The sequence below is a fragment of the Pongo abelii genome, chromosome 1, assembly GCF_028885655.2.
Source record: "Pongo abelii isolate AG06213 chromosome 1, NHGRI_mPonAbe1-v2.0_pri, whole genome shotgun sequence".
In the NCBI taxonomy this organism is placed as follows: Eukaryota; Metazoa; Chordata; class Mammalia; order Primates; family Hominidae; genus Pongo; species Pongo abelii.
This window is the reverse complement of record NC_071985.2, coordinates 48,192,141-48,313,238: the sequence shown is the minus strand read 5'-3', so window position 1 is coordinate 48,313,238 and position 121,098 is coordinate 48,192,141. Positions and strand designations below refer to the sequence as shown.

The 121,098-nt window shown below is 51.0% G+C and overlaps 2 protein-coding genes across 6 annotated transcripts in view; one reads left to right on the top strand and one right to left on the bottom strand.

Moving 5' to 3' along the window:
• The first annotated feature begins 38,035 nt into the window (after window positions 1-38,035).
• PKP1 (plakophilin 1) lies at window positions 38,036-85,105 on the top strand. Its single transcript, XM_054523412.2, has 14 exons — window positions 38,036-38,497; window positions 48,542-48,645; window positions 67,842-68,236; window positions 71,323-71,467; window positions 72,346-72,553; window positions 73,393-73,570; window positions 75,039-75,153; window positions 76,747-76,902; window positions 77,782-77,958; window positions 79,195-79,348; window positions 79,708-79,894; window positions 80,509-80,593; window positions 83,517-83,623; window positions 84,835-85,105. Exons 1-13 carry the CDS (start codon window positions 38,296-38,298, stop codon window positions 83,589-83,591), a joined length of 2,181 nt encoding a protein of 726 aa, XP_054379387.1. The 5' UTR covers window positions 38,036-38,295; the 3' UTR covers window positions 83,592-83,623; window positions 84,835-85,105.
• A 27,568-nt stretch (window positions 85,106-112,673) lies between these two features.
• TNNT2 (troponin T2, cardiac type) overlaps window positions 112,674-121,098 on the bottom strand; it is an 18,742-nt gene continuing 10,317 nt past the window's right edge. For 4 of the 5 annotated variants that reach the window (XM_054523388.1, XM_054523386.1, XM_063725900.1 and 1 more), the window contains 9 exons: window positions 120,493-120,526; window positions 119,287-119,327; window positions 118,847-118,963; window positions 117,949-118,026; window positions 116,943-117,053; window positions 115,559-115,668; window positions 114,933-115,023; window positions 113,277-113,317; window positions 112,674-112,909 (listed from right to left, as the gene is read on the bottom strand). In XM_054523388.1, the coding sequence (XP_054379363.1) occupies window positions 112,864-112,909; window positions 113,277-113,317; window positions 114,933-115,023; window positions 115,559-115,668; window positions 116,943-117,053; window positions 117,949-118,026; window positions 118,847-118,963; window positions 119,287-119,327; window positions 120,493-120,526 (669 nt within the window). In that variant the 3' untranslated portion in view covers window positions 112,674-112,863. Of the gene's footprint in view, window positions 112,910-113,276; window positions 113,318-114,932; window positions 115,024-115,558; window positions 115,669-116,942; window positions 117,054-117,948; window positions 118,027-118,846; window positions 118,964-119,266; window positions 119,328-120,492; window positions 120,527-121,098 lie in introns of all 5 variants that reach the window. The other variant, XM_063725903.1, reaches the window with a different exon arrangement.

Sequence of the window (121,098 nt, the reverse complement as noted above, 5' to 3'; positions counted from 1 at the left end):
CAGGAAAATATCTCTGTTCCTCTTAGGTAGAGAAGGATTTCTTGAACAAGATTCCAAAAGCAAAGCCATAAAGGAAAAGATTATACATTTGACTATATTAAAATTAGGCATGTGTTTTCATCAAAAGACAATAAAGAATGTCAAAGGATATGCCACAGGGTAGAAGAAATATTTGCCCCATGAATATCTGTCAAATTATTGTACATAATTAATATTCATGAGAAATCCTTCAAATCAGTGAGAAAAAAATCTCAAGAAAAAAATTGGCAAAAAATAAAGACATTTCAAACAAGAGATAATACCAATATTGGCCCATAAACTTGTGAAAAGATACTTAGCATCATTTGTAACTCTAGAAGTGCATATTTGAGCCACAATTGTATATTTCATCTCTATTCGATCGGCAAAACTTAATAGTCTGTTACAAATTTTGGTGAAACTGTGAAAAAAATGAGTACTCTCACCCACTGACAGGAGTGCTGATAGGAGTGTAAACTGGAGAAAGTCTGCCGTTACCTGATCAGGTTGACCATGGGAATTATGTCTTTTTTTTTCTTTTTTTTTTTAATGGAGTCTAGCTCTGTTGTCCAGGCTGGAGTGCAGTGGCTCAATCTCGGCTCACTGCAACCTCCACCTCCTGGGTTCAAGCGATTCTCCTGCCTTAGCCTCCTGAGTAGCTGGGATTACAGGCACCCGCCACCATGCCCAACTGATTTCTGTATTTTTAGTAGAGACGGGGTTTCACTGTGTTGGCCAGGCTGATCTCGAACTCCTGACCTCATGATCCGCCTGCCTTGGCCTCCCAAAGTGCTGGAATTACAAGCATGAGCCACTGCGCCCGGACAGGAATTATGTCTTTTGACCCAGCAATTCCAATTTATATGTCTATTATATAAACTAGATGATAAACTTTTGCACGTGTCCTGTGTAAAAGAATGTTCATAACAGCACTGTGGCTATTCAATAGCACAAACTGGAAATAATCCAATACCCTCCATGGTAGAATAGATAAAAACATAAAATATAATAAAGCTTTGAAAAAGAATGAACAACTGCTTTATTCATCAATGTGAATGTATTGCAAAAACAACTTGATTGAGAGAAACAAATAACGTTAACTACAAACAGTTCAACCCCATTATATAAAGGTCAAAACTAAGTAAAACTAAACATAGTAAAACTATGCGTGCAGGACGGATGCATGCATAGGTGGTACAGCTATAAAGAAAAGCAAATGGGTAATTAAGGCAGGTGTCAGGATAGTGGTTTTTCCTGAGAGGAAGAGGATAAGATAGGGGACAAACTAAGGGGAGGCCTTTAAGGAACTGGTAATGGTCTATTTCTTAATTTCTTAATATGGGTAGTGTAACATGGAGTTTATTATCATTCTTTAAGCCAAAAAATATTTGTTAATAAATTCTCATATGGATGATACATTTAACAATAAAATAAGTAAAAGTAGTAAACGATTGCACAAAACACTTCTCTCCCACCCTCTTCTTTCTCTCTTCACCTCTCCTGACTCCCCTTAACTGAATTAGATATATAATATATAGTAGTTGAAAGAGTGTGGTTGAGTGTATTAATTTAGATTCCAAACCTAAATTTATTAGATTTGATTGCAGATGTATTCGAGTTATGTGTTTTCTGTTCCTAATTTTAGACTCTGCACAGGATAAAAGTTGTTACACCTGCACTGACATATAAAAGATAATATTGCGTTATTGTTCTGACGACCCTCGCGCGTCCTTCTGGGACTTCGCAGGTTGGGCTCACCTAGGCCAGGTGCAGGGTGCCAGGCCTGCACCTTAGGTTCCTGGAGCTTGGTGTTGTGCGGAGCACTGATTGGGGAGGATGTAGTTTCTGGCTCCAGACTAGTGTATCCCTCTGCCCCTGTGCAAACAAGAAAGAGGATCATCGTCATCTCTGTCCTCTCTTGCCTCCACCCTCCAAACCCTGAAGACACAAAGAACAGATCCTCCTTGTGGGGAAGTCACTGTTTTCTTTGGCCAAGGAACCACTCCGGGCCTCAATTTTCTCCTCCTATAAGATTGGGCCATCCCTCCCTTACCTGCCACTTGCCATGGTTGGGTCGATGAAGTGACTTGGTGGATGTGGAGTGAATGAGAAACCTGGTGCCAAGCCACCCACAGCTGGGTAAACTTCTGCGGATTTCAAAGAATTGACATCTTTCATTACACTTGGGTACTGTATCCAGTCGCATTGCCTTAGGGAGGCTGTTCCTGGCATGCATGTACCTCTCTGAGCGCAGCTAGTGGTCTTGGCCACCTTTGTTCCAGCCCCACTGGTCTCCTTATTGTCCCCCTCCCTTGAACATTCTTCCTCCAGATACCTGCATGGCTCACTCCCACGCCTCCTTCAGGCCTGTGTTACAAAGCACCTTCTCCATGAGGCCTTTTCTGACCACCTTATCTAAGATGGCAACGTCCCTCCCTGTCATCAGTCTCTGTCCATTTTCCTTGCTTTATCTTTCTCCAAAGCATAATATCACTATACGACACATTGATTTTATTGGTTTGCCTTGTATCTGTATCACTCCTATGAGAATGTAAGATTCCTTATCTGCCAATTGCTTTTTTACAGACTTGTTTTTTCTTTTATGTTCACTGCTCTATTTCCATTCCTAAAATAGTACCTGGCACAAAACCGATACTCAAAGATTTGATAAATAATGAATACGGTAGTGTTTTATTCTGTTCTCTGTTGCTTATAATAGAATGCCTGAAACTGGGTAATTTATAAGAAAGAAAACTTATTTCTTATAATTATAGAGGCTAAGAAGCCCATGGTTGAGGGGCTGCATCTGGTAAGGGCCTTCTTGCTGGTGGGGACTCTGCAGAGTCCCGGACCCAGGGCATCCCATGGCAAGGGGACTGAGCATGCTAGCTCAGGTCTCTCCTCCTCTTCTTATAAAGCCATCAGCCCTGCTCCTGTGATAACCCATTCACCCACCAACCTATGAATGGGTTAACCCATTCATAAGGGCAGAGTCCTCATGACCCAGCCACCTCTTACAGGCCTCACTTCTCCATACTGCCACATTGAGGATTAAGTTTCAACATAAGTCTTGGAAGGGACGAACATTCAAACCATAGTGGTTGTAATTCAGTTATGGGCTTTGGATTTAGACTAATGTCTCAACTCAATAAACTGACCAGCTATGTGATATTGAGCAAGTTCCTTAACCTCTCTGAACCTCAGCTTCCTTATCAGCAAAATGAGCACAAAACAGCACTCCTTTCAGAGCTGTGAGAAATAAAGGTATATAGTGTCTCCCATCGGGGCTGGCAGGGGAATGTGAAGTGAGTCTGCTGTGACTATACATGATTAGGAATGCAGCAATAGGGCAGGATGCTTCTCAAGTAGGAGAGTGACCCCCTGCTTTGCTGGGTTACACGGCCCTGGCCTAGGAGTCCTGGAGCAGGAACTGGATGATCTTCGGATGGTGCAGGCCCAGCTGGGGCTGAAGCTCCAAGAAACAGAGGTACCCAAGCAGGCACTGGCCAAAGCCACGCCTAGAGAGATTGGCCCAGGCACTCTGGGGCAGGGTGGAGGTGCAGGGCCAGCTGGCCATGCTGCAGGAGAGGCAGGCCTGCCTAGGAGCAGGGGCCCGAGGCTGCTCAGCCAAGGACTGGACTGGGGCCAGGCATCAGGCTCCCATCTGGTGTGCCTTGTCTAGACCCTGGCCACCAGCCTCTGGGAGCCCCAGGAGATGCTCCAAGCCCTGGAGAGAGGAGTATAGGAGGCACAGGAGCCGGCTGGGGCAGAGGCTGGGGGATGTAGCCCAGAGCACCTTGGAGGTGGAGAGGGTGCTGGGCCAGGTGAGCTGCTCTCCCAGGCTCTGCAGCTACAGCTGGAAGGAAGCCAGCGGGAGCTGAGAGAGGTGAAAGAGAGTATGGCAGAGCTGACAAGTGGAGGCTCTGGGGTGTAGCAGCTGGAGAACATCTGGTGAGAACAGGAGTGGTCGGTCGGACTGCATGGGGAGTCAGAAGGGTAGCCCTGCCCTGTGGGGAGGCCTTGGGTACCTCACTTAGCCACCCTGAGCCTTCGGCTTTCCTTAAATGAGATGAGATGCTGTCCTGCCTGCTTTGCAAGGTTGTGAGGATGAACGTGCTTCGAGCACTCCTAATACTGGGTGATGTATAACTGGCTCCCGCTGGGTCTCCTCCGTTGTCCTGCTGATGCTGGCGAATGTCAGCAGGCCCCTGGGTTTTGTAGGGAGGAGTATTGATGGGGCAGAGGAGACCCTGCTGTCTCACTTCTTCCGTTGTGGATGTTTTCTGAGACCCAAAGCCTCAGGGTTTCCCAAGCATCATTCTCATTAATGTATCCATTCCCTCATCCACTAGTTATGGAGTGCTTACTATGTGCCAGGTATCATTTGGGTGCTAAGAGAACACAATATGGCCTAGAGTTGCCCCAGTTTAGGAGACACTGGCCAGTGGCCAGGCAGTTGCATTATTAGCAAGTAAGTCCTAGCTTAGATAAGCACAGGGTGCCATGGGGGGTGCTTCAGTGGGATACCCAACTCAGCCTAGAGGAATCAAGGAAGGCTTCATGGTGGAGGTGGCACCTGAGCAGCATCCCAAAGGACAAATCAGAAATTAGAGCATCATAAAGGCAAGGAGGAAGTTCAAGATAGAGGAGCCATTGAGAAGTGGGTGCTCTGGGAGAGAAGGAGGTAAAGTTCATGGCTGTTTGTCGATTGGCTGTCAGCTGAGAGGGGCAGTGGTGCCACACCCTGAGAGATGGGAAAGGTAGAGATGAGGTCATTTTAAACACAGCATGCTGACTGGTGGGAAGTTGGGTTGGGGGATTGGGGTTGGAGATGTGCATTTGGGAGACATCACCATCCCTTTAGTTAGGAGCACGTGGGAGGGGTTGAGGGTCACCCCGGGATAGGTGCTGACTGAGAATAGGGGTGAGCTGATGGTGGGTTCCAAGGTGGACAGAGGGTTCAGAAGCAGCCAGGGGTCAAGCAGCAAGGCTGGTGGGAGGGACACCCATAGAGTGCCAAGGTGGGAGGATCTGCAGAACTGAGTGAGACGTTCTGGGCAGAGAAGGATGCACATAAGCCAAAGCGTGGAGTGATGGTGCTGCCTCCTTGGGGCACTGGAGACTCTGCCCACAAGGGCAGACCTTGGGAGGAAGTGGCTGTTTGTGGGCCCAGCTCATGGAGTCCCATGCCCTCCAGCTCCCAGGCCCCTGCTACAGAAGCTGTAGGCCAAGAAGCTGGCCCAGGAGCAGCAGACACAGCTTGCCCCTCAGGGCCACTGGGAGCAGAGTGCAGAGCTGGGCAGCAGGGCCACCATCCTGGAGACCTCTCCAACTGCCCTGTGTGGTGCCTGACCCGGGTTGGGGGTGCTGCTGGGATGTAGAGACAGGGCAGGGATGGTGAGGAAGCCAGGCAGGGAGAGAAGTCTGAAGGGGCTGAGGGAGGGGAACAGCGGCAGGCAGCCAATTTCTCATGGCCACTTCATCGCCCACACCGCATTGTCCTCATCTGTCGAATGAGGTAATAATACCTGTATCTTGGAGTTGTTGGGATTAAACGATGAAACGTGTGGGAAGAGCTTAGCACCTAGCAGGTATTCAATTGCTGTCAGGCTACTAATAGGCTATTAGTATTAGGCTATTTATAATAGCAGTAATAACAGGCTTCAATGCCAGGTTGCTGGGAATTTAAATTCTCCAGGGAGCAAGACCTTGGTCCTGGAGAACAGAACCCAAGGGGGAGGAGGGCTCTTCTCCTGTCTCTTGCCTGGAGGAATCCAGTCCTTCAGTCCTACCCTACCCCTTAATCAACAGCACTGTGTCTTAAAGGACCCAACTATGTTGGGAGGTGGGTCAGGGACTCTCCTGCCTCCATGGGGACTCTTCCTGTAGCACCCAGGACCACAGACAGTGCAAGAACCCTGGGCCAGGACACCTAGCCTCCAACCTCAGCTTTGAGAAGCTGGCAAGTCCCTGATTCCTCTGTGCCTCTGTTCACTTCTCTGTGCATGAGAAGGCTGGCCTAGGTGACTCCCAGGCTTCCTTCCTGCTTGTCCTGTGCTTCTGACACCCTCTGGTCACAGTGGGACTGGGCCTCCTCCCTCCTCCTGGCATTCTACATATGTCCACTCCCCAGGTTTGCGCTCTGCTGCCCAGGGGAGGAGAGCACGGCCTGGGCTGGGGGATGGCAATGTGTCAGGCACCTTCCCAGGATGCCTGTGATGTGGATAACAGCGGGCTGAAGCGAGGGCTGGAGGAGGACCCCAAGCAGCAGCCTCTCCCCTCCTCTATGGAAGGCAGGAGAGGCAGAGCTTCTGTCTTTAGGTGGACAGGGGATGCAGGGGGTACAAAATGTGTGAAAGTAAGTGTGGGGCCAGACGCCATGAGCAGGTGGCGATGGACAGTTACAGCAGGCTGCACAATGAAGTGCTCAGGCATTTGGAGCGTCTGCTGCATGCCATGTGCAGCACCCGACCCAGGGTACAGCAACATGCTCTCCGTGAGGCTTCCCAGACGGCTGACTGTATCAGTCAAACTAGTACCTATTCCATAGAAAGTGCTGGGTGCCATGGGGCCATATAACACAGGGACCCAAGCAGGCCTGGACTGAGGCCTGGGAGGGCAGAGGCTTCCAGGCTAAGCGGTGAGGGGACAGCATTCCAGGGTGGAGAGGCCCGTGCAGTGGGAGGCCCGGGAGAGCACCTCTGACAGCCAGAAAGAAGCCCGAGGGGACTGGAGTCCATGGTGCATGGGGAGTGAGAGGAGGGCTTTGAAGGCTGCCTTCCATGGGGAAGCTGGGGGCTTTAAGGAATTGTCAGAGGTGCTTCCTGGAAGGAGGAGAGGTGGGGCACAGAGTTCATGGAGCCTTGACCCGCAGTCTGTGAGGGCCCATTTCAGACACCACAGTCGGAACTCAGGGTTTCATTTAATACTTTCCTGTGGGAGCTGCAGCCTCTCAGCCAAGCCCAGCCAAGCCCAGCCCTGCAGGCAGCAGCCTGGACCTCTGAGCCCAGGGCCCAGCTCTAGCTCGGGAATGCACGGGAGTGCCTGGTCTGACTCCCCCAGGGTAGAGAAGGCCCCGACAGAGAAAGGGCCTTGCCCTGAGTCCCACGGTGAGTTAGTGCCAGAGCTGGGCTTAAAACCAAACTCCTAGTTTATGTTTTTTCCACTCTCCCCATCCAAGGCTAGCGCTTGTCCTGGGATTGAGGCTGTGGACTCCACTGGCTTCTGCTGGGGGAAGCTCTGGGGTTCCTGGATGTGTGGTTCAATGTAGTGTCATGTTTACTAGTTGTGTAGCCTTGGGCAAGTGACTTAACATCTGGAGGCCAGCTCCTCATCAGTACAATGGAGATAATAGTAGACCCTCCCCCAGAGCACTGTGAGGGTTCAAGGTCACGCCGCACCATGGTGCTGCCGTTATTTCCAGATCTCTTCTCACACCCCTGGTGGAGGTTAGCATGGCGTGGCTCTCCAGCACACCCAAGGAGTAGCTGTGAACACTGCAGCTGAATCAGTGGGGGCCAGCAACATAATGACCAGAAGCCCCAGGGAGAGCAAAGCAGGGGTTGAGTGGGTGAAGAGAGCTGGAGAGAGCAGGAGAGGCCTGGACCCCTTCCCAAGTCCCTGGGGTCAGCCTGCCATCCCAGATATGACCACCAGGTGACACCACAGGCTTTTCGGTGAGGCTGGAGCCTGGGAGAGGACAGTGGGCCCTTTGAGACCTCTGGGGACAACCTGGGGCAGGGAACAGGTGAGTGGGGTGGAAAGTGGGCTGGAGCTGGAGTGGTGGGCGCCGGCAGGCCAGGTCTCTCTGGGAAAGACGGCATGCTGTCCCCAGGAGGCCTGCACCTGGCCCCGGGTAAGGGGTGCCTCCTTCTTCCCCTCCTCAGTGTCCTCCATGGTCCTCAGCCTGGGGTCTTCTGGGTCTTCAGGAGGTCAGGACTCAGGCTCTGGGTATCACAGAGGGTCTGCATAGTGGAGGTCCGTGGGGCGGGCCCTGGGAAGCCCCGGGGTGTGTGTGAGGGAGGAGCTCACTGGCCCTCGGTGCCCCAGCCTGGCGCCACCCTCTCTCTCCTGTGTGCCCGGCCCGCTTGGCCTCCTCACCCCACTCCCCACACTCATCGCCGCCGCGCTTCCGCCTCTCTTTCCGCTTCCTTCCCTCACGGATGATGGCGGGATTCTAGACTCCTTCCTCCTCCGCCCCTGCGGGACCCTGGGGACAGAGCGGGTGGAAGAGAGGCCGGGCCCACACGTCAGACCTCACCTCTTCTTCCCTGAGTCCACAGCTGGGGTTCTCTCTGAGAGTCAAGGAGAGCATGGCAGCTCCCTCAGGACCTGTCTCAGATGACCTGGACAAGACTGCAGAGTGTCCCATCAAGGGACAGGGGCTGGAACAGAGGACACTGAGGCCAGGAGCCGGCACTGGGCTCGCTGGCAAGACATGCTCCTTGAAGATGGCGTCGGACCCTTTCCCTCCACCCTGCAGCCCTTGGCAGGGGAGCCCGTGGGGGTGGCCAGGAGAGAGGAGACCGGCCTCAGGGGCGCGGCCTTGGCTGCTGACAGCACTGTCGCACTCCTAGGACATGTATCCTGGGTGAGGCGCCTGGGATATGGGGCACAGGCTCAGTGAGAGGCCCCGAGCGAAGGGACAGGCTCTCTCCTCAGCAGTTGGCTGCCGCTGATGCTGCAGAAGCCGCCAGGCTGGAAGGGGCCGGAATCCAGCTGCTGGGGAGGGCTCCTCCGAGCCCTGAGTGATGGAGTGAGGTGGAGTGATCAAAGAGTGACGGAGTAAGATGGAATGATGGAGTGACAGAGTGAGATGGAGTGATCGAGGAGTGATGGAGTGAGATGGAGTGATTGAGTGAGATGGAGTGATGGAGTGATGGAGTCAGATAGAGTGATGGAGTGTTGGAGTAAGATGGAGTGTGGAGTGATGGAGTGAGATGGAGTGAGATGGAATGATGGAGTGAGATAGAGTGATGGAGTGATGGAGTGCTGGAGTGAGATGGAGCAATGGAGTGTTGGAGTGAGATGGAGTGATGGAATGAGATGGAGTGATGGAGTGATGGAGTGAGATGGAGTGATGAAGTGAGATGGAGTGATGGAGTGAGGGAGTGAGATGGAGTGATGGAGTAAGATAGAGTGTGGAGTAATGGAGTGAGATGGAGTGAGATGGAATGATGGAGTGAGATACACTGATGGAGTGACGGAGTGAGATGGAGTGACGGAGTGATGGAGTGAGATGGAGTGATGGGGTGATGAAGTGAGATGGAGTGATGGAGTGAGATGGGGTGATGGAGTGATGGAGTGAGATGGAGTGAGTTGGAGAGAGGGAGTGAGATGGAGTAGTGGAGTGAGATGGAGTGATGGAGTGAGAGTGAGTGATGGAGTGATGGAGAGAGATGGAGTGAGATGAAATGATGGAGTGACGGAACGAGATGGACTGATGGAGTGATGGAGTGAGATGGGATGATGGAGTGATGGAGTGAGACGGAGTGATGGAGTCGGGTGGAGTAGTGGAGTGAGATGGAGTGATGGAGTGAAATGGAGTGAGATACACTGATGGAGTGACGGAGTGAGATGGAGTGACGGAGTGATGGAGTGAGATGGAGTGATGGGGTGATGAAGTGAGATGGAGTGATGGAGTGAGATGGGGTGATGGAGTGATGGAGTGAGATGGAGTGAGTTGGAGAGAGGGAGTGAGATGGAGTAGTGGAGTGAGATGGAGTGATGGAGTGAGAGTGAGTGATGGAGTGATGGAGAGAGATGGAGTGAGATGAAATGATGGAGTGACGGAACGAGATGGACTGATGGAGTGATGGAGTGAGATGGGATGATGGAGTGATGGAGTGAGATGGGATGATGGAGTGATGGAGTGAGATGGAGGGATGGAGTCAGGTGGAGTAGTGGAGTGAGATGGAGTGATGGAGTGAAATGGAGTGAGATGGAGTGATGGAGTGAGATGGAGTGATGGAGTGATGAAGTGAGATGGAGTGATGGAGTGAGATGGGGTGATGGAGTGATGGAGTGAGTTAGAGAGATGGAGTGAGATGGAGTGATGGAGTGAGATGGAGTGATGAAGTAAGATGGAGTGATGGAGTGATGGAGTAAGATGGAGTGATGGAGTGAGATGGAGTGAGATGGAGTGATGGAGTGATGGAGTGAGATGGAGTGATGGAGTGATGAAGTGAGATGGAGTGATGGAGCAAGATGGAGTGATGGAGTGATGGAGTGAGATGGAGTGATGGAGTGAGATGGAGTGATGGAGTGATGAAGTGAGATGGAGTGATCGAGTGAGATGGGGTGATGGAGTGATGGAGTGAGTTAGAGAGATGGAGTGAGATGGAGTGATGGAGTGAGATGGAGTGATGAAGTAAGATAGAGTGATGGAGTGAGATAGAGTGATGGATTGATGGAGTGATGGAGTGAGATGGAGTGATGAAGTAACGGAGTGAGATGAAGTGATGGAGTGAGATGGAGTGTTGGATTGATGGAGTGAGATGGAGTGATGGAGTGATGCGTGAGATGGAGTGATGGAGTGAGATGGAGTTACGGAGTGACAGAGTGAGATGGAATGATGGAGTGAGATGAAGTGATCGAGCGATGGAGTGTTGGATTGATGGAGTGAGATGAAGTGATGCAGTGATAGACTGAGATCGAGTGTGAAGGAGTGAGATGGAGTGATGGAGTGAGATGGAGTGATGGAGTGATAGAGTGTTGGATTGATGGAGTGAGATGGAGTGAGATGGAGTGATGGACTGAGATTGAGTGTGAAGGAGTGAGATGGAGTGATGGAGTAAGATGGAGTGATGGAGTGATGGAGTGAGATGGAGTGTGATGGAGTAAGATGGAGTGATGGAGTGAGATGGAGTGATGGAGTGAGATGGAGTGGTAGAGTGAGATGGGGTGATGGAGTGAGATGGAGTGATGGAGTGAGATGGAGTGATGGAGTGAGATAGAGTGATGGAGTGAGATGGAGTGATGGAGTGATGAAGTGAGATGGAGTGATGGAGTGAGATGGGGTGATGGAGTGATGGAGTGATGGAGTGAGTTGGAGAGATGGAGTGAGATGGAGTAGTGGAGTGACATGGAGTGATGGAATGAGACGGACTGATGGAGTGATGGAGAGAGATGAAGTGAGATGAAATGATGGAGTGACAGAACGAGAGGGACTGATGGAGTGATGGAGTGAGATGGGATGATGGAGTGATGGAGTGAGACGGAGTGATGGAGTCGGGTGGAGTAGTGGAGTGAGATGGAGTGATGGAGTGAAATGGAGTGAGATACACTGATGGAGTGACGGAGTGAGATGGAGTGACGGAGTGATGGAGTGAGATGGAGTGATGGAGTGATGAAGTGAGATGGAGTGATGGAGTGAGATGGGGTGATGGAGTGATGGAGTGAGATGGAGTGAGTTGGAGAGAGGGAGTGAGATGGAGTAGTGGAGTGAGATGGGGTGATGGAGTGAGAGTGAGTGATGGAGTGATGGAGAGAGATGGAGTGAGATGAAATGATGGAGTGACGGAACGAGATGGACTGATGGAGTGATGGAGTGAGATGGGATGATGGAGTGATGGAGTGAGATGGAGTGATGGAGTCAGGTGGAGTAGTGGAGTGAGATGGAGTGATGGAGTGAAATGGAGTGATGTAGTGATGGAGTGAGATGGAGTGATGGAGTGAGATGGCGTGATGGAGTTAGATGGAGTGATGAAGTGAGATGGAGTGATGGAGTGAGATGGAGTGAGATGGAGTGATAGAGTGATGGAGTGAGATGGAGTGATGGAGCGATGAAGTGAGATGGAGTGATGGAGCAAGATGGAGTGATGGAGTGAGATGGAATGATGGAGTGAGATGGAGTCATGGAGTGAGATGAAGTCATGGAGTGAGATGGAGTGATGGCGTGAGATGGAGTCATGGAGTGATGGAGTGAGATGGAGTGATGGAGTGATGGAGTGAGATGGAGTGATGGAGTGATGGAGTGAGATGGAGTGATGGAGTGATGGAGTGAGATGCAATGATGGAGTGATGGAGTGATGGAGTGAGATGGAGTGATGGGGTGATGGAGTGATGGAGTGAGATGGAGTGGTGGAGTGAGGTGGAGTGATGGAGTGAGATAGAGTGATGGAGTGAGGTGGAGTGATGGACTGAGATGGAGTGATGGAGTGAGATGGAGTGATGGAGTGATGGAGTGATGGAGTGAGATGGAGTGATGGGGTGATGGAGTGAGATGGAGTGATGGAGTGAGATGGAGTGATGGAGTGAGACAGAGTGATGGAGTGATGCAGGGAGATGGAGTGATGGAGTGAGATAGAGTGATGGAGTGAGATAGAGTGATGGAGTGTGATGGAGTGATAGAGTGAGATGCAGTGATGGAGTGATGAAGTGAGATGCAGTGATGGAGTGATGGAGTGAGATGGAGTGATGGAGTGATGGAGTGAGATGGAATGATGGAGTGATGGAGTGATGGAGTCAGATGGAGTGATGGGGTGATGGAGTGATGGAGTGAGATGGAGTAATGGAGTGATGGAGTGAGATGGAGTGATGGAGTGAGATGGAGTGATGGAGTGAGATGGAGTGATGGAGTCATGGAGTGATAGAATGATGGAGTGATGGAGTGAGACACAGTGATGGAGCGATGGAGTCATGGAGTCACGGAGCGAGATGGAGTGATGGAGTGAGATGGAGTGATGGAGTGAGGTGGAGTGATGGAGTGAGATAGAGTGATGGAGTGAGGTGGAGTGATGGAGTGAGACGGAGTGATGGAGTGAGATGGAGTGATGGAGTGATGGAGTGAGATGGAGAGATGGAGTGATGCAGTGATGAAGTGATGGAGTGAGATGGAGTGATGGAGTGAGGTGGAGTGATGGAGTGAGGTGGAGTGGTGGAGTGATGGAGTGAAATCGAGTGATGGAGTGAGGTGGAGTGGTGGAGTGATGGAGTGAAATCGAGTGATGGAGTGAGATGGAGTGATGGAGTGATGGAGCGAGATGGAGTGATGGAGTGAGATGGGGTGATGGAGTGACATGGATTGATGGAGTGATGGAGTGAGATGGAGTGATGAAGTGAGATGGAGTGATGAAGTGAGATGGAGTGAGATGGAGTGATGGAGTGAGATGGAGTGATGGAGTGATGGAGTGATGGAGTGAGATCGAGTGATGGAGTGAGATGGAGTGATGGAGTGATGTAGTGATTGTCTCACCCCCTCAGGCTGCTGCTTGCTGTCTCCAACCTCCACTTTTGGGAAGTAGGGTGCCCCACAAAGCCCCGACCCCTACAGCTAAGGCCAAGCCCTGCCAGCCTGCACTCTCACCCCCAATGGTTCTCTTTGGAGCTCTCATCCCTGTGTGGACATCCCCCTTTACCCAGGAAGCTCAGCCCTGTCCCTCTGTTCCCCTCCTCTTCTCAACCCATGAGTGGTTCACAGCCCCAGGGGCCTGTTCCACACTCTTGAGGTCTCTAGGGCACCCTCGTAGCTAATGGCTGGGCTGTGGAGGAGACACATCCTAAGGCAGAAGCCCACCCTCCTCAGCCACTTCCCTGTTCTGAGGGCCACTTGCATATTGGCTGAGGAGCAGTTCTACCGTCCACAGCGCAGTGGACTTTGGGCGCCTCCACCTGGCGCTGAGTGCCCACCACCGCTCTGCTGTCCCATTCATCTCTGATGTTGGCTTCAGCCGGTGCAGCCCACTCGTAGCCCAAAAGCTGGAAAAACGTGTGTGTTGGCCTGGGAGCAGTGGGCACTGGGCGAGGTGTCGAGGCAGAGCTGGAGGGAGGCAGGGCTGCAGTGGGGGGCAGTGGCGGTGGCATGGCACTGCACAGCACAAAGATGGCCCTAGAGGTTCCGGGCCAACCCTCTCCTGTTTCTAGACTTGCTGCTCCCTGACACTGGGAAGAGGAAAGGCCCCCAGTTCTGCTGAGCTTACCGTTTTCAAACTCCTTCCTGACAATTGGAGGAGGGCTTTTTTTTAAATGATTAAAAAAAAAAAAAATCAGTGAGTTGGTCCATATTGGCTCAACCTGGCAGTATCACGGGCACTGCCGAATCCTGAGAAGCCCCAGGAGCTGGGGACTGCCTTGGGCCACTCTGCTCCTTCTCTGTTGGCTTTCCCCATAGAGGTCGACAGCGTGAGCCTCCCTCCTGGAGCTGGGGGAGGCTGGGCTTGGGAACGTTACCAGGACAGCTTAGCAGGGGAAGATGGCAGGGGCCAGTCATGCCTGGTCATGGCATTTACAAGGTTAGGGAGGGCAGAAGGCGAGTTTGGCCAGGGAGGCCTGAGTGGGGGGAGCTCTCACCTGTTACAGGTAAGAGGGGTGTGGCCTGGTTGTTTAGGGGCTGCGGTGGCGGATCCGCCCCTCCCCCGGGCCTGGCCTGGCCCAGAGAGCCGCCCTCTTCCGGGAACCTCTTGCTCCGGAGCCAGGAAGGGCTGCGCCTTCCCCACCAGGAGGCCAGGCACGAGCTCCACCAGGATGTGGACCCCCAGGGAAAGTGCGCCAGGTGCCTGGGACGCTCAATGGGGGACTTGTTCCAGGACTGGGAGGCTGGTGGGGTGGGGGCTGCTGTTTCCCTGGAGCAGTACCTGTCCCCCACCCCCACCTCCCGCGTCAGGGGAGCTGTTGGCGCTTGCACCCGGCTTCCCAAGCGATGAGACACGGCTCCCAGCCAGCCGCCCCAAGCCGCTGGCGGCTCACATCCTGTCATCTGGGGCAGCTCCGCAGAGTGCTCCCAGAGCCCCTCTCTGCAAATGGCCTGTGCCTGCCCCAATTTCCCTCTGCAAGAGGGAGGCCCGTCGGTGGACTGGAGGGAAATGAAGCTGCGGGCGGACAGATCCTCCACCAAGTCAGGGGCGAATTCTCCCAGCCTCTTCCCCAGACCCTGAGGGTGTGGCTGAGGACGGGAAAGGGACCAAGAGCTAACTGGCCTGCGCCCAGCCTGGGGGCAGGTCTTGGTGTGTCCTCCAGCCTGGAGAGAGGCCTGTGCGGAGGGAGGGTTCTGGCAAAAATGTGCACACGCAGATGGGCGCGTCTGACCTGGGCTTCCTGACACAGAACCCATCCGGGCACCCCCGGGGGCCCCTGCTGGGACGGGCAGCCACACTCATCTCTCCGTGGTGTGATGGAGTCCTTTCTTCTCTGCATTTGTGCAGGAGGCACATACCTACCTGGTGGTCTGCACTCAAATCTTTCTCCTTCCTAGCGTCTCCCTCAGATGATTTTTTGAGTCATTGATGTTACATTTTACATACAATAAAATGCTCAGACTGTAAGTGTATATCTTGATGAATTTTGATGAATGTATAAAATTCAAAATACAGCACATTCCCATACCCTGAAAGTCTTTCTCTGTAAATAGTGACTTGTGTTACGATCACCTTCGCATCCCATCAGCACCTGGCACTGGGCACCAGTCTGTGCATGGAAACCCTTTTCTTGATTGACTTGCCTTCCTTGTACAGAGTCGCCCCTCACGCTCTGTTCCTATTAGAGGGGATCTCTGGGTACCCAGGCTTATGTTCAGAGACTTCTGTGAGTGTAGGACAACCCCATTGCACTCAGAGAGTCCAGGCTGAACCCACTCCCCGTGTTCTTGGCACTCCCTGCCTCTGAGCTCTATACGTACTCACCCCTGGCGAGATGCCTCCCTGTGCCCACAGAATCCGGGAAGGTAAGGAGCTGGGAGCTGAGTCCCCTGCCTGAGCCAGGGGTGTTGATAGCTGAGTCTGAACTCCGCCCAGGGAAGCTGTGGGGCATTAGTTAGCAGCCCCCTTCCCCCAGCACTGGAGTGAATCCGCTCGTAGCCACAGAGCTCTAGCTTCTTTGCTAGGCTCTGCAACTCCTTCTCTCTATGATCTTGGGCAAGGCCTCCATTTCCCCAATGTATAAAATGAGGAGGTTAGAAAGAAGTGACCTCAAACTCTCAAGGCATCAGAAATTTCAAACAATGCTATTTGGAACCTGAATGCATAAAACAGACAAAAGTGAAGCCACTCTGAATTACGCAAGAAGGGTCCAGAACCCCACCCACCAGGAGCAACCTTCTCCCTCTTCCCCCAGTAGCTCCAGTGAGATCCTTGGGTTCCACAACACATGCTTTGAAGTTCCTGGTAGTGGGGCCTTGCCTCAGAGAGAGGCTCATGGATCCCAGGCTCTGCCGGGCACCCCAAAAGACCTGTCACTGTGAGCAAGGGGGTGATGGTGGGTAGGCTCTCCCTAGCATGGAGCATTCACCATGTGCCATGAGTCTTTATGACCTAATTTCATTCTCACAACCATCCCAAAAGCAGGGGTTACTACCCCATTTTACAGAGGAGGATGTACATTGAGAGAGGAGAGAGGTACACGCCTGGGATTATGCAACTGGCTAGTGGCAGAAACCCCGTGCCCTCTAGGAATGTCAGGTTGCGACGAGGAGCCCAGGAGAGTGGGCGAATCCTGGTCTGGATGGGCATCTCTGTTGAGTTGGGAGATTTACATCACCCAGCAGTCACTCAGCAAGCATGCCAGGCATGAAGTGAGGAGTCTGTGTCATGGCAGGAAGGGGTAGTCTTTGTCCAGCAGCTGTTGTCACCAGGAAGGCTGACTGTTGTGATTTCCCACCCTCAGGACAGCAGGAAGGAGCTTACCTTCTTTCAGGAACTCTATGACCAGGCAGGCCAGCTTCCCTGGTGGGGCCTGAGAGTGGCCGGGGGAGGGAGTGGTGGAGGGAGAGTGGGGATGGGCTGTGGTGAAAGACAGGGCATCAGTGGACTGAGGACACCTGGAGTGGCAGGTGGGGAGCAGAGGACTGGGCCCTGAGCAGTTGGGAGCTGCTGTTTGTGTGAGGAGGAGCTCTCCAGGCCTCCTTGAAGGTCTCCAGGTCTCAGGCTCTTTCTAGATGAGTGTGGAGCCTCATGAGCACCAAGGAAGCCTGCTCCACTTTGAAATGGAAGCTCCATGAGGGCAGGGGCCTGCCTGGTCCACTTGCCACTCCTCCCAAGGCCTGTTGCTGGGCTGCCATCATAAACATGTGTTGAATGAAGTTGTGGGGAGACTTGAGGCTAGATCCCCTGTCCCCAAATCCCCCAGGGTCAGGGACCCAGAGGGACCTTTTTCTATTCTATTCTCTGTCCCTCTTCCCTCCCCTTCCCCTCCGCTGCCCTTCCCTTTCCTTCTTTTTTTCCCAGGTAGGGAACCTGCGGAGAGCAGAGTTGGGAATGAAACCCAATTGGGTAGGAGAGTCATACAGCAAAGGGGCCTCCTGCTAAGGGCCTGGTAGGGGGAGTGCGAGGAGCTCGTGGTGGCTGGCTGGCTGGATGAATATTTCACCATGCTTCCATTGTCCACGTCAGTCTCCTTGCCATCACACTCTTGGTTTCTGTCTTGAAAATCTTTGCAGTCTAGTATCACATATGACTGCAGAGCACAGGTTTCAAACACTTCATAGGAGAAGGATGAAAAATAGCTCATTTTTTATATTAATTACATGTTGAAATGATAATATTTTGGGGTAAATAAAACATTAAAATTCACCAGTTCTTTTTACTTTTTAAAATGCAGCTACTAGAAAATTTTAAATTGCACGGGTGGCTCACGTCATGTTTCTGTTGGAAAACTGGTCGACAGGCGTCTCTTTCCGTTATCCTCCAGCCCTGGAATCTGAAGGCTCTCTCCAGCATGCAGCCCAGCCCTGCCCTCCTGACTGGCAGAAATCTGACCCAAGGCCAGGGCCTATGAACAGGGTCTGGTGAGCAGAGGCCAACTAGACCCACAGCCCAGCAGCTGGTGGGGAAACTGATCCCAGAGAGGAAGCCTGACTGTCCAAGGCCACCAGCCAGCACCTAGCTCTAACAGAGGTCAGGAGCCACCAGCCAGCACCAGCTCTAACAGAGGTCAGGAGTGTGAAGGAAATCCATGACCATGACAGTAAAGAATGGGTTCAGCAAGAAGGAGTCGCCCTCACTGGGCATCTGCCGTGTCTTAGCCACCTTATCTGTGCTGTCCCATTTAAGCTCCATGACAGATAGATGGGGTAGATAATATCTCCATTTTATGTCTGAGGAAACTGGGGCTGAGAGGTTAACTAACTCAGCCTGGGTCACACACCTAGTAAGTGGCAGAGCCATGATTCAAATAAAATTGATTGGACTTCCGAGCTCATACTCTTCACCTCTAGCTTGTCCCATGAGATGGTTTCAGTCTCAGAGGTGGGAGTGGGGCTTGGGAAAATTCCATCCGTGGAGAGGGAAGGAATGAGCTTCAAAGGTCAAAGCAAGGATGGGGGCAGGACCGATGTTCTCTGAAAACATTCTAGGCCTTTCTATGCATCTGCATTAGAATATTCCTTGCCATTTATGGTAGGAAGGGCTGAGGGGCTTCGCTGAGGTTGCCCAGTGGGTAGGTCATGGGCGTGGACTTCAAGGCCAGGACTGCTGTACCATGACAGTTCTGCCATCCAGGCAATGACCAGTTTCAAGTGGAATATTGAAGCTCAGATACAGCAAGGCAGCTGGCTCAGGACAGAACCCTTGGGTCATGAGTCCCAAGGCTCTGAACTCTGGGGAAGATGAGGAAGACCGAGACCATTTTATGGTCACTTGCTATATAATTAATGACTTAATGACCTTTTGGGAGGCAAAAGGAGCAGGAGAGTCATTTATGATCTCTGAGAGTGTGACCCCATTTGAGATCTGAGTCTCTGTGACCTGCAGGTTCGGTTGGGTACAGTCACCACCATGACCTTTGCCTGCTGCTGTGGCTTCAGTCTTCCTCCACCTCCCCTCTCTTGGGCATGGCATCCCCATGGAGGACCTGCAGCCTCAGCCACGCACTGCTCACCACTGCTGGGAGCTGGTCTCCAGGGCCCAGGACCCTGTCTGTTGTGGCATGGGAGATGAATGCCCATCGTTGCTCCCTCCCCTGTCTGGTCTCCTTGCCATCTAGTTCTGAAGACAAGCCTTGTTGTTTTCAAACACACAGCTACAAGGTCCCACCTCAGAGCCTTTGTACGGAACCTCCCTCACTCAAACTGGGATAATCTCCTCCCCAGAGTTCTGCTCAACTGCCCTTGGAGGCCAGGTCTGAGCACTGCCAGTCAGAGTTCCTGCTGCACTTTCAGTTCCCAGAAGTGCCTGTGCTTTGTGCTTCTGTCTAGCATGTTCTTCCCTTACTGACACTCTCTGGCCTCAGTTTCCTTATTCTTGAAATGGGGTACATACTTCCTACTCCACAGATCTAGGAAGATTAAGTAAGATAATTCATGAAATGCCTGGCAAAACAGATGCTCTCGAGCACTCAGCTCCAACTCCATCTCCTCCAAGCAGCTGTCTTCTGTATCTGGCCATCCCTGTCGGAGAGGGTCAGCAGGTCTCACGGAGGGAGGCCAAAGCCTTCGTCACATGCCAGCCAGTGGTGCCCACCCCTTCTGCTCTAGAACTGATTTTGGACTACACTCACTTTAACCTTTCCTTTAATGTTTCTAGGTAGTGATTTTGGTGATTTTTGTCAAGTTGATATATGCTTATTATAAAAATTCTAGCAGCACAAAAATTTGCAATCACTCCAAATCCCACCACCCAGAAAAAAACAACATAAATATTTGCTAAACATCAGTCCTGACATATTTCAAAATATAAATACAGATACATTAGTCAGTAAATAAATGATAATAGATAATAGAATAGATAAATCATTTTATAAGAATAGGGTCATGTGTTACATTCTCTTATTTATTTTTTATAGAGACAGAGTCTCACTCTGTCACCCAGGCTGGGGTGCAGTGGTGCAATCATAGCTTATCACAGACTCAACCTCCTAGGCTCAAGCGATCCTCCTGCCTCAGCCTCCCGAGTAGCTGGGACTAGAGGCACATGCCACCACATCCCACACGTTTCTAAAATTTTTTGTAGAGATGGGTGTCTTGCTAGGTTGCCCAGGCTGATCTCGAACTCCTGGGCTCAAGTTATCTTCCCACCTTGGCCTCCTAAAGTGTTGATATCACAGGAGTAAGCCACTATGCCTGGCCCATACTTTTAAAATATGAAAACGTTAAATGTATTTGTCCTTACATATAATAGAAAAAAATAGAAGATTAAGCTGAAGGCATTACTCAATCTTGGATAAATGTTTCATAATTTCATGAGACACTTGTACCTATAAGATCCCTCTATGGATAAGAAAAATCATTTTTCAAAATTGTTTTAAGAAGCTGTAGTCATTGACTTTTAAAATTATGCTTTCATTTCAGTCTGTCTGACTCCCTGCTATGAAAGATGAAATAACTAGCACCCTGTACTTCATCTCATCTCCCCTTCCCCCCCTTCTCGATTTTTGTTGTTTACATAATTTTCATCTTGTTGGGAGTTTTACATGTTTTTATTCTGCTCTGCAACAGTTCTATATTTAAATGAATGCAGTGCTTACCACCAGCCTTTTATTCTCTGGGTTCTCTGGGTTAGCTCAAATAATTCATGGTTTTCTGGCTTGTGTGTCAGATTGTGTGTTCAAGACAGGCTTATCATGTCTGAGATGCCTCTACTGCCTTTAGACCTGATGCAACTTATCTGGTATAGCATTTGTGGGTCATGCTCTTTCTCACTCAATATTTTGTGGACATTGCTTTATTTACTTATGGCATTGAATGGGATGTCTGAGTTGAACCTGAGTTTTCTCTCTTTTGATGACTTTTTTTTTCTGCCTGCACTCCTGAAAAATTATTTATGCTTTGAAGTTCAATAACTTAAACAGGATATGTCGGTGTGGATCATTTTCCATTTTTTTTCCGGTATGTCATGTGCCTTTTTTTTTTTTTTTTTTTGCAAATTCAGTCCCTTATTGAAGAAAATTTTTTTTTTGTATTATATCCCTGAATATCTTTTCTGTTTCATTTACATGGTTTTCTACTTAGGGATATTAATTTTTCTTATATTGGCTAATCTTCCTTCCCTCCTTCCCTCCCTCACTCCCTCCCTCACTTCTTTGCTTCCTTCCTTCCTTCCTTCTTTCCTTCCTTCCTTCCTCTCTTCCTCCCTTCCTTCCTCCTTCCTCCTTTCCTTTCTTTTATCCTCCTAACCTCCCATCTTCTAATTGCTTGAATCTCTGCCTCTTTTTTTCTCTGCATTGATTATGATGGTTTCAAGCCTTTCCTTTAGCCATTCTATTTTTGGACTTGTATGTTGTTGTTTCTAACTAGTTTATTAGCTATGTAATTGCATCTGGTTCCCAATTGTTTTCCTAATCCTGCAATCTCTTCATCTCATTCAGTTTTATAATTATCTAGTCTTTGCATTTATATTGTATTATCATACTCTGAAACATGAAATACTGGTGAGGAATTTGTTTCTGTTTTCAGCTCAGGTTTTCTTCCAGCCTGGACTCTTTCACCTGTTTTCAGGCTATATTCCTTCCTTCTTGTCCCCCTGCCTCCATAGTATATTTTCATAGTTGCTGTGCTATTTCTTTCCATATTGCTTATGCTAACATGAACAGCTCTGTCCACACCCTCTACTTGCTTTGATATAAAGCGGATGAGTCACAGGTGTCTCATATTGTTCCCTAGATTGCCTCATGCATGTAAGTCTTGCCTGAATGCCTGTGGCCTCCTCAGAAACAAGGAACCTGCTTCATTCTCCTCTAGCCTCGGTGCTATTCCCTGGTACGTGGCTGGCCACAGGCACACAAAATTGGGTGTCTGGGTTTTAACTCTAATTGTCAGAAATTGGGAATATATCAGGTTCTTAAATCCTAAAAGGCATTTAGAAAAATAATGACAGGATTCTGAGCAGCAGTTCTGGGAGCTTACTGAGGATAAAACAAGATAAAATGTATTTAAATTACAGCAAGAGAAATAGAAATTACTCAGAAAACATCACTTGCTGAATTCCAAGAGTTTACCTGCTACTAACTTATACTAATTTACGGTGGCAGAAACCTTAGGGTTATTTCCATGAGGAGAGGGGATTTTATTTGTCTCATCTTCTGTGAGTGTGGAGTTTGCTTTGCAAAGTGCTACATCTCATATCTATCCTGTCAGGAAAAGCTTTCTGGAAAAATTCCAACAACCACCACCATTTATTAAATACCTGCTCGGGGCCAGAAACTTTATACGGACCTTCCCACAGAATCCTCTCAAATGATCCTACAAGCATGTTTTCACGTCTCCTTTTACAGATAGGAAAACTGAAGTTAGAGCAGTTAGGTAAGTAGTCCAAGGACACAGACTGGTGAGCCTCTGAGACAGGTGCACAGACCCACTGGTCCAGCCCCAGAGCCTGTGCCTCTCCACCGTGCTGCCTCCCGAGCTGGCGTTAAGGAGGTGAGATTTAGATAGGTTTCAACAAGGCAAGGGAAACAGAATGGGGCTTGAAAGATAGAAATCAAGAAAGCATTCTAGGCTATGGGAGTAAAAGGGATGAAATGGCAGAGGGAGACATGAGAGAAGGGTCTGGATATGTACCCCGAAAACTGAAGACAGGGACATGAACAGAGATTTGTCCACCCATGTTCATCGCGGCATTACTCACCATAGCTAAAATGTGGAAACCACCCACTGTCCATTGACAGGTGAATGGGTGAACAATATGTGGTCTATCCACACAGTAGAAAAGGAAGGAAACTCTGACATGTGCTACAATATGGATGAATCTTGATGACATTATGCTAAGAGAAATACGCCAGTCACCGGAAGACAAACACTGTATGATTCCACTTATATGAGTTGCCCAGAGTGGTCAAATTCATAGAGGATGATGCATCAGGAGCTAGTGGGAGAAGGAAATGGGAGTTCTTTTTTAATGGCTGCAGAGTTTCAGTCTGTGATGAGGAAATAATTCTGGAGAAGGATGACAGTGATGGCAACCCAACAATGTGAATGTACTAATGCCATTTAATTATGCACTTAAAAATAGGTAAAATGGTGAATTTCATGTTTTGCATATTTTACTACAATAAAAACATGTATAATTATTTAGCTACACCTGAGTGCTCCTTAAAAGTTCATATTCCTGAGCCCCAGCCCAGACCTGGGTGGGTTCCTGAAATGTCCCTTTTAAAAGAAGTACTGCCAGATGATTCTCATGCTCTGTAGTTTGAGAATCATTGGCTGGAACGAAGAGGGCTGACTAGTGACAAGAAACTGGTCTGGAGGAGTATGCGGACATGGCCAGTCTTCTCACAGCAGGGGGCTGTGTCCAGCAGCCTGCAGGGACCCTGCACCACTCCACTGTGTCTGCTGGCCTTGGACCCTCGACGTGGCAGCCTGCCCTGTCTGGGGTAAGCTCGTCCTCGTTGCAGAATCCCGATCCAGCTGCCTCAGCAGCAGCTACTGCAGGGAGGGAGGGCGGTGGAGAGCTAATCCCCTCTGCTTTGGCCCAACACCGAGGCAGAGCCATCCCCCAGAACCAGATCCTATGATGGGAAGTGCCTGACAGGCCATCTGGCTCTTCTTCCCATCACTGCCAGATTCCCTTGTACCATGGCACTCCCACGTCTGGGTCCAGGATGATTCATTATTCACAGAGGCTTCGTCCACAGGGAAGTGTCCACAGGCAGCGTCTGGGAGAGGGTGGACACTGGCTGGCGGCCAGGAGGCCATGTCTGATCTTGAGAGCCAGGCTTCGTGGAATTACCCGGTAAACGGGATGCTGTCATTGTTTTTATTCCCCAGGGACCAGGCCCCTCCCTTGCTCAAAGAGTCTACTATCAGTTATCATGGGTCCCAAACACCAGGATGCTGCAAGGCCACCCGAGTGAGAATCAGGGGCTGGATGTCTGCCAAGACTCACTTGTCTCTTCTTTTCTCTGTGTGACTCTGCTTCATTCTCTCTTTCTCTCTCTCTGAAGCAGGGTTCTCTGCATGCCAGACAACATGGTAGACAAATAGGCTCCCTGCTACCCAAAGAGGCTCATTCCCACGAGTCCTGATTCCATATTCACGGTTACTGTTTGGAGCAGTTCAGGTCAGCTGGACCCCTAAAGGTCCATGTCACCATCATGGCTCCTGAATACCAGGGCATGCGCTTTCTGAAAAGGCGGAGCTAGGAAAGGAGCGGTGCTGGGAAATAAACCAGTCCTTCTGGCTCCAAGTCCCAGCTCGTTCCTCTACCCCAGGTTGCTGGGTTTTCTGTATAATGTGGTTAATGATTTTCAAATCTCTACTGATGTAATCCAGATTTTTTTCTTCCTTTCCCTGAATTTCTCTGTGATTAGGCTAAGCCAGGAGGCTTATTGCTAAGGAAGGATATAGAAGAGGGGAAAGAAGCTTCCACCCAGCAGGAAGAAGAAGGAAAAAAACCCTTTCGTAACCTGGGAGAGGGGACAGGAAAGGCGATGGGGTGAGGATAAAGGGATCAGACATGAGAGTCTTGACCTCCTCCCCTACTATCATGTTCACGGCAAGAGGAGGAAAGTATCATTAGGGGTAGAAACACCCAAAGAGGTTTGGTGGGAGACTCTGGTGCAGGGGCCTTGCTCCTAGGTTCTAAGGATATAGACCTAGAAAATTGCTAGGCTCTCAGAAAAGTCTAGTGGTCCCCATGAAGCCACTAGACTCCAAAAAGGGACAGGGCAACTGATTACAAATGACCGAGAGAGGTGCCGAGGGAGATGGTCCTGAGCTCTTGTCCCCTGGCTGCCTGTGGCCTTCAGGAGGCATGCAGGACATCTAGAAGGTCCTGTGTGCCTCTGAGGAAGCTGCACAAGAGGCTGAAAAGTGCTGACTAGCAGATTTGCCAGGGATTCAGTGATAGGGCAGGAAACAGCCAGAAGGCTGCAGGGTGGCACACCCAGGCTGGGATGGAGTTCTTGTCACAACAAGAAGTCGGGGCATCTTCAGGACCAGCGAGCGTGGAGATGGGGTGGGGTCTGGCCCAGACTTCAGACATGGCAGAAGGCTCTGAAAACGAAGGGCAGAGGGCAGTGGGCAGACCTCACTCACCCAAAACCATGAGTGTGCATTTGAAGCAGGAGGCACAGGGGTGGGTGAGTGAAGCCCCTTTAGATGGGCAGGGACAGTCCTATAGGCAGTTTTGATTCTGAATTGACTACATCCCCAAATCACTTCGAATGAATCCAAGAGGTTCCTATAAATACTCCCAGTTTCCTTCAGCGGGCAAGTTTGGTTTGCTTTCTACTATCAGTTCACCACCATCATCAGAAAGGGGGCCTGTGAGTTCAGTAGAATTGGGTATAGACAAGAAAGTAATTTACTTTTTTTTTTTTTGCACACCTAAGTATATTATGTAAACTTTGTGCATCCATAAACCTAAACCATACCTAGAAACCAAGAGATCTTCTAATCATGGTCAGAGACCCCTAAAGGCCTGGAGTGTGGTGCATGGTAGACCTAGGCTTAAATAGGACTTGACTGGCATCCAGGGGCCATCTGAGCTGCATTCTGGGTCCTCCCTCTCCAGTGGTTTGGGATCTGGCCTGCAGCAGGCTGCTGTTGCTTGGCCAGGTGGGGTGAGTAATGCCTATCCTATCCTCGGACAAATGATGACAGTATAATTAGCACAAACAGCAATTAGGGTAATTGTTCTGTTTAGACATAACCAGACTTCACTGCCACGGGTTGGGAGAGAGTCTACACTTGAAACCTTCTCCGGAAGACTGCACACTGCTGCTTCTGGTGTCACAGTGTCCACCCTGCAAGTGGCTCATGCTAGGAGAAAGGATGGGATGCTGAGACGGGGGTGGGGAAAGGAAAAGCCAGTGCTTGGAGGAGTCCCTATTGTTGCCAAGGCCTGAAATGGGGGTGGGAGGCTGTGTCCGCAAGCTTACTCCATCGGGACTGACTGCTCTGCCAAACCCCAAGCACGTTCAAGTGGCAGGCAATTTCCCAAGAAAAATAAAATGCACATCCCCCCTGACATGAGCCAGGTAGCCTCCCTCCTCACCCAATCAGGGCATCTTCAGGAGCAGTGAGTGTGGAGATGGGGTGGGAAGATAGCTATGCTCCCTTGGAGCTGTGTTCACAGATTCTGCAGCAGCTCCAAGTGGAGGTCCCAGGCACAATCAGGGGACTTGGGCAGAACGAGCTGCTGGTCCAGCCTCTAGGACTGTACGAAAGTGGAGGAGCTTGAGGGGGACCTTGAGGGACCTTGGAGACCAAGTGGCCATTATGTCACAGCCCAGCAGGTGAACTCCGGTATGGGAGGAACAAAAGCAGGTAAGGGTGAAGGCATCCTCTTCCTGCTGATGGGTTCCCATCCTGTATTTGGGACCATGGTTAAGAGGAAGAATGACCACTGAGTGTCTTTGTGTACAAGATCAGCTGTTCTGTTGCTGCTCTCAATGATCCTGTTTTATTTAGTCCTCGTAACAAGCCCATGAGGTAGGTTTTATTACGCCCATGTCACAGGTTCACCAAGACCAGGCTCTTGAACCAAGTCCTTTGCCACCAAATATCAAGTCTTAATCATATATTGGTGATCTTTTTAAAAAACATATTTGTACAGGACTTTATAGCTTATAAAGTGCTCTTACCCGTACTAGCCCATTTATTCTCCAAACAGCACCCCTGAGGAAGTGGAGATGATGAGATGATGGCATTTTACAGCTCATGGTCGAGTGACCTGTCCTGAGACTTGTTCTAAGTGTGGTCAGAGGACCTGCAGCATCAACATCTCCTGGGAGCTTGCTGGAAATGCAGAGCCTTAGGCCCTGCCCCAGACCTGCTGAATCAGAATGTGCACTTTAACAAGATTCCTAGGTGATTCGATGTGCATTAGGATTTGAGAAATACTGACTTAGAGAATCCAACCCCCTCATTATACAAGCAAGGAAACTGAAACCAGAGAGGGCAAATGACTTGTCCAAAGCCATACAGCAAGTTGGTAGCCAACCCAGGCCCATAACTCTGCTTTGTCCCACCTAGAGTGAGATACGAAGGACTCCTAGTGCAATGCCCTCTTTTTCTGCCTCAATACCCACCTTCTGCCCCATCAATCCTCCACCCCTATCAGGCTGGGCAGGCTGTCTGAGCCCCATTCTGACGATCTCTAAGAAGACACCACAAATCCTGAGAACTTTCTGAAAAAAAAACAAAAAACAAAAAGCAAAAACTAAGCTTCTTGTTGAAGCCTGGTGGCCCTGACCATCAAGGGAGCTAGATGGACCCTCAGAATTAAGCTCTTGGTCAGTAGCACTGATTAATAACTTGACCAGAGCCCTGTTCTGGCACTCTTCCTGTGCAGTACCTCAGTTTACCCTTCTGTAAAGGGAGTAACAGGGGGCCTCCTAAGGCTCATAAAACTACCTGGTGAGCTCTCAGAATGAAAGGCCCCATAGAAAGACAAAGTCCCATTATGTTTTCTTGTTATGTTTAATTGTGGCTGTGTTGCCTTTGACCACCTTGAGACATCCCATTAAGTGGGGAAGTATGAAGATGACAGCCGCCAGGGCTGAGAGTCTGGCAGTTATTAGAGGCTGCCCCCCCACCAACTTCCTGGCTGAGGCGTAACTGGCTTCATAAATTCCTCCTGGTGGAACGGTGACGTCGCCCATGGCCGCTTCACTTTTCCCAGGGCTGTTGGGGCATCATTCTTTTCTTGGTGTGGAGTGAAACCAGTCGTAAAGGCGGGCGCTGAAGGGAGCAGGGCAGAGGAGCGAGAGATTGGCCATCCAGGCTGGGCAGGAGCCAGCTGGTCCTCACATGGACCATTGCTGAGAGACGACGTCACTCTGGTACTGCTCCCCAAGCCATTCATGAATCTCACATGCCCACCAGGCCACATGCTGAGAGGGTTTGCTGAGAGACTGACAGCTCATACAACATGACTGGGAGAGTTTCAGGGTTAATGTCGCTATTAATTCCCTAGGACTGCTGCAGAAATTAGCACCAACTTGGTGTCTTAAAACAACAGAAAAGTACTCGCTCGCAGTTCTGGAAGCCAGTAGTCCAAAATCAAGGTGTCAGCCTGGTTAGTTTCTTCTGGAGGCTCTAGGCATTCCTTGGCTGTGGCAGCATAACTCCGTAAGACTGCCTGTCTTCACATGGCCTTCTTCTCTGTGTCTCCAGTCTCCTTCTACCTTTCTCTTACAAGGACTCCTGCCATTGGATTGGGGACCTGCCCTAAATCCAGGATAATCTCAACTCAAGATCCTTCCCTTGATGCCATCTGCAAAGACCCTTTTCCCAGTACGGTCATGGTCACAGGTTTTAGGGGTTAGGACATGGACATATCTTTTTTGGTGGGTGCCATTCATAAGAATCAAGTGTCCCTGAAGACTGCATTTCACAGCAGCTGTTTCCAGCCCGGAAATGTCTTGGGACACATATGGTGTGGCATGGAGGAAAAGCAGTGGACTCGGAGCATAGGAAGCACCTTTGAGGTCCAGCTTTGCTGCTAAGCAGTGGTGACTTTGGACAAGCCACACACCCTCTCTGAGCCTCAGTCCCCTCATGCTCACAATGGGATGATAACAGAATGACCACAATTCTCAAGGAATAGATGGGCAGATCCCAGGAGATAAAGGACCGGAAACTACTTGGTAGACTGTAAAGAACCAGTTATATTTGAAACATTATCATGGTCCTGTATGCAAAAAGTTGAAAGTAAAGGCAAAATCATCGAAACCAGCAAGGAACCCTCAAAATCCTGACTGTTTTTGGAAGTCAGCATATGATTTTCCGTTGCAGCAGTAAAAACAAAACTATTTTCCATGGACTACAAACTCACCTTCCCAATTTCAGTGGTCTCCAGTATTCAAAGCCTCCTAGAAGGCCCCCAAATTCTGTCTCAACTATCACATTGCCCACTCTCCCCAACCCCTGGCCCCTGTTACCCCCAGCCTGAGTTCTGGAGCTGAGAGCGGTGAGGCAGGCATCTTTGGCCTAAGCTGGGGGTCAGAGTCACCAGGAGAACACTGAGCTGATGAGCTGACCTCTCTTACCAATCCAATCCCAGTGATCCCTGCTTGACTGATCAGCTTCCAAGACAGTGGAGTGGAGTGGAGGACAGAACCGTGCATGATAGAAGTCACCCAGGGTCTTTCTTGGGCAAAAGGGACTCTCAGAGCAGGCCAGTCAAGTACTAGGAATGGCCAACACAAAGCGTCATCACAAGGCCCATTTGGAAAGCAGGAGAGGGGCTCTTCCCAGCTCTCCCAGGCTCTGCCCAAGTTGCTGTACCCCCTACCCTGCTCCCTTGGCAGCTGCGGTCAACCGTGGAGTGCTGAGACTGGAGATGGCTGGGAGGTCAGAATGTCATGGAACCCCCCAATTCCTTGAGGGCTGTTCGTCAAAATGGATCCAGGCCCAGCCCCAACCCCAGCAGGGCATAAAGTCAAGGCCTGGGGGACAGCCTCTAGTAGGATGATATGACCTGGAAAGAGTGGAGGGGAGCGGGAACAGAAAGGTGCCGAGAGAGGCATCTGGTCCCAGGAATGTCAGAACAGAATACATAAGTGGAATGTGGATCGACTGCATAGACATTTGTTGAGCCATTCTGATATTCAGAGCACTGTGGTGGGCCTGCTGCTGAAGCCAAGAGCCCACAGTGCACCTAATCACTTAGCATGATGCACTAAACGGCAAAGGAGGCACAATTTCCTCTAAGAGCTCAAGGAAGGAGGGGTCTCCCCCAGCTGGGGACATCTGAGAGGGTTGTGGGGGAGATGAGAGCATTTGATTTGGGCTTCAAAGGGCAGAGCTGTGATGGGATTCAAAGGGGCAGTGATGAAGTCGCAGCTGTGTCTGGCAGAGAGAGCCGCAAGTGACGCGTGGCTCCTGACTCAAGCCTGGTCAGAGGGAGACTCTGACCCTTTGGGAGCAGCCTGAAGCCCAGGGCCTTACTGAACATAGATGGGGCAGGTGCCGGGTCCGTTGCTTGTTATTGGCGATCCTAATAAGAAGGCATCTGGCAGAGGCTTTCTGCAGGAGGCCCTGGCCATAGCAATGGGGCAATGCAGACGGGAGGCTCTGCCACTCAGCAGGTTCCTGGCCTGGCCTGAGGCGCTGGAGCGTCTTGGCTCACCATCAGTGGCCGTCTGTGGCCTGGCAGGCTTCTTGCCCAGCAGCTCACAGCAGAAACCCCGGCTAGGGTGCCAGCTGCCCTGGGCGTGGCTGCCCTGTCTGCAGGCAAGGGCGGGTGACTCACGAAATTATCATCAAGGCTGTACAGGGCTGGGGTTGGGGCTGGGCCCCTGACTGTGAGACGGAAAGAAAGAGTGAGCACAGGGGCCTGCTCGGCCCTCTGCCACACACCCCGTGCTGATGCCAGCTCTGCGGCTCCCACGGCTTTTCCCTGTGCTGCTGCTCCACCTCCCAAATACCAGCGATGCCTCCAGCACAGGGCAGCGGGAGCAGCACTTACAGGAACCGCCTCTGGGATGCCTCTCTGGCCTTGACTTCCCTTTTAAGGCTCAGACTTGTCACCAAGCCCCCTCCCCCATCCACCTGCCAAGGAAGGAGGAGGGAACCCCGGTCCCCATGTGGGGGAAGTAGGACCCAGACACCCAGGACTTTGCAAGACCACATCACCATGCCTCTCTGTACTCAGCTGCCTCTTCTGACAAAGGCAGGGGCTCAAAAGGATGGGCTCTGAGGCCCCTTCCACCTCTGCAGTTCTGAAGTCTCCAAGCGTAATAATGGCAGAGCCACAGTTGCAGACAAAAACGCTGGACGGGGTGTGAATGAGAGGCAGGGGCTATAGGAGAGAGGCTGTGAGTGGAACCCAGAGCGCGTTATGGCCCTGCTCCCGGGGTAAGGAGGAATGCTTGAAGACCCTGAGACTAGGAAGGAAGGGCATGAGCTGGGAATTTGGCCCTGGAAAATACGTCAAAAGGGGAGAGTGTGGGAGAGAGGGCAGTTAGATAGGAGGCTAGGCGGTGCTGCCAGAGGAAGGAAGAAGTCCTGCATCTTTATTGGACACCTACAGTATATCAAACACTGTGTTAGGCATTTTATGTATAATACCTATTTATGGTCATAAGGCTCCTGTGAGGTGGTTGCTACTAATCTAATGTTACAGTTGAGGAAACTGAGATAGAGACAGGCTAGAGCATTTCAGATCACCCAGCTAGCAGTGGCAAAGCTGGGGTGCACAGCTTGGTCTATTGACTCCAAAGCCTCTGTTGTTTCTTTTGTTTTGTTTTGTTTTTGAGACTGAGTCTCGGTCTGTCACCAGGCTAGAGTGCAGTGAAGCAATCTCGGCTCACTGCAACCTCCGCCTCCCAGGTTCAAGTGATTCTCCTGCCTCAGCCTCCCGAGTAGCTGGGCTTACAGGCATGCACCACAACGCCCAGCTAATTTTTTTTTTTTTTTTTTTTTTTTTTTGTAGAGATGGGGTTTCACCATGTTGGCAGGATGGTCTCGATCTCCTGACCTTGTGATCCACCTGCCTCGGCCTCCCAAAGTGCTGGGATTACAGGCGTGAGCCACCAAACCCGGCCCAAAGCCCCTGTTCTTATTTTCCCAGTCTGTCCCATTGGGCACACTTTGGAGTCTATGGGAAACGGCTTTTGGTCCCAGAGAGACCTGCGGGCTGAGCAGGATCCTGAGGCTGTGGCCAAGGCCTAGGGCCCTCGTCCTTCCAGGGGGCCACAGAACAGCACTGCTGGCCAAGGGGAGAGGGCAGATAGAGAGGCAGGCCCCCAGCATGCCAGTGTTGGGAGACAGAACTAGAATTTGGGTTGGCAGAGGGGCAGGACCCAGGGCAAATCGAGTGCTGACAGCAGCTGGGGCTGGGTCTTTGCTGTTATTCATCACCTCCACCCCATCCACCCCACCCAGAGAGACCAGAAAGGCAGCTCTGAGAGCGTTCTGGTGTGTGGAGGAGCCCTAGGTGCACACCCTGGCCTCGCCCCTTAGCTGGCCTAGCCCAGCACGCCTTAGACTCATCCAAACCCTCCTTTCTGGGCCTCTGTAACCAGCCTCTTTGCTGTCTCTCTCCTCCCACTGCCAGCACGTACCCCTCAGCTCCTTCCAGAGCAGAGCTGGATTAGTGTGAATGGGCACAGGCCAGCCTTTTCGCCCCCGCCTTCATGGATAGGAGACTCATGGTCACATGCCCTGATTCTCTCACTGGGGTGTTTGCCAAAGGGCTGGGAGAGAGGCCCCTACTGTTCCTGTCCCTGCCCCAGTAGCCCCCATTTCCCTGTCCATGGCTGGGAGCCTCTCTGTGCACTATCTGCGCCTTCCAAGCATAATGGCTTGCAGTCTGGTACCTGCATATATCACACCAGGAGTCAGGCCGGGAGTCTGGTGCAGTCTTGCCCTGGTACCCTGAGGGTGGTGAGGGTCTAGGATTCTGGAAGGAGTCATCACAGGGTTTCTATGAGGCATTGTTTGTCCAGATCCTTGTGAAGATGACTTCCTGGATTGATTTTTCCTGAGATGCCCAGGACAGGGCAGGGGATTGAATGAATTCTTACTTCCTGATGTAAATTTCCCTTGGGAAGTGAGAAGGGCAGGTTTTCTGTGCTCTCATGGAAGCCCAGTGGGATTGTTCCTGAGGGCATCCCTACTGGCAGGAGGTGAGGACAGCGGTCTTAATGGAAACTGGCCTTGAGAAAGGCAAAAGCTTGGCCAAGATGCTCTGAGCCCAAATCACTCCAGAGACCTGGATAAGTTCTGGGACATGGCCTTGCTCCAGAGCAAGATGGTGGCTTTAGTTTAACAAAAACATTTATTGAGCACCTGATGTGTACCAGTGTGAACAGTGAGGAAACAGAAATGAAAAGCACACATCCCCTCCCTCAGCCTGCTCCAGGTCTTATGGACATGTGAGTACGACAAAGTGGCCGAGGGCTATAACACAGTTGGCACCAGGCACAAAGCTCCCCAGGAGGGGGTCTTGAATTTGGTTTGGAGATTCCTCCACAAAGATAGATAGGATTGACAAGTGGCAAGAAGGCAGGAGGTGGGAGGGGCTTGTCACCCCCTTGTTTAAGACTTATCAGTGGTCTGTCATTACTCTTAGAACAAAATTCAAGAGGCCGGGCGCAGTGGCTCACGCCTGTAATCCCAGCACTTTGGGAGGCCAAGGTGGGCGAATCACGAGGTCAGGAGATTGAGACCATCCTGGCTAACACAGTGAAATCCCGTCTCTACGAAAAATACAAAAAATTAGCTGGGCGTGGTGGCAGGCACCTGTAGTCCCAGCTACTCGGGAGGCTGAGGCAGGAGAATGGGGTGAACCCGGGAGGCGGAGCTTGCAGTGAGCCGAGATCGCGCCACTGCACTCTAGCCTGGGTGACAGAGCAAGACTCCGTCTCAAAAAAAAAAAAAAAAAAAAAAAATCAGGAGTATTTTCTGTCTTCCCAGACAGAAGTTTCCAAGCTCCAGCATGATCCTGCACTGGCCAATGTAGTAGCCACTAGCAACATGTAGCTATCAAGCCCTTAAAATGAGGCTGGTATATTTAAGGAACTGAATGTTTCCTTTACACAATTTGAACTGATTTAAATAGTGGGCACAGAGATGAAACATTTTCGTAATTGAAGAAAGCTTTACAGGACAGCACTGCCTGCCTGCCCATCTTGTGCCCGCCTGCCTGGTCTCCCTGGTCTGTCTGTTCTGAAGACATGCCAGGTTCATAGCTTGTACACTCACCATTTCCTCTGCCCAGAGCCCTTTCCCTCACTCCTGAGATGGGCAGCTGCCTCTCATGCTTCAAGTCTCAGCCTGTCACAGTCTGGTCACCATGGCTAAAGCTGTCCCTCTCTGCAGCCTCTAAGCCGCTCGTTGTTTCCTCCATAGCATTTAATATAATTTGCAATCATTTACAAATCGACTCTTTGTCAACCTCTTTAGAACATATGCCCCATGAGAGCAAGATCTGGTCTTTTTCATTGTTGTATCCCCAGGGTTGACATGGTGATACCAGCCCCTTAAAGTACTCAGTACATATTTAAGTGACTGACTGACAGTGCTCCACACAGAGGGAACAGCAAATATGCAAAGGGAAGGGGCAGGTGGCTGCATGGGATGAGTGCTAGTATGAAAACAAAATAATGCAGGAGAAAAGACAGAGGCGATTTAGAGACTAAGGAGGGGGCAGTGTGAGTTCATCAGGGAAGGTTATAAGATCCCTGAGTTGAGCAGCCATTGAGGAGTCTGCTGACTGGCCAAAGGATGTCATCCAGAAAAGCTTTCACAATAGGGAGCTGGCCCCATGGCCGCTGTCCAGGAAGTCCAGTTGCAGAGGGACTGGGCTGAATAAGATGGGGCCACCCAGCAAGCCCAGGGATCCAGGAAGAAAACCTACCTCTTCCACACCCCTGGGGTGTTTGCATCAGTGAGGTGCTCAGCTAGAGGTGGTCCCCTCACCTGGGGGGCTGGAAACTGAGGAGGGAGAAGATTCAGCCCAGACACTCTTAGAAGCATCAGGAGCCCCAGAGACCTCCTCTCAGCCTTCCTTGGGCCAGCCTCCACCCAACCCTGGCCCAGCCTTCTCCTTCTCTCCTGTAGAAAATAAGCTCTAGGCCAGGCACAGTGGCTCATGCCTGTAATTGCAGCACTCTGGGAGGCCAAGGTGGGTGGATCGCCTGAGGTCAAGAGTTTGAGAACAGCCTGACCAACATGGTGAAAGCCTGTCTCTACTAAAAATACAAAAATTAGCCTGGCATGGTGGTGCGCACCTGTAATCCCAGCTACTCGGGAGGCTGAGGCAGGAGAATTGCTTGAACCCGGGAGGCGGAGGTTACAGTGAGTCAAGATCACACCACTGCACAGAGCAAGAGTGACAGAGTGTAAATTCTGTAAGAGCAGGAACTTTGTCTTCCTCACCATTGTATCCTTAATACCTGGGACAAGGTCTGTCACATAGCAGATGCTCAGTCAATACTTATTGAGTAAATGAACGCATATTTCACTTTTTAACGAACATAGAGATGACAGGATGTGAAGTCTGGGAGCCAGAATGTTGAAAGTGAACTCTGGGTCACACTTAATGCTCTAGGGCAGGCAGCAAAGAGAATTAGAAGCCCATTCATACTCATTCCTTTGAGGATGAAAATATACTCATCTTATTTCAGAATCAAGTCAAAATTAACTTCTTTCAGGACGCTTCCCCCTGATCACCCCCAACACCTTCCAAGCCAAAATTAACCCATATCCATTAGAATTTTACCATCTAAATATACGTTCTGACAGTCACCCGAAAGCATGCCATTTCAGAGCCGGGATCATGTGACTGTGCCTCCTTGACATCTTTTCTTCACTTTAGGAGTGTTAGCCACCTTGCTGGTTGATTTCTGAGACAGGCCCCGCATAGGGTGGGGCTCAGGCAGGCAGAAGAGAGAGACTATGGAAATAGCATTGGCCTGCTGGCTCAAAACCATACACCTGAGCCCCAAACCAACCATCCCAGCCTGAGTATATCTCCCTCACCGTGGCCCAGAGTGTGTTACCTGACTGCCCTTTCCTCTCCTGCTCTGTCGGAAGGGCCTGATTCAAGATGTCCTGCTCTACAAATCCCCACAATTGACATCAGAATTATAGAATGTTAGGGCTAGAGTGGAGTTTAGGAGCCACCAAGTTTACCCGCTCTCTTTGTAGATTGGTGCAAGGGACGGAGGAAGGCACTTGTCTAACATGAAGCTAGTTAGTGACACAACTAGATCAGAAACCCAGCTGGCCTGACTTTCATGTTCTGTGATGGGAATGCATGCTGTTAAAAGACCTATCCAGAGAAGGATCTGCTTGTCACAGAGAAATCTCGAGGCGGCAGCCTGGCACTGCCACTGAGTGTCCAGCTCTGGATTGTGGTTGCCTTGTCTGCCTATTACCAGAGGGGTGGCCTCATGGAACTTCAGTTTCCTCATCTGAAAAAGAAGGGTGATGGTGCCCACCTCATAGGGTCATTGTAAGGATTTAAATGATGTGGTTCATGTACAGGGCTCAGAACAATGCCTGGTTGGTAGGCATGGTGTTTGGAGGAGCATAGCAAATGTTGGCTATTGCTATCAATATGTCAAAATAATATCAATATTAACATAGTAGAGAAGTTGCTAGAAAAACTGAACTTCATACCTGGAAACAATTTTAAAGATAATCACTTCCGCTTCCACAGACTTGCCTTTTATAGGAAGATGAGCTACTCTAATCCCCTCCTTCAGGGCCCTTCTATATCCTAGAATAGGAAAATTATCGTTATTTAAAGATGTAATTAACATTTATTATGGCTAGCATATTAGGTTTTAGATAGGCCAAATGTGTGATACAATAGAATTGTATTTTTATATGCTGCCATGTATACTTTATAGTACATTGGGGCCCTTATATAATCGGTATGCACTGTACTTTAATGTCCATTTTATAGGACTTTTATAAGGGAAGCTGTATGATGTGGTGGAACGAGCACTGTGCCAGGAGTCACAAGGCCTGGTTAGGATGCAGGCTTTGCCACATATTAACTGGGGCATTGCAAGCAAGCTACCTCCTCTCCTAATCAGCGAAATGCAGTGCTTGGCTGGATGAAGTCCAAGGCTCTGTCCAGTCCTGGCGGTCTATGGCTAGAGGCAGAATTTTACAATATGAAGTGATAATAGAGGTTTACAGGTGTTTTGTACACATCTATGACATATTTTTTATCACATCTCTGGTTTACTTGAGGTTAAGTTCTTAGGAATAGAGCCCTCAATAATAAAACTGTTTCTGTTGGAAACTATAATCTGCTTTACAATAATCTGCTCTACAAATTGCTACTAGGAATACCTTCCTTGGGAAAGTCGGGGCTCCCCGCATGTAACACCCACATCTCAGAAATTTTGTGAGTGACCTTCATGTGGTCCCCGAGACAGTCATTCAGTCTTCTTGATCCTTCCTCAAAATAAAATTCCCAAAAAGAATAGATTTCTGATTGTCCTTTCCTCTGTAGATTAGAAGAGCAAACTTAAAGTAAACATGTGAGCTGTGAGTGGCAGCCTCAAATGACAGCAAGAGTGATGGCTGTGATAGTGTCACACAGCTGGTGGAGGGCCCAAAACTAAGAAGCTGACCGGACAGCACGACTACACAGTTCAGTAATGGATGTCCAGAATGAGAAACCCAGGGCATCAAGAAGTACAGCAAATATGTTCAGTGTTGTTTGTTTTAGGAGGCAAAACAGAATGCGATACCTTTTAGAAAGACTTCCATCAAAGTAAATACTTGAAAAAAAAAAACACTCAGCTCCTGTTACACACCAAATTCACTGATGTGGGCTCCCTCCACGCCTGGAGAGGATGCTACATGAGTGAAGCTTCACTGCACATGTGTCCGCAGGGGTGTGAGTGTATATGGGGGAATGCACACAGTGGTCCCAGCATAATAAGTCCAGAGTGAAATTTCAGGGTAAAGCAGCTTTTCAATTTTTCAGTGAGGATCTGGTTAGGATCCAAGTTAGATTTAATTTACCTTAAATTAACTAGCATTCATGTATTCACCTATTTAAAATATTTTTTATTGAGTGCCTAATATTATGTGTGCCAGGCATTGTTTTAGAGGCTATAGTGGAGTTTCAGAGAGGATCCGCTTTCACGTGGTGTTTTACCGGGGTGTACTCATGAACAACAAATAACCACCAGTTTTACCAAGGCATACCCACTGTGTGGTCTGATATCTCAAGTCTGCTCCTTGATGTGGCCTTCCTGCCCCTACCCCACTTTCTTCAGGGGAAGCTGCTTTAGAGTAGACTGGGTTACCCCCATAAGATGGAGCACTCCTTTGGAGCAAGAGCTATGGTTCTGCCATCAGCCCGGGAGCCTCCACCGCCAGGGCTGGTCTATGCCATGACCTCAGTACAGAGGGAGATGGACGCCTGGCTCTCCTGGGCAGCCTGGTCAAGAAAGACTCCTTTCTTTCCTAGAGAGAGGTCTCCCTCGGTTCCTGAGCTGAGCACATGCTTTCTCAGTGAGCCGGCAGAACAGGACAGAGGGGCGTCTCCCTGGGGCCTCAAGGCTTGCGACGTTTCTTGCTCATGGGGAGAGGGAAGGGAGAGAAAAAAAGAGCGAGCAGGAAGGCGCCCAGCGTCCCACACAGGGGACTCGCAGCCCTGCCCCCAAGAGCGCTGGCTCCGCAGCAGCAGTGCCCTGCAGCTCCGCGTCTGAGCGGCAGCAGCGCGCGGCCCGGTGGAGTGGGTGGTGCAGGGCAGGGGTGGTATATCCTGTCTGACGGAGGGCGGGCCTCGCCAGTGCCAGAGAGGGACGAACCAGGGTGGAAGCGCCAGGAGCAGCTGCCGGGAGCCCTCAGGCGGACCACGCACTCTATGGCAGTAGGGAGCCGCTGAGAGCGAGAAGAGCACGCTCCTGCCCGCCTGCTGCACCGCACCTCGCCTCGCCTCTCTGCTCTCCTAGGCCCCGGCCGCGCGCCACCTGCCTCCCGCCACCATGAACCACTCGCCGCTCAAGACCGCCTTGGCGTACGAATGCTTCCAGGACCAGGACAACTCCACGTTGGCTTTGCCGTCGGACCAAAAGATGAAAACAGGCACGTCTGGCAGGCAGCGCGTGCAGGAGCAGGTGATGATGACCGTCAAGCGGCAGAAGTCCAAGTCTTCCCAGTCGTCCACCCTGAGCCACTCCAATCGAGGTAAAGGCTCGGCCCCCGCGTGGTCGGTGCTCCCCTTTCCAGAGCGCCCTGGCCCAGTGGCGGGGACCAAGGGACGCACGCATCCCCGAGGATGAGGGGAGGCGAGGGGCTGCCGGCCGCAGGCAGGGTCTACGCGCCTAGTGCGAGCAGCCGAGCTCCCAGCCGGTTCAGAGCAGGGGGAACCGCGACCAGAGGCTGGTTCGACGGCCCCAAGAGCTCGATGGCGCGCTAGTGGGCAAGGATGGGTGGTTCACCGGGACACAGCCAGGAGCATCTCCTAGCGTGCCAGGAGGTTGAGGGTCCCCCGCGAGCGGTTCTCCTGTCCCTGAGCCCTGGGTCTGGATGGCTTTCTCTTTCGGATGCTGCTCTAGGGATCTGCCCTGCATCCTGTCTCGCCCCGGCTGTCCTGGGGCCCATGGTACCCGCGCTCGCAAACGGTTGTGGGCCACCCTTCACCCTTTCTGGGCTTGATCTCCTGGCCTTCAGCTGGCGGCCGATGCCCAGCGTCCAGGCCAAGGGGAACCCCAGTCCCTGTGGGGCCGTGCGTGTGTATCCGCGAGCGGGGTGAGGGAGTCGCTGAGACAGGAGTGCAGCTCAGGAGAGGCGCTGCGGGACGGGGAAGTGGCACAGGGAGCAGGGACGAGGCCCTGGAACTCCAGGGCACTTTATCGGGAGCCTCCTGAAAGAGGCTAGCCTAGTCGGAAGGCCGCCTCATGGCCAGTGGGTCCCTTGAAGACAGGGAAGGGGATCAGGGATGCTTTCTTTCCCGAATAGCCAATGCAGAAATCCTCTTTCCCACTGGATTCTTTTTACCCCACCCAGCTTAGGTAGAAACAAGTGTCTCATGGGGAGAGTAGGGAATGGCAGGTTGGAAATCCCCCTAGGCCCCAGGGAGACTTCCAGCTGAGCCCTCACGGTCACTTTTCCAAGCTGGATCCCGGGCCTGTCACCCCCTCCTCCAGCCTCCGAGAGGCCAGATCCCATGACTAAGGGAACCTGGGAGAAAGGGGCAGCACCCAGGAAACTCAAGGAGGAAGGGCAGTACCTGACAGGGGAGAGTTTATAGACCAAATAAACACTTCAATACAAAGGATGCCTGGTAAGAATGACACACAAGTGATCAAAGATTCCACTTGTTTATTTATTTACTTATTTTATTTAGCTAAGTTTAGTAAAATGCTAATAAAGACTTTACCCACTACCAACCAGTACAGGTCAACCAAGACTTATTTATTAAGACAGGCCTTAGGAGAAAGTGAGGGGCAGCGGGTAACAAGGTGGAAAGAGACAAAAGAAACTGACCCTGGCCCTTCTCCCACCACACACACACACACACACACACACACACACACACACACACCTCACACTTTCTACCTGTGGCTTGTGTCCCCCCACCCACTCCCTAGCCCCCATTCCTGAGTGGCCCCTTGTAGAGCCCAGGGAAGGAAAATGGCTGGCAGAGGACTTCCTGGGCCCCAGACCTAAAGGCCTTTGGTTCTCTGTGCGCTCTTTGCCTTTGTGTGGGCTCCAGGCTCCTCTCGTCACATTTCCACTCAAGGTCATGCCGCCTCCAGAGCACTTGCCTCCTTCCCTTTTATTTGGTGCCTTGGTAGGTGCCTCCTAGCCTCTTTAGAAGTAGGTTTGGAAGAACAAAGTGCCCCCATTTCTGGCTACAGCCCAGAGCACAGCTCAACCTATTCTCTCTGCACAAGACTTGGCTGTCCCCTTCCCACTCCCACTCCATCCCAGCCTGAGCTCTTGGCTCACAACTCCAGAAAACTCAAACCAGTCCTGGGTGCCCCAAGGACCCCTTTTTCCTCCCACCTATTGGGACATCGGCTGGGTGTCTGTCAGCAAGAAGTGCACTTTCTGGGCTTGGTCTTTGTAGGGAGCTTCTGTCTGATAAGGTCTCCTTTGTTCCCTCTTTGTTTTTCCTCCCAAGGTCCCCCAGGGGGCTTCAATGGGGGAGGGTTGATGCTGATGGCTACCTCTCCAGAAACTCCAAGGTCTGGCACTGTGGGCGTGTCCCCTCTACCCTCAGACTCTGCGGAGGTTCCTAAAGGAGGCTGATTTCCCCAGAGGCATCCTTGCTGGAAGAGGCGGTTTGGTCACCTGGAGCTGGTGTTTCTGGTTTATCTGGCTTAGTTTTCATCAGATTTCCTTGTCCTCTCCATCAGAAACGCCCAAGCGTCCCCTATTTGCTCTGCGGCCACCTCTACTCACTCTGCTCCCTCTTTCTTATGCTGGTTTACCTGTCAGGAGCCTGCCTTGGTTCCTGGAATGGAATGAGCTGGTAGCTGTGGAAGGACCATGCCCCAGGCGTTTTCCCTCACCCCCTGGACAGATTCAAATTCTCCTTTAGTCTCTTCCAAGAGCAGAGTCAGTTCGCCTAGGGTCTTCTTGAGCCCCTTGAATCCCATCCAAAGTTTCCCTAGTTAAGAAGGGCCAGCCATACCCCACAGGTTGCCTGGAAGAGTAGCCACTGCTCCTTGTACCCCAGGAAGGACAGTCAGGACCAGCCATCCTTGGTCCTGTGATAGAAGTGGCTTCTCAGTTCCTCTCCACTAGTGCTCTTTTCTCTCTTGTCACTGAGGGAGTATTGAGCCACTGAGGGCTGGAAGAAGGGCCCCTGGAGCCTGGCACCAAATGCCTGTCTGCACTCATGCCCTCCCTGAAATGCCACAGATCAGACAGTCACCTCGCCCTGGTCATGAAGGCCCTGGGCAGAAAGAAGGTGGCCTCTGTGGCCTTGGAGACCTTGCAGAAGGGGGTTGCTCTGAACCTGCCTACCCATCTTGAACTCCCCTGTGTTTTCAGGCTGTCCCTGTGTGCCTCAGGGTGTCTGGCCTCCTTTTCTTCCCAGACTGTGTGGGAGGCAAGGGGAAACTGAGGGGGATGTCACCACCCAGCAAAAGATCTTTGCTAGGGAAATGACCTCCCTGAGGATGGGGAAGGAAACACTTATCCACCTTCCAGATCTTTATAACTTCACTTGGAATTTCTTCCTAAAGCTGAACCTGAATCTCATTTGCCCTAACCCAAGCATTCCCCCACCACTGTGAACACAGATCATACCCAGCTCAGTGAAAGGAGCTTCCTTTCACCTGTCCTGTCTCCTTCCGGGGAAGTCCTGACAACACCAGCACCATTGCCTGCTTTGTCTCACTGCCTGCTTAGCCATCTATGATTTTTTATTTCAGCCTTTGGCCTGAAATTCTCTTTCTCCCTTCTTCATAGAAGTACTGTTTCCCATCTAAAATTGCTAAGCCTCTATTTCTCTCTCATCAGAGATAGGGGCTGGAGGCAACATTGGGCCAGGGGAGGTGCCTGCTCCCTTTCTGTAGTTCCTATGTCTATTCAGCCCTCTTCAGGGGAGAGGGGGGCATGCTTGCACGAACTCCGCAGCCTGCACAGTGAAGGAGCTCGCCTCAGGAGCCCCCACTTTGATGGCTTTTTGTATTTGTGTTTGACTGTGTCTCAGCATGAGCCTCTGCCCGAGTGAATGTTCTGCTCATTAGAGTCTCTAGAAAGTTGTCCTTTCCTGACCACAGACATCACTTCTGGGGTTGTTTTCTTGGGACTGAAGCTGAGATTGCAGATGGTAATGGCTATGTGTGCTTTAGCTTGTTCCATTGGCGAAACATACTAATTAAACTGCAAATCAACCAATTCTTGTTTCTTTACAATGTATCTTGGCTTGAAGTTGGAGTTTTAGCCAGAATTTCCGTTGGCCTGTTACAACACATGCAAAAATGCTGGGTATTCCAGGGTGTTTCGCAGCAAATGCTGCTTCTCTGGATCCTGCTCCTTGGCAGAGATTTTTTAAAAGTACAAGTTCCTCCCCCCACCCCATACCATTGTAAGTATCAATGTGCCAATTGTTCTAGGTTTAGAAATCTGGGAAGCGCTTCTGCAATGGGCCGTGACCCTTAGAAGATGTGTAATGTTTGAACAAAATAAAATGGAGGAATGTTAGATATCTTCATGTGAAGTTCCTTCTAGGCATACGCTGGACACATGCGCACACATGTATACACACATAGGTCACACATGCATATACGCATGTATACACAATACACCCCACACATGAATCCACACACCCACACATGCACACACGTACACACACATAACATGCACACACATATGTTATGTGTGTGTACATGTGTGTCCTCGCAGCTGTGCTGTGTCAGGAGCCCAGCCTGGCATCTACCTGGTGTGCAATCTTGGACAAGTCGCTGCCTCTCTTTGGGTCTCTGCAGCTGTCAGAAGTTGGATTAGATCATCTCCAGATTGCTTTGCAATGGTAACACTCTTTGGAAATAGATTTTATAACTCTCTAGCTCTGCAAACCATTTGCCCAGACCGCCAGCAGCTGTTCTGCCAAAAAGCTCTTCCCCTGAAGGCATGCCACTCATCGTGTCTCTCTTGTAAACATCCTAACATATCAAAAAGTCTTCTCATCCACTCGTCTCAAACTTGGCTACATATTGGAATCACCTGGAAGTTTAAAACAACGCAAATGCCTGAGTCCCACCCCCAGAGATTCTGACTTAGTGAGTATGAAGGATGGCACAGGCATCAGGGCTTCAGAAACCCCCAGGTGATTCTCATGTGTAGCCAAGTTGGAGAATCACTGTTCTAGTCCCTGTCCTTCACTCACATAGATCCAGCATGGGGGATCACCCATGTCTTTCTCTCATACACACACACACACACACACACACACACACACATGCACACGCACACCTAATGTAATAGTTGCTGGTGAGAGCCTTTGACTCTGAACCCCACCTGAACCCATCGACCCTTGCCCACTCTAACCCACCACCCTGCCCCCTTGCGCCCATCCTGTCCCCACAGGATGCTCCCACACTCTGCCCAGTCCTCAGGCTTGGTGGTTGCCATGAACAGATCTGCCGAAAGAGCAGCAGGATCGTGGCAGAGCCGGGTCTGAACGCGTCCCAGCAGAGCCTGAGGGAGTCACATGGGCTGGAGAGGGAGAAGAGAGAACACAGGCCACAGCAACCCAGTTTGTTTCAGCATTTATGTTCAGTACGTACACCCAGGAAAAGATCAAGAGCCACACCAAAGTGCCCGGTGAGGCTGTGCTGAACTCCTTGCCCTCCCCATCTCCTAGAAGCTGCTGAGTGGGGAGGCATGTCCACGGTGCTCCCAGCAGCCCAGCAGAGGGGGCAGGAGGCTGGCCGGCCAGTCCTCCCTCCAGGAGCTGGAACCATCCCACAGACACAGTCCACTCCTGCCCACTCCGAAACACCTCTGAGGGTATTGTCTCAGCAGTAGCTTCCTGGCAGTTCTTGTTTTCTCATTCAAATTCCTATTGCTGTGGGCCTAGCTTTTCTGGGCACCATGAGTGAAAGAGATTTCAAAGGGTGAAGTAAAGGCATTTTCAAGACTAAAAGAAAATGAGCTTCCTTTCTCAAGCTTTTCATGCTGAAGGACAGGTGGGCTTTATTCAAATGTAGAATATGCTAGAAGAAGCATCGGCCTTAAGGGAGACAGAGTCAGCAAGAATCTGTTCTGAGCAGCTTGCCCTGTGACAAAGGAGAAGGATTTGAGGGGAGGGAAAGTGGAGAAAGCGGGTTTCCCTATGACCTCTGTCTGCAGGAAGGCTAATGTCCTGAGAGCCTTCTCTATGTAGAACCTGGGCCTGGGATTGGGGGTGTGGAGTGTGAATCCACCAAAGGTGAAGACTTCTTGCTTCAGGGAGCTCCCAGCTTGGTTGGGGGAGACCCAGGCCCTACCTTCTGGGAGGAGTGCACACACACACACACACCCACACACGCACACACACAGTGTACAGAAGCCACACTCCAAGGAGCCCACAAGCCAGTGCAGAGTCAGCCGCTGGATTGAGTGCTGGCGTGGTTATGCTGGCAAGTTTGGAGTGCTCAGAGCTGGGTGGGGTCATCTTTAGGAGAAGCTGATTTTTGTGCAAGGTTTTGAATCAGGGGGAGGGTTGGAGAAGAAGAGAAAGAATGTTTCAGGTGCAGTAAGTGTGACCTATTTGAAAGCTTGGAGGTGGAAGAGGATGAGTCATCCCTGCAAAGGCTCACCTGCCCCTTCTGGAGAGAGATTTCCACTCATCCTAAAGAAGGAGCCACCTCCAGTTTCAAAGGTTTTGTAGGTGAGAAAGCTTGAGTTGCACCGATGACACAAGAAAGAATCAGCCTGTCATTGTCTAAGGCACCAAAGGGAAGCAGTGTACCAGGACACTGGTGACCTGAGCGGTAGATTTTCTGAGATGGTTTTACACCCTAAAACACGGATGTAAAATCAGACAAGCTATGTGGACAGAGCAGGTTGTGTTGCTTGTATATCTGGGAAAGTGGCAGATGCTCTGAGGCACTTGCTCCTTGACCTTGGGGTTCTGTGGGTGGGCAGATGCTTCCTGAGGATGGCACACAGGTTGGGCACACTGTCAGTGTCACTGAGAAGCCACCACATCCCTGCTCATGGTGCATGCACCCATCTGGGGAGAAGAGGGGCAAAGCAGATGCTTAGCTGGAGGGTAGGAGTGATTCTGTGGGGTGAGCTGGGGACTAGCCCCTCACCCATTCCCCAGGAACAAAGAATCCTCCTCAAGGAGGTGGCCTTGGGTATTTGAGAGCTGCAGCAGCCCTCCTTTCTTCCTGGTTTACCCCACTCACCAGGGACCTCTTTGAGTGGGAGGAGAGCCTGACCCCATTCTAAGCCTCTAAGCACCAGGCATCAGAGCACGTTCACCACAAGGGTTGGGCAAGGGAGAAGAGGTCATTGACACAAACAGTCAGCTCAGGCCAGTCAGGCCCAGACCCAGCTGGGGCAGTGCCCTGAGCTCAAGATCCCAGGGAAAGAAAGACATGGTTCGCACTTCAGAGAATGTCCAAAGTACATGGTGGTGGAGACTTGTATGGGCGTGAGATGGAGATGGGAGTAGGCGTCATTCATCAGGAAAGGCTTCCTAGAAGTGCGTTCTACAGACATCGGGGACCAAGTGGAAGAGTGAGCTAGCACCATTACACTCATTAGAAGCCCATGCTCTTGCTGTTGAACTTGACTTTTAGAGCGCATTGCTTACCAGCCAGACACCCCAGGGTCAAGAGAGGGGAAAATCACTTTTGTTGTGGGAGCAGTGCTCTTACAGACAGAGCGCACCTGCCCCCAGTACTCCTTGGTTATCTGGCACACTGCGAGCTGTGATTTCAGGTGTGTGACAACTATGGACTTCTCCCCTCTTTCACCACCTCCACCCCAAATACTGTCACCTTCTGCCAGATTAGCAGTGCAGGCAGGTGTGATGTTACCCTCATTCTCGCCAGAGCCAAACAGACCCCAACTATAGACAGGTCTTACGAGATGCCTTCAGGAACTGCCTGGAAGGGCCTGCAGGCCACAAGTGAGTGACAGTCACATCTGCCTTTACCAGAGTTCATGCTGGACATGGGGACTGGCTTTGGGAACTGTAGGGCATTCTGGCCTCTTCCTCCATGTGTCTGTGTGTCCACTGCCACCTCCATGGCAGAGAGGCCTCTACCTTCACACAGAGAAGAGTGTATGAGAGGGAGGCAGGCAGGTGCAGGGTGTGGCGGGAGGAGATGGTTCATCTGATGACCCAGGGTGAGAGCAGCGTCATGCTGACAGGTTCTCTCCCAGAAGACAGGCAAAGAGGCCCTGGTGCAAGCCCCTGGGGGCTGCTTCTCATAGCAGGAGGCCTCCCCGGCGCTCCATAGAGTTCTGTCTGTCACCACCCCAAATTTTCCACCCAGAAGCAGCTGGCTGACCCACACCTGACCTTTGGTGAGAAATACCTGCTCACAGGGCCAGAGCCAAGTGAACTCTATCCTATCAAACCTTGGAAGAATGATTGAAGTGGGCTGGGTGGAAGGGAGGCAGACAAGACCTGGCGGTTGGCCACCTAGGGTCCTGACTATGAGTGTGCCTGGCTGCAGCCCCCTTCCTTGGGAGCACCAGTCCTGAGTGACTGAGCCCATGAGATTGCCTCCAGCCTCTTCCTGATAAGGACAGTCTTGCCAGAGGAGCAGTTGCTGGAGAAAGGTGGAGGAAGAGCTGTGTGCACTCCACAGGGAGCTTGGAGGAAGCCAGAGGTTCAATGGGCCACACGGTAGAGTCCCAGGATGTTGCTCAGAGGCAGATGGCCCTTCCAGAGTCAGGGCTGGGCCTGGAGTATAGGGGAGGCCTCTCAGAGTACCCTGAGGCAGTTGGCAAATGAGGCGGTAGTGTGGCCTTTGATGTCTGCCCTTCTTCCTCGTAAGCTGAGCTGTGTCTCTGGAGAGGAGGAGTCGGCTCCTCTGAATGCAGGCAGGCACGTGTCACTGTCATCACACCACCACAGAACAGTGGAACTGTATGGGACCTATGGGAGGTAAGAAGCCAACCCTCTCTTTTGACAGAAGAGGACACTGAGGTGCAGAGAGAGCAACTGACTTGCCCAGGTGCCAGAACCAGGACCAATATCAACACAGCTAGGCCCCAGGGCAAGCTGTGTCTGCCAAAGCTTGAGACCCCTAAAGGGGTCTCATGATGGAGACCTCATGATGGAGGGGTGCAGGGAATTGGGCAGCGCTCTCTGCTGTGGGCTATGGGTGGTGACCTGGCGCTGGACAGGGGAGGTGGCACCAGGTGGGGATCCCTGTCTCATCCCAAAGCTGCCCCTCGGCTATTCCCTCTACTCTGAGCTCAGATATTCCAGCCCTGCTCCCCCAGGCAATGGCTGGGGAGCCTAAGTGAGTGTGGCAGATGGGGAGGAGCTACCTTGGCCAGGTGAGATCACTCCCCAACTCTCTTCCCCCCAGACAGGGTTTCTGATGGGGGAGTCTGACCATTGCTTTAGAGAAAAGGAGTGCATATCCCTCTTAGGAGGCTCTCACTGGATCCCACTCACCTTCATCCCCCAAGGCCATCACTTAACAAGAGTGTGGGGCAGGCCACGGAGCCATGGCTTGCTCCTTGTGGAGCTCCCAGTATAGCTGAGGGAATGGGATGCAGGGCAGAATGAGACTTGGGCTACCAAGAGCAGGACAGTATGTGTTTAGAGGCAGGAGAGATTGCCTTGTGCAGAGCTGGTCAGAAAGGGCTTCCTGGAGTGGGTGAGGTCTTGAGCTTGGCTTCAAAAGATGAGCAAGATTAGAAGGTAGTGGCCGAGGAGGGAAGGCAGGTTTGGCATGGAGGGAGATGTGAGTAAAGTAGTGAGCCTGTCACCATTGGCCATATTTCAAGGACAGCAGGACAGTGAACAGACAAGCTTGTGCAGAGTCGAGGCTGTCCCTTAGGGTCTCCCTGCTAGCCAGTGAAAGGGAGAGGAAGGGGGTGGCCCCACTAGGAGCCCCAAATCCAGTTCTGTTTTCTGTGATGCAAAGCCACTTTGCCACTAATAACCCTAATGACACTCTGTCCTCCTCCGGAGCCTGTCATTTGTGGGTCTCCAAGCACTCTGAAAACATTAATTAATCCCCACTGGGCCTTTGAGGTTGATCGCCGCTCCCCCTTCACCAGCCAGAGCATGTTGGAGGTGAAAGAATGGGAGGAAGTTTGGTCACTGGTAGGGGCTGGGCTGAGATTTGAATCCAGAGTCCTGCTGAATCAGTCTCTAATCAGGTGTTGCTGCCACACTGGGAATGTCGGGATCCTGCCTGTCTCCCCCGAGTGGGAATCTTATCCTTGTGGAACATGGAGTGATGATTCCCTGGGCTGGAATGGCCATGCTCCAAGGCCCTCCAGTCCAACTCCTGACCTGTAGGTGTTAACCTACCCAAGCAGCAGCGGAGCCACTGGGCTCCCAGGAAGGGGACAGATGAGAGTTTTAGAGCTATCCCTGCAGGAGTCTCTGGTAGCCCTTCCCTTGGTCCTGGCTGCAGAGGATGTGGAGATAGATAGAGATGACATTCCCCACCTTCTCCTCCAGGAGCTCAGACCTGGTCTCCTCCATGGGCATAGTGGACCTGGATGCAGAAGTGATGCCCTGAGGAACAGGGGTGGATGAAGATCATGGCCATCCCTGTCCTAATCCCCTCCTTTCTCCCCTAGGTTCCATGTATGATGGCTTGGCTGACAATTACAACTATGGGACCACCAGCAGGAGCAGCTACTACTCCAAGTTCCAGGCAGGGAATGGCTCATGGGGATATCCGGTAAGGAACTGCTTCCATCCTAAAAGACCTGGAGTACTTGTGGAGACGGTTTGAGGTTTATAGTGGAGAAAACCTGCACCAGTTGCTAAAAGGAGTGATGTAGGCTTTGGTCCATGAGTTGAGGCTCATCAACTCTGACTAGGTCTGTTGACTTGGCCATTGTTTCATAGGTGGCTCTCGTTTGGGCTGACTGGATATTTTTGAATGTCTCAAATGAGAATATTTTAGGAAAAGCATTTTTAAAAGGCATTTAAAAACAAGTCCATTTCCCAATAGGTCGGATTTGATCATGGATTTGGGAAATGTTTGCATTCTTGAGGTCTATTAATGGACCAGTTTAGATGTTTCTAGGAAAATCCTGAAGGGTCATCTCTGTTCATTCTGTGCCTATGGTCAAAGAGCCAAGAGAACATGTCCACTGCATTGACTCCTGCATATGACACTGCATGCTAGGGTGGAGGCTGCCTGACAACCCAGACACATTTGGCTTCAAATTTTAACTCTGCTACTCACTGAGATGTGGCTTTGGGCAAGTTACTCCAAACTTTGGGACTCAGCTTCTTCACATGGAAAGTGGATATAACAAAGTACTTCATGGGGTTATTTTCAGGATGAAATGAACTAATGTACATGAAGAAAGATTACAATAATTCTTAAGATTATTTGTTAAATTAACATGGATAGAGGTTATTTTAGATCCTGTAATCCTGGCTCTGTCTGCTTTCTAAGTGATCTCAATCCACTATAGTTCATCTATCCATTTACTGAACAAATATTTATTGAGCCCTAATTCTGTGACAAGCACTGCAGTAGATGCTCAGGATACAACCACACCAGCCAGTGCAGGAATTTTCTGCTGCTCTAAAATCAGGAGTATTGGGCTAGATGACACCCAAGGTTTCTCCTAGCCTCCAAATTCTATGACTTTCATTTACTTTCGCTGATGCAACATTAGCCTGCATTATTCTTGGGAATTCTTTTGTAAGGCCCTCAAGACATTGTCAGATGGGGATTAAAGGCTGCTTTTCTGTGGGAATCTGGGGCTCTGTCTTGGTAGGGCCTTAGGATGCAGCAGCATTTGCTTTAAGATACAGATGTCTCACAGATATCACTCCTGATTGATTGTCAAAGGTCCTGGGTCCTGGGGAGAGGAGAGGGTGAGGAGTTTGAGTTTGGTGTTCTTTTTTCATTTGCTTGATTCTTCCATTCCTGAGTTCTTTTTGGGGCTAATTTTGGAGGCTATGTCTTTCTTATATATTACAGCTTGGGGATGAAAGGACACAATTAACTAGATTTGATGTGAATTTAATTCCCTCATTTTTTCCTGATTCTTGACGGCAAATGACACTCTTAGTGCAAAATAAACCCAGCAGACTGAGCCCAGTAAGCTGACAGATCAAGCACAGATGTGAATAAAAGGGCTTTGACACAAAGAGTGATGACCAAATTGAGAAAATGGCTTAGGAATGCAGTATAAAGGGATTAGATGAAACCCAAGGAAGACAGATCACTGCACCAGCAGCCAGAATGGATGATTATGCTGACAGTACAGATGGTACATGTCTTTACTTAAATAACGTTATCAGATCAGAGCTTAGGAGGCTTAGGTTCTAGTCCTAGTTCTGCCCCTCTCTGGCCCTGTGACTTTAGATAGTTTAATTTCTCTGGGCCTCGGTTTTCTCATCCATAAAAAGGGAATGATGATACTCATGTGTCTACTTCACTCATGGGTTGATATCAGATGACATTAACTGTGAAGTATTATCAAATGGGTAATGTAACCATGGAAATTTGTAAGCTAGAACTGTAAAGGAACTCCTTCGGGGAAGGTGTTTCTAAAGAAAAAAAAAAATCTTCATTTGGCCCATGTTGAACATTTCACTTCTGGTTAATTAACTCAGTCCTCAGTCATCTCATTAGCTTTTAATGCTTCCAAACTGTCCTCACCCCTCCCTGTGCCCATTTTCCGACAACCAGTGAAAATCTCTTTCCTTCTCCCCACCCTAAGACCTAACCCTCCTTACTCCTTTGCTGGCAGGACTGCAGACATGACTCATGGCAGGGTAGCTGCTGAGGCACGTCCCACCTCCTCTCAGTTCAGGAGAGGCTATGGGAAGAGGGTAGAACTGAGCACACATGAAGATTTGGCAGAGGGAGGAGGCCAAGTAGGGAGGAAGTGGAATAATTGATATTGGAGCCAGACATATAATCAGATGAAACCTGGGCAAAACCAAACGGGGTCCAGAAATAGGCAGAAGGAGAGCAGGCAAAAAGGCAATAGAGATCTGTGGCATGAGATAATCCTATGTCTGTGGGATTTTCCCATGGATGGTACAACTGGCACAGGATGATGTTATTCCTCCCCTCTGGTGAAACCAATATGGCAGCAGAAGGCAGGGAGGGTGGGAAGGAGGGTGTAGTTTGTCTGTACAAGCATCATCAGCATATTTTCTGAAGCTTCTGAGAGCTGATGAAGGATCATTTGCTGCAGATACTTTATATTCACTCGATCAGCCAACTTGTATTGAGCAATTGCTGGGGCACAGCAGTGAGTGAGGCGTGCTACAGAAACACAGTTGAAAAGAATCTGACTTTGCCCTCGATGAACTTGCAGTCAAGTTAGAAGCACAGAGGTCAACAGACAAATAGGATAAAGGCATTAGTTTCTGTACTGGAGCATACCACCAATACTGCCATTGCTCAGAATGTTTCTAGAACCCCTAAAATTTCAGAACTGTCTTCAGCATCATTTCAGGAGCCAGACAAGAAAACCAGTCTCATTTCTTTATTGTCATGACCTGGGTTTGACCAGAAACAATATTACTCACTTGGAGCACCTCACTCCTCAGATCTGGCTCTAGTTCTAAATATCAAACCATCCTCAAATAGCAAAGCTTTGTCACCTCCTGTACATATCTCATTTAAATATGTAAAGGATCTGTAGGCAATTCCAAAAAGAAGGCTCTAAAAATGTTTAAAAAGCAATGGTCGTACCTTATAGTTTGACCTTATAGTCTATATCAATAATAGCCTTGTAATTAAAAAACAATCATCATACTATTTATAATCTATGATTATTCACATCACAAATTGAATGTAGAGAGGCTTTCTTAAAATAAAATAAAACTTAAAACAAAGATAGTGTGACACACAAAAAGCATCTAGGGGCTTAAGGAAAATAAAAGACTTCTCCAAAGAAAGTCATTGGCCCAGTCCATGTTCTGCTCTCTGCTGGCCACGCCAGCCTCCTCTTCCTTCAGGCAGAAGAATCTCCTGGCGGACAATGTTGGAACCTCAAAGTCCCACAGACCTCAGGGAGAGGAAGCAGCTGGTGAGATGGAGCAAAAGATGGGGCAGGTTTTAGCCTCGCTGCCTGATTTCTCAGCTGCATACTCAGCTGTGCTGTTCTGGTTCTCACACCAAACCTGTGGAATATTAGAGCCCAACACTGTTTGCATTTTACAGTTGAGGAAATGCAGGCCCAGAGAGGAGAAATTACTCCTTGAAGGCCACACAGCTGGTTACTGGTACAGCGGACTAGATCTCTGACCTCCTATCTCCTAACCTAGTGGAGTTTGTTTTCATTACCCCAGACATTTGCACTTCTTATGACTGCCATTCTGTGGGTTTCCACAATCTCAATATTTGAACATTACAGCTAAACACTAAACACTAAAGTTTAGGGATCTGCAAGACACTCATGAGTCTGAATCCCTCTATCTCCTCCCTTCCCATCCCCTCCAACCAGGCCTACTCTCACCATGGGGAGTCAGCCTAGCTCCAAAGAGGCAGGAGAGAGGCTCTGTTCTTCCCTTCCTAGACTCAAGCTGGGTTCACTTGGCTATAAGCATTAATGGGTTTCAGGGCAGGGTTACCAGATAAGATACAACAAAATACAATAATTTAGACATGTCTTAACTTAGAAATTATTTGTTGTTTATGTAAAATTCAAATATAACTACATGCCCTGTCTATCTATTTGTTAAATCTGGCAACCCTCCGTCACCATGTCTCCCCACTCATTCCTGTGATAAAAACAACACTCCTTTACGTGCTCCTCTCCTAGGCTAGGGACCCAGCAGAATTACTTTAGGCTGCAGCATTTCTGGTGAGAAAAGGAGGATTTTTGTACCATCTCAGTTGCCCTTGTAATATGTCCTTTGAATATCTTCCTCTGGGTCAGCAAAGACCAGGATGTGGGGAATAGAGAGCTGGAGCCATGGAAAGGCACAGCCCTTCTACTCCAAAGCTGAAAACAGGCCTTGATCACATGGGTTTGTCCTCAATGAAGCTGAGGCATGTGGACAATTTTGATTTCCAGGGTATGGTTCTGGATTAAGATGACAATCCTTTTGTCTATCATCTTCAGCTCCAAAGGGTTTACTTATTTTCAAATCAAGAAGTGCACCCTGAGCATTCAGTTCTTCTGGGAGTCCTACCAAGTAAAAAGTTCTTAGGTGGTGGATTGCCCTACACCACCCTGCTCAGGATCTAATCAGTAGAGAGGAAAACCACTCAGGCATCATCAGCGGGAGGTCTGGAACAGGGTGACCACGGTGACTGCCACATTGAATCACTCAGTTAAATCCAGCCTGGCATGCCTAAGAGTGAGAATTCCCAGAATATAACAAGGGAGAATTCTGTCTTTGTCTTGGCATTGTCCTTTTCATTGACCCCATTTCTCCACTTTAACCCAGGACTTACTAGCAAATCTTTCTTCCAGCTTCTTCTCAGTTGTACTTGCCTAACTGATATGTCTGTGTTTGACAACCCCATTGTGACAGAGTCTTGTGGACAATGTGCTAGGGGCCCTTACCCTAAGGAGAACTGATCTTGGCCACCCTAGACCTGAAGAAATGTGGATGAAGCCTCTGTTACAGATGAGAGGACTGGGGTTGCATCACACTCCAGCAGGGGATGGGAAAGCCAAGCACAGTGCTCCCCAGGTTGGTGGTTCACCCTCAGTCACAGCCATGCTAATCGAGTGTCCACAAGGGCAGAGCCATGGGCCAGGTACTGCAGAGGGGCTGCCGGGGAGAAACACGGCAGGACTCCTACCCTAGCAGCAGCAGAAACAGACTGTCCTTACCAATCCACAGTCAACAGAGGCCATGCCCAGAGACAGCCTGGTGTGGAGGAATAAGCCCTGGACTTTGGCCAAGAACTTCACTAGCCATGTGACTCTTAGTCAAGTCTGCTCCTTAACTAGCTGTGTGACTCTAGTCAAGTTCTTAATCTAGCTGAACTTCAGCTTGCTTATCTCTGAAATGGGTGAACATTCCTATCTCAAAGAGCAGTATGAGGTTTATGGATGTGACATACCAGATCAGCAGTGGGAGGCGTGGATTCCAGTCTCAGCTGGGCTGCTACAAACTGAGGGATCTGGAGTGGACTTCACCTCTCTAGACCCTGGCTTTCTCAACTATGGAGCAAGGCAATTGGACTAAAGCATAGCCAAGGACTCACTTAAGGTTCCATGTGGCTTGAGAGCTGACTCTGAGTAGCAACAGGGCCCCATAGCTAAAGTCTGTGTGGTGGTCCCTCCAGGGTCAGAGGCAGTGTTAATTCCTCCAGCCCAGATTTTTGCTTCAAGCCTACAGATGGATAAAAGCTTCTTAATTTCCTCTTTGCTTTCATCTGAGCACTCCAGGCACCAGGAAAACAGCAGTTAATTAGCCCTTGCAACAGGATGTAAAGATGGTAGGACTTCATATACTTTAGCTTCACAGACAGGGAAACTGAGGCACAACAAGTAGCTCTGCTGAATAACTACCCTAACTTGAAACAGACCCAACTCCCTCTTTCCAAACCATGTGTCTCAGCTCCAAATGCCACTTTCCAGGTGTGTGAGCTGGGTTCCTTCGGCAGTGCCTGCTGGGCCTCTTGTCTTTTCTTGAAAAGTCCAGGTGAGGGACTGATAGTAGACCACAGCCTCCTACTCCTAGGCAGGCATGGATCCTGCTCCAAGAGGGAGCAATTGATGTGTTTGCCAACTCAGTTGTCCCCGCTGCCAGCTCATGACTCACCCCCACCCAGCCCTGGGAGATAGGAGGGTCCTACAAGGGCCCCAGGCTCTCACCCCAACAAGAAGAGGCAATGATCCTACTTGCCAAGGGACAGAATGTGCCTCTGAGAGAAAATGGAGGTGAGTGAGCGGGAGCGGGCGGGCCGGCTCCAGGGGCACCCCTCCCTGTGGAAGGAGCATGCCGTGTGCTTTCACAGACAAACTGCTGCCACTGGGACACTCCCTGTATTAAACTGAAGGAGAAGCCTATGGCAAACATTGGTGTCTGGGTACTTCTTGGGAGGGGCCCTCCTTTCTAAGCCACAGTCCATCAGAGTGGCTCTGCTTCCCCTAAGAAGCTTCTGTCACCCTTAGGGTTGGGCTGAGCTCAGGGAGCTTCCTTTCTGGGCTTGCTCTCCCCTCCATGGCAGGTGAGTTGAGGCCCTGCCTCCTGGCTGAGGACTGGGTAAGCCAGGGAGGCCCCTTTAGAGCCCAGAGAGAATGTGGAGAAAAGGAAGAAACATTGGTCTGAGGGCTGGTTCCCCGTGACTGTGTCGGGGACTCCTCTTCTGCTGGGCCTCAGGCTTATCATCAGTAAGACTAGATGGTGGCCCAGACCACCTCCTTGTACCTCTGACGTCTGGCTTCTGTGTCCCTCTTTTGGGGAGAGAAGTCAGAGAATGGCCCCATGTCAGCAGCATGGGCTTGCAAAGGGAGGAGGACACAGTTCCAGTGAACAAATGCAAGTGGTGTCCTCCAAGGGCAAGCTCCAGGTGCAGGAAGTCGGGATCGGCTCCTGGAGGAGCTGAGCTTTGAACTGAGTGTGAAAGGAGAGAGGGCTGCCCTTAGCAGACAGGATGGAGGGCAGAGCAGGAATGCCCCTAGGTCTGGGCTGTGGTCTGAGAGTACCTTGCTGACTGTTCACAAAGAATAGGCATCCCCCCAAGGAGGGCACCTGGTTTCATGTTGCCAGCTCCTGGGTCTCCTAAGCCTCCCAAGCCTTCATCACAAACTCACAACAATGCTCCTCGGGGCTGAGTGAGCACGCTGGCCCCTCCATCCTCCTGCCCCAGGGAGGAGCACCAGACCCAGGAGAGGGCAGACTCCCACCAGTCACTGTCCTGACAGTGTGGACCCTTGTAGGGGAATGGAGAGGGAAGGCCAGGGCAATTTGGTCAGGATGTGCAGGGAGACTCGTCACTGCTAAGGGACTCAGTGTGGCAGCTGCTTAGCAAGTGGGAAGCACAAAGCTTTGGCAGCCCAGGATGCGATTAGCAGTGGATCCTTCTCAGGATGTCTGCAAAAAAGGAACTCCACTCTCCCCAGAGACAACAGAAGCCAGTTCTTCCTTTAGCTTCACTAATCAACAAGTCTTCCTCAATCATTTCCATTCATGTTGTGTAGAGCTCTGAGTTGATGGCTAGGCTGGGAACACTTATGCTTTGATGGGCCTGGGGCTCGATTTCTTCCATTCTGATGAGATATTGTGAGGCAGACAATTCCCCGGCCACAGAGAATGGAATTCTGTCTTCTCCGGAAAAGGAAGCTTCTGGATGAGTCGGCTGTTGCTCTCTCCCCTTCTCCCCTAATATGAAACTTTAGAGAGAAGATTTGAAGAATCAAGGATAATTATAAACTTTTTAATTTTGCTCCAGCAGAAACTGGTGGAGTTTCACTTTGGGCTTTTTTTTTTTTTTCTTTTGGCCCTGACAAAACTAATCTACTCAACCAACAAGTCTTTAAAGTCCTTACACTATAGTTGAAAACAAATAACAGACAAAACAACAGCACAAGAAGATATAATTAAAAGCTAAATTTTGCAGCACACGCTAACTTAAACCTCTCCAGGCCTCAGTTTCCTCATCTGTCATTGAAGGCGTGGGACCAGATGACCTCCAAGCCTTGCTTCTCCAGCTTCACTTCTGAGTCTTGGACATCTGGGGAGAGGGTCTTGGATTCTGGATGAGCCACAGGTGGTGGCTTTTGAGCCTGTTTCAGCTGCGCTGTGTCCTCAGTCAGCTCTCAAGGGAGAAGTGCTCCAACCCGCGGCACCTGGTTATTTAATAATCTCTTGAATTAGCGTAGCATTTTGAACTTGTACAAACTGCTTGTGTTTTCATCTCCTGACTTGATCCTTCAGTCTTTGTGAGCTCAGTAGCTGGACCAAGCTTTTTTATTCTCCTTTTATTTGCAGGGAAATCAAACCACAGAAAAGTATAGGGGCTTGCCTGTGACCTCACAGATAGATCTGGCAGAACTGAGTCTGGACCCCAGTGGACTTTGAGCTGGGTGTGAAGAGCAAGAGGAGGGAGGGACCTAGAAGGGCAGGGGGAGAAGTGGGCCAAGCCTCTCCTGCTGGCCAAGTTTCGAAGCCAGCAAGCAGGGCATAGGATTAAGTCATCAAAATACAGTCCTGGGGGGATCTTCTGGTGCCTTATTTCTGGTTTGAGAGTTTTCCTTTTGTCACTAGACTCAGCGAGACAAATGCAGCAGAATTTCCCAAGCGGGTGGAAGAGCCGTCCCCACCCTTTGCAAGGGTGAGGCTCTACTTTCTCCCCCCAGGGCCCTGGCATGTCTCTACGGAGGCCTGCCTGCCCCAGGAGAGCAAACTCAGCTGAAAACAAAATCAGCTCAGGCACGGGGAGGGGACGGGGGATCTGTAGAGACACAGGTGGAGAGAAAAGCAGCTCTAGACCCGGAGCCCCTCCCCTCCCGCCCCCACAGGGCGCCCAAGGGCGAGGCCTGGAAGGGGATGAAGACAGGCTGGGAAGGAAGCTGCTTGTGACTTCAGCAAGGGGTGAATCTCTTCCTTCCTTCAGAAGAAGACTTACAGGGCATGCTGTGGTTGGGGAAACTGGGGTTCAGAGAGGCGAGGTGACGGCCTGAGGCTGCGCGACGGCCTGAGGCTGCACAGCTAGGCAGGGGAGACCAAGACTGGAGCATGGTCTCCTGACTCCTGGCTCAGGGCTCCTGGTCACACTGTCACATCATGGTACTTTTTCCCCTACGGGCAATCATGTTTCCCAGACCTTTGTCATTTGCGTTCTGCTGTCACAATTTTTGCAAAATCATACCAACTATTATTTACTTATTTTTAAGGGAATTACTTATCAGTTCCAGTGCACTTATTTATTTATTCATGTATTTATTTTAGAGACAGGGTCTCACTATGTTACCCAGGCTGGTCTTGAACTCCTGGATTCAAGCAATCCTCCCACCTCAGACTTCCAAGTAGCTGGAACTACAGGCACGTGCCAGTTTTAGAGATGGGGGTCTCACTATGTTGCCCAGGCTGGTCTTGAACTCCTGGGTTCAAGCAATCCTCCCACCTCAGACTTCCAAGTAGCTGGAACTACAGGTATGTGCCACCATGCCCAGCTATTCCAATGTACTTATTTTGAAAGGAAACTTTATATCACTCACCCAAATGACAAAAAACGGTATCTTTTGCCGCAAATTAAGGCTAGCCACAACCTTGGTAATCAATTATAATAAATAGAATAAAAACATAACATTAATTCTAGCTAGGTACTTTTACCTGGCAGAAAAGTTTTTTTTTGTTTGTTTGTTTGTTTTATTTTGTTTTTTCTTAAAAAGAGAGGTTGGCAAATATTAAATAAACATATTAACACCCAGCTAGACTTTCTCCTTGTGGTAATCAAGATGGGAAAAAGAAGTCGTTTCTATGAGTTTCAATGTTAGTTATTGCTGTGTCCTTGACTTCCCTGGAGTCACCCCACAGCCACCAGTAGTGTGTTGCCAGCACTTGGGGGAGATTCTGGGTCATATGCTAGTGGCTCAGGATAATTTTCCCAAAGCAGGGAAGGTAGGAGAGCTGAGGCCCGATGAGAAGAGCCATAAAGTAGAGCCCTCTCCCCTCACTAAGGTGACCTGCCCCACGCCTGGCTGAACACTTTTTTAACTGGCACATTTAAGGTGGATGTTTCTGACTGAGCACCTACAGTTCTCTGGACTCACCAGGGCCTGCTGGGTGCTGTGCCCTGTGGGAGGATTGCCCTCTGTGGCCAACCTGGAGAGAGCCCCCAGGAAGTCCCCAAGCTTCTTTCATATCTACCTAGGGTCCTAATCAGCTCTCAGGGGGCCCCACAGTGCTGGGATCTGAGTTGGGGTGCTCACGGGTAGCCAGGGACCTATCCCTCCCTCCTCCTCCTTCCTGGGCACCCCAGAAGCTCAGCAAGACTGGACTAATTCCAGAAGATCCAGGGCTCAGCTTCAGGTACCAGCTTTAACAAGAGTCCCTGTTTTCTCAGTCCCAGTTGTGTGTGCTCAGTGGTGCATTTAGAGCACCACTAAGGGTGGCTGGAGAGGAACCAAACAGTCACATTCCCATCACTCACTGCACCTTCATTCTCATGGTCCTGGTCAGGACAGAACAGTTATCATGACCACAAGGTCTCCTTCCCACAGGCCTGGCATCCCTTGGGACAGATGGTCTTCCAGCCCAGGTCTTTGGGCATTAGAATTGTGACACATGACTAAGCAACTACACACTTCTTAAATGTCTTCAAGAACCTCCCACAGTTGGCTCAAAGAAGGAGGGCTGGCACCTCCTGTGTCTAGAACCACTGGGGATGGGGTCTTCCAGGAGTCGGGGCCAGCAACTGGCCAGAGATGCTAGAGTTTCTGTAGAGGGCCCCCTAGCTATAGAGACTCTGCCCTGTAGGCTTTGTTTGTGTCACCAGACTCTGGTAGCAGAGTGGCTGGAAGACAATCACTGTAAGAGACACCAAAGACCTGAGTCCTGGCTTAGGGTCTTCCCCATCTTAGCTGCGTGGCCTTGGACCAGCCTAAAGTTCTCTGAGCTTAATATGCTCACCAACAGAACAAAGCTGCTGCTCTCTGCCCTGCCACCTCATTGGCCAGGTGGGAGATAATCACAAGGTGATGAACGGGGAAGCCCTTTGCACACTGGGAAGTGCCACACCAGTGATGGTGTTCAGGATATGCTCAAGCAACTTCCAAAGACCTTCCCTACCTGAGTCCACTTTTGGCATGGGATGTGTGTCCCATGTGGGCAGGTGGGGAGTGCATATAGAAGTGTGTGTCCATGTGTGTGAGCATGCATGCACACATGCTCCTCTTCCAAAGGTGAGATCTGTTACCCAAGCACTGAAGGGCCCAGCCAAGTGTCTCTCCCTTCATGTAAAATTCTTGACTAACAGGCCAGGCACAGTGGCTCACACCTGTAATTCCATCACTCTGGGAGGCTGAGGCAAGAGGATAACTTGAGGCCAGAAGTTTGAGACCAGCCTGGGCAACATAGGGAGACCCTGTCTCATAAAACAGTTAAAAATCAGCTGGGCATGGTGGTGTGCACCTGTGGTCGCATCTGCTTGAGAGGCTGAGGTGGAAGAATTGTTTCAGCCCAGGAGGTCAAGGCTGCAGTGAGCCATGATGGCACCACTCCACTCCAGCCTGGGCTACAGATCTGTCTTAAACAAGCAAACAAACAAAAAGTGTAACCAGCAGGAGTGGTTTCTTTCCACTGTTGGGTCTCCAGGGACCTCTTTTCTGGGCCAGGTAAGCACCTGCCCTTCAGGATGCTGCCACCTCCCAGCCCTTGGCCCTCCTCTTCCCAGGGCTGGAAAGCACCTCCTGTTCCAGTGCATGGGGTGGCTCTGGGGCCAGCCAGCCTCTCCCTCCAACTTCCCAGTATAGGGTGGGGGGCATCTGGCCCAGTGGAATCTTCCTGACCCTCAAGGGTGCTCTTCTGAGGTGCTGGCTCATCATCCAGGACTCCAGGAGTTATTTCATATCAGAACGGCCCCCTCAGCTTTCCCTCTTCATGACGAACCATCACTGGGACAACTGAACCAGCCTCTGGGTTTGAAAGCCAGGAGCTATGATCTCAGAACATGGGGCTCCTGGAGGGCAGAATGACCATGACTTCCACTTCTGTGGGGCCATGGAAGGGAGATGGCTGAGGGCCAGGGGTCCTCCACCACTCGGGCTGTGAGAGCTGCATTTGAAGTGGCAAACACCTGCCAGGGATTTCCCTTCCAAAAGGAAACAGACATGTCTGTGTATGAAACCTTAGGTTCTTGTTTCCAAACCCATCCTAGCAGTGTTCAGAGCTGAGAAAAACCTATTTCTCAGGTGTAGAGGGGGAAAGGTAAAAGAGAAACATTTCAGAAAACCTGCTTTTTCCCACAATGCAGTAAATAGGCAGGGAGCAGGAAGTGGAGACAGAGCTGGTGTGGGAGCTGGCATAGTTGCATGTTGATGGAGCACCAGGTGTCAGCTAGGCACTGGGCTACACAAGTGCATGTTGCCTCCACACCAGGCTTAGGAACTGCCGTGGACCTGACGTTTGCAGGCAGGCTTAGAGCCTGGTGCCCAAGAGGCTAAGATGCCTTCTTTATCCCAGAATTGTGGCCTCACTGGAGAAAGCAGCGTCTTCCCGAAAGACCCACAAGCTACAAAGTTTTATAGGATATTTTCTACTTAGAAAAGTTGTCCTCAGTTATCCATAGACATTTGTTAATAGACATTTGTTAATACTGGCATGATTGAAGTATGCTCACAGTTTCTGCTTTTCAAAGCTTATAAGGGACGCTGACCATTATTAACCAGATCTCTGGGGAAGTCTCTACTCTGACGATGGGCACCAAAACTTTTATTTATTTATTTATTTTTTTGAGATGGAGTCTCGCTCCGTCACCCAGGCTGGAGTGCAGTGGCGCAATCTCAGCTCACTGCAAGCTCCAACTTCTGAATTCATGCCATTCTCCTGCCTCAGCCTCCCGAGTAGCTGGGACTATAGGTGCCCACCACCGTGCCTGGCTAATTTTTTTTTTTTTTTTTTGTATTTTTAGTAGAGATGGGGTTTCACCGTGGTCTTGATCTCCTGACGTCATGATCCACCTGCCTCGGCCTCCCAAAGTGCTGGGATTACAGGCGTGAGCCACCGCACCTGGACTACATTTTTTTACATTTAAAAAATTCAGGTGGCAACATGTACCTGCACTGGGCATCAAGGTGTTTATGGCTTCTGCTGTGCCTTCTCTCAGTGGGCACTTAGCGACTTCAGTTCAGTCGCACTTAGCAAGTGCCTTCTGGAGTTCTCACCTGGGTGGGCACTGCTGGTCTCGGGGTGCTGGTGATGGCATTGTGGGTGCAGCTCCCTCTGCCTTTGAGGACCCACAGTGAGGCACACCCACCACACCTCCTCTAAGGCCAAACGGGATGGCTCTGTATCCAGACGTTAGGGCTTCTGAGCAGTGGGGCTGCTCTGCCCAAAGCAGTGTTCCAGGAAAAGAAAGGAGGGCCAGCCCAGGGTGGAACCCCCTGCTTCTCAGAGAAGGAGCCGTGCCCAGAGGAGTCAGGAGGCAGGGATCGACACTTCCCTTGCTGAAGTCCCATCTGTTGTGACTCAGGCCTCAGTGGTTCCCAGGCTGACTCAGACTGCTGAATAAGCAGGCACCCCTACCCCTTTGGGAAGATTCTCGACCGCCTGGAGCCCTGTGTGCCCCATTCTCGGCAGCCTTGCTGGGGGAGCACCTGTGCTCTCCAAACCCCTAGAGAGGGTAGAGCAGAGCCGCTAAGCCATATGCGAGGTGCCCCTTGTGATGGGTCAGCTCTGCCCAATCTCCCAGTCCTGACTGAAATCCCAGCAAGATGAACAAGGGTCGCTGCATGCCTACTACATGAGAGTCCCTCATCTGGGCACTGAGTGGGGAGTGGCAGGTACTAGGCAAGTGGCAAATGGAACATGTCCTTGAAAGGCTTCTAATCAAGGTTCTTTCTCCAGCAAGCCCTCACCAGGCCTGAGAGGCACGAGGACTCCATGAAACTGTGTGTGCACTCCCTTTCATGAAAAGGGCCTTGGGAGATCACGCTGCTGAAGATGGCCCTGTCGGACACTGCTGGGTGTGTGACTTGGCAAGCAGACCACGGTGTGTCTCGCTGGAGAACCGGTTTGGCTGGCCCCACCCTGCTGGCAGAAGCTTGGTTTCAAAATGAGCTAATAGCTGGGGACACAGACATTCTTTTCATCATACCCAGCTCCCAAGGAGTCCGGCAGCTTCTGTCTGTCCAGCTAGAGTTGGATAGAATTCTCTGGGCTCAACCACCCAGCTGCTTTGCTCAGGTCAAGCGGTAAAGGGAAGCATTCTGGACATCACAGCTGGACCCCATGCCGTGCACCAGCACAGGCTGCCTCACCCTGCCTAGAACAGCCCTACCTACCGCCAGCCCACTTTAATCATGGTGCCTCCTCTCTCTTCTGTGCCCTGGAGGCCGTGGGAACTGCAGTGCTGTCAGCATCCTGAATCTCCACCCCTAGCACAAATTCTCACAGTCACAGTCCACCTTTCACTGAGCTCTTGCTGTGAGCTCAGCCCTGTTTTAGGCATAATTAAGGGCATCTTTGCCCTGGAGAGCTCAGAGAAATGACAGAAACCTACATTAGCAACTAGAAAACAAACAAGACCAGAGGTCCCTGGCTTTAAGGGCAAATAATTCCAACTCTGGTCGTTATGGAGACAGGGCTGGGTTAGAACAGGCCTTTTGGAGATGACAGGTGGAGAAGAGGCCTTAGATAAATGTAGGATTTGGGAGGCTGCAGGTGAGGAAAAGCTGTCCAGGGTGGAGGAGCATCTGAACAGAAGCAGGGAGCCTGGGATGTGGCTGAGGTCATGGGGCAGCTTAGAGGGGTGTGCTGGGGAGGGGAAGAGATGGCTGGACAGGCAGGATGGGGCTGGGCTAGGGAGTTTGTCTTGTAAGGAGCAGACACTGTAGGTTCTCCAGCATGGCAAGGGCTGATGAAAGCTTTCCCTCAGGAAGGTGGAGTGATGGCATCACAAGGCAGGGACCAGAGCCCTGGGGGCTGGGCAGGGGCCGGTGGGGGGCACTGGAGTGGCCTGGTGGTAAGCTGATGGGACCCGGAGCCAGAGCCTGGGCAGTAGGGATGTAAAAGAGGGGAGTCAGTAAGGACTCTCTAACGGAAGGACAGGAGGATGCCATCTCTTTTTGAATGGTTAGTTACTGCCCTATTCGATGATTTGGGCAATCTGGAGCTTTTCCAGCTTTGGGGGCCACTCCACACTGAATGGCTCTCTCAAGGGGCAACTGGTCATATTCAGTTCTTTGAGGCCCTGGATCTGGGGCTTGTATTGCTTCACTGAGACTGTCTCCTTGCCTATAAAGGAGGGGTTGGTCTCTGAGAGCTTCCTGACTTAATGAGGGACAGGAATAGAGGGGAGCTTTCAGTGTGGGGTTAAAACACCCCACTTCTCCAAGAAGGAAGGGGAGAAGGGGAATTACACAAGCAGGCGGCAAAGCGGGGACTGGCTGGGGGGCTCCTAGCTAAAAGCAGCTTTTCCTGGCTCACCTCGGACTGTGGGACCCCTCAAAAGCCCTACTGGTCTCCCAAGTGAAGAAACATGTCTCTTGGAACGCTCTGGATTTCTGTCTGGCTGTCCAGTCTAGCCTGCTGTCTGGCAGAGTGACCAACTTTGCTCCCAGGAAATTGAGTTTCCAGCCTCTGGAATGTTCTGATCCATGGGATAACCAGACAAGAGGTTGTGTGTGTGTCACTGTCCTTTGTATTCAAACAGCTAGACTCTGCCAGCAGATTGCTATCTGAGTGTGGGGGTGTGGCTGGGAGAGCCGGCATTGGCGGTGAAGCTCTCCCACCTGCAGTGGGCACACGTGCACTGCCCGTGCATCCTCTTCTGGCTGCAGCTGCTCTCTCGGGACCTGGAAGACAGTGTTTGGAAATGTGTGGGGACATTTTGCAATGACTGTGAGGCATTACTGGCATTTAGAACCTGGAGGTTGGGGCACTAAACATCCTGCCATTCTTGGGACAGCCTATACAAAGAATTGTTCTGCCTCAGGTGCCGACAGCACCCACATAAAGAAACACTGCACCATTCGTCATAAAGCCTGGCTTCACTCGAAGTGCCCCATCTGGGCAGACCATGCTCCTCCATTTTTCTGAGACATATTTAGATCTGTTCTCTGTCTGTGGGGTGAGACTAGCATGGGGCTCTGATACTGGTACATACACCTTTCCTGGGCTGTCTTGGCTTCCTGGGTTCATCCTCCCTCTTATGACACCTGGTATCTCATTTAGGTATGTCACGGGTGACATAAAATCTCTCCTTTAGGAGCCAAGTCCTAAGGCAGCCAGCCTGTGCCCAATCTAAGAGTCAGAGGGCTACGATGTCCCTACCGAGCAAACACTCATGTCGTGGACTGTCCTGAGTGCTTTACTAACATTAGTTCATTGGATTCTCCCAACAATCCTCTATGTTGAGTATAATTATACTAGCTTTACAGATGGAAAAACTGAGGCACATTGGGCTTAAGTAATTGCCCAAGGCCACCCATTGGGCAACTGACAAGGCCAGGGCAGGCTGGCTCCAGAGTCTGTGTTCTTGACCTTGGGTCTTCCTCCACTTTGTAGGTCTCAGCCCAGTGAGCTGGAGGAAGCACCTGGATTCCCAGGCAGTTGCTGCCATTTCAGCCTTCAAGGCTGCAGGCTTCATCCAGGTCCCAGGCCATTTGTGCAGGGAGAGTTGGTGGCAGTTCACCTCCTCGTGCCTTGGAGGGAATCCAGGCCCCCTCATGGTACTTGGGGAGGATGGGGTCTAACTGAGAGGAGGCTTTACTCCTGCTTGTCAAAGTGACAGCAAAGGGCCATGATGATGGGAGAGAGTCATACCCAGCTGTCCTCAGGCAGCACAGCCCACCAGCACCATGACACTAGGAGCTGGGATGGGGTTCCCAGGAATGAGTGATGCCACTGGGGTGTGGATGATGGTGGGAGGCTGGGAAATGCAGTCCCACGGGGACGTCTCTGCCTTGCCCACCTTACCCGCTCCCCTGCGGGTGCAACCAATGCCCATTCCCTGTGGGCAGCCCACCCTTGCTGAGACTTGGCAAGGCTGCCAGCTGCTCCTTTTCCCAGCACAGGAAAGCAAAGCCCAAAGCCTCTGAGAGGCTCAATCAGCATGATCACATCTTTGCTGGTTTTGGGCCAGGATGAGTGTTTGGGCTTCTCATCAGGTATCTGAGATGACGTCCAGGCGTGTTTTTTATGGAGAACAAGGGTGCTCCTTGTTGCATTTCCACTTAAGGCTTAGCTGGCTCTTTGCCCTTTGGCAATGCTGGGTTTCCCCCTCCATGTTGTCATCTGCCACCTTCCTTCCCCTGAGAGGAGAATGGAGGGTGTGGCCATTTGTAAAGGCTTTCATGGCATATTTTGCCTGTAATCTGCAGGACACGCATTCCATACCCAGATGCTCAGAAAATTACCCAGCTCCTCTCCCCATGCCTTGTGATTGTCCATCTATGCCTCTCCCAACAACCAGACACCAATTCTCTTTGGGGTAGGCTGGTTTGACCCAGTTTGGGGAAGAAAATTGTGCCTGCCTGAGTGCACAGCTGGGTGTGTGGATGAAGGGGACGAGCAGGCTATTGCCAAGGTTAACAGTCTGTGGCTTCTGAGTTTTGGATGCAACTTCTGACTGGTGGTTTGACACCCAGTCTTTCTGGGAGTTCAAACCATGGGAGTTTCCTGCTGTCTATGACTCCCCGCAGAGATGAAAAAGGACCAAGTCGAGTGCCAGCCCCTCCCTAGCCTTGTGTGGCTAGATTTGGTGCAGAAGGGAATTACCCCGTTGCCTAACGACCTCCCCTACACACACATACTCTCTCTGTCTCTCTCTCTCTCTCTCTCTCTCTCTCTCTCTCTCTCTCTCAGGGAGGGGCAGGGGTGGGCGGGCAGGCCCTAGGTTGCTGGGTTTGGCCCTGGCCCATCCCAGCAAAGGTGAGTCCCAAGTCAGCACCTGTGTGGAGATGTTTTTTATCATACTCGATGTTGATCCTCTACTCTGAGAACAAGTTGGAGCAGGCCAGACCCACCAGCTTGTGAGCTCCTGGGAAAGTCCTCCTCAGACAGTTCTGTTCCAGAGCTAATTCCCACCAAGTCTCCAACCTCACAGGCCCCTCCCAAGGAGGCCGACTCCCCACTTGGGCTCACACAGAGCCCATGAGGCACCTCATTGTCTGTTGCATGTTTTTGTGCTGGATTGAGCCTCTGCCCAGCTTCTCCCCATTGCCAGCCTGACAACAAAGCCCAGGAGGCCCTCCCTCCACCCTACCCTGCAGCCCCAGGCCTGCCTCCATGTGTGCACGCAGGCCTCTGGCTCACAGTCCCTTGTAAAAGGGCCCAGGGAGCAGGAATATTGTCCCTCTTTGGCCTTTGAGGTGACCTGTTACCCTTTGCTTCTTGCCCTGGAAGAGGGGAGGCAAAATGAAGAGTTTAGCAGAAAAGAACAGTAGAAAACAGTCCTGATCAGAATAGAAGTTTCTGTGTGCTGAGTATAAGGGGCCAAAGAAGGCTGGCTGTGTGAGAAGCTGCTGGTGTCTGGGAATGGCATAGGGCTTGGAGACCCAGGCTCAAGTCCGGGTTTTGTCCTTTCCTCACCGAGTGACTACTAGAAGGTCACTCTTCTCTGGGCCTCCAACTCCCCCTCCTGGACTGTACCATGTGGGACCAGATCAGGGGTTGTCAAACTTTTTTGACAGCAATTCACAGTAATAAATGCAAAGAATTGTTCTGCCTCAGGTGCTGACAGCACCCACGTAAAGAAACCCTGCACCATTCGTCATAAATCCTGGCTTCACTTGAAGTGCCCCATCTGGGCAGACCATGCTCCTCCACTTTTCTGAGACATATTTAGACCTGTTCTGTGTCTGTGGGGTGAGACTAGCATGGGGCTCTGATACTGGTGCGTACACCTTTCCTGGGCTGTCTTTGCTTCCTGGGTTCATCCTCCCTCTTATGATACCTGGTAGCTCCTTTAGGTATGTCACGTATGTTGCAACCCAGTACCCATACACTGTTTCACAAAATAATGTGTGACTTTACTACCTGCACTGCACTCTGATATTTTATATTCCAGGATATATTATTCTATTCCATCTTTTTAAAAATGATGGCCACAGTCTTCTAAATTGATTTTATAATCCATAATGGGTCACAGCCTGCAGTTAGAAAAGTAATATATCAGATGATGGCTCAGGTTCCTTCCACGCCAAACATTCTGGGATTCTGTGAGCATTATTATGGGGGCTGGGGAGGGCTGTATCTCATGCCCTGCTGGATCCAGGACCCCCATTTAGGAACCCTGACTGAGCTTTTCTCCCTTTCCTTGGCCAGATCTACAATGGAACCCTCAAGCGGGAGCCTGACAACAGGCGCTTCAGCTCCTACAGCCAGATGGAGAACTGGAGCCGGCACTACCCCCGGGGCAGCTGTAACACCACCGGCGCAGGCAGCGACATCTGCTTCATGCAGAAAATCAAGGCGAGCCGCAGTGAGCCCGACCTCTACTGTGACCCACGGGGCACCCTGCGCAAGGGCACGCTGGGCAGCAAGGGCCAGAAGACCACCCAAAACCGCTACAGCTTTTACAGCACCTGCAGTGGTCAGAAGGCCATAAAGAAGTGCCCTGTGCGCCCGCCCTCTTGTTCCTCCAAGCAGGACCCTGTGTATATCCCGCCCATCTCCTGCAACAAGGACCTGTCCTTTGGCCACTCTAGGGCCAGCTCCAAGTGAGTGCTGCTGGGCTGGGTTGGGGAGCCAGGAGGGCCAGTGGGAAGACACACCCTTAGCCTGACTGCACCCTGCAAAGGGCTCCTGGGATGACAGGAGAGACATAGCTTCTGTCCCTGGGGAGTTCATTGTCCCTGGTGTGATGGACTCCCTAATGGGGAGAACCTGGCCCAATGGGCCCTTGACCTCAAGAAGTTCTTAGTGTGAAGGTGAAACAGACATTGACTGTGTAGGTTTTAAAGGTCACAGTTTATGAACAGAAGGAGGCTAATTGTTCTCAAAGTGTGTTCCTCCAACCAGCAACATCAGCATCACCCAGGAATTTGTTAGAAATGCTCATCTGGGGACCCACCCAGACCTATTGTCTCAGAAACACTGGGAGAGGGGCCCAGCAATGCATATTTTAACAAGCCCTTCAGTGATTCTGATTTACACTAGTTTGAGAACCTCTGATCTTAGGCATGTAAATCTCTATCCATGTTCTGAAAGAGCAAAGGAATATGCCCCGGTGTGGACGATGGGAATAGAATGGGTTTCAGGTTATGTTATAAGACAGGTAAATCCAAAGGACAAATAGGACAAATAGACATAAAAACTGAGGGACATGGCCTGGGTGTGGTGGCTCACGCCTGTAATCCCAGCACTTTGGGAGGCCGAGGCAGGAGGGGGTAGAGGGCGCTTGAGCTCAGGAGTTTGAGACCAGCCTGAACAACATGGTGAAACCCTGTCTCTACAAAAAAATACAAAAATTAGCCAAGCATGGTGGCGGGCGCCTGTAGTCCCAGCTACTCAGAAGGCTGAGGCAAGAGAATCACTTAAGCCCGGGAGGTGGAGGTTGCAGTGAGCTGAGATAGTGTCACTGCACTCCAGCCTGGGCAACAGAGGAGACCCTGTCTCAAACAAACAAACAACAACAACAACAACAAAAAAACCCTGAGGGACTTCATGGGGCTTCATGATCTAGTGCTACAGAACAGAGCACAACTCCTGTGCATAGATGTTGAAGGCCATCACCCAGAGGGAACAAAGGAGACCAAATGGGGTGCCCCATTAGAAGCCATAGACACAGAGGTGTCGTGAGTGACACTGAGCCTGCCCTTCAGGGCTGGGGGCTCCTGAACCTTTGAACTGTCCTTCATCACCACCTACTGCTCATTGTTATTTATTTATTTGGCAAATGTTTGCTGAGCATCTACTACATGTCAGGCTCTTTGACAAGTGCGGGAGACACAGCCATGATAGGGACAACCCAGAGCTGTTCTGGGGCTACACAATTAACTCCTTTTCTGAGAGCCTCAGGAGCTTTGCATTCTTCATCTTTAATCCTCACACCCACCACCAGGCAGGCATGAGTATTCCTGAGGAGAAAACAAGGCACAGATATGTTAAGTAGTTTGTCCAAGGCCACACAGCTGGCTCTCCATCCTGTGCTCTTCCCTACTGGTACCACACTGTTCTGAAAATAAGCAGAACCCCATTACAGAGCTAGACCTTTCCAAACTCCCTGATGGCTGTAAGGCGTATTTAGGATGATCTGGAGAAGAACTAAGAAACCTCTCTGTCTTGGAGGCTGATCAGGGCAGCCTCTGGCTTCAGCTCATTGCCCCAACCAGAGGCCCTGAGTGGAGGTTCTAGGTGAGATATGGAAGGGACGAGTGTCAAGCCATTTTGGGGTGACATTTTACTGATGAATGCAGGGTGACATTCTCTCAATGCAGGCAGCAGTACTACTAACCCAGTGCCAAAGAGCTCTGCACCTCGGGTGGTTTTCCTTGAAATGAAGTTAGGCTGCTATAGCTAAAACCATGAGTATTTATTGACCACCAGGTATGTCAAAGCATGAGGAGAGGGCTCCCTCTTTGAATGCTGGACACAGCCAGTCACCACCCTGTGACTCTACACCAGGGGAGTTGGAGAGGTTCTTAGAAGAGAGGTTTCCCTTTCCTAGGAAGGCTTCACAGATGTGGGGCGTCAGCAGGGCCAGTGGTGTGCCTTGAGGCATGCCTGAGACCTGGCCAGGGTACAGTGAAGGGGACAGTCTTGCTGGAGCAGACCCTGGATAGGGGCTGGGGAATGTTCATAGTGGAGCCGGGTTATTAGGTTAAACCGTATGAAATTTCTGGTTTTAGGCTCAAAAAAGGTTGACTACAGACATTTCCTATGATTCAACCTAATACCTGCCCTTGGATATCAGGCGAAGCTGTTTAAACTTGAACCTGAAGTATGGAGAAGCCGCTGATGGTTTCTGAGCTAGAGAACAACACAGTGAACAGGGTTTTAGAACCACTTATCTAGTAAAAAGGGTATGAAATTTTAGATGGGGGAACTTGAGGAAGAAAGCCAAATATGGAAGCCCCTTGGTGCCATTAAAGTGATCAAGATCAGGAAATTGGTGGCTATAAGAATGGGAAGAAAGGCTAGATGTGAAAATTTTTGTGTAAGAGCCAGCTGGACTTGGGGATGGATAGATGGATGGATAAATGGGTGGATGGATGCATGGATGGACGGATGGACGGACAGACGGATGGACGGATGGATTGACGGATGGATGGACGGACGGATGGATGGATGGATGGATGGACAGATGGATGGATGGATGGATGGACGGACAGATGGATGGATGGATGGATGGATGGATGGATGGATGGAAGGTTGGACAGATGGATGGATGGATGGGTGGATGGATGGGTGGATGGATGGATGGATGGGATCATGGCCATTGTCTTCCATTTTCCTAATACCAGACACAAGCAAGAGAGAAGGCAAGGTAGGTGGGAAGCTTCCCCTCAGGGAATAGGGAGGAGTTTTTCCTCAGTGCAGAGATAACATACCTGCTTGGACATTAACTGTGACCAGGGGCTCACTATTCTCACATGGGGCAAATCCAGTGGGTTTAGCCTTCCCTCCTCTGGAGGAGAGGAGCCATTCCCAGGGGTATTCTCCAAGTGGGCCTGGGCTGCCTTGTTCTGGCTCTCCAGAGGGCAGATGAGGCTGTGGCAGCTTAGTGTGCCGGGAGGAATTCTGAGCCCCCTCAGCAGGGCTCCCAGCCCACCCCGTAACCACCCCCACTGCCCATTCTTCACAGGATCTGCAGTGAGGACATCGAGTGCAGTGGGCTGACCATCCCCAAGGCTGTGCAGTACCTGAGCTCCCAGGACGAGAAGTACCAGGCCATTGGGGCCTATTACATCCAGCATACCTGCTTCCAGGATGAATCTGCCAAGCAACAGGTAGCTGGCTGCATACCTTCCTCCTTGGTGGGCCTGTGCAGGGCCTGGGTGTGTCAGCCTGACTCCACTTTTAGAGATGGGTGGGGGCATCTGCAGTTGGCTTCTCTTGCCTTGCCCAGCTGCCAGGGGCCTTCACATTGCCCAAGGTTAGAGCTGGGCATCTTAACTTTCTGCAGAGCAAAGCCCTCTGTTTAAGTGCACATTAGGCAGGTACAATTCCTCCATTGGTCATGGAAGAGACACTTCAATGCCAGCCACGGGTTCAACAGAAACCCCCTTTCTCAAATCCCACTAAAGAACATGACTGCTCCTCACCTCTCAACTCCTGCCCTCCCACCTGCTTCCTCTCTCCCACTCCCCTTCTCTCTCCAGGCATCTTACGGTAGAAAACAGGCCTGTTGATGCCTCCAAATCTTTGCTGGCAGGAAGGACACTACAGGGCTCTTCAGTTCAGCCCAAGGATGTAGTGTCAGAAATGTGTTTTCCAGAGTCCCGGATAAGTTTGTATCCATTTCTATGTCTGTGTTCTGCTTTAGGGTTTTGAAATGTATTTACATCCACTTTCTTATCAGGTCCTCACCATCATTCTCCAGAGGAAGAAAGCAGGACTCAGGAAAGAGGAGGGACCCTAGCTGAGGGTCTCCCAGCTAGGATATGGGAGCTAGGATATGGGAGCTAGGATCTGAATCCAGGTCTTTCACCTCCGGGTCTGGGTCAGTTATCATGACCTCACACTGCTTATTTATTTTGGTTGACTTGAATATTTCCGAACTGATAGATTTTTTGGTCTGAAAAAAAAAAAATCAGCTTTGAGTAGAGAATAACTAGATCAGCCTCATCTCCCTTGACCAGGCAGTGTGGCAACTCTTTCCTGGCAGGTCTATCAGCTGGGAGGCATCTGCAAGCTGGTGGACCTCCTCCGCAGCCCCAACCAGAACGTCCAGCAGGCTGCGGCAGGGGCCCTGCGCAACCTGGTGTTCAGGAGCACCACCAACAAGCTGGAGACCCGGAGGCAGAATGGGATTCGCGAGGCAGTCAGCCTCCTGAGGAGAACCGGGAACGCCGAGATCCAAAAGCAGCTGACTGGTAGGACACTACGCCACCGAGAGCCAGCCTGAGGGCTGTGCAAGGCCACCGGCTATGGCCCCAGGCTGGGGTGCAAGCCTGTCTCTCCAGGCTGGGCCAAGACACAGCTGTGCAGATTTGGCCCGGGGCTAATATCCTGTGAGATTAGTGACACTGGCCTTGGCCCAATTAGGGGTGTCCAGAGGGTGACCTTGGGTGGTGTGCACACACACAAGGGGTCACCATCTTTTTGAGGTTAAAGAGCAAAAGGAGGAAGGCTGATGTCCAGGCAAGATCCATATTCCACAAGCCCTGGGATTCCCAGGTGATGGAAAGAGAGTAAGACTGAGGGGAGAAGGGGTTAACAGGTCTTAAGCACCTACCCTGTGTTCAAGAAATATGGTAGGCACTCAAGGTGGGGGGCACAAGAGGAAGAGGTCACTGTGAAGACCTAGAATTGGACTGGGAAGATCAGACCATGTACAGAGTAACAACTAATAAGTATTTCTGGCATAACTTTTAGATGGAAAAGAGACAGCGTTAGAAGATTTCAAGTGCTAAAATGTATACTAAAAACCACTGATCAATCAAACGTTTTTTGATCACTTTCCACATGCGTAATTTTGGCCTAGACAGAGAACTCTGAGACATTCCCTCCCCTCAAGGAACCTTCAGTCTGGTTGGGGCATTGAGAAATAGCCTCATGACACAGACAGACAATAGGTTCTATAGACCAGGGCTACCTGGAAGGTGACATTTCAGTAGGGCCCATTTGCTAGAGTCCAGGCTGGGGCTGTTACCTCAGTCCCTAGGGCATCCTGAGCCTGGCACAAATTGGGTTGATGGTCTCTGACCCCCAGGGCTGCTCTGGAACCTGTCTTCCACTGACGAGCTGAAGGAGGAGCTCATTGCTGATGCCCTGCCTGTTCTGGCCGACCGCGTCATCATTCCCTTCTCTGGCTGGTGCGATGGCAATAGCAACATGTCCCGGGAAGTGGTGGACCCTGAGGTCTTCTTCAATGCCACAGGCTGCTTGAGGTGAGAGAAGAGGACACATGGGGTCTTTTTGTCCCAGCCTTGGGCCCTTCCCCAGGCATCCCCATCTCAGCCAACATCCAGCCAGTGCATAGAACATAACAGACAACTCGGCACTCGCTTTTGTGGGCAGGCTCCAAGACACAGGGACTCAGGCCTTCCTAACTTCCCTGGATCTGGATAAGGCCCAGGACCCTACCATCCCCTTTGAGAGAATGCAGCGGACATTAGTCAGGAATCTGAGCATGGAAATGCCTGGATCTGAATATCCAAACTGGTTCAACCATTTCCCTCCTCCACCCCATGAAAAAATGCATTTCTTGTGCTATCTTGAAGAGTGTTCTTTTAGACAAAAGTCTACCGATGGGTTGCTAATGAGTCACTTCCCAGCTGTGGTGTTAAAACCGTTTGCCATGTTCATTGGCATGAAGATGGCACTGCTTTGCCCAAAGTTGCCTAAGTTCCATACCAGGGTGTGGCAAAGCCCCTGTGGGGCTAGTAGGAGGGCTTGTTCTAGAAGCAGAGGTTTACAAGCTGGCGAAAGGGGTGGGTGTGGAGGGGCGGCTGGTACAAGGCTTGGAACCCTGGAGCAGGATCCCTTTTAGGGTCTTTAATGGGGTTTGTCTTGCTTTAATGGGGTTTGTCTTTCCCAACTCCTGAGAATCCCCCCAGAGTGGTGGGTGCAGCTGGCATGTGCCTCTGTGTCTCAACTTGTGTTTCTCCCTGCCAGCCTCCGGTAGCAGCCTCCAGGAAGCAGAGAGGCTGGGGAGATGAAAAGTGAGGGTAATTAAGAGTTTTATGGAGTTGATGTGCTACTGGTAGCAACAGCAGCCACACCCCACCTGCACCAGGCTGATGAACCCATATTGCTTGGGGATGAGCCCAGATTGCTTGGGAGTGAGCCTACTGCTAGGGGCAGAACACAGCTTGGATGGAGAGGGAGCTTCTGGTGCCCAGCCCGGCCACCCCCAGCTCCACTTCTAATCCAGCATCAACAGGGCTTCTTCCTGCCCCACAGAAAGAGACTGGGCATGCTGGAGCTTCTGGCTCTTGTTCCACAAAGGGCCACTAGTAGCAGGGTGTGAGCCTTGGGTTGCAGCTGCAGAGGGACCATTGCCACATGGAGCCATTGCCAGTTATAAAGTTACTGGGCAGAGTGAAGGAGGAGAAGAACTGAGTGCAAATGAGACTTCATTTCAGCCTCAGCCAGGGCCAGGCGGAATTGGCTAAATGGTTTCTCTTTCCTTCCTTTTTCATCTTTTCCTCTCTTCATTCCTTTCCTCCCTTTCCTCTTTTCCTTCCTTCCTTCTACCACAACTTCCAATCTCCACCCCGTCGTCTCCTCTCTGCCCTCCCCTCTCCTGCCTGTTCTCTCTCCTGCCTGTCCCCCACCACACTCTCTTGTCCCCACCTTCCCCGTTCTCTCTTCCCCCTTTCTCTGCCCTCTCCCACCCTCTGTTCTCTCCCCCAGGAACCTAAGCTCAGCTGATGCAGGCCGCCAGACCATGCGTAACTACTCAGGGCTCATCGATTCCCTCATAGCCTATGTCCAGAACTGTGTAGCGGCCAGCCGCTGTGACGACAAGGTGAGTGCATCCCCTGGTGGCACCCCGACCCCCAGGCCCAGCCCCCTACATTTTCTGGGCACCTTTGAGGCCTGGCCAAGTGACAAGACAGGAGCACAGAGTCAGGGGTGGTAGAAGAGGCATCTGGATGCAGGGCCCAGTGGTGGCTACAGGGGTGGGCTCTGGGGACAGCGTGCCCATGCAAATCCTCTCTCCCTCACTTAGAAGCAGAGTAGATGCAGCTGCTTCCCTAATCTCTCTGTTCCCCGGTTCACTCTTCACTCTAATGGAAATGGTCATAATCATATCAACCTCAAGGGTTGTCTGAAAGGCTTGATTAGTTAATAAGCAAAACACGAAGAGGGCCTGGCACAGAGGAAGCTCCCAGCGAGCATCTGCCGGCTGTGCTTCATTGGTGGTGCCGAGGCCTGTCCTGTGGTCCCAAGCCCTGCCCCACAGCCCAGAGGAATCCATACTGGTGCCCCCAGGGCTTAGTGTCCCCCGTGAGATGAGGCTTCTTCTGCCACTGCTATCTTCCCATTGCCTCCCAGAAAAGCCATTGGCAGAGTCACCTTGCTGCCCTCTCTGGACTTCTGGACACACAGCACAGACAAACAGAAAGAAAAAAAGTCGTGGAGGGCAGATAAACAGAAGGCTGAGATGTTCCCACCATGGCAGGACAGTGACTCAGGAGATAGTGAGGTCCAGCAGGCTCCAGATCGCCAGGGAACTGGCTGACATCACAGCACCTGGGTTCTCAGCGCAGTTGCTGTGAGGAGGGATTTTATCTCCTGCTCCCTCCACTGGAAGCAGCAGCAGGGTCGCAGAGGAGAGCCTTGTCGCTGGGCTGCTCAGCCTGCTTCCAAAGGGCAAGATGCTTTTCTGCTCTGGGAGCAATATCCCCAACACCTGTGTAACCCCAAGCCCTGGAAGTCAGATTCCCTTAGACCCCAGCAAGGGCCAAACATCATTAGGAGCGTAAATCTGCTGCCCCCAGACCCTAGTCCTGAAGGTTTGCCAAAGGAGATTGACAAAGATCTGGGCCCAGCTGCCAAGATGAAGCCCTGGGCTCCAGGTGTTGCTGTGTTTTGTGTGGACTTAGCACCGCTGACATTGACAGCTAAGGACTGGCCACAGGAAGAAGGAATGATGGGGGCACTAGATGGCTTTGGAATCTACAGGCATGGGGCTTCTTCTGGAGGAGTTTGTTCTGGGAAAAAAAGACACATTCTTCAATATCCCAGTCTGCCCATTGGCATGTTGTCCATAGCAGTCCTACCACACACTAGGCCCTGTGATAAGTGCTTTCTCTGTATCATCTTCCAAGTAGCCTAGTGAAGTGGACAATTGTAGTCCCATTTTACAGTTGAGATAGCTGAGGCCCAGAGAAGTGAGGCCAGTCAAGTTCATGCAGCCAGGAAATGACCGATTCAAACTCAGGTCCCAGAGGTGGCCCTGGAAGACTTCCCAGGCTGAGAGTGTGGTGGTGCCTGCGCTCATCTTTCCCGATGCAGCCCAGGTGCCTCTGCTCTCTTATTAGCTAGGGTAGGTGGTAGGCCAGGAGCCTGTCGGGCTGGGCAGAGGCTCAGGCCCATGCCTCTCCTTGGTCCCCAGTCTGTGGAAAACTGCATGTGTGTTCTGCACAACCTCTCCTACCGCCTGGATGCCGAGGTGCCCACCCGCTACCGCCAGCTGGAGTATAACACCCGCAACGCCTACACCGAGAAGTCCTCCACTGGCTGCTTCAGCAACAAGAGCGACAAGATGATGGTGAGTACAGCATCAGCAGGGCTGGGGCCTGCCCCATCAAGCACCCCACCAGGAGCCACTGCCTCATCTGCCCTTTCCTCTGGGCCCTCCTTGAGCCTGAAGCCAGCCCTAAGGGACAGGCCCATGCTGACACCTTGGCCTGGGGCTCAGGGTGCACTCCGGGAGCTGGGTAGAGGCCATTCATCTTGCACAAGAGGGAATCTGTTCTTGGAACTGTAGGGGCTCAGACCACCTTAGAGGTCAAAAACTCCAGCCCTCTGTTTGCAGGCCTTGATCTTTCTTCCTGTATAACGAGTCAAGTCTCCCTCATCTTCTCCCTTCCCCTTGAGGATCTGAGGAAAGCCAGAACTCTCACCCTTTCTGGCCTTGGTTCCCACCATCTCCTGAGCCCTCCCAGATTTCCCCAGAAGCAGAAGCCTACCAGGGATGGGTTGTCAGGCCTCCTTCACTGGGACCAGCTGTGGAATCCAGGTCTCGGACTACCCTCGTTGGCCCAGGGTGGGTCAAACCTACTGTCTGAGTCTGGAAGAGGAGGAAGCATCATGATGGGAGAGCCCAAAGCAGCCCCACATATCTGGAAGGTTTGGGCAAAGGCTGCCCTGGAACACAGCTCCCAAGATGCCAGGATGCTCTCTTCACCCACATCCTGGGACAGTCTGGGGGACCATGGCCCATTTCTGCATCCCATGGAGCTGCTGCAGTGCATAGAGGAAAGGGGTGCAGCGGGGCTGTCCTAGGCTCCCTGCTTCCTCAGGCACTTCCTCAGCTCGCCCTATCTGGAACCACGACCCTCAGACTAGGGGGATGGGGACAGAATGCCTGGGTTGTGTCCTCTCACGAGGCTCCCCACTGACCCCCTGAACGGCTCTTTATCCTCAGAACAACAACTACGACTGCCCCCTGCCTGAGGAAGAGACCAACCCCAAGGGCAGTGGCTGGTTGTACCATTCTGATGCCATCCGCACCTACCTTAACCTCATGGGCAAGAGCAAGAAAGATGCCACCCTGGAGGCCTGTGCGGGTGCCCTGCAGAACCTGACGGCCAGCAAGGGGCTGGTGAGTGGGACTGTACCTTTTCTACTGCAATAGCCCCATCCTCCAGCCACCATCCAGGCTCTGCTCCCTCCTTTTCCCCCCAACCTGTCCTCTGACTTCAAAGCCTCCCATGAGCAGAGTGCCTGGCATATGCTGGGCTCCGGGCTGGGCACTGGGGAAACACCCCTGCCCTTTAGGAGCTGCTGGGGGGTGCAGAGTGGGTGGGCCCACTGATGCTGGATTCTGTCCATGCCCACACAATCCCCTTGGCCACATGGTTCCCGGTCTCCGGCTGGCCTCCTGGGCTCTGCTTGAGGTCAGAGAATGGGGTGGAGAAGGTGTTTGGCAAAAGGAGTTTCCCATTTGTTGAATTGACAAAGGTGGAAAAAGAGGGTTTGGGGTCCAAGCAGGTCCAGAGAAGATGTGACAGAATCTGTGCAGACGTTGAGGCCAAATGTATGTAGCTTGGAGGGCACAGTGGTATGGGGCAGAGCCAGAGGAAACCCGTTGCAATCAAGAAGAGTTGACATGGGCCAGGCGGCCAACTGTTCTTCAGCTTTACTTAGGGCAAGGGAACCGAGCAGCAGCAGCACTAGAGTAGACCGAGGGCAGAGAACTTCCCTGGCTGTGAGGAGTGAGGCTGGGCAGTTCTGAGAACGCCAAACCTACCTAGACTTGTTACACCCAGGATGGCTATGTTGCTTAGAGGCCTGGGCGAACTGGCCTACCTCTAGGGGACCCCAGTTCTCTCTCCATGTGGGCCCAGACCCTTTCTTAGCCCTCTTTTCTCAGGCAAGCCCTCAACACATATGTGTTGGATTCTAAAGAGGTAGGAAAATTGGAAGAAGATGGCCAGATGTTTAATTGACAAATACCCTTGACCATATAGTTTCACATGGGCAGATAGTGTGGGGAGATGTAATGGGGGCAGCGCTGAGACAGTGGGGTGAGAGAGCGGAATTGGACACTTGGGTTACTCTAGAAGCTGACTCTGGGTCACTATGAGTAGGGGAAATGAGACTTCCCTCTCTCCACCCGTCTGGGCTGCAGGCTGATCCAGGAGACGAGATTAAGGCTGGGAAAGGGGAGATGCATGTTAGCCTAGGTTTCTGTAGTTGCCCACATGTGAGCTAGTGCTTCCAATGTGAAAGAGAAAGGGTTCTGGGATGTCTGCCCTTGGGGCTCCTTGCCCCTTTCTGCCTGCCATGGTGCCTGGGAAGACACAGGCTAGCTCGTCATCTACTCCTTCTCTCTTAGATGTCCAGTGGCATGAGCCAGTTGATTGGGCTGAAGGAAAAGGGCCTGCCACAAATTGCCCGCCTCCTGCAATCTGGCAACTCTGATGTGGTGCGGTCCGGAGCCTCCCTCCTGAGCAACATGTCCCGCCACCCTCTGCTGCACAGAGTGATGGGTAAGGTCCCTCTCTCTCCTCCCCCTCTAGCTGAGACATGGCAGGCTCCCTACAATTCAAGCCTGCTTGAAGGTCATCCTTTAAGCCATTCCCTGGGATGAGCATTCCAGGAAAGGAAGCTGGCCAAAGACAGGTGTGGAGACAGGAGGGGGGAGCCTGTCACCTGAGGGCTGGGAGCAGATCTGCAAAAGTCCTATCTGGGTCTCTGAGCCCTGAGTTGGAGCTGCCAGGAAGCCCTGAGGGCCACCTGGCTCGGAGCCTGGCAGAAGGCTATCCAAGAGTGTGGCCCCAGATGGAACCTCTCAGCCCTTCCTTCCCCAGTCATCCTGACCCTGTGCCCCAACTCCTTCCTCTCCCAGGGAACCAGGTGTTCCCAGAGGTGACCAGGCTCCTCACCAGCCACACTGGCAATACCAGCAACTCCGAAGACATCTTGTCCTCGGCCTGCTACACCGTGAGGAACCTGATGGCCTCTCAGCCACAGCTGGCCAAGCAGTACTTCTCCAGCAGCATGCTCAACAACATCATCAACCTGTGCCGCAGCAGGTGGGCGGGGGGGTGCTCCCACGGGCTGCACCCCAATCAGAGCCCCTCCTCACCCTGCACAGCAGGAAGCGGTCCCGCAGCTCTCCATGGAGCAGGGGAAGCACCCAGGGCAGGGGGAGCCAGGGACGGGGGAGGCTTGAATGGAGGAGAAGTTCCAGAAGCCGAGAGCGCGTGGAGAGAAGGGTCCAGCATCCAGGCCCCAGGGCTGCACGGAGGGAAGAGGCAACACACTTCCTGGCTGGGGAACTCGGGGGCACAAAGTCCTCAGAGGGCCAGCAGGAGGCATGGGGCAGCAGGTCCAGCTGAATAGGGACTTTATCCTGCTCTGTGGGGCTCCCTCTTCCCTGGACAAGGCTGGGGACTGGAGTGGAAGAGCACTGCCACCTCATGGCCCCTGAGGAGAGTCCTGGGGTGCTCTAGGTGGGCAGGGGCATGGGGTTGTGCCCACTGTGTAGGGTGACCAGGCTCACCACACCCCAATGGGGCTCCTCTCTTTTGCACACCTGAGGCCTCCCTTGTGTCCAGGCCCTGGCAGTGGGGGTGGGAGGGAAGAGGGTGTTCCTTCTCACACCTCCTGGAATCTCATCTCACAAATGCACTTCTCACCTGCCCAGTGCCTCACCCAAGGCCGCAGAAGCTGCCCGGCTTCTCCTGTCTGACATGTGGTCCAGCAAGGAACTGCAGGGTGTCCTCAGACAGGTAAGAGCCCAGGACATCATCCTTTTCTGAGGTTCTTCCTGCTCATGAGCAGAGGGCCTGGCATATGCTGGGCTCTGGGCTGGGCACTAGAGAAACGCCCCTGCCCTTCGGGACAGTCTGAGAAACAAAGACAGCGTCTACGTGAAAATGAATGTGATAAACATTCTGATCAAGTCTCTGGGCTCTGAGATCTGCAAGGGGTGCTGAGAACATGGAGGGCAGAGGAAATCAAGGAAATGTGTGAGAGGCCTGGGGTGGGATCCTTTAGGAGCAAACTGAAAAGCAGAGTGGACAAAAAGCATACAAGTCTTTTGAGGGCATGGGGTGCGCTCCAGCCAGAAAAGTAGGTTTGGGCTAGGTTACAAAACCCTTCTAATTTCAGACTGAAGAGCTTGGACTTGTACCTTTGGCACTGGGGAGTCATTCAAAGTTTTGAATAGAGGGTCTCATGATCAAAGCAGCACCAAAGCTCACCCTGTGAGCAAGGCAGGGTGGGCTGAGAAGCCTGGAGGCTGCTGTCCTTGTCCTGTGGTGACCTTGGCCTCCTCTCTGTCCCCCACCCCTCCGCACCTAGCCAGGTACAGAGTCCTCTAGGGTACAAGGTCTTGTTGTATGACATCTTCACATGGCTCCTTCTTTCCCATTCCTCAGTGATGAGCATGGACATAAAGGACAGGAGGCAGAAGAAACGGAGCAGTGGGGCTGATTAGGCTGGAGCTCTTAGCTTGGAGACTATGGTTACATTCACAAAGACAGATCAGATGGTGAGAGGCTGAGAAGGCTTTTAGGTGGGAGTAAGAGGGGTCCCAATTTGGAGAGGGTGAGTTTGGAAGACTTGGATGGGAGTCCAGGCTGGAGGTGGTGTGGGCCCTGGCAGAGGGGCCAGAGCTACCACACAGAGTGGAGCTTTGTTCAGGCAGGTGAAGCCATGAGAACAGGCAAGACCACAATGGGTTGCATGTGTATGGAAAAGTCTTGAAGGACAGGGCAGAAATATGAAGACCATCTGCTGAGGACAAGAAGGAGGAAAGGCCAGGAACAAGAGGAACTGTGCAGGGTGCCAGAAAGGGCTGAAGACCTGGTGAGAAGAGAAAGCTCGAAGGAAGGCAGGGCAGAAGTTCCCAGCACTACCTAGGGGACCAGGGGATGGACACTGGAAAAGACCCTGGATCCGGTGCTTCAGAAGTCTCTGGAGCCCTCCAGGAGCACTGCTGGCCAAGCAAGGGGAGCCCCATGGGGCCTGCTGCAGTGGGCAAGGCAGTGGATGGGGATGGATGGGGAGTTGCTGAGAGGAGACGCTGCTCCCTGCAATTTAGCCTGCAGAAAAAGGAGCAAAAGAGTGGGTAAAAAGAGACCTGTTTAAAGACAGAGGAGACTTAAGCATCTCTGGCATGGGAGGAGAGGGAATAGGCAAAGAAGGGAGAAAGACAGGGATGGAGGACAGGGAAGCCTGGGGTTCGGTTGAGCAGCCTGGGGCAGAAGGAAGCACAGCTCTTCCTCCAGCATGGCAGGGGACAATAGGGAGACCCATGAACGCATGGGGTCCAAAGATGATTGGAGAAATCTGAAGGTCACAGCAAAGGGTGGCCCTTGTTCTCCATGTGACAATCTAGAGCTCCTTTCCAACAGCACTGCAGTGAAGATGGGCTTGGCAAATGGCAACTGCCAGATAGACAAAGGGAGACGAGGAGGCAGGTAAGGAGGACTGGTGAGAGATTCCTCCCGCTGTGTAATGGTGGTCCAAAGCATTCAGCTTACCCCAAAACACAGAGTCCACCCCCAGCCTAAGACACACAGAGAATCCACTGACATCGCTCTCAGTGGGAATTCCCTTCTACACATGCCTTTGGGAACCAGTGTCCCCATTCAGTCTCCACTCCTCCCTCCAGCTGTGCTTGACAACCGTCCTGGGCAAGATCTAGTTGGTGCTTCTGTTCCCAAAGGGCCTTCACATCCATCATGCATTGAGTTGTCACAAGCACAGGTGAGACAGACCACATGGCTTGTGTCCATTTTGCTGAATAGGGAATCAGGGTCCAAGGAGTTTGTCTTGATTCAGTGAGTCGGGGCATGAGCCATGCTCGACAGGAATGAGCATGCCAATCTGTAGAAGAAAAATGGCATCATGTAATACATGCCCAAAGACAGGAGGAGCAGGGCTTCGAACGAGCTGCTGTTTCGGATCCCCTTTGCCATCTCCCCTCTTGTTCCCACAGGTCGGTGATGGCTGGCTTGGCTCTCAGAGCTCAGGGCTGGCAGCAGGACCCTCTTTTCAAGGGCACCTGGGCCTATTGCTGCATCCAAATCATGCTGTCCACTTTCACCCGGAAGCATGTATTGGGCACCTGCTGTATGCTGGGAGAAATAACAGGAACAAGACTCACTCTCCATCCAGCAGGCACTCAGGGGCTAGTGGGGCTGGAGGTGGAGAATAGACAAGTAAACAGAACCTTCTAGCACAGCAGCTTCTTACCAGTGCCAGCCCCCTGCTCCTGCACTTGAGAAACACTGGGCATGTCCTCTCTGCCCAAGAGCTCTTGTCAGAATTGTTTAAAAAAAGAAAAGATAGAGATGGTCAGAGGGAACAACAATTGACAACTTCTCTAATCTGATTTTGATTGTTGCTCTGTTTAAAAAATAATACTAGCCTAAATCCTCATGCCTTGACTCAGGTTTCTGCAAACGCAAGTAGGAAATTCAAATGTGTCAGTGGAAGTTCAAACACATTTCACCGACTCATGGAGAGTTATTATGTTTTGTTGCACAGTTACCGAGGCCGGCTTTCGTCCTGACACATGTACTTAGTGATAAGAGAGAGGCTGTGTGAGCCGAGGTTGCTCTGGGAGGGCAGTGGGCAGTGTCTGACCCCACAGCAAGCCCCACACAGTTTTGTGTCATTTGGTTGCTGTTTCTCCCTTTGCAGCAAGGTTTTGATAGGAACATGCTGGGAACCTTAGCTGGGGCCAACAGCCTCAGGAACTTCACCTCCCGATTCTAAGAAGAGGCTGTCCAAGCAAGTTAGGCTTGCAGGTAAGAATCGCCCCACCCTCAGGGCAAGGGATGCCTCTGGGACCACTGCAACAGCCTCAGCCAGTCTCAGAGACAGGGGCTAGACCTGTGCTCCCAGGGACACAGAAGCATCCTTTTGCCTGGCTCTGAACTACATAAGCAGTTGTGTAGACTGCTTGGCTGGGGGCGTAGGTTGTCCCACCCTCAGGACGTTAGGGGTGTACAATGTCCTGGGAGTTTCAGAGGGGTCAGAGGAACTGGGCAGGATTGCTAGGTACAAATGTGTGGGTTGTACACTGAACAACACAGGTGGTGCCCTTCACATGGACTACAGTGAGTTCTACAATATGGATAACTAGAGTTCTAGAATATGTCGTTCTGGGCTTGGCCATACACAGCTCACTTTTTTATCCTTTTATAATTCACTTTCCAGTCTCTGCACATGCCCAATGTGGACCAGCTTATTTCCAGCTGATGATTCTAGGCCCCAAAAACTCAGAACCAATCCTATGGCGAAGGCTTGCAAACCTTAGTGTTCATTGGAATCATACGGGTTGCTTTCTAAAATGCACACACTTGGCCCAACCCCAGCTATTCTGACTCAATAGCCCTGGAGTGGGATCCAGGAAAGTCTATTTTTAAACAAGCATCTAAAGTGTTTCTGATGCAGGTAAACTGAGAATCACAAATAGAGATACTCCAGCCAGATGTCATCAACCCTAGAGAGGGGCTTCAGGGGCAGCCCAGCATGAAGCCATCCGCAAATAGCCTGGGATCAAGACAGGGTCTCCTGAGCTAAGGGGGACCTCTTTGCCAGGCTGTCTTTCAGCACTCCCCACCCTAATCCCTGGTGGGGAGAGAGGACTGTAACTTTGGTCTAGATGAAGGTTAAATAAGACTTCAGATATCCTCTCCTGGTAAACAAGCTGCAACAACTTGAAGGCAGAAAAGGGGAAAGAGATTCGGTTTGGCAAATCCTTAATGAACACCACCTTCTTGCTTAGTGAGGAACATGGTGGGCAAGGGACAGTGTGGCAGGGTGGCAGACAAAGCTGACAAGCTTCTGAATCCACAGGGCAACCTATAAATGTGTCTAGGGCAGCCCTGAATCCAGTCTCAGGCCAGGGCACACTTGAGGGCCGATGTGAGAAGAGGGTGGCAGTACAGGCTGGGCTTATGGTATGGAAACATCTCACTGTAAACACTAACTGAAGGACTTTCTCCTTTTCCAGGAAGATATGACCCAGCTGAGAAGCCCTCAGGCCTCGCTGGATGGGGTTTTCTGTCCATCCTGTGCAGTATTTGGAAAAGTTCACAAGAAACTGAGAAGAAACCTAAAAACTGTGGATAACGGAAATATTTTTAGATTTTTTTTTTCCTTGAGGGAAGTGGCAGGCAGTGGGGGTTAGGGAGGTTGGGTGGGGAGCTTTCTTGAGTTAAAGGGGCTTATATGTGATGTCAATATTTCTTCCTCTGAGAAATGGTATATATATGTGTATAATGTAAGTGTGTGCATGCATGTGCGCACGCATGTGTGTGTGTGAGTGTCTTAAAGCATAACCACAAACTGCAAAAAGCTAGGTAAGCTATTTTGTTGCAGCTCATAAGGTGGTGAAAAGGACTCTCCTGTGTTTCTTACTCATAGGCAAGGACAACATGTGCTTTTTGGTGAGCTGCTCGTAGTTCCTGAAATGTATGGTGCCAGGGCAAGGGGGCCATCACTGCAGTCAGGCCCTCAGAGGAGTCCTGCAGGCTTCCTGCCAGCGGTCTCCGGGGGTGCAGGAGTAACTGGGGCTGGACCAGCCTCCCCCCTTACGAGGCTGCTTTCCAGGAAGGGAGGTCTGGTGTATCTCGTGGGAAAATCTGGTGTGTCTGTAATGCCACCCCTCCAGCAGCGCCACAAGGACTGAGGTTGGGCAGGTGTGGGGTTCCAGAGGACAGCAGGACACTCTTGCACACTTTGCCAAATGAGACCTGCTCAGGGGAGTAGGAGCTGAAAGATGGTGCCTGCCACCCTCTTGGGCTGTGTGCCCATCGGAGCAGGCTCAGCCTGCAAAGGCCCTGCATTCAGAGGTCTTGTAATCTACTTGTTGCAGGAGAAAGAAGGTAAAAAAATGATTTTTTTAAGCAAAGCTATTTTATTGCAGCTCTTTCCAAAGAGCTGTTCTGGGAATGGCTGTTTGGTCTTCATATTCCCAGTGGAGAGGGGAACAGGTGGGGCTGGGCATATACATATTCCGGCTTCTAGTGGGATGGAGTTGGGATATAGAAATTAACCAGGAAGATGTTTCCGCCAAGCCTGCTCTGAGTCAAGTGAGGGAGTGCTTGGGGTCCCAGGAGACTTGGAGGGGGGGAGTTTGGGTAGACTAGGAAAGGAAAGTGCCATATCAGGGTACCGGCAAGCCCACATCCCAGCCAGGGGCCATGCCCCACTTCCCCTGACCCCAGCTCTCTTGTCTCCACTCTGTGAAACCCACAGGGAATGTGATAAACAGGGCTATTAGGGGCATCAGCCACGTCGAGCCCCCAGACTCTGTGCACTTCAGACGAGCAGTAGCAGGAGGGCTCCCGAGGGCCTTATGAGAAAACCTGTGTGGACAACCCTTGGTGTACACTAAGACAGAGCAGAGCGCAGTGCTCCCAAACCTTCCTCCTTCCAGCCTCTACCTCCATGCTAGCATTGCTGGTGTTAGAGAGGAATTAACTTCCTGGTCTGTGCCCTTCTCTAGAAGAATATAAGATGCTCCTCCTCCTCACCCCTTCTCAGCCTCCTCCCAAGTCTCTTCCTCTTCTGCACCACCTCCGAGTCCAAACCCACCTCTTGCCCCAGCAGTCAGGCTGGAAAACACCGATGTGGACTCAGCATGACAACTGAGATGGGGGAAGCCAGACATGTGAGGATGCTGTCCTCCGAGAGATGTCCCCGGCCATTAGCCAGCTGTGCTGTGGTGCTGTGGGTCTGTCACACCCTCCCTTGCTTCTGCTCACACTGAGAGGCCCACTCCTGGCTCACCTCTCCCTCTCAGGGACCCACGTGGGAGCCTGGATCCCTGGACTGTCCTGGGCATAGGTTTCAGGGGCCTCCTTTGTTGTCATCAGAACCCAGAGGAATTCTTCTCCTTAAAAATATTTATGGCATACCAATCTGTGCTGGGCAGTGTCCTAAGCACTTAGACTACATCAAGGAAGAACACAGACCACATCCCTGTCCTCATGCGGCTTATGTTTTCCTGGAGGAAAGCGGAGACACAAGTCCTTGGCTTTAGGGCTCCCCTGGGTGGGGGCTGTGCAGTCCGGTCAGGGCGGGCGGGGAAACGCACCACTGCATGTAGACCTTACCAGCCCAGGTGAACGCCCCTTCCCCTTAGCACTACCCTGGCCTCCTGCAGCCCCTCGCCTCATGTTCTTCCTGCCTCCAAAGAATGAAGAGCCCCATGGGCCCAGCCCCTGCCCTGGGAACCAGGCAGCCTTCCAGACCTCAGGGGCTGAGGCGGACAGTTAGGGCAGGGCTGACTTTGGTGACATTGCCCATTCCCTCTCAGGCCAGCTCAGGTCACCCGGGCCTCTGATCCAGGCCTGTCACTTTGAAAGGGGCAAAACTGAGAGGGGCTTTTCCTAGAGAAAGAGAGCAAGGATTTTGCCAGGCTTCATGTAGCCGACACGTGTCTCAGGATTTTGAGTCCATTTTGGCCTCACACTACCAGGACCAAGGCCCAAAATAAGAAGTTCCAATCTGGGGCCAAATGAGGAAGGACACAGACTCTGCCCCCACCCTGACCCTGGGATCTCCTGTGCTGGTGGCCAATGACAAATCCAGTCATTGGCCACCAGCCACCTCTGCAGTGGGGACCACACTAGCAGCCCTGACTACACTCCTCCTGGGGACCCAAGACGCAGTGTTGCTGTCTGCGTGTCCACCTCGGAATCTGGCTGAGCTGGCTGGGAGGACCAAGACTGCGGCTGGGGTGGGCAGGGAAGGGAAGCTGGGGGCTGCTGTGAGGGATCTTGGAGCTTCCCTGTAGCCCACCCTCTCCTTGCTTCATGTTTGTAGAGGAACCTTGTGCTGGCCAGGCCCAGTTTCCTTGTGTGATACACTAATGTATTTGCTTTTTTTGGAAATAGAGAAAATCAATAAATTGCTAGTGTTTCTTTGAACTTTTTCGAGGAGTGGATTCTTTGGGGTGCTGTTGAGGGATGAGGGGGCTACTCATTTCCTTCTATGATCTCCTGTTACCCTGTACCAGGCAAGGACTGAGAATGCCACCCGGGGGCACAGGGGCAGCGCTATCCATGGACCCCTGCTCTACAGCAGCACATCGAGCCTCACCGCAGCTCCATGACACTAGGATTGCTGTCCTGATTTTTAAAATAAGTAAAGTGAGACTTAGGGAAGGAACAAATACCCCCAGGGTCACACAGCTTGTAAATGTCCCCAAGCCTGAACCCATCCAGGTGGGGCATCTGTAGGAATGAGAAATTCAAAGACGAAGATCAAGGAGTTGGTGTATATTTAGTTTTATTTATTTACTTTTTGAGACAGGGGTTTTGCTCTGTTGCCCAGGCTGGAGTACAGGGATGAGATCATGGCTCAAAGAGGGCTCAACCTCCCAGGCTCAAGCAATCCTCCCAGCTAAGGCTCCCAACTATGGGTCTCACTATGTTGCCCAGGCTGGTCTCGAACTCCTGGACTCAAGTGATCCTTCTGCCTTCGCCTCTCAAAGCACTGGGATTACAGGCATGAGCCACTGTGCCCAGCTGGAGCTGATGTTTATTGAAAGCCCATTCTACCCGGGTTCTGTATTGGGTGCTGGAGGGTCACAAAAACAAAGGATGTGATGGGCCCCAGCCTCAGAAGTCTCATAAGGGACAAGACAAGCATAAGGAAACTGAGGCATGTGTAGTAAATTCCAAGTAGTGGTGTGGACATAACCACCATGGGCCATCAGTGACAGTCAGGGCCACCTGGGTGGGGAAGGTCAGGATGCTTGGGGAAGGGCTGAATGTGAGCTTTTCCCAATTTGAAGGGGTGGTGACTGGCAAGGCCTCTCTACTACAGCCCATGGCCCTGACCTCCTGGACCATCCCACAGTTTAGTAATGTCCAGAGAGGTCAGAGAGAAGGAGCTGTACCACAGACAAGAAGAAGATGGCCTATCTGTGGCCTGGACTGTTAAATACACGAGGCCTGGGACATCCAAAAAATGTTTTGAGACCTGAAAAATATGTATTGGCTCCACAATGTGAGATCAAGTTACAAATTTACAATCAACAAATGTTTAGATTCTAAGCTTTCATTGGAATATAGCATGCATGCAGAAACATGTACAACTGAAAATGCATGCAGCTCAATGAAGCTTAACAAATGAATAGCACCCAGACTGAGAAACAGAACATTACCAGCACCCAAAACCCTGCTCAGACCCCTTCAGGTCACTGTCCTCCTCCCCAAGGGTAACCACAGTCCTGACTTCTAACACCGTAGATTGATATTGCCTATTTTTGAACTTTATATAAAGGAAGTCAACAGTGAGTCCATTTTTATGTCTGGCTATTTTATCTCAACAATATGTTTGCAAGATTCATTCATTCCTATTCGTGTTCCTACCACTGCTATATAATAATCTATGTGTAATTATGCTACAATGCAAAATGCAATATTACATCACCACCATTGTTACATCTATTATTTATAAACAACTGGAAACAATTTGCGGATTAGTTGTCTCACTTCCTAAAAATTCCCACATGTGATATAATTACTGGGAAATTACACCTAACAGTAAAGAAGTTAGATTTTATGTGGGATGTGGGGGCACTTAACGTGTAGGAGTGCCAAAAAGCTACAGAAGTATTAATTCAGCTGTCCCTGGCCAAGCGGGTGGCAGGCCCTCTGGCCCCTTCAGAGGACTGTCCAGTGAGAGCAAAAGCGTCCAGGAACAGATGGGCAAGACCAAACTGGGAGGCACCAGGAGCAGCTGGCAGCCTAAGCTGTGGCAAGGAAAAGTTCTCATGGTGCTGGAGGCTGAGTCTCCCAGACTCCATGTCAGGCTGCCTCCAGGTCTCTCTACCCTGAGCCCCAAAGCCATTTCCTCCTGTTGCCTTTGGAAGTATTCTGGCCTGGAACCTGATTCTCTCCATGAGAGATAAAGCATTCATTGTGCATCATTTTTGAAACGCAGTGCGTTCTGTTGTCCAACACAGTTGGAGAAAAGAGTGAACAGAAGTCGTTAATAATAACAATAGTCTTTTTACTTGAGGGGGCTACACATTAACCCCTTTCACTTTCAAAGCCTTCGGGTGTTGGTTTGCTGTTTTGATCTTTACTTCATTCTAGTGAGACAGGCTGAGCCCAGAGTATTACATTTCAATTTATAGATGAGGAAACTTAAACCCAAAGAGAGAAAGTGACTTGCGCAGAGTCACGTAGCAAGTTTGTGGTGGAACCAAGCCTGAGACTCAAACCTCTTGTGTCCCAGCCCAAGTCTGCTCTGGTCAACTCGCGTGAGGCTGCCCAGCTGTCAAAATGTTAAAACATGTTCAGAGAGGCCTGACACAAAGGCGATACTGTGCATAACCAAATCTTTAATGAATCAGAAGCTCACAGCACCTCGAGGCATCATAAGATTACACATCTTACGAGCTGTGGTTGCTGTGCAGACATGCCAATTAACAAAGAGTTCTGATAGATGGAATATCAGATGCCAGAAACTACAGTGTGGATCATCTAGTCTGGGGCTGGTGGTTTGGTTGATTAGAATATGGAGGTAATGAGGCCAGGGCCACAGAGTGAAAAATACCTCAAGGACTCCTGCCGGTATCCTCCACCCTAACCCGTCATCCTGCAGACCTCGGCAGAGTGCGAATGTCACCAAGTGACATGCCAGTCTCTCTGGGAAGCATGTCAAAGCTGACAAGCCCCACTGATGGTGGATCAGCAGAGATATCCCATATACAGAAAGGATTTCAGGCTTCTGACGTTCCTAAACCCTCTAGTTGGCCCATTAAGAAGTTTTATGGCTGCTGAATTAATTTTTAAAATTTCTAAAAAGCATTTCAGCATTTACCAAGCGGTTCTAAATCTCTGGGGTATAAATGTCACCCTCTGCACAGAAGACCATTAAAATCCTGCTTTCTACATGTCTCTCAGAAAGGAAATGTCAACCAGGTCTCCAGGGCCAGTGGGGCCCACGCTGCGCCCATGCGTGTTGTTCTGGATCCCTTTAGGCTCACCTGGCTGCATTCTGGGGCCCAGAGTTTTCCTGGAGGATAACAGGGCTGTGGGGGACAACATACAAGAACGACCACCCCGTGGGCGTGGGCACTGACGTGCATGAATGACCTTCTATCTCTATCCAGATGCTGCAAAGTAGGTGGGATCATTCCCATTTCACAGATAGGGAAACTATGATTCAGAGGTAGAGCAACTTTTTCAAGGCCATACAACTAGTAGGTGATGGATTCGGATTTTGAACCAGGTCTGAGGCCAAGGTTGGTGCTCCTCTTCCTTCCCTATAGCTGCCATCTAGACAGCAGTTGCCAACAATTAGGTTGGCTCCAAAACTGCCCTCTAATGCCTCCAACCTGAGACCATGGTGCCCCTCTTAGCCTTCTGTAATCAGTGTTCGAAAACGGAACAAGCACCTGTACCCCAGACATATACTCCTCATCTTTTCTTTTTAATTCAAGAAACATCTGGGAAAAAAAATTCTTGTCCTCTTCCGAAATACGCTACACTCACCTCTTTCTCTGAACTCAGAAAGCCCTTTTCCAGATAGCCCATCTAGCGGCCACTCTTGAATCTGAAAGGAGTCACTTCTTGCCCAATCTCTCTACTTCTTTTTCTCTTGCCAGCTCAGAGCTGGTCCTGCCTGGTCCCCTTGTCTGTCTGGTTTTGAGTACTCCTGGGGGCAGAGGCTTTATTCTTGGCCCCAACCAACCAGATCTCCTTGATGGCTGGACCACTGGCGGACTGCAGAGTGTGGGACTGTAGCCACAGGTGCTGGGGGCTGGGAGACAGGCTGGCGGGGAACAGGCTGGCTTGGTGGCATGCTGGACCCACCACCCAGCATCCAGGATCTGCTGTCTGGAGCTGGCCTGTGTCAGGGTCACAGACTGTCGGAGTGGAATGGCCAGGGAGCACTCCTCAGCAGGCGATATCCACCCATTTTCCAACCACAGAATCATTCGGGTAAGCTACACTGGCATGGGGAGACAGAGGCAGCTCGGGTGGAAGAGACTTGGGGCAAGAGCTCCACCTACCCACTCCCTTTCTGCCCAGGAGTGGGATCCTCAGAACCCCAGGCTCCGAGGAGCTGTGGAGAAACCACTGGTCTAGCCCGACTCCCTCACTTTGCAGGTGAGAAACTGAGGCCCGGAGAAGGAAAGTAACTTGCAGGGATCACAAAGCAGCACTAGGAGCAAGGCCAGGCCCCTTCTCCTACACCACCCTCTGCTCTTTCTTGCAAGTCCCCCTCCTCTCCCCACTGGACTAACTGCACCTCTGGATGCTCCATAGGCCCTGCCGGAGCCCTGATGTAACACCCAGCACCTGGGTGGTTAGTACAGCCACTTTCTGCACTGGACTGTGAACTCCCTGAGGGCAGGGACCCAAGCAGTGTCTGGCACAGGGAAGGAATTGGATATTTATTCTTTTAAGTGAACAAGGAAGGAAGGGAGGGAAAGGGGAACTGGCAAATAAAAGAAGAGAGACATTTTCTTGTCTGGTATACAACCAACTAAAGAGAATGAGGAGGAACAGCCAGTGACGTGAAAGGCCAGTCAGGAGAGTGTGGCATCTGGAAGACAAGGGAAGAAAGTGTGCCTAGATGGAGGGAGGGCCCGGCTGTGTGGGATGGTGCTGATGAGCACACAGGATGAAGGCAGAGCTGACAATTGGATTCACAATTCTTTTATTTCCTCCTCCATCCTTTCTGCTCTTTTAGGTAAAATTTAGATACAGCGAAATGCACAAATCTTAAGTGTACCATTCAATAGATTTTGACAAATGCAGACGTCTCTGAAACCCAAAGTTCTATCAAAATATAAAACATGTAATCACCTCAGAAAGTCCCCTCATGCATTTTCCCAGTCAACAATCCCCCTTCCCGCTAAGAGGCCACCACTGTTCTGCTTTTTTCATGACAGGTTAATTTTGCCTGATTTTAAAAAATGTAATATTTGGGAGACCGAGGCGGGTGGATCACGAGGTCAGGAGATCGAGACCACCCTGGCCAACATGGCGAAACCCTGTCTCTACTTAAATACAAAAAATTAGCCGGGCATGGTGGTGTGTGCCTGTAGTCCCAGCTACTCGGGAGGGTGAGGCAGGGGAATCGCTTGAACCCAGGAGGTGGAGGTTGCAGTGAGCCAAGATCGTGCCACTGCACTCCAGCCTGACAACAGAACAAGACTCCGTCTCAAAACAACAACAACAACAAAAAGTAATGTCTGGGTTGGGCACAGTGGCTCACGCCTGTAATCCCAGCACTTTGGGAGGCCAAGGCAGGTGGATCACCTGAGGTCATGAGTTCGAGACCAGCCTGGCCAACATGGTGAAACCCTGTCTCTACGAAAAATAAAAAAAAATAAAAAAAAAATTAGCCAGGCGTGGTGGTACACGCCTGTAGTCCCAGCTGCTGAGGAGGCTGAGGCAGGAGAATTGCTTGAACCTGGGAGGCGGAGGTTGCAGTGAGCCGAGATTGCCCCACTGCACTCCAGCCAGGGCAACAAGAGCAAAACTCCGTCTCAAAAAAAAAAAAAAAGTAATGTCTGCAGGATCTATAGTGTATGCCCTGTTTTATTTCTGATGTTGGTAATTTGTGTTCTCTCTCTCTCTCTCTCTCTCTCTCTCTCTCCTTCTCTCTCTCTCTCTCTCACACACATACTTTTTCTTGAATAGTATAGCTAGGAGTTTATTTTTTCAGAAAACCAACTTTTGGCTTTGGTAATTTTCTCTATTTTCTTTCCATTTCATCAGTTTCTGCTCTTTATTATTTTCTTTCTTCTGCTTACTTTGGGCTTATTTCGCTTTTATTTTTCTAGATTCTTAAAGTAGAAACTTAGGTCATCGATTTTAACCTTTCAGGTATTTAAGGTTCCCTCTCAACACTGCTTCAGCAGCATCTCATACATTTTGACATGTACTTTCATTAACATTTCAGGAAGAATATTTTCCAAATTCCCTTGTGATTTTTTTTGACTCCTGGATTATTTAAAAGATTGTTATTTGATTTCAAATATTTGGGAGTTTCTAGACACTTTTTATTTATCTCTAATTTAATTCCATTATACTCAAAGAACATTTTCTGTATAATTTCAGTCCTTTTAAACATATTGAAACTTGTTTCAGAGCCAAACGTATTTTCTCAGTGAATGAACCATATGCACTCAAAAATCATGTGTATTCTACAGTTGTTAAGTATGCACATATATTTGTTTGCTTTGTCTTCCCAGTGAATGTCCTCATAAACTGTCCCTCTGTTTCTATTGATACTCTTTGTTTTGAAATCTGTTGTATCTGGTATTAATCTATTCTCCAGTCTTCTGGTTACTGTTTGTGTCCTATATCTTTTGCCTTTTTTTTTACTTTCAATGTATCTGTGTCTTTATATTAAGCATGCATCTCTTTTAGATAGCAAATAGTTGAGACTTAGTCTTATTTTTCCCCATTCTGATGATCAATGCATTTTAAACAAAGTGTTTAATCAATTTAGAGTTGGAATAATTATTGGTATGGTTAAATTTGTCTACCATTTTACTATTTGTTTTTTGATTAGTCAACTCTCTTTTTGGTCCTCTGTTTTTTGGGTTTTTTTTTTTCTTCTTTCTTTGGGGTTATTTTTAGAATTTCATTTTAATTCATCAGTAGGCTTTTTGTATCTTTATATTTTTGGGGTTTTTTGTGATTTATCTAGAGATTATAATATATCTCTTTACATTTTTAATCTGCTTACAACTGATACTGTGCGACTTTAAATAAAATGTAAGAATTTGGAGCCACATACATCTACTTACCAGCCCTCTTCCTTTATGTTGGAGCTGTCATTTGTGTTATATTTACATATATTGTAAATGCCACAATAAAATGTTAATCATTTTTGCCTTAAAATGTCATATCCCTTTGAAAGAAATTAACAGAAAAATAGCCTTTAGTACTTACCTTTTGCAGTGCTTCTCATTTCTTCCTAAAGATTCAAATTTCCATTTGGTATTATTTCCTTTTAGTCTGAAGCACTTTCTTCATCATTTCTTGTTGTGCAGGTCTAATGATGATGAATTCTCTCAGTTTACATTTATCTTTAAACAACTTCATTTTACCTTCATATTTCAAGGCCAATTTCTCCAGACACAGAATTCTGATTGTGTCTTTTTTTCTGTCATTACTTTAAAGATGCTCTTCCACTGCCTTCTGGTCTCCACTATTCCTGATAAGAATTTAGTAGTCATTTGTGTTGTTGGTTCTCTGTCTGTGTGGTATCATTTTTTTCTGCCTGCTTTCAAGAGGTTCTTTCCATCTTTGATTTATAACAGTATGACTGTAATGTGCCCAGGTGTGGTTTTCTTTAGACACAGCTTGCTTAGGGTTTGCTGAGCTTTTTAGATTTATACACTATGTCTTTCATCATGTTGGGGAAATTTGGGCCACTATGTCTTCAACTATTTTTATGTCTCATTTTTTTTTCTTCTCTCATTCTGAGATGCCAATTACATGTATGTTAGACCTTTTGATATTGTCCCGCTGATCACTGAGTGCCTGTTTATTTTTGTTCTCTGTTCTTTAGATTAGTACATGTCTATTGATCTGTGTTCAGGTTCCCTGAATCTTTCTTCTGTCATTGTAAATGTGCTGTTGAGCCTATCCAGTGAATTTTTTTATTTTACTTATCATATTTTTCAGTTTTACAATCTCTATTAGGTTTTATTTAGTATCTCAATTTCTTTGATAACAGTTCTTATTTATTTATTACAAGCATATTTTTCTTTATATCTTTGAGCAAAAGTATAATTTCTGCTTTAAAATACTTGTCAGTTAATTCCAGTAGCAAAACCATTTTATGATCAGTCCTCATGTATGGTCTTTTCTCTCAATTATGACTCAGGTTTTCTTGTTTCTTACTATGTTAGTAATTTTGGATTGCATCCTGGACTTCATGAATGATACATTGTATCACTTCTGGATTCTGTTCTTCACTCCTCTGAAGAGTGTTGATGTTTGGTTTTAGGAGGCAATTAACTGGGTGAACTCAAACTTCAAATCCCGTTTCCTTTAAGGTGAGCGTCAGCTGAAATCGCTGTTCAGTTCTGTTGGTTCAGTTGGGCTTCTTGGATTCTCCCCTATGTTTGCACAGTTAAAGAGTCAGTCAGAGATTTAGGCTAAGTTTATATTCAGAATTTGGGGCACTCTCTCTGTGACTCTCTCCTTTCCAATATGTCCCTCCTCCATTTTCCAGCTGCCCTAAACTCTCTCCTCTGGTTCTCTAAGCCAATAAGACTACAAGCTTCTACTTGAGCTTTAAGACAGTCTGTGTGAAGCCAATTGCAGTCTGCCCTTTGATGAAAAGCTACAAAATGGAAAACTTACACAATGAAATTTTACTTATCTGAGTGCCAGCTTCCCTTAGTTTCTTCTTGCTTTTGGTCACTCTCCAGTATTTGCAGGTAGTTGTTACTTTTTGTATTTTGCCCAGAGTTTATAGCTGTTGTCTATAGGAAGGATGACTATGATTTGCTAGAACCTTCTGATCACCAAATTTAGTGACATTGAAGTCATTGGTGCCTTGACCAGAGCAATTTTGGTTGAGTGGTAGGGACAGAAACTTGACTGGAGTGGGTTCAAGAGAAAGAGGAAGAAAAGGAATTTTAGAGAGTGAGGACTGACAGCTTTCTGAAAAGGTATTTGTAAAGTAGAAGAGGTAAATGAGGTGCTTTTAGGGAGTGAATGTGGCATAAACATAGATTTTTTTGTAAAATAAAATCATGTTTTATATACTGATGGGAATAATATGGCAGGGAAGGAGAAATCGATGACCCAACAGAGAGGAAAAAATTGCTGTTGTGATGTACTTGGGTAGGTGAACAGGCATAGGACTTGATCCATAAGTGGAAGGGTTGGCCCTGGCTGGGCTGTGGACAGCTCAACTATGGTTCTCGAGGCAGGTGGGGATAGATGTGGTGGTGGGAGATTATTGGAGTTCTCTTTGTGATATGTCCATGTTCTCAGTGAGATCTGAGAGTGAGGATAGAGGAGGACATGTTAGACAGTGGAAGAGGGTAGAAGGCATGAAATAGTTGAGAAGTGTAGGAAAACTAAAGAACTAGTGAAATACAGTAGGAATGCTGGGCAGCATGAGAACCTGCTTAAGGTTGGTGGTAATGAATTTAAAGGAAGACTGGTCAGCACAGTCATGTGCTTACTCTACCCACATGTTGCTACCACACAGTGAAGAGGACTTAACCAGGGGGGTTTGCAGGCAGGTCAGTGAGGCAAGAGAGGAGGAAGGGAGTTAAGGATGTGGGCAAGGGAATGGCTATAGACGAGCCATAAACTTTAACCTGGGTAAGGAAGGAGGAAACACGAGGAGGTTGGTTGAGAGATCATTAAAATTAACATGATAGTATGAACGGATTGCAGGGTCCAAAGAGTGATTAGGGCCTGAGTACTTGAGGCAGTGAGGTGTCATTTGGAAAGTAGTGGTCAAAGAGTGTGTTGCTTGGAATTGAGAATATGAAGGAATTGTCATTTTGATCATAACAAGGTTGACCAACCATGAAAGTAAATGGCTAAAGTGGGATAGAGGACAAAAATCTCTGGAGAAGAGATCAAGAAACCAAGAGGCCAGGATATCGGAAGGATTGTACTCAAAGTTTTTGAAATCATCAAGAATTATAATAGAACTAACATTGAGAAAGTGATGGTAGATTGGAGGGAAAATCTTCAGGGAAGTGACAGGAGTGCCCCAGGGGTCTATCAGTGACTGCAACAGAAGGGACAGCAGTGGGATAGTGTGATGACATGAGACACTTGTTTAACTAAACTGAAGTACAGCTCCACGGCAGTGCCAGGCATTCCTCTATCCCATGTTCCACCTATGATAGTTGCCAGTCAATACACAAACCATTTGGGGATGAAGATGAGCTCTTCTCCAAATACTCAGAGATAGCTCAGAACAAACCCTTGTTTGAGATTAGATAGAGAAGGGCTCCATACTTCATGTCTGGTGGTCTGGTAGGTCTGAGCCTTGTGGACCAAAGATCCTGGCTGGTGATTACCCAAACTCCTAGCAATGCTGGCTAGGGGGATGGGTGAGGCTGGTGCAGGGGGTACTGACAACTTGCCATATCATCAGCCTACCAGCTTATCTTTAGAGGAGAGTTGCAGAGGTTGGTAGAGAGGTTGAGATGGAGTGAGAGACTCAGGTGTGAAAGAGGGAGGCAGAGGAGAGGGTCTGGCTCTTCACTAGAGAGCCAGGACACTGTGTGTGCCCCTGCTGCTCAGTCAGGGGAAGCTGAGTCTCCAAGAGGAGAGCACTCACACAGCAACCCTCCGGCCCCTTGTGGCTGCCCCTCAGAGCTTCTACCCAGCTTCCCAACACCTCCCTGGGCCTTCCCTTCTCCACTCAGGGCTCCACAAAGTTCTGAACCGGCCTGAGCCACATGTGTTCTGGTTCATTTGTTTTTGAAAAACAAAAGACAACGGTTAATTAAATCACCACCCACCTAGTCACCTCAACAACTAACTCTGGCCTCATCTTTCATTCTTCCTTTCCCATTGAGGCACCAAGTCCTGACAACTCTAAAATATTACCTCATCTCCACACCCACTACCACTGTCTACCCTGGGCCTCCGTGAGGCCTGGCCCCTTCCACGGCAATAGGCTGGGCCTCCTGGCTGGGCCTTCTGCCTCTTGTTTCCTGCCCCTTTGCCCCCAGAGTGCCTCCACTAGAGTCATCTTTCTACATAATGCTGACTGTATCCTTCCCCTGCCTAAATGCATCGCCAGCTCCCACTTTTGTGTAGCCAGAATTCTTAGGCTGTCACCCAAGGCTCTCCCAGGCAGGCCCAGCCCACCCCTCCTGCCTCCTGCTGCTTCCCATTCACTCCCTCTACTCCACCCATGACTGGCATCTCCCCAGACACGATGTGCCAGGTTAATCCCACTGTCTTTGTGTTGCTTCTTCTGCCTGGTGTGCCCTTCCCCTGCCTCTGCCTGTCAAAATCATATGCATCCTTTGAGGCCCAACTGGCATGTCATCCCCTCTGTGAGGCCTGCATGTACCTGTGTGGAGGCCCCAGTCGTGCCCTGGCTTGTGTGTGCATCTATTTTCCCCTCTGTGATAGTGACTTGCTCCATTTTTTGCCTTCTTCATACCTGGTACGGTGTCCAGCACAGAGCACAAAATCAACATGCGCTGAATAGAACAGGGGTCTGGGTATAGATGCATAGAATTGCATGTTGAAATGACCTTAAAAGCCTCCCAGGCCTCCCTCCCACAGCTGACCCTTGAAGGCCCACAAACTGTCTTCCACATTGGCCAAGCAGCACCCTCCAAGCACCTCCAGTGAAAGAGAACTCAAAGTTGTGCTGGCCGTTAGTCAAGTATCTGGTATTGCTCTGGCTTCTGGGTTCCTACAACTTCCACTCACTGGTCTTGTCTTTACTTACTGGGGCCATGGAGAATCAGTCCAGCCTCTCTTCCCCATGACAATCCTTCCAGTGTCTGAACACAGCCCTCTGGTGCCTCTGAGCTTTCTCATATCCAAGCTAAGCCTCCTCAGCTGCTTCAACCATTCCTCAAGGGCATGATTTAGTGTCCCTCTTGGTCACCCTTCTCTGAACATGTCCCAGATTGTCACTGTCCCTCTTAAGAACTGGAGCTCTGAATAGGTCAAGGGACATCAGATGTAGTCTGAGTTGCACCGAGTACAGCAGGGCTGGACTCTCTCAGATTTCGGATATCCCAAATCTGTCATCTAGGCCTGGAAATTGCCAGGTCGTGGGGTCTCCAAACTCCAATTCTTTGGAAACTCATGCAAAGGTCTCTTTTGACTGCATAGCACCCCAGATCATCCAGCACCTTCAGTCCATGGTGGATCCTACTCTGCCACCTCCTCAAGGAGGAGCAAGGAAATTGGGCATGGCGTATGTTGGTATTGGGAAATGGGATTCTCCAGAGCTGATAGATCAGCTTTGGGATAAATTTATTCTCAGGTAAATCTGAATGTGACAGTTCCAGCTGGGGAAGCAGCCCAGATGCCACAAAAAGTGATGCCTCAATTGAACTATTAGGAGATCCCAGATCTGCCGCAGAGTCAATGTGTGGCCTTGGAAAAACCTCCTCACCAGCTTCCTTCCTGCTGAAATGAGGGGATATCTGGGGTCCCTTCCAGCCCAAATCAGACCTTCATGTGAGTTTTGTGGAACGGAAATCTCTGCCTTCACTCTGATTCTCAGAGCATTGGCGCTCTCAAGGTCTCCTTCTCCCATGCCCATCAGCTTCCCTAGGTTTTCAACAAGCCCAACACACTGCCCCCAGCCTGCCCCAGCTCCCTGGCTAGGACTGAGAAGCCTCCAGTTTGGCATTCCTGCACAGATTCCCACACCTCCCCCCCACCCAGCCTCAACCTCCCTGTACCAGTGGCAGGGAGCTAGAGAAGCCATGAGTCAGGCTGTCAGAACTGGCCCTGCCAGTTCCACCTTCTGTCTAACCACAGTGTCAGCAAAAGACGAGTTAAGATTTGGCCAGAAAACTCTGCTGCCACCATTCTCCAGGTGGGCGAGGCAAACAGAACTTCCCTGCATAAACTGAGCCCAAGCACTGGATTCGTAGAAGTCCTTTCCACCTTCCCTCAGCTGGGGAGGACACCTTTTACAATGACCATCAGGCCCATGGGAACTGGCAGGAACTTCTCCCTGCTGGCAGGAACTTCAACTACAGGACTAGATTTGCAGATTTGAGAGAACAAATAGCATTTGAGACTCAAAATAAAAGTCAAGCCACCCAGTATACAGGAGAAATCAAGGTTGGTAAGAACAGCCTCCCATAGACCCTGGTGAGTTGACGATGCCTGTACCAGCCCTGCCCCGCCCAGAAAGGATTTGGAAGAGAAGCCCCAGCAGATCCTCTCCAACACCACAAGACTCAGCTTCTCACTTAGAAAATGCGCTCAAGGGGTCCTGTAGCATCCAAAGAGCCTTGCATAAAATCTTAGTAGTTGCTATGTGTGTCTGTGTGTGTGTGTGTCTGTGTGTGTGTGTGTGTTAGGGAATTAGATTAGAATTTCCCAAAATGAGTTCCAGAGGATGTTCACAATGCTAAGTGACAAAGGAGGTCTAAGTTTTGGAAACTCTGGGCTAAATGAGTGAATTAGTTTTTTTTACTCGTGATTCTCAGAAATTTTAACATGCTCATGTGTATCATAGCAGAGAAAGGAAGAGAAAAAGACAAAGGTGGCATGAAGCCCCTCCCAACTTACTTAAGTGCAGAAAACTTTAACAGAACACCAGTTTCAGAGAGCCAGTTTGGGCAGCCACACTGAAATTGTTTAAGCTTACTTCCAAAGGGAAATTCTGGAATCCCAGGCAAAGGCTCTCCTGGAAGAGGTGAAATAGCAAAGCAGATGGGCATGGACTGGGAGAGTGTGTCCGCGGACCAAGTGCAACTGATGAGCCCTGCAGGGGGAATTCCAGCATGCTCAGCCTCGAAACCTGGACAGGCTGGTGGACAGGCTGCCGTGAAAGTAGGAGTCAAGATATAAGACAGGAGCAGGGCTCGCTGCATTCTTTGAAATGCTCTCTCCTGTCTCCCTCCTGTCACCATCTGAAACAGGCTCCCAGAATCTCTGTCTTTTCAAGGAATGGAGGACCTTTGGGACTGCAGGGTGACCTAGTTCAATAATTCTCAAACTGGAATGTGCACGTGGATCCCTGGGGATCTTATTAAGATGCAAATTCTGAGATTCTGCACTTCTACAAGATCCCAGGTGGTACCATTGATGCCAGTCTGTGGGCCACACTTTCAGCAGCAAGGTCCTGGCCAATCCAGGAAGACTTCCTGGAAGGGCAGACCTATAAAAGAAGGGCAACTTGGAGGGAAAAACACACGGAAGCAGAGCTGAGGCTGCAGAATAATGTGGAAGTGGGGAGAGAGTGTGGAAGCAAGGATTGTTTAGAGAGATAGGGAGAACAAGGAGGCCAGAGTAGTCTGGGGGCACGGATTTTACAGTTAGGAATGGGGTGGGAGACACAGACCGGGGCTGGGAGGTGGATGCTGGGAGGTGGGCAGGGCTATCTCTGGTCCACACCAGCAAGGCGACAATAATTCAGGTGCAGGGCTCCCAAACCACACCCAGGGGGAGCTCTAATCCCTCAAGACAGAGCGATGAAGACTTGGGGCTCCTTGTCCATCCACTCCTTGGAATAGACCTCTGCTGTCCTGGTGGGAGGTGGGCGGGAGGTGGGGGTGTCATCAGCACTGGCGACTCATCTTCCATCACTGTCTGGCTGCACACAGCAGGGCAAGGCCGGCTGGGCTGACTCCTTCTGAGGAAGGAGAAGGTGGGAAGGAGGAAGCCAGCCAAGGCCCACCCTAGGCCTGGGGCATGGGAGGAAAGGGGAACCTAAGTTGGGGGAAACTAAGGGCAGGCAGGAAGGAGGGGATGGACATCACAATTAAGGGAAAAGGACAGGGAGCTGGGGACCCTTTCTATCTCCACAATATGCCAAAGATGACAGCAAATGCTTATCTGCTTGTTCCATGTGCCAGGCACTGTTCCAAACACTTATATTTATAGGAGCTTTCTTTTTTCTTTTTTGAGATGGAGTTTCACTGTTGTGGCCCAATTTGGAGTGCAATGGTGTGATCTCGGCTCACTGCAACCTCTGCCTCCCAGGTTCAAGCAATTCTCGTGCTTCGGCCTCCCAAGTAGCTGGGATTACAGGCGCCCACTACCACACCTGGCTAATTTTTGTATTTTAAGTAGAGATGGGGTTTCACCATGTTGGTCAGGCTGGTCTTGAACTCCTGACCTCAGGTGATCCACCTGCCTTGGCCTCCCAAAGTGCTGGGATTACAGGCATGAGCCACCGTGCCCAGCCCTATAGGAGCTTATTTAATCCTCACCATAACCCAATGACGTGGTTGCTGATATCATGCCTGTTTTACAGATGAAGAAACTGAGGCACAGTAACTTGACCGAGGTCATTCAATAAATACCTAGTGGAGGTGGGATTGGACCCAGGGAGTCTGGCTTCAGAATCCATGCCCTTCAACACTTTCTAGAATCCAAGCAGATTCTGGGGCACATGTGACTTCCTCCTACTCCCTGCCACTCTCAACCCCTGCCTGAGCAGCATGCGAAATGGACTGCTGCTGGCGAGGACAATAGTATCCTTCTGTCCCATGTGGTCAGGCAGCCCAGTCTCTTTCTCATGAAAATCTCGTTTCTGACTGTTTCCCGACTCATTCATTCAGAGCGCAGCAGCCCTGGCCTCGATAGCTCCACTAGCCAAAAATGGTGTTTCCTGAACTCTTCAGATTGTCAAATACCCAACTATGCCTGTTCTGGAGCCCCCAAATCTTCTGTCCGGCAAGATTCTCCCTCTGCCCTTTGTGGAACACTGTGTATGTGCAATCTATTCAATAAGAGCTCTCAACTTCCTAGGCAAACATCGTTCATTCAATCAGCAAGTAGTTACTGAGGGCCACCGTGTGCCCAGTGAGCAGAACAGACATCCCTGAACTCTTGGATCTTACAATCAAGTGGAGAGAGACGGACAAAAAAACAAGGTAAACAGTGAAAACATATTGTATGTAAAAGACAAAAAGCTCGGAGAGAAAAGTCAGACAGGAGAGGAGACTGGGAGTGCAGTGTGGAAGGGTGGGGGCTGCAAAGTGAGCTACTGTGGCTGGGACTGGCCTCCCGGGGAAGGCTGAGTGGGGACTGAAAGGAGGGTTTGTTTGTTTGTTTGTTTTTTGGGACAGAGTCTGGCTCTGTCGCCCAGGCTGGAGTGCAGTGATGCAATCTCAGCTCACTGCAACCTCTGCCTCCTGGGTTCAAGCGATTCTCCTGCCTCAGCCTCAGTAGCTGGGACTACAGGCACCTGCCACCACGCCTGGCTAATTTTTGTATTTTTAGTAGAGATGGGGTTTCACTGTGTTAGCCAGGAAGGTCTCGATTTCCTGACCTCGTGATCCACCCGCCTCGGCCTCCCATAGTGCTGGGATTACAGGCGTGAGCCACCGCGCCAGGCCTGAAAGGAGGTTATGTAGTCAAACCTCACCCAAGGAGTCAAACCCTAAGTGAGGAGTGTATCACCTTAAGTGAGGTTTGACTACAAAAAGCTTTAATTTTTTCTCAGTTACTGCTACCAACTGGGAAAGCCCCTGCCTTGTGGACAGTGAGTGCTATTAAAGGTTTCAAAACTGTATGGCCACTGCTGATTCCTACAAGGTCACATTTTGGTTATTAAGTCTCTGCCCTCATCCATTTCAAACTCCAATCTCCTATTCAACTCAAAGCTCCCCTTCCCTCCCTTCTCCTGCTCAGCACGGACTAGACTTGGGGACAAACTGGGAACAGGGCTGTGCTCTGCCATCTTATGGGTCCCTGTTCCATGGGCCCCTCTCCTGCTGGGGTGGGCATGGGGCCAGGGAAGGAGCTGACTCCTTCCTCAGTATCCAAGGCTGTCCTGCTGTCTGCCTTGGGTAGGTGTCCCTGCTCCTCCAGCTGATTGTTATTTTATTTTATTATGTCATTGGTTGCAAGACTTTCCTAATGAAGGAAGCAGTGAATTGACCTCTATCCTGGTGCAAACTCCAGGTTTCATGTGGCTTGTCTTCCTGAGTGGTGGGGTCTAGGTGGGCGTGTCCCTGGGACCTGCAGACTCCTTGTCCCTTTGGAAGGAGGGCAACCAGAGGAGAGCCACAGTGGGGCCTTTTAAAGTGTAGGGCCCAACGCCTGACTCCCAGTTGCCAGGGTCTAAGGCTGGTGCTGGAGAGAACGGCGTGGGGTGGGGGTGGGGAGTGGATCAGAACCTGGGGGAGGGAGGGGACTCATGTAAACAAACCCCACCTACAGTGCACTCTCTCCAAGCCCCCACATTCTACCCCTATATTCCAAAACTGCCTTCTGCTGGCATCACCTCAGATCTTCAGTCCCCTCTGTCCTTCTCCCACACTACCAGCCCAGGTCGCCAGCATAACCCCACCGTCCCCATGAGAACAGCCTCCTAACTAGTCTCCCTGTTTCCCCACCTGTGCTCCAACCAACAGGTCACTCCACAGCCAGAGTGATCTTCTAAAAATGTAAGTCAGTGCATCCTCCCCTTGCTTAAAATTATCAAACACTTCCCATCACACTCAGCGTAAAATCCAGTCCCCTTGACATGGCCCCCAAAGCCATGATGCAGCCCTCCCTCGTCCTTTCAGTCCATCCATCACACCAAGTTTTTTGCACCTGCTGTTCCTTCTGCTCCCAGCATCTTCTCACTCGCTTCCTCTGGCCAATGCCTATGAATCCTTTAGTTTTCAACTCAGTGATAGCTTCCACAAGGTTGCTTTCCCTCATCCAACACCTCCATTTAAGTTATGTCCAACCTGTTCTCTTTCACAGCACACTGCTGTTTTCCTCTGGGTTTCTCTTTTTACAATTTGAGACTCAGGCACTGCATATGTATATCTATATCTGTATATACATGTGTCTATGTCTATGCATATATGCATGTATGTATCTACTTTATCTATCTACCTTCCTCCCATCTATCTACCTATCTCTTTTCTATCTGCTATCTATCTATCCATCTATCCATCTGTCATCTATCTCTATCTCCTATCTATCATCTATCTATCTATCTCTCTATCTATCTATCTATCTATCTATCTATCTATCAATCATCTATCTATTTATCCAGTGATCTAATGTCTCTTTAATACTTTTCTCCTCTTGTTTATGAAGGTAGGAAACAGTCTTGGTCTGTCCTCAGGTATAACCCTGATAACTAGCCAGTACCTGGAATAGAGTATGTGCTCAATAAATATGTGTTGGATTTACACAATGACTGAACCAATGTGTCAGTGACCCCTATTTTCTAATAGAAACATTGGTAATCAAGCAGATTTAATGCTTGCTTCGATATGATGTGAGCGAGGTAAACGTATGACCCTTCCAAGATCAAAGTTCTTCTTTTTCTAAAGTTACCGTCCTATGGACTTGTTACAGTGCTTTGAAAACTGTGAAAGACAATGCAACTCTAATGTGATTAATTTGCCGTATTTTCCCTCTCTGACAATATTTGATATTTAAAAGATCAAACCTTAAACAAGATCATCTAATTTGAGAATGATTTTCCTCCTGTATTCATTCCCATGCATGGAGGCCACTGGGATCTACGGATGAACAACCCAGGGCCCCAGGTCCCAAGAAGTGCCCAGGCTAGACGTAGGGGAAAGATGAGGAAACCACCAACCGCTACTGAGTGGGATGAGGGCTAGGTGAATTCACAAGCCACTTTATATGAGCAAGAGGCAGTGGTAAGGTCTTACATTCCTAATTCCAGATTTCCCAGGTGAGTGATCAAATTTTTGCAATAGACAAATTTGAACATTATTTCACACAAGTTTTTCTATGATAAGGATTGATGCACTCGTACTTTGCATTATATAATCAGAAATTATTCAAATATTTCTTGGCTAAAATACAGAAGGGACTTCTTGAAAATATGCTTTTCTTTGTTTCTATCAGATGCCTGACTTAATTTGGTAGGAAGTGTACCATTCAAATAATTTTAACATTGTAATAAAAATACAGTAATCAGGATCCTGCCCTGTATGACCTTGGATGAGTCACGTAACTTCTCTGAGCCTCAGTTTCCTTGTGTATAAAATGGAGTTATTATATAGGACCTAATTTTGCATGTTACTGTAATTAGAGAGTGGACGTAAATTACATAACATAGTCTATGGCACATGATAGGTGCCTAATATATGGAGGCAAATATCATTTGTTAGTATTATCATGTAGCTGGCTTATAAATTATGCCAAGTGTCTCCCAGCAGAAACCACTACTCACCACATCTCCTGGGCCTGAACAGGTGGGAGATGTGGGGCCAGAGGGGTCTCTGTGTGAAGTTCAGAGGGAAAAACTGCTTTGTCCATTGCCCCTAAGTAGAAGTGAAGCGACTTTCTGCCTTTATCTTCATCAACCTGCATTCCTAGCTGGCATCATCTTCTGGGAATTGGCAGGGTACAGATGGGTGGGGAGAGGACGGGGTGAGGCAGCTCATCCTAAACAGGTCTCCCTGTCCTACATTTAGCAAGCCCAGCACAATCTCAGCACCTCTCAGCCTGGGAATCACACCACCTCTCCCACTCCGCCCACCGCTTTCCTGAAGAGCAGCCCCAGCCTAGCCCCAGGCTTCTTCAGGTTTGCATTGCTCAGGCCTGACTTTATGGGGAAAACTGCTTTGGGATTGGGGTGTGCTGCAGGTGTGGCCAGTGTGGCCAAGGCCAGCACTGAGGGCAGGGCCACAGGGCGGAGCTGGGGCTACTGCCCCCAACCCCCGCCGCAGGTCAGGGAGCTCTGCACAAGTATGGAAACATTTTTCTCCTGAGTCTTCATTTGAGAGCAATTTAAATTCCTGTAGATGCTGAGGTGGGAGCTGAGAACCTGGGATGAGCAGGTGGGTGGGGCTGAAGCCCTGGGAACAATGCCAGGCAGGGAGGCCTGGGCTGGGCACCCAGTCCTGGTTTCTGTGAATCACAGGAGGCCCAGAGTGAATGGGCCTTCAATGTGCGGCTCTTAAGGCAGCACCAGAGGCATCGCTGGTGCTCAGGAAGCCACAGGTGCTCAGGAGAGAGTCCCAAAGTCTTCTTGGAGAAACAGGGACTTCACCAAGGCCCTGAGGAAGGGGGAGGGTAGTTGGATAGGCAGAGAGAGAAAGAAGGGCAAGAAAAAGCCATGCAGAGATGGGAGAGCATAGGACATGTTGGAGAAACAAAAATAGCTAACTCCATTTGGCTGAAAACTAAGGCTGGAGGTAGACTGCAGAGGGTCCCTAAAGCAACTCTGCCACCTCCAACAACCGCCAGATAGGCCCTGCTGCCATCTAGACCCAGGATTCTGCCCACCCTGAGGTTTACTCACTATCTTTGCAGAGTCGAGGGGTAACCCACAGACAAGGTAATGACAGGTGCTTCCATGACCCACAGATCCCCCCAACTACTCTGGGACACAGCTACGGGGTATAATTACTCCCAAGAAGGAGGAGGCTAGCTGATGATTCTCTTGCACCCTGGGTAAAGCCCCACTCAACCCCACCTCTACTGTTCCCTCCAGAGGCTGCCTCCACGTGCTAGACATAGCACATCTCCTCCTGTCAGGTCCCAGGTGGGCAGCTGGAAGGGAGCAGAGAGGGTCAAGCTCCTGGACTCCTGCCCTGTGCCCTCACCCCAAGTCAGCTCATGGGAGGCTCTGATTCTGGCCCAAGCACTGCAGTCTGGGGAGATTTGGGATGCTCCTCAATCTACAAGATCCACATGTTGGGAAGAATCCTGGCTCTGGCGTCACATGGGCCTGGATTCAAATCCCAGCTTTGCCACTTACTAACTGAATGGCCCTTGGCATGTTGCCTAAACTCTCTGTACCTTGGTTTCCTCATCTGCAACATGCGGTGTGATCTGGGGACTGTGGATGGTTGGCTGGAGAGAACATATGTAAGGTAGCTGGTCCAGTGCCTGCATGGGGGGCGCAGAGCGAGAAACACATGAAGGGTATGTGTGCAGGGGGAGAAGATGAGCTGACCCAGATCAGCAGCATTTTCCCCAAATTCACACTTAGTCTTCCTCCTGGTAGGGATGACAGGGCAGACTGGACTTTCAGAGGAGAAGCCAAGCCCAGAGAAGCAAGTGAGCGTCCGTGGCTACACTGTGGGAACATGGGGTCCAGCCTGGTCTCCCCTGCACCCCCAGCCTGCCCCATACCCAACAGGAGCCTATTGGAGAGCCTGGCCCTGGGACCTATCCCTGAGCCCAGCTATTTCCTCCAACCAGGGCGGGTTCCCTGGAAGCTCAGGCCCTGCCCCACCTTTCCCAGAAATCAAGCTGCAGAGTCGGGAGTGGAGCCTGGCCTGGGAACAAGTTCTGGCACCTCCATCCAGACAGTGGCACACGCTGAACCACCTGCCAGGAGGGACAGTCCGTAGCAGCAACTCCCGCCCACCTTCAACCCCTGGTGGTCTATCTGGTCAGGGAGAAGGCCGGGCCGTGGAAACAAGGAAGAAAGAGGAGCCATTGAAGGGTTCCCTAAAACCACACAGGCAAGGAGGAGCCAGCCCAGACCCAGCATGGGTGAACTCTTCTTCTGCAGACCTTGAGCCCTTGAGAAAGGCTAATAACGTGTTCTCATCCAAAAGGCAGTAGCAGTGGCTCGTGCTGATTACACACTATGCACTAAGCACTGTGCTAGTTACTGCATGTTTATTTCATTTAGCCTTCATAACAATCCCCATTGTTTAGATAGGGGAACTTGAGCACAGAGAAGGTAAGGAATTTGACCAAAATCCCAGAGCTAGGAAGGGGCAGAGCCAGAGTTTGATGGGAGAAAGTGAGGCTCTAGCTTCAGAGCATGGGGGCTCCAGCTGGAGGAGCTGGAGTCCCAGGCGAAGGAGCCCTGGGGGAACACCTTGTTCTCTCCCAGTTCTACCTCTAAAGTGGGTATCACATGAACAAGCTCTGCCCAGGATGCGAGCTTGTTTGGAGAACGAATCTGATGACAGGATGGCAGAAGAGTCTTCACCTCTGACTCAGGGCTGAGAAAAGCCTGCAAGTAATTTTCCCTGAGCGTTTGGTGTACACAGGGTGCTGAGAGAGGCCCATGAGGCAATGGGATCATGGATCGAAAGTACAGTGAGATGGGATCTGAGAGGCATAGAGGGAGGTCCCTGTAGGGGACAGTGGAGACAGTGGTGGTCAGGGTGTCTGGGTGGGCATCAACTCACCCCGCTGCATCCAACTCCTCAGTGGTCAGGAGACCCAGGCCGGCTCTGGACCACTGCTGCACCTTCAGTGTTTGGTTCAGGACCATCATAAGCACAAGAATGACGGAAGTGGTGGGTGAACTGAGGAGGGCGTGTGGAGGCCCTATCTGTGAAGCTATCTCAGTGTATTCTGTGCACACATCCATGATCTTTCTGTTCCCTAGGAATATTATGGTGAGAGCACAGGACCACTTGGTCTGAAGCCCCCACCCTTGCCTTTTGAAATTGGCAGGACTCCCTGCACTGGGCTGATAGACCAAGTGTGCCCCATGCACCCTGACACTCACTTGCTTTCTCCTCTGTCCTGGAATAGGACAAGGTCCCCTTCCCAGGCTCCACTTATGGACTAGTGCTCCAGGTTCCATGCAGACCAGGTGTCTGCAGATCTCCTGCCTAGAGGCAGCGCTTGGGTTAACCTGTGGTGTTCCTCTTAAGATGATGGGATGGGGACCTCAACTGGGTGAGGCCCCCATGGGGGCAGTGTCCGGGACACTCCGAAGTTCTTTCCTGAACACCAGGTGACCTTAGGAGAAAAGAGATTAAGTGGGACCTGGCCTTAGGGGCTGTTCAGAGTCGGAGGGCAAGGGTGTCTCCTGTGCCCACCTCTGGGCACAATTTTTTTTTTTTTGAGCGATTCCCCTGCCTCAGCCTCCCGAGCCCTACTACAGGCGTGCACCACCATGCCCAGCTAATTTCTTTTTTTGAGACGGAGTCTCGTTCTGTCGCCAGGCTGGAGTGCAGTAGAGACAGGGTTTCACCATGTTGCCCAGGATGGTCTTGATCTCCCGACCTCATGATCTGCCTGCCTTGGCCTCGCAAAGTGCTGGGATTACAGGCATGAGCCACTGCGCCCGGCCTGGGCACAATTTTTAAAAGAGAGACCACATCTACTAGAGCAGGGGTCCCCAACCTCTGCACCGCGGACCAGACTCTACCAGTCTACAGCCTGTTACGAACCAGGCTGCACAGCAGGAGGTGAGCTGTGGGTGGGTGAGCATGACAGCCTGAGCTCCACCTCCTGTCAGATCAGCAGCAGCATTAGATTCTCATAGGAGTGCGAACCCTACTGTAAGCCGTGCATGCGAGGGATCTAGGGTGCAAACTCCTTATGAGAATCTATTGCCTGACGATCTGAAGGGGAACAGTTTCATCCTGAAACCACCCCCACCCACCCACCCCTAATTTTCTTCCCCACCCCACCCCCCGTCCATGGAAAAACAGTCTTCCAAGAAACTGGTCCTTGGTGCCAAAAAGGTTGGGGACCGCTGCACTACAGAAATGATCACAAGGACCCTGCTGGGAGAGGGGGAGCAGGAGACAGGGCCCCAGACACACGGCACATCATGGCCTCCTGTTGCACCAAGGAGACACTGAGGCGAAGGAGGTGGAGCCAAGGCAGCAGCTGGGGGTGGGGTTGCAGTGCCCTTTTATGGGGAGAGGGGCTAGGGCACTGCCCCAGCTGTCCTATCCGGCAAACTGGGATAGTAGGGCTGGCACGTGCCAGGAGCTGCCAGTGGGTCTCTCAGAGCCCATGCTGAGAGCCCTCCTTGGGACTGAGGCCTGCATCCTGCTTCCCTGTCCATTTTGGGGGCATTTATGATGGAGCCTTCTTGTCCCCACCAGAAGATGCTTGGATTCTGCTAATAGCTATGTCTCTTCAAACACACCATGCTGGCTCTTGCTTCTCAAACTTTCTGTGTGCCGTTCCCAGCCCCACCCCTGACCTCTTCCCCTTGACTTCCCCCCCACCGCCCCACCCTCTGGTACTCAGCCTAGACACTCTTTCCTCCAGAAAGCCTTCCCACCTGCCAGGGCCAGGTGTGGTGTGTGGCTATGCCTCTCCCCAGCATTGCACCCCCCATCCTCTCCTGTCACCCAGGGCTGGGACCTCTGCTTGCTGTCTCCCTGCTGCTGGATGTGAGCTCTGTGAGCTCCATGAGCGATGAGCTGGCTTAAATCACAGCACCCCACACTCAGCACAGTGTCTAGCACATAGTTGGTGCTCAGGAGGTATTTGAATGGCTGACTGACTGAATGAATGAATGAATAAGAAATGAGGCTGAGACCCCAGGCTAAGCCCCTCCCTGTGGCCCAAGGACCATTTCCTCTTCATCTCTCACTACATGGATCCCAGTGCTTGGCACACAGCACAGGATAACATGTCTGCATTGTCTCCTGGGAGCATGAGAGCCACGCCTGCAGGAAGAGACCCGTCTAACAGAGTGTGGCATTGGATGGCATAGCTGTGACAGCGCATGCTCTAGCAAGCAGAAATGGATTTGCTCTGGCTGGGAGACCACAGGAAGCCTTTCCAGACACAGCTCATGAGGCACTTGCTGATGGGTGGCAAGTGAGGAGCCAAGGGAAGGAATCGGGAATTGGGAGAAAGTCCATGCCTGACAAAGAAATGGAGGGTCAAGAGAATGTGTCGTCTCAGGCTTTCCTCTGGAGAGGAGGATGGTGCCCTCTCATCGTTTCGTTGTCTTTCTGCCAACTGAAATCCATGCCACCAAGCTGTCCTCTTCAGCTCAGGACCCTGTGGTTTAAGCCCTCGAGGATGTGCAGATCATGGGAGGGGAAACTGAGGCACCCAGACTAACCCACACCTCTCAACAACTCAGGCCTGAACAGCTGCCCAATAAAACCAGCCTTTCTTCCTTCCTCAAGAGCTCCCTGTCCCTCAGACGCCTGGTTCCTAGGGCCCTGGCTAGGAGGAGAAAAAGAACGGGAACCATCCAAAGAGGCCTGCATTGTTCTCCAGTGAGTGACTCACACAGGGAACACTCCATCCCCCTCAACAGCATTTTTCCCATGTGCTGTTTTGGTGACTCCCAGGAGCTATGATCAGAAGCCCTTTCCACTGCTCCTGCCTCCTGGGCTGCACCCTGGGCCCTCCACCCTCTCGCCAGCTAGAGGCAAGCAGGGAGACCAGACAGGGGAAAGCTCCTTGGAGCTTGGCAGACACCGGGGACCTGTGAGACCAGGGTCTCGCTTCAGTTTCTCTCTCTCTGAAGGGGATGTGACAGAAATGCCAGTCAGTGTGTGGTGGCTTTTTATTACCGGTGTGGAGTGGATGTGGGGGCAGGCAGGAGTGGTGGCTCCCACCTAGGCCAGCTCCCCATTTCCAAACAGGAGCTGCCTGGGGTGCCCAGGAGGGCCCGGGAACTGGGGGAGTGCAGGCCGGAGACAGGTGCGAGTGAGGAACAGATCTTTGGTGAAGGAGACCGGGCTCTATTTCCAGCGCCCGGTGACTTTGGCCTTCCCGCGGGTCTTGGAGCTGCAGGGGAAGCAGGACGCAGTGACATGGAGACATAGGCAGGGTAGTAGGTCACCATGGGGCTGGGGTAGGACTGGGGTGCCAAAGGTGAGAGGAGCAGGATGGAGCTGCCTCCAGGGGCAGAATAGCGCAGCAGCCTGAGGCTGGAGAGAAGCTTCTCTGCCCCACATTTCACCCCCACCAGCAAGCAGAGGCCACAGGGAGAGAAGCACGAGGCCCCAGAGGAGCAAGAGAAGGAAACCTGTGGGCTGAAGCAGAGGAGGAAAGGCTGGGAGCCTGGGGCTCTCCAAGGAGGAATGGGATAGCTGGAAGGCAGGGAAGAAGGGGGCAGCGGGTGGGCTAGGTGAGAATGACCTCGGACACTTACACTTTCTGGTTATCATTGATCCTGTTTCGAAGAACATTGATCTGCAAGAAAAGTGGGAAGGACAAAGAGCAACACTGGAGCTGATTGGCTCAGGTCCCAGGTGGCCTGGGGATGGGGAGAAGGGGGCTGAGTGCAGCGGTGCAGGAGCAGAAGGAGAAGCATCAAAGAGTAGGAGGGGTTAGGATAGTTAAGGGTCAGGAGCGGCCCGTGTGCCACAGGCAGAAGCCAAGGAGAAGCTTCCAGGATGCCTCATGGGCCTCTCACTATGGGGTCCCAGGGCCATAGTAGGTTCAGGATATGAGAGTCCCATAAGGAGGGCCTCTGAGAGCCGGGCACAAAGCTGGCGGCTGTGTCATGGAGCTCTCCTAGCAGCCCAGCCCCAGACCCCTCTGGGGCACCCCTGCCCAGCTGCCCACCATCCCGGAAGCTGTGCCCTTTGAGGAGTAGCATCCCCATGCACCACCCCTGCAGGGCGCTGCTCCAAAGTTTGGCAAATCTGTGTCCTGTTGGCCAGTGCAGAGTTCAGTGTGGAACCAAAAGAAAAGAAAAAAGTGGAAGGCACAGGACTAGAGAGGCCATAACAATGGCTGACACCTGCTGAGCATTTAGTGGGTGCCAGGCTCTGTCCTGAGCACCTTCCCAGATATGAACCCATAGGGCTGCTATGAGGGTGTAGTAAGTTAATACATGGGACATGCTTGGAACAGTGGTTGGAATACTATAGTAATAATAACAATTAGTATTATCTCTGTAACCCTCACAATCACCCTCTGAAGTAGATTGTAGTGTTACCTGTGGAAATGGAGGCAAGGAACAGTGGACTAACTCACCCAATGTCACACAGCCAGTGAGGGGCACAGGTAGAAATTCAACCCAGGCATTATGGCTCCAAAGTCCATGCCATTGTCACCAGGCAATATGGCCTCTCTCCGTATTGGGAGGTGGGAGTGCCCTGTAGCCACTGCAGCCTGAGCCTGCCCAGGGAGGGGCTTCTTGCCCAGGGAGGAGTGGTTTGGCAGGAGCAGCAGAGGAGACCCTCCAGGGGAAGCTGAATTCTTCCCTTAGTTAGCAAAGAGGCCCTGGGACCGGGGCTGGGGGGTGGTGGGTAGGGAAGGACTGGCGCCCAGGTCTGAGCTCAGGTATGCAGCATCAGCGTCCTCTAAGCCATTTCCTTGCCTGGTGTCTGTTCGCCTAAGACCCTCATTAGTGCACACAGGACCCCGAAAGACTGTGGGCTTGAGGCTCAGCCTAACTCTGCCCACACCAGAGCCTTGGGTGTATGTGGGGAGAAGCACCTCTCTGTTGGCAGCCTTCCCCTTCCACTGGGGGTCCTGGCTTGGTGCATCCTGGTCCTTGTATCCAGCTCAGATCACTGAGCTGCTGCCTCGACGTGTTGGAGACCCCCAGGTTTGGAACCCCAGGAAAGTGTCTCTGCTCAGCCCCAGCGAGCTCTCAGACACTTCCAGCAAGCAGTCGTCAATGCGGTGGACATGGAACACTGCTGAAGGCCAGGCAGCAGGGGCAGATGCAGGAGCTGAAGGGGGCTGGTGGGGAATAGGGACAGGGACCCAGGGACCTGCAGCAGTATTATGGGACCCAGTGAACCAGGAGGAGCGTGAGATGGAGATGCTGGGCGGGGACAGCATGGCGGCCCACCTCATATTTCTGCTGCTTGAACTTCTCCTGCAGGTCGAACTTCTCTGCCTCCAAGTTATAGATGCTCTGCCACAGCTCCTTGGCCTTCTCCCTGCAGGAGCAAGGGTGGGAATGGGGAGGTCCAGTAAGGAAGGGCCCTCCTGGGCCTCCGTCCTGGTCCCGGCCCAGCCCCCTGGGTCCCAGCCCTCCTTCCCATCTCCAGGCCTGCCAAGGATACCCCAGCCCACCCCCTGGGCCTGACCCAGCCTGGGGACCAGACGGCAGCACCCAGTGCTCAGGAATGGACACCAGGGGCTGCCAGGGCAAAGTTCCAAGAACAAGCGGGGATCAGGAGAAGCCCTTCTGGCGCAGGAGAGCATCTAGTTCAATCCCCTGTCCTGACACCCGTGTGCAGGTGGGTAGATGAAGCTCAGAGGGGTGGGGCACCTGCTCAGCAAAGCCCAGAAAGCCCAGAAAGGAGTTGGCCCCACCTGCTGGGGCCCAGCTCTGGTCCCACCAAACTTGCCATGGGAAAATATGTGAGGCAGTCACGCCCTCTGGTGGCTCACAGCAAGAAGTGCCCACGGCCCGACCCCTCCCAGAGCAGATGCCGGCAGTGCCCCAGGACCACTCCTCCCAGCCCCCACCTCAGCTGATCTTCATTCAGATGATCGATGGCCAGCACCTTCCTCCTCTCGGCCAGAATCTTCTTCTTCTTTTCCCGCTCGGTCTGCCTCTTTCCGCTTTTCCGCTCTGTCTGAAGGGTGTGGGAAGCAGAGAAAACTGGCCAGACTGCCCCCTCCCTGTCCCCTAACCCTCCCCAAACCCTCTGGGGGTGAAGCAAGGCCTGCAGGAGGGCCAGGTTCTTATGCTCTTCTTCCTGCCACACCCCACACTACCAACTACGTGTATTCCCTGGGGAAACTGAGGCAGGGGCAAGGAGGATCACGTCAGTCTCTTCCTTCTTTGCCTAACTAATCTCTTTCACCTCTCACCAGCCTTCCCCCTCCCCAGCCAGCCCAATCTCTTCACTCCTCCCCTCCAGTAAGGCACCTTCCCCTCCCAGGGAGCTCCCCAAAACTATGGGGAGGAAGAAGGCTTGAGGTTTTTGGTACCCACCTGGGCCTGCTAAACCGGGAAACCATGAGAGAGAGGCCCAGAGAAAAAGACCCAAGACCGCAACAGAGACACAGAGAGAAGGCGGGAAGACAAAGGCAAGGAGAGACATGGAAGAGAAGATTCAGACACTCGCTGTAGTCAGCTGGGTTTACTAGGACGTGGGTCTGGGGGTTACAGCAGGGGCTGTTTGATAGCATGAAGACTTTGATGCCAAAGTCTTGGCTGGTGTGGTCACCATGGGGGCAGAGGCAGGGGGTGGCCTGGTCCTGAGCTAGGGACTAAGCTGGAAATCCAAGAAAATGTTTTGATTCCTTCACTACCTAGAGAAAATCAATTTCGCATATCCCTCCTCCCTTGAGAATGGAGAATCTAGGAGGAATGGGGCACAAAAGTTAGGGATCGAGAGTGAGTTTCCAGGAACAAACAACCTCACATCCGTGTGGCACATAGACACTTCCCATGGTAGCTCATTTGAGCTTCTCAAAGCATCAAGGCAGGCAATATGAGTGCCAGTTGAGGAAACTGAGGCTCAGAGGTTGCAAAAGGTCACACAACTGTGTGTGGCAGAGCTGGGTCTCCAACTAGAGCTCTGACTCTAGGCACAAGGCTCTCCCAGCTGCACCCAGCCTCCTTGGGGGCTCCTGAGCACTGCTGGGGCCAGGCATGGGGGGCACCATTGGTGCCCCAGGCTCTGCCTGTAGCCCCCTACCCCAGCAGGCCCCTCCTAGTGCAAGCCACAGTCAGGCTGAAAACCAGCTCAGGGGCTGGGCATGAGAAGACCTCAGTCTTCCACCCACAGCAGCTGGAAATCTCTTCCTGGGATCTGACCTAAAGTCTACCTGCTGCAGTGGACACCTCATTCCTCAGGGCTATACCAGGATCTCCTGGCGACCCCTGCTGCTCCCCACCTACCTTCTGGATGTAACCCCCAAAATGCATCATGTTGGACAAAGCCTTCTTCTTCCGGGCCTCATCCTCAGCCTTCCTCCTGTTCTCCTCCTCCTCTCGTCGAGCCCTCTCTTCCTGATTTACAGCAAGGAGGAAGAAAGCAAATTAGGGGAAAGGATTGGAAACCCTGATTCTGGGCTGAAGCTTGTGGTCTTTATGGGTGAGTTCAGCTTTCTCTCCGCTGGGCAAGGAGCTTTCTGAGAGGGTAGCTCCCAGCACAGAGCTGGCCCACAGGAGTCCACTGACTGAGAAATGACTGCGTGAATGAATGAGGTCCTGATTCCCAAACCAGAAGTCTCATCATCCCCTCAAGCTGGGAGTGCCCCTGGAAGACCTGTTGCTCTGGAAATGCCTTCAGCAGCTGCACAGGAAGAGAGCTACAGGGCCTTCAGTTCCCACGAAGTCTGCACTGGGGAAGGGATGAGGGCTGGAGAGTCTTATAAAATAACACGTTCATAAGGACGCAGGCGTTTCTCTCTTGTTTGCTGATGTATTATCAGAGCCAAGACAATGCCCGGCACTTCCTAGGTTGATATTGATATTGTCTCTTTTTTTTTTTTTTTTTTTTTTTTTTGAGATGGAGTTTCACTCTTGTTGCCCAGGCTAGAGTGCAATGGCATGACCTCGGCTCACCACAACCTCCGCCTCCCGGGTTCAAGTGATTCTCCTGCCTCAGCCTCCTGAGTAGCTAGGATTACTGGCATGCACCACCACACCTGGCTAATTTTGTATTTTTAGTAGAGACAGGGTTTCTCCATGTTGGTCAGGCTGGTCTCGAACTCCCAACCTCAAGTGATCTGCCTGCCTTGGCCTCCCAAAGTGCTGGGATTACAGGCTTGAGCCACCGCACCCGGCCAATATTGTCTCTTGACTGATTTCATTCATGTCGATGAATAGAGAGGGGCCTGGGGGCCCAGCAGGAGCTGGGAGCATGGGGGACCTCCATGGGCCTGGGCTGGGGGTCACTCACAGCCAGGCGGTTCTGCCGCTCCTTCTCCCGCTCATTCCGGATGCGCTGCTGCTCGGCCCGCTCTGCCCGACGTCTCTCCTAAGGAGAAGAGCAAAGCCCACCCAGGTGTGCATAGGGAGAAGGTGACATCGCAGGTACAGAAACCTGCATGGATGGAGTGGCAAGGGAATTCCTGGGGGGGGGGGTTCCTTCTAGAGTCTTGAAGCAGTGGTGCCCGGCCTCCAAGGGCCTCCACTTTCAACCAGCTCCACGGACGTGCACACCAGGGTACCTGCAGTGACCCACCTCCAACATTCCTCGTGGTGAGACCGCCCTCCACAATTGGGAAACATCAGGCAGGCTCCTCCTGAGCTCTGCCCCCACCTCCATCCCACCCTGCCCTGGCAGCTGCTCTGTGCCATATGCTTGGATAGATGGCCAAGTCATTGCTCCAGCCAGAGCAGCATGTCTGTGGGAAGGCAAGTTTGATGGGGAGAAACAAAAGCAATCAAAGCAGCCTCCACGCTCTGCAGGAGAAGGATGTGGGATTCTGCAGGTCACACTCCCCTTCGTCTGTGGGGGAAGAGAAGGCAAGGGGAGGGGTGGCGCAGCAGGCCTGTGACCAACCAGTCCACAGCCCGGGCCTGGATTAGGCCCTGGGGGAGGCCTGAAACAGATCAGACTCAGCTCTGGCAGTCAAGGAGCATCCAGTCAGATGGGGAGGGAAGGCAGGGACCCAAGAAACCAGTCAGGGCTGCAGGAGCTGTGCAGAGTGCTGGAGGGCCTCTGAAGGAGAGCTCACACCTAGCTGGGTTTGAGACACCGAGGAAGGCTGTCTGGAGGAGGTGGAGCCTCACAAAAGGGATGGAGGACAGACTGGGCAATCAGAGAACGTTAGGTGGGCAGACTGGACACCTACGATCCTGTCTTTGAGAGAAACGAGCTCCTCCTCCTCCTTCTTCCTGTTCTCAAAGTGAGCCTCGATCAGCGCCTGCAACTCATTCAAGTCCTTCTCCATGCGCTTCCGGTGGATGTCCTGTGGGTGGACCACTGCAGCTCAGAGGCTGCCACTCCAAAGAGTCCAGGGGAGAGATGGGTGGGCTAGACACCCCCGCAACACAGTGCAAAAGACCTCTGGCAGGGCCTGGCATCTGGCCAGGGAAGGGGTAACTATGGCCTGAACCCAGGACCATGCTCCTGGGCGGGCACCCAGCCTGGCTGGTGCTGCACCCCATCCCACCTGTGCTCTACCCCAGCCCAAGGTCACAAAATCTCTGTCACTGAGGGCCCTTGGGACTATCCCCAGCCCAGGCCTGCTCAACCCACAGCCACCGCTTACATCAAAGTCCACTCTCTCACCATCGGGGATCTTGGGAGGCACCAAGTTGGGCATGAACGACCTGTTGGAGAGAGGAATAGTCAGTGAGCATCAGCCCCATTCTGGACCCAGGGACTGAGGGTGTCCAGGACAGGCAGGGCCCTGCTCCTTCCTAGAGAATCTTCCAGGACTGCCCCGACCAACCACAGCAATGATAGTAACACTGACGTCAACAATGGCAGTCCTCAGCCTTGCTCAGCACCTGGGAATGCACAAAGGTCTTTCACATATGCTATTTCACTTCATGCTCATGATATGCCCATGAAGTAGGTACCATTAATCTCAGGAGAACTGAGGCTCAGGGAGGTAGAATGACTTGCTCAAAGCCATACAACTTGGAATCAAAGAAGCTGTGACAAGATGGCATGCTTGTTGGACTCCAAATCCCCTGGTGGACCCCGCAGAAACTCGCCATGAACCTGGGAGTCTTGCAGTTTGGTCCTGGTCCCAACACATACTGAGACCCAGGGGGTTCTCTGATTCTTCGTGTCCCCATCTGCCCTCAGGTGTGTGGAGCTGAAATGAGATACCACAGTGCACAAGAGGCCAGGAAGGGGAAAGGCACTGGGCAAATAAATGGATCTGGGATGTCTTGGGCTGATTTCAGAAGGCCCCACTGAAATGGGAAGAGCCTGTGAGTGGGCAGAGGTGCCATGGGTCAACCTCTGCTGGCGGGTTGGCATCACAAAAAGGGAAATGCTCCCTATCCCCCAGTCCCCCCAGCATACACCACCTTCAGGTGGGCTTCACCTGTGTGGCACCAAGCTGCCCTGCCCTCTCTCAGCTCTCTGAAGCCGCCATGCCTATGCTGGCACGGTTTCATTGTTTGGCTCCCCACAATTTGCTTCCCTTTATCCCAAGGTCCCACCTCAGTCATGGAGGAGGGTGTTCTGGCCATACTGTGAGAGAGGAGAGTGTCTGTTCAGGGCCCTTCCTTTAGAAGAACATAGCCCTGTCCCTGCTAGGGTGCACAATTGGTGATGGAGTGTTGGGTGGAATTCAGCCCTCACTCACTCCCTTAGGAAGAGACGCTTGTGCAGTACACAACTTGTACAACTGTACTGTGGTGGTCTGTGCCCACCAAACCCCCAGCCCGTGTCCACTGCCCCATACTGCACCCTGTTCCATCGTCATCCTCTCTCCCTGAGCCTCTGCTCCCGGCTCTACCCAGGTGCATCCCCACTCACCTGGGCTTTGGTTTGGACTCCTCCATTGGGCCATCTGGAGGAGACAGAAGCACACAGCCATGGGTCAGGGGGCCCCAGACATGGTCCCAACTCCACCCTCGATGAGCTAGACCTCTGTGGATTTCCATTTCCCCATCTGCACAGTGAGTCCCTCCCGGCACCAGGGAGCCCTGATTCCAGGAGCATCCAGGAGAATGAAGGCAGCGGGGGCTGCAGATGCCACACTCCCTCTCCCATAGAGTTCTGCAGGGCACACACTCACGCAGTATGGAACTTCACACAGAGCCTTCTCTCACTCACCAGTTCTGGGCAAAGCAATTTTGCTTCTCTTGTGCTTCACAGTGAGGAGGCCTTTGGAAAGGTCCCCAGGGGTCCTGGCCCTAGAATCCCCTCCCAGGTCTTTGCCTTCTTCGTTACCCCCTGGACTTCCTGGTGGCCACAGGGCAGAAGCTGATGACATGATTCCAAGCCCCAGCTGGTTGTCCCTTCCCCTTTGGAGAAGTGACTGGGACCACCTAGAACCCTAGTGAAGGCTGCAGCATGACTATGACTGCAGCAATGACCCAGCATGACCATCTATGCATTGGGATTTCATCCTACGGACAC

What these genes read in the sequence shown, in the direction of transcription:
- PKP1 (XM_054523412.2), top strand. Translation starts at nt 38,296, where the DNA reads ATGAACCACTCGCCGCTCAAGACCGCCTTGGCGTACGAATGCTTCCAG. An exon ending in CACTCTAGGGCCAGCTCCAA is followed by an intron (nt 68,237 to 71,322) that starts GTGAGTGCTGCT and finishes CATTCTTCACAG; the next exon opens with GATCTGCAGTGAGGACATCG. An exon ending in TCTGCTGCACAGAGTGATGG is followed by an intron (nt 79,349 to 79,707) that starts GTAAGGTCCCTC and finishes TTCCTCTCCCAG; the next exon opens with GGAACCAGGTGTTCCCAGAG.